The sequence below is a fragment of the Gymnoscopelus microlampas genome (genome assembly GCF_963454915.1).
Source record: "Gymnoscopelus microlampas genome assembly, chromosome: 7".
In the NCBI taxonomy this organism is placed as follows: Eukaryota; Metazoa; Chordata; class Actinopteri; order Myctophiformes; family Myctophidae; genus Gymnoscopelus; species Gymnoscopelus microlampas.
The window spans coordinates 5,242,337-5,386,515 of record NC_139944.1 but is presented as its reverse complement, the minus strand read 5'-3'; the positions used below and the strand labels follow the sequence as shown (position 1 = coordinate 5,386,515).

Genomic DNA, 144,179 nt, shown 5'->3' with positions numbered 1-144,179 from the left:
CTCATGTTTACCTGGGATAATAATAATGACTTCCAGCTGTACTTCAGTGTAAAGGTCTTTCCCAGTCCTGCTCACTCCACACCAGTATTGTCCTGCATCGCTGAGCTGAAGGTTAGAGATGGTGACAGTATCATCATGAATAGAGTATCTGCCATTAAGACCAGACCCACCATTTTGGGTCTCAATAAGAACATCATCCCAGCCACAGCTTCCTTTACACAGGTACTTGTGGTATGACTCATAGCCCTCTGGGTAGGGACAGGGGATTTTAACGTCTCTCCCTTGATGTCCGGTCACACGAATCGGTTGTGCTGCACTTAAACACACAGTAGCTGTAGAGAGAGGACAGACATGGAATCACAAAATGGGTCTTTTACCAAAATCTTCTATCACAAAAAAGATTATATATGTTTTAAATGTTTCAAAATATAGTATACAATATTTAGGATACCTCTAGAGTATAACACTACTCTATAGATTTCTACAGTAGGATTTACACTATGCATTTATTTAATATTCAACATTCATTCATCTATTACCATTTCAATGTGAGTGGAATCTGTTTTTTTGTGTTTGCTCAAGGTAGACACAATAATACAGTGGTGCGGTTACATGGACAGTTTTATTCGGAATGAATACACTTCTATTCGGAATGAATGAATTCATTCAGAAAATAAATGCTCATGTAAACACCTCAATTGGAATAGAATATTCCATTCCAGTCGTTTGGAGGGGTGGTATATAACGCTCCTCTCTGTTTGGAATACATATACATTGCGCATGTCCGTGCTAAGTAGTGCTGTCAGAATTGGCCAAAAATGACCTATCAAATCTCTAATTCGGCAAAGGTTGGTGCTGAGAAGCGCTCGCTCCTACGGGATAAAATGAATGATTCTATTCTATAGCGTCATTTAATAAGCCTGTAATGGTTAAGCCCAGACTTGTCCAGGAGAACGGACGCTCCGAGGATCTGAGCCTGTGATGGAGGAACAATCTTTACCTGTCCTTGACATGAAACGGGAACTTATAATCAAAAGAATCTATTCAGTCAGATGAAACGTTTTTTGTTTAAATAAAATTAAGGAGGCTACATGAGAAATGTGAAAAGTAGTATTTTACCGTGTCTGGTACCAATACAAAGAAAGAAAGAAACTGGTCTGAACTTGTAGATGTGCTACTTTCTCATTAAAACGGCGAAACAAAGGAACGCAGGCTTGCACCGCATACAACGCTGCCTGGCCAGGAGTCGGTGCGTTGCTTCCCGGCCTGCCTACGACCAACAGACCTCCGCTGCGGAGGCGAACAGCGTTTTCCTATCGCCTCACAGTAGCGGGGGGCGGGGGGGGGGGGGGGGGGGGGGGGAGAGCCTGGCGCAGTCAGGTCAAGGCACAGACGGCTGTGTTGTTGACGGACAACGGATGCACGCTTATGAGAAACAAACAAAAATAAAACCTGGCAAAACAGTTGCGTGCATTAGTGCAAGATGAGGATAAAGGAAACATTCAGTCTAAATGTCCAGTTTGCTAATTCACAACTACAACTACTACTACTACTTTTTTATTTGAAACTTTACATTTCTCTAAATATTATGAACTTTCATGACAGCCTAAGTACAAATATCATTTATGAAAAGGCTACTATAGGCTACAGTGAAGTCGGACTGAATGACTGAAACGGCTATAGTCGTTGGGAAACCATAAACCTACGTAGGCCTACATCTAGATGAGTTGCCATATTTACATTTCCTTACAAATTACAAATTCCTTACATAACAAATCCTTATAAGCTATATATTTCTGGGATGCTTAGTAGCTGAAACTCCACAAGATATTCCTCAACACTTATTTAGTAAGAGCATTGCTCCTCCCAGCCCCACCCGCCCCCCGCTACTGCGAGGCGTTCGCGCCACGGAGGCACAAGGGGGCTATTGCCTCCACTCCACACCAGGGGAAGCTCCGCACAGGGTAGTGGAGCCGGGCGGCCCTTGGTCCATGCCCGGGCGTAGGCGGGACCCACTTTGCGCATGTCAAAAGTTATATTCCGAATGAATGCTTTGGGTCATGTAAACGAGGAATACTTTTATTCTGGTCCCATGTAAACAGATGAGTGGAACAGATTATGAATCTCTATTCGGAATGAGTTCATTCTGAATGAATACATGATGTCCATGTAACCGCAGCCATAGAGTCAGGATAGGGACCATGGCAGGAATTTCATGGAGGCCATGGCTGCCATTGCCTGTCAAGTTCTTTTATTTTAGGACACAAAGGCTGAATACCAGGGCAGAAAGGTCATCAAATAAAACAAAGGCCAAAGTGGCCTTGCTGGGGTTCATGTGGTTCACACTCCTAACAGTAGGTGGTGCAGGTGGTGCAGGTGGTGCAGGTGGTGCAGCAGGTGACTCATTTCTATTGTATTTTTAAATAGTGGCTTACAGACCAATTATTTGTTTACAAACATTGAGACTGGACGCACAGGTGACTTTCATGTAATCAATTCCCAACAGATCCCCAAACCTGTTGTTTTGGGGTGCGCTGGTTTCAGTTCATTCAACCTCCTCTTGTGTGTTGGCTAGTGAAGTGTGCCCTACCGAGACATATAAACTTCACCTCGCAACGGTATTGCGCGGCGAGAACAGCTGACATACAAGCTCACAACCGCATCGCGGAGGAGATCGTTGTGAGCTTGGAGGTCTGCTATCCTTGGCCATTCTCTGCGTGCGACACCTTCTCGGGACGGAGCATAAATTAGGCTTGACGGGCTGCAGCTGCGCGAGCAAAAACAGGTTCTGGTGCCATGATCATAGAGCGCTCCCTCTGTTCTTATGACACCCACTGGAGGTGGGGTTTGGGGGACAACTGCTTTGAATTGCTATTATTGTTTACACACAACAGAAACCAATAAATATATATTTCAAGAGCGAGAGATCACAGTATAAATCCTAAGCATTCTTCCTCCATACTGGGAGAAAAACAGCATCTGAAAGTTTGATGGGATACATTTTTACACGTGAGGCTGTGACCACTTTTATATTAGTCGGGGATCCAGTCACCGAAAATTTGAGAGGACCTGTGATGTCATGCTATACTTTTTTTTGGTGTTTTTTCTATTAATTTGGTCATTAAGGTCCACAGAACGAGAGGCCTGCTCTGCCGGAAACATCGCGAAAAAAAGTTATGGCCATTTTTGTATAATGAAGCCTTTATTTTTTTGCCCATTTTCGCCTATTGTAAAAACAAAATAGGTCTCTTTTCTTAAAGTGCTCAGTAGGTTGTGTAGGCTGTCAATAAATGATTCCCAGATACACAGAACACATATGTGAACAACACCAAGTGCAAAAATACACTCACAAAGCCTTTCCAAATGATTTATAGACATTTTTGGTACAGAAAATGCACCCGTTTTTTGCATTTTCCTCAATACTTTCATCTTTACTTCAATAGTAATCAACTTTTCCATGGGTTATGACATCAGCCAATGTCCCATTCTTTTCATCAATCTTTATAGTCATTCCACAAAAAAAAAATATTAAAATCAACCCTAAATTAAAGGAACTGTGGTGACTTTATTACCCTTATGCTCAAAATTCCCAGAATTTTGAGCCAGCCTATTACAGCCTAGTCCAGCCTAGTACAGCCTAGTACAGCCTAGTCCAGCCTATTACAGCCTATTATAGCCTAGTCCAGCCTAGTCCAGCCTATTACAGCCTAGTCCAGCCTATTATAGCCTAGTCCAGCCTAGTCCAGCCTATTACAGCCTAGTACAGCCTAGTCCAGCCTATTAAAGCCTAGTACAGCCTAGTACAGCCTAGTACAGCCTAGTACAGCCTAGTCCAGCCTATTATAGCCTAGTCCAGCCTATTACAGCTAGTACAGCCTTGTACAGCCTAGTCCAACCTATTAAAGCCTAATTCAACCTATTACAGCCTAGTCCCGCCTATTACAGCCTAGTCCAGCCTATTACAGCCTAGTCCAGCCTATTATAGCCTAGTCCAGCCCAGTCCAGCCTATTATAGCCTAGTCCAGCATAGTCCAGCCTAGTCCAGCCTAGTCCGGCCTATTACAGCCTAGTCCAGCCTAGTCCGGCCTAGTCCAGCCTAGTCCAACCTATTATAGCCTAGTCCAGCCTATTGCAGCCTAGTCCAGCCTAGTATAGCCTAGGACAGCCTATTACAGCCTATTACACACAACCCTAAATTAAAGGAACTGTGGTGAATTTATTACCCTTATGCTCAAAATTCCCAGAGCCTTTTTTTTCTTCTTGAAAACACCTCTACCCCTACAAAAGAAACGTGTGCCATGGGTCATGACATCAGTCAATGACTTATTCTTTTCAAATATATATCACCAAATATTTTGATAACTTTAGTTTAAACATTTTTTACATTATTATTAATTTCATCATGCGTCTCGCTAGCCAATCACAGCGCGTCTGCGAAGTTTGAAGTTAATTTCATCATGTGTCTCTATAAAACTGATAATCGGCTGGTTGTTTAGAACCGGACCCAAGAGCCACCGTGAGGCCTAGCTGGGTTGTACGGCCAGCCAGTCGTCTCTGGAGAGGGTTTAAGATTGGTGCGTCGCTGAGTACACTGGGTTGTCGGATGAGCTAATCCTGCTTGTCTCGATGCTGGTTACTCTGGAAGGGTTAAGACTGAGTCTAGTGCCGATAAGGAGAGAGTCGTGGTCAACCATGACATTCAGTGTGTTTTATCCAGCTGTGGGTAGCCCCTGACATCACTGCGGTGATGTCAGATAGTGTCAGACATCTCCTCATATGGAGCTACCTATGTCAGTTATGCCCAAATATGGGACCAGGACGTCAGTCCTGGACGTGACGGTTATCTCCATATATGGAGTTTCTGGGAAGGGTTCACTGACGTCAGACTCCGTATCTTGGGTCTCTATGACGACTTTGTACATTGTCTCCATTTATGGGGATCTCCATATAGGCAAAGTGCTGGCCAGTATGCCCTGAACGTTCGCAACAGTCTCGCTAGCCAATCACAGCACGTCCTGTAAAGCTTAGCCTATGGGTGTGTTTTCCACAGCATGGCGTCACAGCCAAAGACAAATTTTCACGACGGAAAGAAAAACTTTCACCACGGATGGGTCCTAAACCCTCTTATAGGAGCACAGCCCAGCACAGCCTACTAGATTATCAGGCTATGCTAGGACTGATAAGGCTGGACTAGGATAGATTAGGCTGTACTAGGCTGTACTAGACTCTAATAGGCTCTATTAGGCTGTACTAGTCCCTTGTCAGCGCTGTAGATACTCAGACCATTGGGATTCTGTGTACACGGGCAATAGCTTGTGTGTGCACGAGCAATAGTTTTGCATGAACTCTTGTAGACCATAGTACAGTACAGCCTAGTACACCCATGATTAGTCCAGCCTTTTGGGAGAACAGACTAGGGGAGGGTGGTATAGGCTATACTAGCATGGAACAGGCTGGACTAGGCTAGACTAGGGTGTACTAGGCTGTACCAGACTCTAATAGGCTCTATTAGAATGTACTAGTCCCTTGTCAGCCCTGTAGATACTCAGACCATTGGGATTAACCACTGTGTACACGGGCAATAGTTTGTATGTGCACGAGCAATAGTTTTGCATGAACATTTGTAGGCCAAAGTAAAGTATTGCCTTCTATAGCCTAATAGAGCCCAATACAGCCTAGCAAAGCCTGCTAGAGCTGAAAACAGACTATTAGAGCCCAGCAGAGTCTATTACAGTAAAGCCTAGTACACCCAGGTCTAGCCTAGTCCAGCCTGGTGGGAGAACAGAATAGGGGAGGGGTACCAGGCTATGCTAGGACTGATAAGGCTGGACTAGGATAGATTAGGCTGTACTAGACTCTAATAGGCTCTATTAGGCTGTACTAGGCTCTTGTCAGCGCTGTAGATCCTCAACCCATAGGGACTAACCACTGTGTACATGGGCAATAGCTTGTGTGTGCACGACCAATAGTTTTGCATGAACCTTTGTAGACCATGATACAGATCTGCCTTGTACAGCCTAATATAGCCTAGTACGGACCAGCACAGCCTACTGGAATTTAAAACAGTCTATTAGAGACCAGTAGAGTCTAGTACAGTAAAGCCTAGTACACCCAGGTCTAGCCTAGTCCAGCCTTTTGATGGAACAGACTAGGGGAGGGCGATATAGGCTTTACTAGCATGGAACAGACTGGACTAATTAAGACTAGGTTGTACTAGGCTCTACTAGACTCTATTAGGTTGTACTAGGCTGTACTAGGCTGGGCTAAGCTGTAATAGGCTGGACTAGGCTGTAATAGGCGGGACTAAGCTGGACTAGGCTTTAATAGGTTGGACTAGACTGGAATAGGCTGTAATAGGCTGGACTAGGCTATAATAGGCGGGACTAGGCTGGACTAGGCTGTAATAGGCTGTACTAGGCTGTACTAGGCTGGACTAGGCTGTAATAGGCTGGACTAGGCTATAATAGGTTGGACTAGGCTGGACTAGGCCGGACTAGGCTGGACTAGGCTCTACTACGCTGTAATAGGCTGGACTGGGCTGGACTAGGCTATAATAGGCTGGACTATGCTGGACTAGGCTGTAATAGGCTGGACTAGGCTGTAATAGGTGGGACTAGGCTGGACTAGGCTGTAATAGGTTGGATTAGGCTGCACTAGGCTTTAATTGGCTGGACTAGGCTGGACTAGGCTGAACTAGGCTGTAATAGGCTGGCTCAAAATTCTGGGAATTTTGAGCATAAGGGTAATAAAGTCACCACAGTTCCTTTAATTTAGGGTTGATTTTAACATTACATTTTTTTGTGGAATGACTATAAAGATTGATGAAAAGAATGAGACATTGGCTGATGTCATAACCCATGGCAAAGTTGATTACTATTGAAGTAAAGATGAAAGTATTAGGGAAAATGCAAAAAAACGGGTGCATTTTTGGTACCAAAAATGTCTATAAATCATTTGGAAAGGCTTTGTGAGTGTATTTTTGGACTTGGTGTTGTTCACATATGTGTTCTGTGTATCTGGGAATCATTTATTGACAGCCTACACAACCTACTGAGCACTTTAAGAAAAGAAACCTAGTTTTTTACAATAGGCGAAAATGGGCAAAAAAATAAAGGCTTCATTATACAAAAATGGCCATAACTTTTTTTCGCGATGTTTCCGGCGGAGCAGGCCTCTCATTCTGTGGACCGTAATGACCAAATTAATAGAAAAAACACCCAAAAAAAGTATAGCATGACATCACAGGTTCAACCCATTTTCAAGAGCTTTTGGGCCTGTGGATCCCCGACTATATTGAATCTTATGAGCGGTGGAGTTCATTTGGTGCCGGCCTGCGAGCGCATACCGGTTCTTATCAGTGTGACGTTGTCTGTTAAGGCGTCTATTTTCATAGACGTAATGCACCATGTAACGGCATGTGTAAGCATTGCTTGAGTACACGCACCCACGCACCCACACAAAAACACGCACACGCACGCACGCACACACACACACACACACACACACACACAGTAATCAACCACACTGCGTAGGTTGTAGTGAGTGAAGCTAGAAGACTTCCTGTAGCTTCATGATCTCTCTCCTCCCTCTCCCCTACCCCCTCTTCCCTCTCCCCTCCCGGGGGTCTGTGCAATGGTCACAAACATCCTTCAAATAAAATGTTTTAAAATATTTGTATTTTCATATTTGTCATGTGACACTACTTTACAAGCTGATAAACACACACACACACACACACACACACACACACACACACACACACACACACACACACACACACACACACACACACACACACACACACACACACACACACACACACACACACACACACAGTTAGATTTGTAAGAAATAGAAATAAGGGAAGAACCTTTTTCTTAACAACTTAAGCCATGCATACTTTTTTACAACAAACAGCGAAATTAGCCGATCTACAAGCTCACATACATGTTGCGTTGTGATCCGTTGTGAGCTTGTAGACCTGCTACTGTGTTTTTTTTTCTTTTTCTACCTGTGGGTTTTTCCTTTTGCAGAATATCTTCCTATATGTGAACCTACCGATGCACTGCTACTTCTTTATTTTTCAGTTTATCTTTTTAACACCTTATGCAAATACTTGCCACTTTTTATGCTCTACGTAAACATTTTAATGTCTTGATAGATATTTCTCTTAAACTGTTACTTTCCTATGTGATTCTCCTTGCTCTTCCTCTCTCTGCCCTACAAATGTTGGAGCTTACACAAAAAAAGGAAATTCACCAACTTTCTTTTTACACATGCAAACTTGTGATGATTCTGATATCATTCAAGTGGAATGGTACCTGAAGTCCAGATTTTAATTACTGTAAGTGCATTTACATTTAGATTCAGGTACATTTTAACATTTTACTTGAGCACGGCACTTGAGTAAATGTACTAAAACTTCTACCTGAAGTCCAGATCAGAATGAAGTACATCACCGTTGGATCCATTGTGTCTCAAGATGTTCAGCACTGTTCACTGGATGAGATGCTGGAATCCACTCACTGTTCACTGGATGAGATGCTGGAATCCACTCACTGTTCACTGGATGAGATGCTGGAATCCACTCACTGTTCACTGGATGAGATGCTGGAATCCACTCACTGTTCACTGGATGAGATGCTGGAATCCACTCACTGTTCACTGCACTCACTGTTCACTGGATGAGATGCTGGAATCCACTCACTGTTCACTGGATGAGATGCTGGAATCCACTCACTGTTCACTGGATGAGATGCTGGAATCCACTCACTGTTCACTGGATGAGATGCTGGAATCCACTCACTGTTCACTGGATGAGATGCTGGAATCCACTCACTGTTCACTGGATGAGAAGCTGGAATCCACTCACTGTTCACTGGATGAGAAGCTGGAATCCACTCACTGTTCACTGGACGAGAAGCTGGAATCCACTCACTGTTCACTGGATGAGAAGCTGGAATCCACTCACTGTTCACTGGATGAGATGCTGGAATCCACTCACTGTTCACTGGATGAGATGCTGGAATCCACTCACTGTTCACTGGATGAGATGCTGGAATCCACTCACTGTTCACTGGATGAGATGCTGGAATCCACTCACTGTTCACTGGATGAGATGCTGGAATCCACTCACTGTTCACTGGATGAGATGCTGGAATCCACTCACTGTTCACTGCACTCACTGTTCACTGGATGAGATGTTGGAATCCACTCACTGTTCACTGGATGAGATGCTGGAATCCACTCACTGTTCACTGGATGAGATGCTGGAATCCACTCACTGTTCACTGGATGAGATGCTGGAATCCACTCACTGTTCACTGGATGAGATGCTGGAATCCACTCACTGTTCACTGGATGAGATGCTGGAATCCACTCACTGTTCACTGGATGTGATGCTGGAATGTCTTCTACCGGTACGTCTTTAGTTTTAACTGCTCAAACTGTCCTACTCCCTTCCTTAGCGAGTGGCTTGTTTGTGACGCAGCTCTTAACTCTCTGTCAGTCTGACAGGAAGCTGTTATCAACACGTGGCGTTGTGCTGAGTGTTGGCTGAGTCTAAGACACATGTTTTTTTTCTTCCCCGATCGTAGTAAGTTGGCAACGCCCCCTTCTGTGGCGCAGGCGAAACTGCCTCTCACATGAGCGGACCGCTTTAAATAACTCCCAAACCACTTCAATACCACATGGTTCCGTGCAGCAAATTTTGATTTAGTTTTAGTGAATAGTCTTATGAATAAAATTCCATTTACTTTTAGTCATATTTTAGTCATCTGAATTTTTTTAGTTTTTTTCTAGTTTTAGTCGACTAAATATCATAAGATTATAGTCAGCTAAATCTACAGTTGATTTAGTCGACTAAAATGTATTTTGGCGGTGCCTTGATGGCGTCGTAATGGCTGATTTTACACTTAGTTGCATGCTGAAAATAGGTGATCTACAAGCTCATATTGTAGATCTGATATTTTCAGAGCACAACCAAACATGAAATTACTTGTCTTTTAGTTCTACTGGATCTCTCCTCCACTAGTCCCTCACTAACATTTTAGTCTAGTTTTTATCTGTTCATTTGCCAATATATTTAGTCACAGTTTTAGTCATCGTAGCTTAGTTTTTATTTAGTTTTCGTCAGTGAAAAAAGGTAGTCGAAGAAATCAACACTGGTTCCGTGGCATGTGTTAAGCATTAGACTTACAATCCCAGCGCCCCGGATCGAATCCCTCTCCCGCCGTTGTATTTCTATCCAACCTAAAATGTATCTAAAATTATTCCATTAGGTTTAGGCATAATTTTTGTCACCCCCAGCCCCCACTTGGTGAGAATAGACCACAGCCCCCTAATATTAAGTTAGTAAGTAGTTCGCCAAAAACGGTTACAACGACGGAGGCGTGCCGTCTCTAGTGGACTTTAGCAACGGGAGGCACCGCCAAGTTAGCCGCAGGCGACTGAGTTGCCGTGCCGAACGTTGCGAAGTCCACTATAGCCTACTCAGCGCCATTCGAGTTATGTACCAATAGGGACAGAATCGTAAATTAACGCATTGTGAGCTTGTAGATCTGCTATTTTCAAAATATTTGTATGTATTTTATACATTTGAAAACTTTCCAGAGTTTTACTTGTAACGGAGTATTTCTACATTGCAGTATTGATACTTTTACTTAAGTAAAACAGACAGACAGATGTTTGTGATGCAGATATTTACTGGCTGTCAGTCTAACAGCTCAACACGTGACGCTGAGCTGATTCTAAAATAGAACATGTGACAAAGGATGTGGCAGGTTGTTTACACACACACACACACACACACACACACACACACACACACACACACACACACACACACACACACACACACACACACACACACACACACACACACACACACACACAGCGATGTTTACCTGCTATCCTTGTTACTCTGTAGCACTACACTGTTTTATTTGCACTTTAGTTTTAGTCATAGACTTTTGAAGAACATTCCATTTAGTTTTAGTTGTAGTAAGAATGGACTTTTTTTGGCAGCTGTTGACGATTTTACGCAAAATACATTTGGAGACAATGAAGGCCTTTATTTGTAAATGTGCATAGGCTCTCCACCTACTGTTGATAGTTGGGGGGTATGATAATAATGCTTTAAATGGGCCCACTGCGTCAAGGACAGGGTCAATGTTGGAGTCAATGTGGTAAAATGATAGCAGATCATTTTACATTTTTCAGCCCTACTGGCCAGAGGTTATCAAAGAAATCAGAGCTATTTTTTAAACAGAAGTTGAATGTTCTTTTGTTACAGTTTATCTGGAGAAAATCCATGTTGAACTCATGAGCCAGGACTTATATCTATAAAACATCATTTTGGTTGCTTGTAAGAAAGCCATCACTCGGAAATGGCTACAGACCACACCACCTACCAAGGAAGATTGGACTATAGTAGTCAACGAGATCTGACCTTTCTCTCTTAGGCTGTGAGCGGAACTGTCAGGAACGGAAAGCGTTGTAGGACCCAAACGCAGGAACTCAGACAAACGCAGAAGATGAGGATCACAAACTTAAGTTTACTTATGAAGACACACATTAACAATGAGAACTTACAGAAACACTCTGGTAACTAATACGATAACAAGACACTGGCAACATAACAGAGGATCTGACAAACATCCTATGACCCAGCACTGAACACACTGAAACATACAGTCTTTAAAGTTTATAGTCTCAGGAGCTCGTCACCCAACCACACTCAGCTGGTCCCCGAAGGTGACAGCACTCAGGGCAATCAGCGTCTTGGCCTCAGGTAGAAGGGAGAGTAGAGCTAAATTCCAATCCCCCAAACTCGGTCACTCGCTCACTCTCCTCGCGTCCTCCACTCGCGCCAAAGCCCCGCCCCTGCGAGAAGTAGAGGATTATTTGCGAGGATAGAGTGGTCGACCCGTTGGCCTCACAGGATCGGAACGCACTCTAGCGTCATTTCAAAGCGACGGCAAATTGCGTGATCACTCATGACGTTTCATACAGCTGGACCAGAGCAGAGGCGTGGATGAAAATATACATGCATAGAATAATATGCAGGTGTAGAATAATACAGAATATAAGAATAGACAATTCATCGATGTGGATGGCCACATCGTTATCTTTATAGTTAACATTGTTGTGCAAAGCCATGGCATGGTTTCGGGTTTCAAGCAGTGTGTGTGTGGCCACATGTGGTGGAGGACCATGTATACGTCACGGGAGAAGGGGAAAAAACGTGTACACGTGATGCGGAAGTCTGCCGCGAGGAGATGTGGAGAGTGGTCAAGCCTACACTTGATGTACACTCGCTCTATGCGGACTCCGGGAGCCGACTCTGCTCCTCCACTCGACTCCACTCGTGTCCTCCAAGAAGTAAATGAACAATTGGGCCCAAACTATTTCCGGGTCAAGCTGGAGTGACCGAGTGGGAGTGAGCGAGTGGCCGAGATTTTCGGTATTGGAATTCAGCTTAGGAGATTGGCTGAGGGGGATATATATAATAGGGGCAGGGCAAGGAAGGGGCAGAGGCACACTCAGTGGCTAAACAGTCACATCATGGACACAACAGGGGCCGTGATCGTGACAGGAACAGTATGTATTTGTTGAATTTTCTACTTGGAAAATACATTTTAAAAAGTTACAAAAAGAATGGGCCCGCTGCAGGCTTGCTGCTCGACATGCCAAGAGGCAGGGCTCGCAAAGTGCGACCAAGTAAAGGTCTGTGTGATCGTGATGTGACGGCTGGAGGGCCGAAGCCCCTGGAGTCCCGGGCCGGGGAACGGCCGTACACCCAGCACCCCCTGACGCTCCGCCTCTGGCTTTGTGAGCTTGCAGATCCGCTCATGTCACAGAACATTCGGGTTCATCTAGACAAGTGGCTCTGAAAGTTTTTCAAGTCAAGGACCCCCAAATAAATAAGTATTTGTTCGCGGACCCCCATCTGAAAAGGTTTTGTGCCAGAGACCCCATACAAGATTGGTGTTTTTTTTCTCTTTTTAAATAGCAGATCTACAAGCTGACAACGCTTGGCATCGTTGTGAGCTTGTAGATCTGCTATTTCCAAACGGCCAATGTATGTAGGGCTTAAAGTTGTTAACAATATTTTAATATATATAATATTTTGTGCTGGGGACCCCCTGGAACCTCCTCAAGGACCCCTAAGGGTCGCCGGACCCCACTTTGAGAACCACACTGATCTAGACACACACACACACACGCACGCACGCACGCGCGCACGACAAAGTGTCGGTTGGTGTGCTTCTAAAATAGAAAAGTAACACAGGATGTGGTTGGTTGTTGATGCTCCTGTTAGCTTTGCTGTTAAGTTGATCTGCATAAATAATGAAAGTAAAACCTACTTCAAATTATGATGTAATGCATGTTCATTTACATACAATAATGTGTCTTTCACCATTTAACCTGTAATTCGCTGACTGAAGGTTAAACCACATTTACTCTCATCTTGCAATTCACCAGTAATTAAAATAGTGAAAATAGCAGATCTACAAGTTCACAGTTGAACTGTTCAAAAAAGAATATTAACAGTATGGTTTCTGGCCCACAGCAAGAAATAATTTGCTTTTAATGTATTAATATTAATGACAATATTATTTAGATAACATCATATTATAATGTATTATAATAAGCTCTATATTGTGATAGTAAGCATTGCTTAAAAAAGCCAAAGGTCAAGTTTACTAAGTTTTAAAAAAATCCAAAACAAATTAATAGAAATATCATGTGTAAACAAACAAACAAACATTAATTTACACAACACTGATGACAGTGCTGTCATACAAGTCTTTGTAGCTATCTATGAAACCTATGAGGTTATAGCTGAATGGTTAGTGAGCCCGCCTAGGGAGCCAGAGGCCCTGGTTGCCCCAGGTTCGATTCCAGGCCATGTCAGCATATGTGTCGATGTAATGAAAATTGTCCCTGAGCAAGACTCTTAACACCTAATTGCTCACAGGTTCTCATTGGAAACAAGACCGCAAGGACTTTCATGAACGACCTGTTAAAAGGAATTATCCTTATCCTTAATGAAAAAGTTTGTTCTGCAACACAATTTTATACAGCGTGTAAAATTTCGCTCTCTCAGCTAAGGGGTCCTTGGCCTGAAACACATTGAAGACCCCTGCACCAGAACACAAATAAATGCACAAGAAGGGGATCAACGGATTCACAGAACTACAAGACCTACAACAGTAGACAGCGAACTCAGTGAAACACAGAGCTACAGAAACTAACAAGTAAACAGGACTATAACACAAGAGAGATGTCTAAAAACGCACACAGACACACAGACAGACAATGTCCAATGGTTGAGGAGCAACAACAAAATATGACCATAAGAGATGAATATAGTTATACACTGCTTTATTGAGCAAAGATACCGTGTTGTGCATGAAAAGGTCTGTCGGATTAACGCATGCCTCCCGTTGTGCATGTGCGTGTGTGTGTGTGTGTGCGCGCGCGCGCGTGCGTGCGTGCGTGCGTGCGTGCGTGCGTGCGTGCGTGTGTGTGTGTGTGCGTGTGCATACTGTGTTCCATTGGTTAGTAAGACAACAGTCAAACAAATCAATTTAATAAGAGTATCTTTGCTAGATACTCTTATGTCTGTCTACACACCAATATGCCTGGCGAAAGTAGCAGATCTACAAGCTCACAACATGTTCACAATGCGATGCGTTGTTAGCTTTTAGCAATTTTTGTATTTATTTATTTTTGTCAAATGTCCGCCCACCCAGAATAGGACCACTAACCAGTGGTGTGTTCTAGGTTTCTCTAGAGGGCATACCATATTATTACCGCACACAACATATACGCTCGCGCGTTGTCACCGAATGAAATGGTTGATAGAGGGTATACGATGTTTAAAGAACAATCTTGGATGGTAAGCTACGTATAGCGTAACACGGTAGAACACACCACTGCCAGATCAATGATTTCTGGGATCGCGGCCCACCCACGTTGCATTTTTTTTCAGAGTATGTTTATTTGAATTATCAATCAATTGATTGTATTCCGGCGTGGATCAATGGAACTAACACAGTATACTTTCAGTTCATATTTATATTTTTCAAGCTTTTTAAAGAATAAAAATGAAAACCCTCTTGCGATATCCTCACGGCCCAGCAGTGGGCCCGGACCACAGGTTGGGAACCGCTGCACACAAGGGTTTAAGTTGTAAAAACACATATTAGAATGATGCAAATGATTACATATTATAATGATGCTGCAAATGGAAGGGAGGCGGAGCGACAGCATGTGAAGACGTGTCTCCTGCACGATTTTAATTTAAACTCTCCCTCACGCCAACAAGTTCAATTTGTGAACAAAAACATAGTTTGACAAAAATATTTGCAATTCATTCAGACTTTCTACGGATGATTGTTATTGCTTAAACATATAACTATATTATGTTGTGGGACATAATATGCTATATAGTTGTTAAAAAAAGTGACATAGTGCTGCTTTAACCGGGGCACATATCGTCATGACGGGAGAACACATGACATAGGATGAAAAGAGCAGTCCTAGCACCAACTGAAGTTTGTTGACTGATTATTTAAAGAGGTGGTGCCATGGTTTTGCACTTTTTATGTTTTTCATGTGTCTATGAGGTTGATAGAACTTCATTAAGCCCCATGGTGGTGTTTTTATGGTGTTTTATGTCTTCTCTGACTATTTTGAGTTTCTACCTGGAGGCTGAAACCTTGAGGGTCAAACGTGCCAATAGAAAAACAACGCTTTAGTGACATAGTAAAAACATACCCTCCCCCTCATTATCATAACACAACAGGTGTGGGCATGAGGAGGAGGAGGGACTAGGACAGGTGGGTGGTGCTAAGGTGGTGGAGGAGGTGCTAAGGTGAGAACCAGGTATACTTAAAAACTGGGTGCCGTGATTTTCAGTGACCCCCCCCCCCCCTAAAACATAATCATCAGGTATTATGGTTATACTAGTAGGAAGATTTTTAGCAAAAAAGTGTACAGAAAGTGTTAAAATTATGTTTTTATGTGGGCACGACTCCAGTTCATTAAAGAGGTGGTGCCATGGTTTTGCACTTTTTCTGTTTTTCATGTGTCTATAAAGTTGAACTTTATTACGCCCCCTGGTGGTGTTTTTATGGTGTTTTATGTCCTCTGACTACTTTGAGTTTCTTCCTGGAGGCTGAAACCTTGAGGGTCAAACGTGCCAATAGAAAAACAGCGCTTTAGTGACATAGTAAAAACATGCCCTCATTATCATAACACAACAGGTATGAGGATGAGGAGGGACTAGGACAGGTGGGTGGTGCTAAGGTGGTGGAGGAGGTGCTAAGGTGAGAACCAGGTATATTTAATGAACTGGAGGTGTGTCCACATAAAAACATAATTGTAACACTTTCTGTACACTTTTTTGAAAAAAATCTTCCTCCTAGTATAACCATTATACCTGATGATTATGTTTTAGGGGGGGGGGGGGGAATCACTGAAAATCACAGCACCCCGTCTTTAAGGAAGGACCCAAGGGCTGCTTCGTACTAATGGGCCCAAAGTGGAGAAAAGGTTGAGGGATTACCTGAGTAGAATGCATATACTGTAGATCCACTGTCCAGGGGAATTGTGTCTGGCTAAATGGACTCATGAAAGACCATTAGGCATTTGCTTCAAGTAAAATGTTGAATACATTTGGAATTTGGATGATGGAAATTGCACTTATATTTACTTTCAAGCATAAAAACCACTTTCGCACCTTATGCTTAACCTCACCTGTATACTGTAACTGCTGGTCTTATGCTTATCTCCATATTATAGGCCTACATTTTAGTTTTTTAGAAGGTTAACGCCCTTCTTGATCATGCTACAGCGTCACACAAAAGCATCAAAGGTAGCAGATTTACAAGCTCGGAAATGCAGCGACAAGTTTTGAGCTTGTAGATCTGCTACTTTTGCTATCTTTGAATTTACTTACTTTTTGAATTTGAATCCTGTCTCTCCCTCTCCCTGACCACTGGCTAAAACTAACAAATAACGGAAACTAGAATTGACAAAATATTTTTGTGAAATACTATACTGAAACTGTATTGTGAGTTTGAAAAACTAACTAAAAGTAACTAAATACCTAGAGAAAATGTCCTTAGTTTTAAGTCGTGCTTGTAGATCGGTAATTTTCACTGAGTTGTTTAAATTCTCACCGCGGCTAACCCAGATCAAAATGAAAAAACAAATACTTACACTACAACTAAAACTAATACCAACTAAACTGAAACTAGGCCTTTTCACAAAACAAAAGTTAAACTAAACCCCTCCGATGTGGAGGTGGACTATACACACACATTGGTGCTGATCACTGTAATGTTTTGTGAGATTAGCTGCCGACACAAACATTTCACATATTACATACACACAGTAGTACATCACTTACATACATACATACATACTAGGGCTAGGCAACATATCAATATATCAATATGATGATGATATGAGACTAGGGGCCTGTGTTGCCAGATTCTGTGAGAGAAACAAGCAACCAGGTCTAGGAAAACCAGCCCATAAGAAGCAACTATGGGCCACACGTGCACTTTAACATATACATCAGCTATTTGAAAATAGCCGATCTACAAGCTCACAATGTGTCGCGATGCGACGCGTTGTGAGCTTGTAATGAGCTTGTAATTATAATAAGCAGATCTGGCAACCTTGCTAGGGGCCCTATTTTTGCCACTGCCTTACCCGTTCACATTACCCGCTGCCCGTGAATTACGCACAAGGGAGCTGGCACTGTCCCTAAACAGAGTGAGCAGACAAAATTGGAATTGTAACGCTATAAAATTTAAGCTGATAAATGGGTACTCTCTCTCTGACTGGATGCAATTGGTGACACACCTGAAAGTGTATTTTCTGTTTGGAGAGATGGGGAGACACCTGGCTGTTACTGAACAATCTATAACAATGACAACTAATACATAACTGAACCTTTTGAACAAAAACCTTTGTTTTAACAAAAGATTAAAGAATATCACTTAAAGCACCTATACGCCTTATTTTATATCTTCAAAAATCTAAAACAAATAGCGAATAGCTCAACCGTTCTGAGCCTGTGGATCTATTTAAAAACAATCTTTAAGAAATGTAAAAGAAGATGTATGTTATCATCATAATATTGATCGATTCGGTCAAATTTTATGACATATTTCCATACTGCCCAGCCCATCCCATACATACAAAGAAATACAAAATTAAAAAGGCCTTTAATATGGTTGAAGTGTCCATTTGACTTATGACTCCAAATTTGGGCATGGCATTAGCTCCATCAGAGCCCGAATGACTTCCATTATGAAATAATGCAAAACAAAATGTGGAAAATTGCATGCAGGTATCTTCCTTGGCCCACTGACACGACAGAACTGCGGCAGAGATTGGTGCAGCGGTGCTGCGAGATTAGTGAGGCCCTCTTTGTATCCAGCCATCCACTACTCGCCAGACACTGCTCGTCTTGTTCCCCGATGGAATCATCCCGGCCAGATTGAGATCGGTTAGGAACAGCTGTCTCAAAGGCTCAGGATCAATAGCCTGTTTGCGCAAGACTCGGTGACATTTCTCCTCCAGCTCCTGAATGGTTAGCTTAAGAGACACCTTCATCTCCAGGATCTCAATCCCTACTGTTCGAATCTGTTCCTCCAGATCTGTAATCCAATGCTCCGTGAAGCAGGACTTTAGAACCAAAATCCGGTTCTTTTTCACCAGCTTACTTTTCTCCTTCTTCACAGCCATGTCCTTCATGGCCTTCTCTGTCCTGAACTTGTCTTTCTTAGCTTTACGTTCCTCCGACCTGAGCTTCTCGTTGCTCCTCATTTCGGTCCTCAGCTCGCTCTGCTGGCACTGGATTTTCTCGTTCCGCGCTATCCATTTCTCCTCATCTGCCTTGAACTCCGCCTTGAGGATGACCATTTGGTCATTGTGCTCTTTTTTCATTTGCGTCATTTCGTCCTGGCTCTTCATCATCTCCTCGATCTCGCCCTCGGCGATAATGAGTCTCGCGTTGAAGGTCACGCGATCTGCTTTCATCTTAACCCGCTCCCCCTCCCAGTTCCTCTCCTTTCTCTCGATCTCATTCCTGTAGCGCTGCTCCAACATCTCCCGCTCCATCCCTATCTGATTGTCTTTTAACTGCATCTCGTGGCAGAGGAGTTTCTCCACCTCCTTTCTGCTGGCTTTCTCCTTTTCCATGGAGGTCTTGGCCTTGTCCACTTTGTAAATGAGTTCTTCGTGCTTCTGATCAACGGGCAGCTGTGCCTTGATGGCGTCGACGAGCTTCTTCTCAAGGTCGTCGCCATGTAACTGGTGGTCCTTGTAAGTGCGTTCGAGGGCCATGACCGCCTGGTCCTGTTCGTCGTCGTCCCTCTCCAGCTGATGGAACTCGCGTAGCGACGCCTGCCATGATATTCGCTCCTGTGTGATTACATGATCGCTCATTATTGTCTGGTCTCCTACTTCTTCAAGACTGCACGGCTCACAGGTCACTGAATGCTATTTCTAATTGAATGACGGGGTTGTCGCGGAACTGGCGTATATAAACGTAAATGAGGGCAGCTCATACGTCACAACTTTGTTGTCAGAACGGGAAGTGACGTAAACCTGCTCTCATGTATAGTATAGGCCATTGGTGGGGTCCGGGGACCCCCAGGGGTCCTTAGGGAATTCCAGCAAAATGTGTAAATATAGCATCAAAATAATTGTAACCACTTTAACCTTTTATGCTTTGGATATTCAAAAATAGCAGATCTACAAGCTCATAGCGCGGCACTCAAAATCGTTAATATGTGTGCAAACCTTTGAATATATATATTTTTAGGGCAAACATTTGTAACTCAAATCTTTGCTTCTGGGGATTCCTGGAACTAAATATTCTGAGACGGGGGTCCGTCCGGAAAGTAACTAAGTACATTTACTCAAGTGCTGCTGTACTTGCGTACAGTTTTGTAGTACTTTTACTTTGAGTGTGTCCATTTTTCATTCAATACTTTATACCTCTACTCCACTACATCTTAGAGGCAAATAGGTACTGTACTTTTACTCCACTACGATTTATTTGAAAACTTCAGTTACAAGCTACTTTGTAGGCTTAGGTTATTAATAGAAAACTGTACTTAGCACAGTACATGATTAAATGAACTTCGTTACTTTCCACCACTGCCTATATATACTGCACATGAGAGCAGGCTTACGTATGTCACTTCCCTGTCATGGCGTTCTGACAACAGCGATGTGACGTATGACCTGCCCTCGTTTATATACGGCAGCTCGGTGACAATCACATTATTTAATTAGAAATAGGGTTGAGTTTCAAATCACTGCGAGCCGTGCAGACTTGTGAGCCGTGCAGACTTGAATAAGCAGGAGACCAGACAACAATGAGCGATTACATCATTTCAGATGAGCGAATATCATGGCATACGTCGTTACGCGAGTTCCACCAGCTGGAGAGGAACGACGACGTACAGAACAAGGCGGTCGCGATCCTTGAAAATGAATACAGTGCGATACAGTTACATGGCGAAGAGCTTCAGAAGAAGCTCAGTGACGCCTTGAAGGCACAGCATCCCGTCGACCAGGCGCACGAAGAACTCTCGTACAAGGTGTACAGGGCCACGATCTCCATGGAGAAGGAGGAACAGAACAGAAAGGATACGGAGAATAGACTCCGCAAGGCAATGCTGTTCAAAGACAACACGATCGGGACGGAGCGGGAGCTGATGGAGCAGCGCCTCAAGAACGAGATAGAGAGACAGGGGAAGTTGTGGGAGCGGGAGCGACTGCGGATGAAAATAGAAAACGAGACCAACAGCGAGAGACTCATTATCGCGGAGAAGGAGATCAAGGAGATGGAGAAGAGCCAGGACGAACAGGAGCACATGAAAAAAGAGCATTTTGCCCAAATGATCCGCCTCAAGGCGGAGTTCAAGGCAGACGAGGAGAAATGGAGAGTGGAGAACGATCAGATCCAGTGCCAGCAGACCCAGCTGAGGACCGAAACGAGGAGCCAAGAGAAGTGCTGGGCAGAGGATCGTAAAGCTAAGCAAGACAAGTTCAGGACAGAGATGGCCATGAAGGAGATGAACTGGAAGAATGTGAGACATAAGCTGATTAAGAAGAACCGGACTTTTGCTCTAAAGTCCAGCTTCACGGAGCATTGGATTAAAGATCTGGAGGAACAGATTCGAACCGTAGGGAGTGAGATCCTGGAGATGAAGAAATCTCTGACGGTGGACATACAGGTGTTGGAGGAGAAATGTCTCGCGATCTTGCGCGATCAGGGCGCCGATCCTGAGCAAGTGAAACAGATTTTCCGAACCAACCTCAGTTTGGGCGACATGATGCCATCGGCGAACAGGAAGAACAGTGTCTGGAGAGTAGTGGATGGCTGGAAATAAAGAGTTGTATGTTTCACAGACAACTTTGTTTTCCCATCAGCGCCAAAGTTCTTGTGCACGCTCCGGTACAGTGGTTCTGAACGTAGGGTCTTGGGACCCCTCTTCTTATTATAATTTCCGAATCCGGCAACACTGCCCCCAGGTGTCTTTGAGAGGCTTCCAGGGGGTCTCCAGCTAAATTGATTGATAGTTAGGAACCAAATGTATTGAGATTTATTGAGAGATTATAGATTAGACGTTATTGGTGAATCTGTTGTTATTGGCTACAGGGCAATGTGCTACATTTATGTTCATGTTAACTAAAGGATCCCCATTAGAGACACATGCATGAAGGAGCCTCTAGTCTTCCTGGGGTCCTGAACAAAGAAAATAAAATACAGACATACAAGTAAAAATACAAATCAAAGTATAAAAACAATATACAAGTAAAAACACAAATTAAAGTATAAAAACAATCAAAACAATTAATACAAAAAGACAAATTAACATTGTAAAAATATTTAAAAAGTCGAGTCAAATACAAACAAAATACTCAAATAACAGCTAAATACTTGGCAAGATATCTCATAAAGTTTTTTTTTTTAGGGTGCTACAGAGCGCTGCAATCTCAATATATTTTTTTTCAGGGCGCTACATGGTGCTGCAAGGTGCTACACGGTGCTACAGGGTGCTACAGGGTGCAACAAAGAAATAGCCCTTTGAGCCTTATTTAACCCTTCCATTGTGTTTGGGTCAAATCTGACCTTTTTTGTTCTTGTTTAGATATGCAAAAAGTAACTTTGACTTTTTCTTATACAACAAGACTTCAAGATATACTCAGACACAGCTATAAAAAAGGAGGTAACTACTGTGGTGTGTTACGGTTGAAATATGACCGGGCAGATAATATTAGAACATTGTAGGTTGCTCTGTGGATCAAATTTGGGAAAACCTTCCCCCACAGTGTTGAAGTTAGAGGCAGAACTGGTGCTGTTCTGCTGCAGAAGGATGCTTAGTTGGGACTGCAGCTTTTAGCCACGGCGCCTGTGCATACATACAGTGGTGGAAGTAAAGGACCCCCAAAATGATATGTATATTTTCGCCGCGGACCCCCGTCTCAAATATTTAGTTCCAGGGACCCCCAGAAGCAAAGATTTGAGTTACAATTGTTCGCTTAAAAAAAAGTATATATTTCAAGGTTTGCACACATTTTCACGATTAAAAACAATTACAGATCTACAAGCTCATAGCGTGGCACTCGGTGCCGGGCTATGCGCTTGTATATCTGCTATTTTTGAATAGCCAAAGTATAAAAGGTTAATTTATTGTGATACTATATTAACACATTTTGCTGGGGACCCCCTGGACCCCCCCAAGGACCCCTGGGGGTCCCCGGAACCCACTTTGAGAACCAATGCTTTACTCAAGTAAAAGTAGCAATACCACTATATAAAAATACCCTGTTATTAAAATTTAAAAGTAAAAGTACAAAAGTAATGGCATCATCAGAATGCTTAAAATAGCTGCGTTCGAGAGAGGATATCATGATTCATGAAGTCTTGTTCTATAAGAAAAAGTAAATGCTACTTTTTGCGACTCTCTCAGGGCCTAATTCACCATATGGGCTCTTTAGGGCAGGGGTAGGCAATTGAGATAAGCCTAGGGCCAATATCACTCCCAGACATTCCATCGCGGGCCGGGCCTCCCCGCGAACATGCACTGTGCACAACACGCGCCCGTGCGCGAAGCGCGCGGGCGCAAAATTTTTCGGGTCTAATTCGGGTCTAACTCGGTCTAATTCGGGTCTAATTTGGGTCTAATTCGGTTCTGTTTGACCAATATAAATCAACATTTTTTCCGGTTTAAATATCAGCACAGGCGATTTTTCTGGTGATTTTTTTTTTTCTTCTCCATTTTCCTCTAATCTAGCTATAAAATGTTATAAATCCTTTAAAATGCATCGTGTTTATGAGTGCATGATTTCAAAAGTGGGTTCAGGTTCTATGAAATAAGTATTTATAATTATTTTAACATTCATTTTTAATACTTTTTTTATAACACTTTTCAGTAAATCATTCATACTGTATCTTTCTGTATTTGGATATAATAGATATAATAGCGGCCTATATGTGAGACTATCGGTCTGATACTGTATAAAAATAAAATCCCTCCCCCCAAAAAAAAATCAAAAAATATTTTTCTAAAAAAAAAATTTTTTTTTTTTTTTTTTTTTTTTTAAATTCTCAAAATTATCTCACGGGCCAGATATTATTTCTGGGGGGCCAATTTCGGCCCGCGGGCCGCCTATTGCCGACCCCTGCTTTAGGGGATGGGTGGGGGTTTTAGGGTAACAAGGAAGAGGTGTGCGTGTTATGTTGTCAGTGCGTTGTGTGTGCAATAAATGGACACACTGCTTAGTAGTAGAACAATGAAATCAATAACTGTTGTTATCGTGTGTGTGTGTCTGTCTGTCTGTCTGTCTGTCGGATTATCGTTGCAATATAACTATTTAAAAAAGGTTTGCCCAGTACAGAGGCACATCTATACCCTAAAATATATATTATCAACCTGGCATCCCATGGGCATGTCATTATTGGCAAAAAAAATGTTTGGGTACTTTTCTTTTACAATTCTTTGACAATGTGTTTTAGAACAAGGAAACCAGGAGACCTGGTTCTGCCAGACCCCTAGTGGTTGAAATCTGAATGGCCGGACCTCGCATGACGTGTGTGCAGAGGAAAAGAGGGACAGAACGAGGAAAAGAGGGACAGACTGACCGACAAAGCCTCCTGTAGGCCGACCCCCTGGGTCTGGCAACAACAGTAACTGAAGGGTCTGGATATTTGAATATTTTGTTTTAATAAATGAACAAAACACTCCTTTTTTTTGCTTCGTCATCGCAGAGTATTATGTTTTGAGATTGGGTGGAAATAAAATGAATTTAATGAGTCTGAAACATGAAATGTGAAACATTTGAAAGGGTCTGAAAACCTTCCTTAGCACTGTACGAAATGAAATGTAGGCCTAGCTATATTTGGATCAGTATTTTAGCCTACTTATGTTTATAGGTTGATCTGGGAGGAAACTACTATTTGTTGCATGGTCAAATCTTCTCACAGCTTGACATGATACAGACATGATACTGACCATTATACTGTACTGACATGATAGCTCTGGTCCATAGCGTTAGGAGTTCTCCTTAATAGACTCTATGCACAGCAGCCATATTATCACTTCCTTCACAGGTGTTACTAATGATACTAATGAAGGCTCTGTTCCATTTAGTCTAGAACAGTGGTTTCCACGACCCCCATAACTCTCAGAGTTACACACCTGTAAGGGGCCATTTGGAAGCCCATGAGGGTCCGTGGAGCCCAACTGTAGACCCACTGGTGTCACAGAGTGTTTCCAGTGAGCCAACATGCACAATATCAGCACCCTGACTCTGTTTGACCTGAATGGAACAGAGCCTTCATTAGTATCATTGGTAACACCTGTGAATGTCTTCATAATATGGCTGCTGTGAATAGAGCCTATGATGACTGACAAGATAATGACAAGATACTGACCATGATCCTGACCATGATACTGACAAGAGTTACTGACCATGATATTGACATGATACCGACCACGATGCTGTCATGATACTGACAAGATACTGACAAGATACTGACCATGATATTGTCATTATTCTGACAAGATACTGACATACTGACAGGAGTTACTCACCATGATACTGACAAGAGATACTGACCATGCCTTTATTTTAAAAAGGAAAACTTATAATGACCATATTCTTTTACCACCTGATAGAGCTTATAGAGACCTTTAAAATTACAATATAAAAGTCAGTTTAGCCAAAAATGTCAAATAAACCCTTTCCAAGCCCTCAATAGTCTATAGTGTACATTTTCACAAGTCTTGCACCTTTACTTTTCAATAAACTGGAGATTAGAAAAGACAAGACTGGAAATGTTTGTCGGAGCACTAATATGAAATTGCATTTAATTGGTTCACTGGGACAGATGCCTAAAATATGTGCACTAGGCAGGACAAGACTGACTTTGCATACCTTGTAAGTTTGGCTTTCAATAAATGCTATTATGATCAACATCCTAGCAGCAGGACCAAGCAACTTAGATATCTGCAACAAGCGCCATTGACAGCTTGGATTTTTGTTTATAAAACACAAAATAAAATAAATAAATAATCATAAACTGTCCGTTTGAGTTTGGAAACACTTTAGAGTTAGTTAAACCAAATCATTCAATGCAATAATTTACTCACATGTTTTACTTAACTAAAAGTATCAATACTGCATTGTGAGCTTGTAGATCGGCTATTTTCAAATGGAAATATATACTGAAGTGGTTAGTGTGTTTAGTAATAATAATCAAAATCTACAAACAAGTAACTAGTAGTTACTAGCTAACATTTTCAAATAATTATAGTGGAGTAAAAGTACAATATTTGTATCCAGTAGGTGGCGCTATGCGCTTTAAAAGCAAAAACAAATCAAGGTGGCGGGGGGCAGTGTTGCCATGTCTGCTTATTATAAGCGACTTTGGGTTTTTCTGTCGCTTGTAAATATTGATACTTAGTTTTTTTTTCAAATTATGTTTTAGTGTTGTTGCTTTGGACCCCCAAATGATGTATTATGTATCTGAAAATATTTTGTGCCAGAGACCCTATAAAAGATTTGTGTAGTTAAAATGTCTTTTGAAACTATAAACTGTTTTTGACTATAAGCAAGTGAAATGGTAAAACTGCTTGCTTCTTTTGGGCTTGTTTTCAATTCATCAGAGGTGTAAAGTAACTAAGTACATTTACTCAAGTACTGTACTAAGTACAATTTTGAGGTATTTTTTACTTTATTGGAGTTTTTCCAGTTTTCAGTACTTCTACTTCTACTCCACTATTTCAGAGACAAATAGCCTATTGCACTTTTACTCCACTACAATTATTTGAAAACTTTAGAGTTACTTTGTAGATCTTGAATATTATTACAAAACATAGCCTACATCAAGTAACCCTATAAACATGTTGGGAATTTGAAAATAGCCGATCTACAAGCTCACAACACGTCGCATCACGATGCATTGTGAGCTTGTAGATCTATTTTCAAAAGATGTTTATACATCTTATACATTTGAAACCTGTGAAATGGGAAAATGTACTTAAAGTACCAAAAGTAAAAGTACTCATTATGCAGAATTTCTGCATAATGAGTACTTTTACTTTTGGTACTGTATAGCAGGGCTATATGAAGCAATGACTACGCCACCCATATAGGAGTGAGGGATCCTTTAAACACATTAACCATATACTGTATATATATAGATATATAGGACTGAACAAGGTAAGGTTCCCCAGGAAGGTACGGGTTCAGAATTAACAGAACCAGAGGCTGATGTATCAAATGTGTCAAGTTTATTCAACAGTTGGTATAAAAATAGTCAGGTTAAAATACAGAAAGGAAGAAGAAGAGTTCTGCTAAAGGAACTAAACTTAAGAGGCAAAGGGGCAATAAGGGTAAGGGCTTCGGGGCCTCTAAACTAAATGTTCAGAAATTAAACAAATCAAATCCAAATAATGCAAAACCAAAAGAAAATAAAGTAAATAAGTAACCAAAAGCAAATCAGCAAATCAAAACAAACTACAAATAAGCAAAACCAAAATCATGCAATGCTACTTAATGGCCCAGTATAGCTCTGTCCTCAGTCAACCCTATCGCACTCAGTCTCCAACGATTCATCCCAATTCATCAATTCATTAGACTCCTATAGCAAGATAACAAAATAAAGCAAAATAACAAACATACCCAAATAGTCAATATATGCTCATGGTTCCAATTGATAAAGGCCTGCACAGCCACAGGGTACTGCTGCTCAAAGGACCTGGAGGCTTCTGGAAGTACAGATATATATTTAGTATAATTAACAACATGCCTAATATTGTCAGCCTATCTAAAATCTTATACATTTACTATTGTTACAATGAGTTATAAAAACCTTGTCATTTGTTTCAGATTGTCTTACCGAGAATTAGTCTGTACCCCTCATACCTCCAGGTCTCTCTCACAAACACTCAAACCAGGCTTCTGGCTAGACAGGAGGCCACAAACCTGCCCACCCCTCTTTATGCACTTTCCTTAAAGGGCCAGTGCTAGAGTACTTTAAGTACATTTTGATACCAATTTGCTATTTTACTCACATTACCTTGACATGTTTCTACATTGCAGTATTAATTATTTTACTTAAAGGAGGAGTTCACCCAAAAAAGTATTTATGTTCTATCAATTGCACACCCCATGAAGCCTTGAATACTTGGATATATTTTGTTTTTTTGTCGCATTCCTAAGCCAATAATTTGATGCCCGGGTGTATTTCTGGTAGGAGACACAAAGAATCTACTTTGTGTCTCCTACATACATTACATTAGCCGGTAGGAGACAGGAATCAAATTATTAGCTTAGGAATGCAACAAAAACACAAATAAATCCATGGATTCAAGGCTTCATGGGGTGTGCAATTGATAGAAAATAAGTCATTTTTTGGGGGAACACCGTGAACTACTCCTTTAAGTAAAAAAAAATGGAATGCTTTTTTTCCACCACTGGTTTTCATAGGCCTGGTTGCTTATTTCTCTCGTACAACTCTGGCAACACGGGGGAAAAAATGACAACAACCAACCACCGAAGAAGAAGAAGAGCACTGTTTCCGGCGGAAGCGGCAATGCAGTGTTTTCTGTAGTCATCGTTGGCGCTAACACAGCTAGCATAGCAGCACGAAGAGAGAGAGAGAGGAAGAGACAACTTTCAGCACAAAGAAAGAGATAGTTTTGTATTATACAACATACACAATAAGACTTGTAAAAAGTCGTCGACATGCCGCAGGAGAACCTAGAAGAGGAGGGTCTGCCCAAGAACCCGGACCTGAGGATAGCCCAGCTGAAGTTCCTCCTCACCATGGAGGGACACAAGCAGGACGTCTCAGTGAAGACCGAGCTCATGGACTCCATCAGAGCCAACAGTAATGATCCATCAATAACATCTGATCTGTGTGTGTGTGTGTGTGTGTGTGTGTGTGTGTGTGTGTGTGTGTGTGTGTGTGTGTGTGTGTGTGTGTGTGTGTGTGTGTGTGTGTGTGTGTGTGTGTGTGTGTGTGTGTGTGTGTGTGTGTGCGTGCGTGCGTGCGTGTGTGTGTGTGTGTGTGATCAGATCACCAGGGGTAGTTTGGGGAGATGAAGGAACGTAGGCCTCTTTACATGTTACCTTTTTCGTGTCAAGGACCCCCAAATTGACACATATCAGCCCAGGGACCCCCATTTGAAAAGATACGCCAGGGACTCAACCATTTTGATTTCTTGAGGGTCCCAATCTACACTGTATCATCGTCATTAGTGTTCATTTAACTCTGAGAGTGTACAAATGGAACCAATCCATTTGTACACTCTCAGAGTTGCAGACACGCAAGGTGCAATTTGGTTCCTAACTATTAATTTGTCTGGAGACCCCCTGGAACCTCCTCAAGGACCACTGGTCTAACAAATGGATAATAGCCTATCGTTAGCCTCATAGCATAGTTACCTAACTCATACTTTTAAGGTTTTCAGGAGAGACACAACTAACTTCCTTAGCCGAAGTCATGTTTATCTGCCTTTTATTTATTTCTGCCTAACTCTACTCTCCTAACACTGCTGATTCACCCTGCCTTATTGCCTATGTTCTCAGCCTATCAGAAGGCTTGTTACATTCCAAAATGACTATCTAACAGGCATTCTGATTGGCTAGTGTGGACACAGGCAATAAGGCACAATGAAGCAGCAGTGTTAGGAGAGTAGAGCTAGGCAAAGATGCCAATTTGGCCAAAAAGTGACTTAGGCAATTATGCTCCGAGGCTACCGATATGTCAGGTGGAATGGAAACCTTGTATGTCTAAAACTGTTACATTTCAAGAAATGGGGGTTTACAAAGAACCTGTGTGTTCCTATGGATAGAATCTAGTTGTTATTTAGTCACAAGCCTTTGTTGTTACTTTTGATAGGTCCAATATTCATACTATTCAAAGACAGACTTTAACTTAAAAAATCAGATCTACACGCTCACAATGTGTTGTGGTGCGACTGCGACACGTTGTGAACTTGTAGATCGGCTACTTTTGCGCGACACTCTTGTACGTAGAAGTATGTATTACATATAGATACCTTTATTGATCCCAAGGGGGAAATTCGCCAGAGACAGACAGCACAGCCGTATAAGTTACAGATACAGGGAAAATAATTATAATAGGTGCAGAAGAATATCGTCACTCACAATAAAGACGCCAAAGATAAAAAACAAAACACAAACAGTAGAAATATGCCAGACAGTGGCAACAATTTCGAGATGTACCGATACAAATGTTTCCTTTCCGATACCCATAACTTGCGTGTCGGTCGATATACCAAGTACCGACCGATCCGACACCAGTGAGTAATGAAAAAAAAAATAGGACAGTGGTTCTCAAAGTGGGGTCCAGGGACCATCTGGGGTCCTTGTGGGGATTCTAAATGGACCCTTACAGGTCTGTAACTCTGAGAGTGTACAAATGGAACCAAGTGGACCCTTACGGGTCCACTTGGTTCCATTTGTACACTCTCAGAGTTTTGGAGGTCCTTGAAATTAAAAGGTTTGAGAACCACTGATCAAGGAATATAAAAAAAAAATCATTAATAGTTGTTAAAGTGCAGCTTCAAGTTATTAAATAAAAATGAAAATAGTACAGTAAGAGTTTAAAACAGTCGTGCAACATCAACTGAAGCAATCAAAATATGACTGTAAATGATGATAAATAAATGTGATAAATGACATGGTATCAGAGTGGCATAGACTGGCATACTCGCCCATACTCATACCAGCATTTTAGGCAGTATCGGCAGCTTTTCCGATGCTGGCAATCGGTATCGGAACAACTCTAAACAAAATGGTCCTTGTTCTGTGGCGCGTGTGTGCTTTAGACATGGCTCCCTACTATGAGGTCCTGTGCAAGGACCTGAAGTGGCAGCTGGATGGCGACCTGCTCAGTAAGATGAAGAAGGCCAACGAGGAGGAGCTGAAACGCCTGGACGAGGTCCTGGAGGACGCCGAGAAGAGCCTGGGTGAGAGCGAGATCCGAGACGCCATGATGGCCAAAGCCGAGTATCTCATCCGCATTGGAGATAAGGTAAGAAATAGTGCTATTATGGTCAACGCCCCATGTGCGAGTTCAGAGCAATTCGCTCTATGCACACAGCAGACTTATTGGAAAGAAATTGGGCCTCTTCCTTCACAGGTTTTACTAATGATACTAATTAAGGCTCTGTTGCATTTAGTGTAGCACAGTGGACCCCCATAACTCTCAGAGTGTCCCTGGACCCACTGGTGTAGCAGTGTTTCCAGTGAGCCAACATGCGTGTTACATGCACAATATCAGCTCCCTGACTCTGTTTGATCAGAATGGAACACAGAGCTTTCATTAGTATCATTGGTAACTCCTGTGCATGAAGTATGGAAGAGGCCCAATTTCTTTCCTATTCACCTGTTTCCTAGGCTGTGTGTTTTCCACTTCCTGTCGATTTCATTGGATATCATTGGTCATCTGACCAGTTTCATTGGATTTTTTATTTTAGGATAGTAGGATTATCTTCATATTATTCCGAACCCGATTTTTGGAGAGCCCTAGCCCACCGATGTATTGACTGACATTTTAGTCACAATATCAATTCTTAATCATTTATAAACGCGCACTTAATTGAAGTTTTTCCAAAATAGAACATTGAAAAATGGCCAGGTCTTTTGAAAACATTTGAAAATGTTCACATTTAGATTGAAAGTGGTTAAAAATCAGGACATATCAGCTGCATAATACTGCCTATACGAATGTCGTCAAATAATGGTCAATGTTGTCAGATAATGGCTGATATTTCGATCTACATGCAACTACTGCACGGTTCCAGACCAGCAGCTTCTAGAAATGCTGCAAATTATGTTTAGAGGCTTCCTGTAGCACTAGCATTTTTAGGGTAGCCGTTCTGACGGAGATGTTCTTGTCCTTGCTGTGTGCTTCCACAGGAGGGCGCTCTGACAGCCTTCAGGAAGACCTATGACAAGACGGTGGCCCTGGGCCACAGACTAGACATCGTCTTCTACCTGCTGAGGATCGGCCTATTCTACATGGACAGTGACCTCATCACACGCAACTCTGAAAAAGCAAAAAGGTATTAAAAAAAGTCTGAACCTGGCATTTATTTTCTTACCCAATATGTACTTGGTGAGCAGACGGCAGACGTCATCATCTGGGTTGGACTGGATCCTCACTTATGGCTTTCTTCCAAGCCTTTTCTTCGAGGCCAAGTGCATTCATGTCAGCCAACACTGTCATCTGCCAGGTCTTCATACAAAATAATAATAATCTAATAGTCAATACAAAATTGTATTGACTGCACATTATTAGAGTTTATTACACGGCTTGGTTGAATGCTTGATTCTGATTGGTCAATCATCTGTCATTATTTCTTGATAATGACCGATGAGCTCTATAACGGACCGCTGTGTAATCAGAGACTCAAAACACCTGCTCATGTCAACCTGTGCTGCTTGGTTTTATGCTTTATCCAACATGACAGCCATGTAAACAGAACAACAAACAATGTCATTTACAACTAAACGTTGCTCTCAAGAATGTTTTTGAAAACATTTGAAGTGAGAAATGGACGATGCAATAACCAAAAAGTGATTCTATTTGATCCTTTACACTTCCTTGTTTATCGTGGCGCACCAACGCAAGAATACCAAAACACTTGCCCCAAAACACAGTCGCCCCGGGGCAATTCCGGTGGTATTATAGGCAAATCCGGAGGTATATAAAATGGGGGCGAGTGTGTTTTGGGGCAAGTCTTCCCGTTACCTTATGGACTACTGTCGTTTGTTTTCCAAGGCGAACTTCTCCGCCCAGTCCAATACTTATGGAATACTTTCATTGCCGTAAGCAAGGAAATACTTAGTTTTGTTGTTACTTTTGGGTCAATTTATACATTTTTGTATTAAGTAGCCGTGTAATAAGTGGGATGATGCATGGGGAGGTGGTCATTATTGAAATTTAAAGCCCTTCAGGGTGTCTGGTAATAATGATCACCTCCCCATGCATTATCCCTTGCATCGTTTCTTATGTATATACTGTATCTGTCTGATGTATTGTTGCTGTGTTGTCGTTTGTTATGCTTTTTAGTGTTTTTTTTTGTTGAAGAGGATCACAATGGAAATGAGCCGTCTGGCCTTATTGTTTGTTCACCTTGTCTCTGGGTTGTTTTGGTTTGAAAACATGGTCTTGTTTTGTTCCCTTACCCAGTCTGATTGAAGAGGGTGGCGACTGGGACCGGAGGAACCGCCTGAAGGTCTACCAGGGCCTGTACTGCGTGGCCATCCGGGACTTCAAGCAGGCGGCCGAGCTCTTCCTGGACACCGTCTCCACCTTCACCTCCTACGAGCTGATGGACTACAAGACCTTCGTCACCTACACGGTCTACGTCTGCATGATCGCCCTCAAGAGGCCCGACCTCCGGGAAAAGGTTAGGCTAGGCTAGGAAGAAGCTACATTTTGAGACATTTTGACGTCTCGTTGTGACGTATAGTCTTGTTCTACCCATGTGTCAGCTTAGAGTTGTCAGTGAGTGGATCATGAAATTTTACTTGGCGATTAATTGTCACACAAATAATTGCGATTAACGATGTTTTGGCATTGCACGTTGGAACATGAAAGTTACATTTCTGTTTGGCTTTTAGGCTTTGTAAACAAAAATCGTACAGGGTAGATATGACGCATAACCTGAATATTACAAAGAAATGACTGACAATGATCAATACCAATAGTAAAAATAATGCTATGGCCAAAATATTTAATAATTTTAAATTGAAAAAATAATAATTGTAAAGTTGTGAGTTTGTAAATCAGCTTTGTCTGCAATTAATTGAAAACTTTTGAATATGTATGAATGTTTGTCTTTTGCAACATGGAAACTATTATGCAAAAAAAGAATTGCAATGAGGCGATTATGTAATAACTGACAGGCCTATCGTCGTATCAGATTGTCTGTGTGTCGGCTGGCAGTGTGTAACGTATACAGTTCTCTCTCCGTCTCACCCAGGTCATAAAGGGAGCAGAGATCCTGGAGGTGCTCCACAGCCTGCCTTCCATTCGCCAGTACCTCTTCTCTCTGTACGAGTGCCGTTACTCTGTGTTCTTCCAGTCTCTGGGTGAGCGGCACGGTTTCCTTTTCACTGGCAAAAGTTCTCGATCCATCGCCACAACGCAAACCATCCTTTATTCACTTGTTATTATTCCTTTGTACCGGTCTCCTCGACAAATGTATTTAGATAAGAATTTGCTAGTCATGTTATATACTGATGTTTATGTTATTGTTCACGTTATTTAGGGAGTCCCCAGCAAAAGTAGTTAACACTTCCACCGCCAGAGGTTAATCTCATAATGTACTCACCAGTGCCAAGGTTTTATTGTTGTTTTTTGTTTTTTTCACGTCACCATAGACCTTGTTAAAATCCGTAAGATTGAGCTGTGCACTGTTTGTTTCGCGGACATCTGCCTGGTTCGAGCAGTGAAGACCACGTGTCAAACGGTACCTCCATGTTGTAGTTAGGATCGCAAATAGTTCTGTTTCCGGTGGTGTTACAATGAAATGGTCCGTGTCGAAAATTGAAAAACGTTTTTTTTTTTTTCGAAAAAAAGGAAAAAGCACCCGGACCGTAGGGCTACGGTCTCGGCGCTTAACAGTTGGATTTAATGGACCGTAGGACTACGTTCTTGGCGGTTAATGTGTTAACATAGCGTCACAATAATTGTAACCACTATTATTTCATACTTTGGCTTTTCAAAAATAGCATATATCACTCCATTCGGATGCTATCAATGCATTGAATGGGACATTATCACCTTTTATCAGACCATTGAATGGGCGAAGTAGGCGACATACTGACCTACCCGCGATTTATCAGACCATTCATTGGGTGTTATCAAGACATACTGACCTACCGACGGACATGACTTAAAAGGTTTGGTTTCGGACCATGACGGAGGCGCGCAGTCTCAGGTGAACTGGAACCCCTGTGAAGGACCACCACTGAGCGAGCTAAAGCGAGCGAGTTGCCGTCCTGAACGTTTTGACGTTCGCCTGAGCCTACTCGGCGCCGTTGGAGTTACAGTATGTACCGATAGGCACAGAATCGTAGATCATGTCGTGGAGACTGCTCCGCCTCCGAGTAGGTCAGTAGCTCCTGATTACGCCCATTCAATGGTCTGATAAAACATGATAATCTCCCATTCAATGCATTGATAGCATTCGAAGCCGGTGCATATATACACAAGCTCTCAGTATGTCACTTTGTGCCGTGCTGTACGCTTGTACGCCATTTTCGAAGATTTTAAATACATATCCATTTTTTGGGTCCTTGGCACGAAAGAAAGTTTGAGAACCACTGATTTAGACGGACACTAGGTTTGATATTTATCTAGTATTCTGGTGACTTAAATGGTTCTCCTTGCACTCTGTATTGAGCATTGTTTTTGTGCGGCGCTGTAGCCACGGTGGAACAGGAGATGAAGAAGGACTGGCTGTTTGCCCCGCATTACCGCTACTACGTGAGGGAGATGAGGATCCAGGCCTACGGCCAGCTGCTGGAATCCTACCGCTCCCTGACCCTGGGCTACATGGCCGAGGCCTTCGGGGTCAGCACGGAGTTCATAGACCAGTACGTCTTACACACACATTTGAAATATTTATTTATGTCCACATAAACAGAAGTACAAGATGTACAAAGGACATAAACACTGCAGTTACAAAGTGCATGTAAAGCAGAGCATTGTTACATACAAAACAAAAGATGGCATACTTGTCGAACACAGCGGACAACAATCGTGGGTAAAGGAAGCAACGCCTCCTCCAAATTGAGCGGCTTCCTATAACAGCTGATATTGAGCAGCACCTTGCTAATTGTTTAGCCCTCCTTTTGGAGAGGCCGGCCATTTGCAGGCTCCTCACAACAACCAACTTGTGCACGTGTCCTAGACTACCAAAGATAACAACCAAAAGTTTACACCTGTAGGCTAGCTGAGAGATGGTCTGCTCTAGCTGATGGTATTTTAGCACTTTGGTTAGGAAGGCTTCCTCTCTAAGCTGTAATCAAAAGAACACTTCCCTATGGTTTTCATTAACAACAATGACATCAGGGGTGTTAGCTGAAATGTTAGAGAACACAGGTTAAACATGCTCGGCTTCACAGTAGAATGCTTTATACAGCATGATGGAGGACCTGAAAATAGAAGTGATATCTTTTGATATCAAATCCACTATTCTGTCATGCCTACTTATGTAGAGTCCCCTGTATACATGGCACCCATTTAAGATGTGGGACATGGTTTCAGCTCTTTATCCATGACCATGATGTATACAGTGAGGAGCATGGTTGTCTGGAAACCAGATGGAGAGGTTAAGTTTAGATGGTAAAACCTGCAACCTCGCTTTCAGAGTAAAGACAACAATGCATTCGTCTAAAGCCGCAACATTTTTTTTTAAAAACACAGAGTGAGAGACACACACACACTAGAGCCCGACCGACAGCGATGGAAAAAGTTCTCAAATTCTTTACTTAAGTAAAAGTACCAATACTGCAATATAGTAGTCATAAGTAAAAGTCCAAAGGTATTGGCATCAAAATGTACTTAAAGTACCAAAAGTAAAAGTATTAAAATATTTGAAGAGGATCTACAAGCTCACAATGCGTCGTGAGCTTGTAGATAGGCTATTTTCAAATAGCCTAGGTATAAAATGGGGCTAAAGCGTTTAATGTATGTTTTATAATGTAATCATTTATATCTGAAAAGTAACTAGTAACTTTTAAACTTTTCAAATAATTGTAGTGGAGTAAAAGTACAATATTTGCCTGAGATGTAGTGGACTAGAAGTAAAAGTATTGGAAATACTCAAGTAAGTACTAACACCTCCAAATTGTACTTAAGATCAGCTATTTGTATAACATTTTGAAATATGGCTTAAGTGTTCAATTTAATTAGTTTCTAATGAACTTTTAAGAATGTATTTGATTTAAAGTTTCTGGCATCGGTCATGCTCTAACACACAAAATCTCATGCCAGCTGCATGGTAAAAACTTAAATAAATGCGTGCTGCCAGTGTCACTGCATGACGGAGACCCACTTAAGCTTAGAACACAACACTGTGCAAATGGCTCACTAGGTGGATGGTTGAATCCGTGGCTATTTGTTTGGTCAGTGTTCTTTTTTGCACCAAGTAAAGTTATGTTTCCACTCTGTCCCTAGGGAACTGTCCCGATTCATCGCCGCTGGTCGTCTCCATTGCAAAATTGACAAAGTGAACGAGATTGTGGAAACCAACAGGTAAATTAAGCCTCTTTTTTTTTGGTACGACCTCAATTTTTTAGACACTGAGTCAAACAGGTTAAGAAGACCTGGAACTGTGTCATTTTTAGATTTGAGCTAAAAAGCATTATTTTACACTTTGGGCTATTCAAAAATAGCAGATATACAAGCTCATAGCGCGGCACCAAGAGCTTGTAGATCTGCTATTTTTGAAAAATCGTGAAAATGTGTGCACATCTTTGAATATATATATATATACTGTATATATCTTTAAAGCGAACATTTTTAACTCAAATCTTTGCTTTGGGGTCCCTGGAACAAAATATTTTGAGGGTCCTTGAGAATACTGTTGAGATTTAGACATGTAGAATCAGCTTCAGGTCTTAAGCAGATTTCCTAACTGTTGCCGTTTTCCTCCCTAGACCTGACAGTAAGAATTGGCAGTACCAGGAGACCATTAAGAAGGGAGATCTGCTCCTCAACAGAGTCCAGAAGCTGTCACGAGTCATCAACATGTAAACCCCCCGAGGCGTGGCCTCTTTTTCTTGTACTCATCCAAGTTTGTCTGAAAAAAAGTGAACCTTATGTTGTGTATATAATAAAAAAAATGTTTTCTCTGGACAAACGTTTTTATTCAAGTCTTTTAAACTCTCTGCAAGCTGCCCCGTTATATGATCTAAAGCAGTGGTTCTAGGAGTTACCCGCTCACCAGTCAAATGATTGATAGTCAGGAACCAAATGGAACCAATTTGGTTCAATTGGGTTCCTTGAAATGAAAATGGTTGAGAATCACTGCTTTTTAATTTGAGCTAAAAAGCATTATTTTACACTTTGGGCTATTCAAAAATAGCAGATATACAAGCTCATAGCGCGGCACTCGGTGCCACGCTATGAGCTTGTAGATCTGCTATTTTTCAATATAAATACATTTAAAGTGAACATTTTTAACTCAAATCTTTGCTTCTGGGGGTCCTTCACATGAAAAAGATTGAGCACCACTGATATAGAAACATACGTTTTTCAGAATACTGATATTTAGGAGACATGTAGAATCGGCTTCAGGTCTCAATGTATTAAAAAGTCTCTTGGAGGTCCCTGGCATACCTTTTCAAATGGGGGTCCGCAAGCTACTATGTATCAATTTGGGGGTGACATTTTTTTTGACATGAAAAAGTTTGAGAACCATTGACCTAAAGGGCCATTCACGCCAAGCACTATAACTGTTAAGTAGTTTAGTTCTAACTCAAGTTGGCTGGAAAAGACCACACCACAACAAAGATGAGCGATCTATTAGACTGGTTTTACACTTCCCCCCCAAAAAACTCTACAAGGTATAGAATGTTACAAATCTTGTATGAGGTTCGCTGGTACAAACTATTTTCAGATGGAGGGGTCTGTGGCCAATTACATTAATTTGGGGTTCCTTGAAAACGTTTTAGAACCACTGGTCTATAAAGAGGTGCTCACAGCCTGCTGTTAAGCGTCTACACCTGTCTTAAATACCCAGGAGTTTGGCTGGACCCATGCTTTTAACCACTTTCAGCCTGCCGTCTATTTGGGCATGTCATCATAGATGAGAATCCTCACATCTCAATAATAGATCTACATCTACAAGTCCACGATGGATCCCCATCAGCTTATTTGAGCGAAGTTTGGCTTAACTGTTTGGCTTAACTGGTTAATACACTGGCAATCTTGTGAAAAAATAAAAATAAATCCAAATTGTTTTAATTTTACATGGTTAACTTTTCTACTTAGGCACGGGGATAAATGTGGCTATGACCAGTTAGTAGATCTATGGTGATATTGTGCTGGGTGATCAGTTTGTAAAGACACGGATTCCTCAGGTTAGTACAGACTTCACACCATATAGTATACAGTATCTATATTCTACAATTATGGTCATTAAGGCATTAGCTTGGGCCCTGAATGGGGAGACTTGTCCATCCATGAAGTGAGCTTGAGTACCTGTTAACCTAGGAAGTGTCCAAAACATGCACATTCAACCAAACTAGGAGCTAACTCAAATATCCAGGTAACACAGTCCCATGTTACACACACTAGTCTGTCACAGAACAAGGTGTCCAGGGGCTGTACTGCCCATCACAATATTCTTTATACTCATGCCTCTGCCATCATTCTAGGCAATAGTCTGAAATAAAATGTAAGGCTCCATCATACTTTTAAAGGCCAAATCCCTCGCACACACCACTGTCATCTGAATGACCGGGCAGGTCTGCCTTCATTATCACATTGCTTTTTCATTGGAAACCAAACAGTTGTTCCCAGAACCTGATCAGTTTTTTTATATCCTTATCCACACAGAATTTTGGGAGTTTTACTTGAGTGTATAAATGAGTCATTTGTTTTGAATTTGTTTCAATCCGTGCTTGTTGGTTCCTTGGCCAGGGCTAGCTTGTAAAAGGTAACAGTGTAATCATCAAAAGGGACTTACCTGGTTAGAACAGAAAAAAAGGAAAACATTAAATTGGAGAAAAGAGGCAGAGACATAATTTCATATAAATAGCAGTATAAATTATTTTTTTTATTTACAGAAACTTGTTACAAAACAAATAGACTATACAATCTTTCTTTAAATATTAAGTAATTCTAACCTAACCTGTTTTGTTCATGAATTACATAGCAGCCAATACATAAAAGTCCAGCTGATCAAAATTATTTTTGATAATGTATACAAAAAAAAAAGAAAAAGAAATCTATACACGCTTTTACATTATATGAATGGATTTTTTTTCCTCCCAGAAGCAAGCTCTGTTCTTTCACTTTTAACATTCCAAGTCTATGGTGCTTAACTTCGCAATGTTTCCATGTGCATGGAAACGAGATGCAAAGATGTCAGTGGAATCTGAGGGTAAACAAAACACTTTGATTGAACATTTTACATACAAATCATAGTAAACCAAGGGGCTTAAGCTGCACACCTAGGCCTACAGAAAACCTTTTGATGTAATAATGTCTGGAAAACATTGATAATCCAAACTATGAAAAAATAAAATAAAAAGTTTAACTAGTGTTTCATACCGGGCAGCTGACAAGCTCTCAGGTTTTTCTTTTTACCACATTTAGGGTTCATAGGCAGATTTGAAAAGCAAGCTTCCTAAACATTCAAGTAAGGTGAAACTTAACCCAAACACACTGTCCTCAAAACAGTCAGGGTGAAACAAATTCAGGCACTTTCTTATTTAATTATTTCTTTAAAAGCTGCAAACTATTTCCTTATAAGCTGTGATTCAAATGACTAATGTTTGGCAACGATGATGCAAGCGGTTTTCACTGTTTCCAAGTGTTCCTCTTCCTTGCAATGATGATTGCTTCAAGTCCCTTCAGCCTTTTAAAAAAAAAGGAAATAAGTGCTTCAATCACGAAATGGGGTTTAAGGTCTTCCATCTAGAAAGATTATATGATTGAAGAGTTCACGGAAAATTTGTTAAACAAACGGGCACAGCTTTTAAGCCTGCATAACATTTTAGAATCACAGGCAAATTGGGTCACAAAGATTTTTTTTTTGTGTGTCGATTCATAGGCAACGTAAAAGGTATTGAGAAAGCACACGAGTGAGACCTCGACTTGAAGTGAATAAAGGTATCTTCTGTCAGACACATGCTACAGTGGCAACACTTCACCTTTTTTGTTTCGTTTTTTTCCTTAAAGGTTCCCAGTACACAATTCGTGAGATGCTTCAACGTTTACTTATAGGCGTATTGCATTATATAGACTTGGCAGTGAACCACTTCAAATAATCAAGCCTTTTGACTCGTCATCTTGTTTACTAAATAAATAATAATGACTTTTCAATTGTACCAAAAATCCATGTGTACGAAAATGCCTGTGCAAAAATACATATTTCAATATGTACAATTTGTTAACAAAATATGTATTCTGAAATAGGGATACTTCAATACTTGTTTGATAAATAAGCTACGAGGAGGGGGGGGGAAAGAAGATACAAAAAGAAAATAGTCTCCTCCGCTCCCAACACTATCTGACATCAGTGGAGGTTCAGCGAAACAACAGGTGTCACCTAAAGTAAAAACATTCCCTGTGAAGTTATCACCATGAATCTCGCACCAAAAACCCAACACCCGAACACATGTCAGCGAGAAGAAAACTCGGAAGTGATGGGGAAGTATTGCCAGATTTAAGACTCCACTTTGAGAAAAAGGAATAAGAGTAAAATGTCGGTCTTTCCTTCCCTTGTGACCAAAAATCTCCCATCGCACACCGGCGGCGTCATATTCTGATGAGACATGGAAACCTTCGACAGCCAAAGCTGGAGTAGTGGTTACACCTGCAACGAGGGTTTGGGAAGCTAATAAGCGGCCTTTGGCTAGCGTTGTGGGGAAACTAAGCACTGCCTGTGGAGCAAGTATTTAGTGCTGTTCACAGTTGCGGGGTAGGTCTACTGTGGCTGTCCTTTTTGCACACGGAAAGGAAAACATTCAGGAAATAAACAGGTGTACTCAATACCAAACGATCTCTCGGAATAAAGATTCAATTGAATGAATGGGCACGTCAGGTGTCCTGTTTCACATTTGCATGCACGACTGACTGTCTTCGCCAAATCTACAAAGACTCTTTGTAGTTCAGTGTAAAAAGCTCATAAGAAAAAACATAAAAAGGTTAACACTTGCATAATTATTTGGGGTCAGAAAGAATTGACTGGATCCGCGCCTTGCGGCTCGTCTCTGGCTACCGTACGTAACCTGAGGTTACTTTGAAATGTCACCACGAGGAGGAGTTGGACTAATGGAGAAGGGAAACGACAGGGCAATAGTGTGGGTTCAAACGTTGTGACCGTCAGCTCCGACCGCTGCCCGCTCCTTCCAAGGCTTAGGAAATCAGGCGTTGGGGTGGGGGGGGGCGTCAATAAGGTTTAGAGTTTCCAGTAGTCCAGCAGAATCTGACATAAGAAAAAAAAAGTCGTACACGTGCACACATTCTCACACACACACACACACACGGAAGAGATCGGCTTGTTGGCTCCCCAGTTTGCTCAGTGTCACGGTGGCTTCCTTTTCGGTGGGGGCTTTGCACTGGCCCTTTACCTGAACCCTATCAACTCTGAACGAACCACAGGTTACAAATCCCATGGCTGCTGCTGCTGCCGGCGCCGCCGCCATCGTTGCTCCTCCTTCCAAAACCGGACGGGAAGACCTGTCAGAGAGCATCAGGACAACACTGAGATGGGCAGGGTGCTGGCTTACTCCATCAGACCCCCCCTCCCCCCCCCCCCTCCCAGGCACAAACGCCTGCCGTTTTCCCCTCACACGGAAGGTGCCCCACCTGAACCCCAACCCCACCCCCAACCCCCCCCCCAACCCCCCCCTACACTCACATGGCTTTGGGAGAGAAAATAAGTTTTCAATGACCACGACAAAGTTGACGTAACTGGGCTGTCCAGATCATCTCCACCCTGAGGATCGTGGGAAGCTGAAAGTAACGCAGATTTGTTTCTAGAAGGCCTCGTGCAGTCTGGAGCAGCGCGCCGGCTGCCCCCCTCCTCCTCCTCCTCCTTCTCCTCCTCCTCTCTGTCTACCCACCGGTTCCACACGCAGAACCCCAACACCGCTGTCAGGGACGGGCCTTTGGCTGGGGAGGGGGGGAGAGAGAGAGAGGAACGCAAAAATGGGTGTTAAAAGCGATCCAGCAATCCAACTCTATGCTGTCAAAAACAGGCCTTACTATAGTGATTTTTTTCTTTGGAATGTATAAAATTATTAAATAGGTCAGTATTTCTTTATATATTTATCATGTAGATATTTGTCATATCTGCCCTGTGCAATTTTTTATTACGAAGCCTAAAAGGCAAACAGAACTTTTTATTCATATGTTCCAATGTTCAATGCCCAAAAACGCAATTACACAATAACATTGATAATCGCAATTATTTATGTGACTATTAATCGTCAACATAAATGTGTAATCGTGACAGCCCTAATTAACGTTATCAGTAATATAGGACTCTCATCAGTCCAGCAAAAAAAATTATAAAAAAAGTCATCAGAAATCTGAAAAAATAAGCCAAAAACCCACCTGATGTATGTGAGAGTTGTTGGGGAGCCCCGGGGTCCCCGGAACGCTCCGGCCATGCTTCCCGTGGATGTTGTTGATGGCGGGCGACTTGGTCACCTTGGGCCTGCCTGGGCCTGGCCCCGTTCCTCCACCACCACCTCCCCCCGGCCCCCCTCCTCCTCCACCACCACCACCCCCCGCACTGCCGATGCCGCTGGAGGCCGGCGAGCTCTTGCGCTTCTTGCCCTCCAAGCGGCCGTCGGACGAGGCGTGGTGGCCGAAGCCGCCGCCGGCGTTGTGGTGGTCCGACAGCGACTGGTGGTGGTGGACGAACGGCCCCAGGGAGAGGGTGGAGTCGCTGCTGTTCATCACCACGCTCATGCGCTTGATGGACTCGGCCGGGCTGGCGGAGGGGGGTCCGCGGGCCGGCGGCGGGCCCGAGGAGCCGCCGCCGCCGCCGCCTCCCGCCGCCCCCCCCGCCACCGAGGAGGCCTCCGCCTTCAGACTGAGCGAGTTGGTCCGCACGGTGGGGCCGCAGTTCAGCCCCACGCTGTGGACCCCGCTGTGAGAGGAGGACAGCGAGGAGGCGGAGGAGGAGGAGGCGGCGGCGAGCGGGCCGTGGTGGTAGGAGGAGGCGCTCCCTGAGCTGCTGACGGCCGCGCAGTTCTTCTTGAAGGAGGAAGAGTAGTTGGCGTTCGACGACGAAGACGACTCGGCGGCGCCGTGGGACGAGGAGAGGAGGGAGCTGTTCTTCCTCTTCTTCCCCGAGCTGAAGCTAGTGGTGCTGCTACTGTTGTTGGTGTTGTTGTTGTTGGGCCCGCCGGTAGAGTTGGGGGTGACGGGGGCAGAGGAGCTCTCCCTGGGCCTGAAGGAGGACGACTTGTTGGTAGTGCTGCTGCTAGAGGTGGAGCGGGACTTGAGAGCCCGCCCCGAGGCGGCGGCGACGGAGGGAGCGGACGACGACGAGGAGGAGGCGGAGTGGGCTGAAGGCATCTGCGGCGACGAAGACACTTGTCGGGCCTGCGCGGTGCCGTAGGCCAGCTGCTGCTGCTCGGCCCCGCCCTGTGGGGAGCCGCGGGTGTTTAAGGTGGTCCCGTAGGAGAGCCCAGACTTGCCCTCGTAGGATTGGCTGTTGTTGTAGGAGGGGGGCTGGGGCGGCGGCGGGGTGGCAGGGGGCCCCAGGAAGCCCGAGGAGGGAGTGCTACCGTGGGAGTTTGTGCTTGTCCTGTGGGCCGGTGCGACGGAGGAGGAAGAGGAGTTCTCCAAGGCCAAAGGGATTTTCCTACAAAGTAAATACACAAATACAAATGATCAATTTGAACTACGCCTAATCTGGACAGCACTGATTTGCACAACTATAGACCCATATCCAACCTCCCCTTCCTCAGTAAACTCCTTAAGACGGTTTTTAATCAACTTATTAATCATCTTAACAATAACAGCATTCCTGACAAATTTCAATCAGGTTTCCGATCCCAGCATAGTACTGAGACAGCACTACTGAAAGTAGTCAGTGACCTCAGATCAGCGAGTGATAAAAATAAAGTGTCTGTCCTCATTCTTCTAGATTTAAGTGCTGCATTTGACACTATTGATCACTGTATTTTAATTGACAGACTAGAAAAATGGGTAGGTCTCTCTGGTAGTGTCCTTAACTGGTTCCGATCGTATCTGGCTGAACGACAGTTCTCTGTCTCCCTAGGTGATTTCGTATCGGATCCAGTTGAGACAGAGTATGGGATTCCCCAAGGAAGCATTTTAGGACCCATCCTCTTCTCACTATATATGTTGCCACTTGGTCACATCATTAGACGCCATAATATCAACTACCACTGCTACGCAGATGATACCCAGCTGCACATATCCATCTCACCAGACGACCCCAATGCCTTAAGTGATCTCAATTCCTGCCTCAATGAGATCCATCTTTGGATGGGTAAAAACGTTTTAAAACTCAATGAGGGAAAAACTGAGATTCTCCTCACTGGCCCCAAATCAGAGAGAGACAAATTACAGGCAATGCTTGGCTCTCTGGCCAGACTGGTCAAAACAGAGGTCACAGACCTGGGTGTGATCTTGGACTCCGACCTAAATTTTAATTCCCATTTTAACAAGGTCACAAGAACAGCCTTTCTCCATTTGAGAAACATGGCTAAGGTAAGACCTTTTTAGCCGCATGCGCTAGCGTCGGCTCTATAAACAGCACTAGTCTTAGTCCGACACCCGAGTGAAAAGTGTCGACACCTGAGTCTCATTGGCTGTCCTGGCTGTCCATCACTTCCCCCCTTTTAAGCTCCCCTTTTAAGCCAATGGGGAGACGAAAATGTAATGGACACGTTAGTCAACGAATTAGACGAGACGAAAATGTTAGGGCGGGACGAATGGAGAAGAGATCCAATCAGAATTACTCTTTTTGAGGGACTAGTTGGGAAGGGAACCAATCAGAACGATCCTCATTGTTAGTTAGGTCTATCCACCCGGAAGCAGACCATATTAGGGGCCAGCATGGACGAACACAAATCATAACAAGGCAACGCACGGAGTTACACGACACAGGAGGAGGGTTAGCCTAAATGCTAGCGTGCTTCATTAGACCTAGTTTGGCTATTAAGTTATTATTTGGCCATGTTCACACTGACTTCAATCTTAGCTATTGTTGGGAAGACCCGTGTGGTGTCACAAAATGTTGCCACCACTTATATAAAAAACATTAGAGCCTTAATCTGCGACGCTAATGTTGCCAGGTTTGGCGAGAGAAACAAGCAATCCAAAAAACAAGTAATCAGGTCTATGAAAAGATTGGGGCCAAAAAAGCCTGCCCCATGCGGCTTTATTATGACTTAGGTCATTCTTGTTTAAATCAGAGAGATGCAGAAGTCCTTATCCATGCTTTTATAACAAGCCGGCTAGATTACTGCAACTCTCTTTTTACAGGGCTAACAAAGAAATCTATTAGAAAACTACAAGTAATTCAAAATACGGCAGCTAGAATTTTAACCAACACTAGAAGAAGAGATCACATTAGTCCAGTATTATCAACACTACACTGGCTACCTGTATCTTTTAGAATTGATTTTAAAGCACTTTTATTTGTTTACAAAGCACTAAATAACTTAGCACCTTTATACATCAAGGAGTCTATAGAATTTATGTTCCAACCAGAACACTCAGGTCCTCCTCCGCTCTCCTACTAGAGGTTCCCGATGCTTCTCATAAAAACACTGGTGAGGCTGCTTTCTGGGTCTATGGCCCTAAGTTGTAGAATACATTACCACTAGAGCTTAAAAAGGCAAGTTCTCTGTTTTTAAGAGTAAACTAAAAACCTATCTTTATAACATGGCGTTTATTTAAATTCATATTGTATTCACGTTTTGTTTTTATTATTTGTATTACTTTTATTTTGTATTGCTATTTCTATTTTTGATTGTGTATAAATCTGCCCTATGTTTACTTGATTTTTAGTTTAATTACATTGTTTAGTTATGTTTCTGTTTGCCAATAATTTTTCTGGCATTCTACTGTTTATTGTCTTGATGTGAAGCACTTTGGGTTGCAATTTTGTATGAAAGGTGCTATACAAATAAAGTTATTATTATTATGATCACCCATCACGGTCTGATGAGCCCAAAAAAAACGGGTCACATATCGTTGCTGTCAGACAGAAATCTATCCATATTTTTCGTAAATTAAAGGTAGGGTAAGTGATTTTCTTAAGTGTTAAATAGCTCTATACTCTGATAGTACTCATTGCTATAGTGTTTGTTCAGTAAAAGGAGTCTTCTTGTCTCTCCAGCTCTTTATAAAACAGAAAATGCATTTTCGTTTCAGTTTTCAGTTTCATTTCCAATTTTATCCAATCAGGATAGAGAACTCAATCAGGCTATGGATTAAACAAGTGAAATTGGAAGTGATGACACTAAGAAATGAGCAGACAAAATTGGAACCGGAACACTATACAAATGAAGCTTAAAATGGGTACTTTCTCCTGATTGGCTGAGATTTTGACACCTACCGGAAAATGTATTTTCTGTTTATTAAAGAGCTGGAGAGACGGGGAGACTCCTGTTACTGAACAAACACTCTATATCAATGATTACTATCAGAATATAGTGCTTTAACCTTTTAACAAAATACTTTTTGTTTTAACCAAAAAATATCACTTACCCTACCTTTAACGCCCTACTTGATCATACTACAGCGTCACACAAAACGCGTCGTTTCGAGCTTGCAGATCTGCTACTTTTGATATTTTTGAATTTGAATCCTGAAAAGTAACGGTTTTGGACATATGAGGTTTCCACCCGACAGAGACTACATGCAATATCAACACAATGGCCATTAAAGGAGACATCCGGGCATTTTACGTGTTATCTTTGATGTGTGGCAAATCACTCAGAACGAGCTAACGCTGGCTGCTTGTCTCTCTGTCTGGCAACACCAGGTTGCCAGGTTCGGAGAGAAACAAGCAACGAGCGTTAGCTCGTTCTGTTATTAGCAGTTAGCTTGTCGGGACTTTCAGCGCCTGTAAGGGCATCATGGGACTCCACAATGAGTGGTAGGAGAAAAAAAAAAGACTTTGCATTTGTTAAAATAGGCGAATTTGGGCTATTCACGCGCCTCCTATTATGCCAACGGTGGGGGTCGACAGGGGGATCTGTGGAGTAACTCAATGGGCATTTCTACGTTGGTGAGTGATTTGCCATACATCAAAGATAACACTTAAAATGCGCGGATGTCTCCTTTAAGAAAAAAACTAAACGCCTTTAGCGGTGGCACATGGCATTTTCTTGCCGTCCGTCGAGAGATCAAAGAAGCCACCCCAGAATGTTGAGTCATTCCAGACTAATACAAATCTACCCCCCCCCCCCCCCCCCCCCAACACACACACACACAAATAATCAGTTGCACAAGATAAGACATCTTGATAATGTTGAGCCAGAAAAGACGTACTTCCACATTTGAGAGTTGACATGCTTGTCCATCATGGCGGTCAGTGCACATCGCATCCGGTCCCAGCGACGGTCAAACGAGTAGCAGCTTCTGCCAAACAGTCGACTTCCGAAGGTACAGTACTGGAGGAACAAGAGTCCAGGTGTTTAGTCTGCCGTTTTATCTGAGCTTTAAGCCCGTTCAATCCGGGAAACGCATCAGTCTCATTTTAGATTTCTTTGGCTATTCAAAAATAGCAGATCTACAAGCGAATAGCTTGTATGAGCTTGTAGATCTGCTATTTTGGAAAAATCAAACATTTGTAACTCAAATCTTGGCTTCTGGGGATTCTACAAATGTCTTCTAAATCTTGAGTTTAAAAAAAAAAAACCTATGTTGCAATAATATCAGTGGTTCTCAACCTTTTTTCATGTCAAGGACCCCCAAAATGATATGCATTTGGCCGTAGACCCCCATCCCAAGATATGTTGTTCCAGGGACCCCCCAGAAGCAAAGATTTGAGTAAAACATTTTCGCTTTGAAAAAAAATAAAAAATAAATAAATATATATATATATATATATTCAAAGATTTCCAGAAATGTTCACGATTAAAAAAAAATAGCAGCTCTACAAGCTATAAGCTTGTATGTCTGCTATTTTTGAACAGCCAAATAATGGTTAAAGTAGTTACACAGATGCGTTCCTGATTTTAATGGGTTAATACAATTATTATCTACATATATCTACCGGTACATTAGAAATGATTATCTCCATACATCTGCATTACATTTGAAAAGACAATTCAGGAACTGGAACTCAGAACTTCAATTTAAAATGTCCTGCTATTTATTTTCAGTAGCAGGAAATTACTGCTTCATGCATGAGCTTTGAAGAAAGTTGCGGTCCTTCAAATCAAAGCCTAGCCCCTGAAGAAATGCATTAAAAACAGACCACTTGTGCTACTAGTTCTGTGTGTGATGGGAGACGAGTTGGATTCATCTCCTCCTCCTCTGTGTCTGTGTAATGACCAGGAAACAGTTACTCCAACATTACTGTTGGTCAAGTAAGCTGCGATAGGCTCTATGCACAGCAGCCATATTGGAAAGACATTGGGCCTCTTCTTACTTCCTTCACAGGTGTTACCAATGATACTAATGAAGGCTCTGTTCCATTCTGGTCAGGGTGCTGATATTGTGCATGTTGGCTCACTAGAAACACTCCATTTTGGTTCCCAAATGGCCCCTTATGGTGGGTGTGTAACTCAGTGTACAAATGGAACCAAATGGACCCGTAAGGGTCCATTTGGTTCCATTTGTACACTCTCAGGGTTATGGGGGTCCTTGAAAATAAGACAACCACTATGCCACACTAAATGGAACAGAGCCTTAATTAGTATCATTGGTAACACCTGTGAAGGAAGTAAGGAAGGGGCCCAATTCATTCCCAATATGGCTGCTGGGCATAGAGCCTATTGCAACTTGGCCAAGGACACAGGATGAACTTGTCTCTCTACCGCTACACTGGCTAGTTTGACGAATGCTAATAATTGTTGTGTACCTTACTACCTTTATGCAAAACCAACGTACGTTATGCAGAAATCTGAAATCAATGCTGGTTAGCCAATTAGTGGTTTAAGCAGAAAATAAGTAAGTAGTCCAGTAATAATGTCACTCGACCTCACACTAATTGCAACAAAAACAAACTCGACTGATTTAGTGTCATATATATATATATATATATGTCCTGTAGAAGAGGGAAAGGCTTACGAAAGCTGCATTTAAGTGGCCCATTCAGAACAGGCATATGTCCAACGGGCACAATTCGCAGATTGCAAACATGGCACATGTGACAAAAATATATAGCCTACTATAGCATTTTTTTTTATATTGATGCACTTTAGGATTGGTGAAGTGTTTGATGAACCAACCTCAGTAAAGATATTCGTTAATACCAACTAGCTAAAATAAATGGTTATGGCTTAAGCCAGCTGGCCATTTCTATTCATAGTTGACCTTTCCAGCACCCTAGACAATTTACATGACAATATGAAAGATTCAAAAGTGTGTGTGGGGATGGCTGATTTAAGCAGTCGCACCTGGCTTAAGTCAGTCAGCGTTTTTTTTGCGTTTTATCCTTTTGATAATAGTGTGACAATGTATGCATTTCTATTTTATTATGTTTATTACCAATAAAGAGGTCAAAGTACAATTTTTATAGTCTTTGGTATGACTCGGCTAGGGATTGAACCCCGACCTCCCAATCTGCTATTTTTGGCTAAGTCTTCTCAGAATAGGGATGCTACATCAAGCTAGGGTTCAAGTGGTTAATGTAAAAATAAAATAGCCTATCATACAAATATTTGGTGGCCCCCCCTGTAGTAACTCTGAGGACCCCCAGGGGTCCCGGACCCCCTGTTAAAGACCCCTGCACTAACAGCAACGGCACACTGATGCAGGTTTAACTGCATCAATACCAACAAACATGGAATTGAATCCATTGAGACCGGGAACACATATGTGTTATTTTACGATTTCTTTGGCTACTAAAAAATTGATCTACAAGCTCATAGCGCGGCACCGAGTGCCGTTTTTTTTTGAAAAATCGTGAAAATGTGCAAATCTTTGAATATATATATTATTTTAAAGCGAACAATTGGTTGACTTACCGCTGCCGGCCGTGGGTGATAACCTGAATAGTGGTAGTCCAGTTTGTCCGCGCCCTCCTCCCGCTCCTCGTTCTCCCCCTCGTCGCTGGAGGGACGGGAGAAGCCGTCGGGGGCAGTCGGGGGATGGTGCGTCGACTCGTGGACTAACGAGGGGTCTCCGGGCGGACCGCCGCCTCCGTGACCGCTGTTTAGTCTGACAAGAGTGGAGAGGGGAAAGAGGTAGGATGAGGATTAGTCAGCTGACGTACTGCAGGTCATTCAGATATGCTCTATGCACAGCAGCCATATTATCACTTCCTTCACAGGTGTTACCAATGATACTAATGAAGGCTCTGTTCCATTTAGTGTAGCACAGTGGTTTCCACGACCCCCATAACTCTGAGTGTACAAATGGAACCAAATGGACCATTACGGGTCCATTTGGTTCCATTTGTACACCCTCAGAGTTACACACCTGTAAGCGGCCATTTGGAAGCCCATGAGGGTCCCTGGACCCCAACTGTAGACCCACTGGTGTAGCAGAGTGTTTCCAGTGAGCCAAGATGCACAATATCAGCACCCTGACTCTGTTTGACCAGAATGGAACAGAGCCTTCATTAGTATCATTGGTAACACCTGTGAGTGTCTTCATAATATGGCCACTGTGAATAGAGCCTATTGAGCCTTGGGACCAGACTGACAGAGATTTCTACTAGCATTTTGTATTATCTCTGTCGGTCTTGGTCGACACGCCCAATATATCCACTGCACGTTCCATGTTTAATGGTCCTGCAAATCCACCGTTACATGAACGTTAAGTGCTTACCCTCAAGTCACGGATGTTACCCATTAAAACGGGCCACTTGTGTTCTGAGATATTCTATATTGTTCAATAAAGAAGTCGGTATAAATGCTACTGGATTTTAAGCGGTCAGATGGGCGGGCACGCATTTTCTGAGCACGTTTATTTTTATTATATTATAAATAATTGTATTCTTTAAAAAGCTTGTAGATTTGCTTTTTCCATTATTTTTAAAAATGTTTGAAAATATATTTTCAATATGGAAATCAATGACGATTATGCCAATAATTATTGCTATTATCTAAAATAATTGCGATTAGGTGATTATGTAACAATAGTGATAGCCCTCGCTGTGTGAATATTTATAGCTTCCGTACCATCATCATCACCTGGAAACCATTCTGAAACTCACTGTTCAGCTGTGATATTTTCTTTCCCTTGTACCTAACCTGTCTATGTTGCAATTATTCCCATGAGCGACACACACACACACACACACACACACACACACACACAGTAGAGGATTGAGCTGGGTTATTCCAGAATGCTTGGATATCTCTCGCAGCCTAATTAAATTTTGAAAGGCGCTGAATGTTGTCGTAGTATTCTGTAAAAGGTTTTGCATGTTAACACTAACATTAAGCACCTTGTCGAGGCTGTGGGCTTGACGAGTCACGCACAGTGGGTGGTTATTTAATTGCAGTCTACTAATTTCTTGAAGGTTCAGGACGCCCTGACCCGGTTTATCAGAAGACACAGTAAGTGGAGTCTAGGGAAATAAACAGTATTTACGCTCCACACCGACAGAAAGGTTGTATGGAGTAAGATGCGAATTCTGATAAAGACTAAAATTAAAAGCAGGTGCAGGTGTGAAAATAATCAAGATTCCGCAACTACTTTTTACTGCCCAACAGACACTGTAAGAACAGTGAAACCAAAGGCCATTGATAAAAACATAGCAATAGCAAACGTATCCAGTGATAATAAATATGTAATGGATTGCAGCAAATCATTTCTTTTCAAAACCAGGAACAAGAAAACTTTTCGCTGCCAAAAATAGCAACAAGCTACCAATGCACAAAACTATGAAGACATTGTCTTATATTATTGTTCCACATCACAAGCATCATTAAGACCTGGAATGCATCTGTGTCACTTAAGATTTCTTTGGCCATTCAAAAATAGCAGATATACAAGCTCATAGCGCGGCACCGAGTGCCGCGCTATGAGCTTGTAGATCTGCTATTTTTGAAAAATCGTGATATTTTTTTTTCTTTTTCAAAAAACTGTTAGGATTTAGAAAACATTTTTAAGAATCGTTCCAGGTCTTAACTCATTGGCTGCCAGCTTTTTGAATTTTTACCTACAGCTGGCTGCCAGACTTTTTCAATGAGAAAAAAAAAGCACTTAGGAGCCGAGATACATAATTTTTAAGTTTTCAGTTATAAGGAAGTGTCTGGGAGCAAAACTCTTCGGAAAATCATATCTCCTTGGTCTTTGGTTTTTTTTAAAGAATTTAAAAAAAAAAAAAAAAAAAAAAAAAAAAACTTTTATTTTGAAAAAATTTTTTTTTTGAAAGAACGCAGATCTGCGTCAATGGCAGCCAACGGGCTTTTGCGCAAATGAACGCAGATCTGCGTCAATGGCAGCCAATGTGTTAATAGGTTAACATCTAAAAACCAAAGTGGTTTTGGGGCTCATCCCCATTTAAGTACACAGCAACCAGCCAGTGCAATAGGCCACAGAAGGTGGTAGGGAGAGATAGCGGCATTGAGAGTATCCTGACACTAACTGCCATACAGATACACCATTCGTACCAAAACACAGAAGACAGTTGACTGGCAGTCAATGACTGGCTGGTGGGCTGCTATTTATATGTTATCAAATCACTATAGTATATAATGTTATATCACTGCCCTAAATGGCGATATATTAACAAGGAAAGGATGATTAAAATGTCATTATGTCTGCATTGGCCTTGATGACTGTCTTGACTGTGTCTGTATCAGAAATGACTTTGGACAGGTGGAAAACTTTAGTTAAACTCGTGAGTGACGCGTTACTTTACCCGAGTTACATCTTCTGATAGTTGTACCGGTACTTGAATGCTGACATGAAACAATCCTGTTTAGTGGCGTACAAGGCTCATTAGCCAGGTGATCCTTTTAACATTGGTCCCAAATTCGGTGTGAACAAGGGGTTAACCCATTGAGACCTGGAACTGTCTCATTTTTAGATTTGAGCTAAAAAGCATTATTTTACACTTTGGGCTATTCAAAAATAGCAGATATACAAGCTCAAGTGCCGCGCTACGAGCTTGTAGATCTGCTATTTTTGAAAAGTCGTGAAAATGTGCGCAAATCTTTGAATATATATATTTTTTAAAGCGAACTTTTTTAACTCAAATCTTTGCTTCTGGGGGTCCCTGGAACAAGATATTTTGATGGGGGTCCGCAGCCAAATGCATATCATTTTGGGGGTCCTTGACATGAAAAAGATTGAGCACCACTGATATAGAAACAAACGTTTTTCAGAATACTGTTGCGATTTAGGAGACATGTAGAATCGGCTTCAGGTCTCAAGGGGTTAAGCTGCTACACACCGTCACAGCAGAGGATGAAGAGGGGTCCTTACCGTGGAAGACCAGAGTTGTGAGGTTTGGGCTTTCCGAGTGGCAAAGGCTTAGTAGCGGCGTCCGGTGCGGGGCCGTTGCCGTGGGCCACCTGGTGGGGATCGTGGGCAGAGGAGGAGAGGCGGGGCGAGGGGTGGGGGTCCCTGAGAGCGGGGGTGGTGGGCTGCTGGGAATGGGGGTGGTGGATCTCCCGGTCCCGTTCCCGGGGGGCTCTGTTCTTGTGCTCGGCCAGCAGCGTGTCGAAGCGCTTCCGCCGCCCCGGCACCGCCCTCCGCTGGCTTAAGGAATGTGTCTGTTGGGGGGGGGGGGGGGGGGGGAGAGGTAAACGCTTAGTACAGGTCAAGATCAGGTGCATGCGTAGCTGTAGAGCGTTTTACCCCCCAGATCTACATTAGGACTGCTTCTGGAGCAGCACTATGGCCGTGTCTCAAAGGCTGAGTGTTGAAAGGTGATATCGTGGGACGAAACTAGTGATATTTTAATGTACTTAACTACCATGCTCATTTGATTTAAAAACAGGCCTTCCCGGCAGCAAAGGCTCATGTCAAAAAATGTTTGTAGACTACTTTTTTCACTGATGAAAACGAAATAAAAACGAAGCCACGATGACTAAAACTAAGACTAAATATACTGACAATTTCTTCAACATATACAAACTAGGCTATAGACACACACGGCCGGAAACGGAAGGCCTACAAATTCACGCCCACTTTTGGATTTGCGCCGCTACTCGGGGTCCGTTAGAACGATGAACTGCAGCTCTCAATGCATTCCCTATGAGAGGACATGAGAGTTAGCCTACGTTTAAAATATTCCTACATTAACTGGAGACGATATTGATTTAAATAAAAATATGTTTCCAAATGTATGGAGTGTCTTTGTCAACATATCTTCTTGTTTTCTTAATAGTTGATGTGTTTCACATTTAATTTGCCACTTTAACGAGTTACCCATAATGTTAACGCAGCAGAGGGTAGACAGCAGACAGACAAGTTGTCGCATTTCAGTGACATCACTGTCTTTACGAGCGCCGAGCGCTGACCAGTGGTGTACCCACTGTAGAGACCAGTCCAGTTTGCTAATAATTCACAACTACAGTGCCAGATAATCACCAAGAGAGTTAAAAAAAAAGAAAAAACGTTTCAGTCATTCAGTCCGACTTCACTGTAGCCTATAGTAGCCTTTTCATAAATTATATTTGTACTTAGGCTGTCCTGAGAGTTTATAATATTTAGAGAAATTTAAAGTTTCAAATGCAAAAGTTGTGGTAGTAGTTGCGAATTACTGGACATTTAGACTGAATGTTTCATTTATCCTCATCTTGCGCTAATGCACGCAACTGTTTTGCCAGGTTTTATTTTTGTTGTTTCTCATAAGCGTGCATCCGTTGTCTGTCAACAACACAGTAGTCTGTGCCTTGACTTCAGTGCGCAGACTCTCTCCCCACCCGCCCCCCGCCCCCTTGCGCTTAAACTACATGCAAAAAGGCTGTAGAGACAGGACAGGCGGTCGCCTGCCCAACTAAGATCTCGCCTCCCCTAAAAAAAAAAAAAAAAAAAAACGAAAATGTGTCATTGCGTGCTTAATGTCCTCAAAGTCACGCATCCAACAAGCTTTGAATTGAGCAGATTGGACCTTCTGTTCCAGAGATAATGACCAAAACATATTGAAAACGGACACTTTCGCCAGTTTTCTGGGTATTGAAAACCTCAAGGGATGCGTCCGTGACGTATATACCGTGCGACCACTTAAACTATAGATCTCCGATGCTAGCGGTTTTGACATACTGATGGAGTATATTATAGTATATTGTGGGTAGTATATCGAGATGACAGATATAGGACATTAAAAAGGACAAATTAAACAAATGGGACAGTTTATTAGAACACAAAAAAAAACGCTACAGCCTCAGTAGTTAACCAGTGAAATTACGGTATTTTACAATGCCTCTCATAGAGATTGCATTGAGAGCTGCAGTTCATCGTTCTAACGGACCCCGAGTGTCAAAAGTGGGCGTGAATTTGTAGGCCTTCCGTTTCCGGCCGTGTGTCTCTATAATGTTAGTGAGGGACTAGTGGAGAAGAGATCCAGTAGAACTAAAAAGACTAGTCATTTTATGTTCGGTGTTCGGTGCGCTCTGAAAATAGCAGATTTACAAGACGCATTGTGAGCTTGTAGATCGGCTATTTTCAGCATGCAACTAAGTGTAAAATCAGGCATTACGACGCGATCAAGGCACCGCCAAAATAAATTTTAGTCGACTAAATCAACTGTAGTGTGGTTGTCGACTATAATCTTATGATAATTAGTCGACTAAAACTGGACTAAAAGTAAAACATTTCAGATGACTAAAATATGACTAAAACTAAATGGAATTTTATTCAAAAGACTATGACTAAAACAAAATTTGTTGTCAAAATCAACACTTAAAATGAATGGAGAGAGGCAACCTCCTCAGACCCAACATGGCGGACAACAGTTACACGGAGGTACCCAGGGATACCTCACATTGGGTAGCTGGTGTCCTTCAAGAAGGTACCACAAGTCTGCTACTTCATCCAGTGCATTGCTGAAGGCTTGCTAAATCTCAAAACAGCTACAGTATGCTAAGCTGCTCTTTTAAGCTTCAAACAGTGAGGCCTCATACAGAGAGAAGGAACGGGGCCCCGTTACCTTGCATGTGAGGGATCTTGTGCATGGTTTCCGAGCCGTCATATCCACAACGCCACAGTGGATATCTGGATTGAACTCGCGTTCTGATGGTGAAGGGTAGAAGAGAGAGAGCACGAGATTGAGCAAGGTGGGAGGGCCAATGTAATGAACAGGCATTGCAACATATCTACTGTACACACACACACACACACACACACACACACAACCTGATGCCCAGCAAGGACTTTGGATATGAGCTTTTAACCACTTGAAACCAAAAATAGCCGATCTACAAGCTCTACAAGCAAACGTGACACGTTGGGAGCTTGTAGATCGGCTATATAAGAGATTTGGTGTGAATAGAGAGAAAGAAAGAGGTCTTATGGACAGTTGTTACTCAGGTGTAGTTTACCAAGTCTAGAGGGTTTAAAGGAATAGTCAACCCATGGAGACTTGAATACATGGATTTTTTTTTGTTTTTGTCGCAGCATTCCTAAGCCAATAATTTGATGACCAGCGGACTGGTGGGCAGTGGTTCCGGTAGGAGACACAAAGGAGACTCTTTGTGTCTCCTACCGGAACCGCTGCCGGTCATCAAATTATTGTCTTAGGAATGTGACAAAACAAATATATACATCCATGAATTGAAGTCTCCATGGGGTGACTAAATGATAGAAAAAAAGTCATTTTGGGGGGTGAACTATCACCCCCTGTGATAACTCAGTGGTTAAGAGCACTGAGGTTCTAATTGAACATTAGATTACATTTTGGACTGTAAAATGTCATCACGTGACGGTACGTAAACAAAGAAAATATGAATTAGAAACCTAAAAGAGGATGGAACTAGAAAAAGTGCTCCTTGGAGCACAGGTCTCCGCCAGGTCAGGTAGGTTAGTGTGGGCCAGCAATGTTCGGAATTCAGCCTGGAATGTGAAAAATCGGACAAATCCGTCTTGATCACTTCACTAAAGAGATAATATGTAGCGATTTGCATGATGATTTGCAGGAGTAATATAAAATTCATGTTTTGCAAAAATCGGCCTCCTGGTGGCAGTTGAGAGGGTGGCATTTGTTCCTAAACGTAGTCCGAATGTGCGTGCAAAGTTTCACCGCAATCGGCCGGTTATAGCGCCACCAGGAGGCCGATTTGAACATTTTCAAGTGGCATTTCTTCCTCGGCATAGTGGAAATACGCGTGCAAAATTTCAAGGAAATTGCATGCTGTGTTCATGATTTGAGGCATTTTGTTCAAAACGGAGCACTCCTGCAAACTTTGGAAGCCATTTTTAGCCAATCAGGATGGAATATGAAAAATCTTAAAAGACTCGTTTTGTTTAACACATCGACTGCCTAGATCGAGTTAACTCGATATTAGTAATCCAGCGCTCGACTGCCTAGATCGAGTTAACTCGATATTAGGTATTTTCATTGGTTTCATCTGTGATCGCGCGGGTCTGTTTATTTTTCATCAGCACTTTCGTTTTCCACGTCACACTCACCCGAAGCTGGATGTAAAAAAAAAAAATCGTTTCCGGGTCACATTGTTTTTCTCCGGTCATTTTCGTCCAGAATAGAGAAAAACACTTTTTTTCACACGCTATAAAATACAAAGGGAGAGCTCCCCTTTTATTTTCTTTGGTCCGAGTGACGATCAGGCATCGTCGTCGTGTATCACATCGTATCACAAGCCGATCAGAGATTGTCGAAGACAATCACATCCGGTTCATGTTGTTTGACTGTTTGAGCCTGGAGGGAGGGGGGGGGCGAGTCAGCGAGTCATCGAGGGTGTCATTTTGCTGCGCTCTGCTGGTCGATCGTCGTATGTGTTCAAAATCATGGCCTGAGAAACTTAAATGCATTTAAATAAGAAAATAGAGAAAACAAAAAAACACGCAAATCGCTGGCAGTCAAGGGGGTAAATTTGGAATAAACTCTGGCAGTCAATGTGTTAATGACTATAGAGATACTGTGTACCGATTTGCGGGATTTTTGGACAAAATCTGTAGGAGTACTGTCAAAAAATATGTTTTGCACAAATAGGCCTCCTGGTGGCGCTATAGAAGGCCCATGTGAAAAATGTGGGCCAGAGGTTCTGCTGTGGCATCCAGGGAGTGTGTGTGCACGGTTAGGCTGCGGGCAAGCCAACGGTGACGGAGATTAGCTGTACACAGACAGAATGACGGACACACGGACGGACGGACGGACGGACGGGCAAAACATACTCTCTCGCCATGCCTTTCGGCCTGGCGGAGACAATTAAATAAAAATGTTACTTTTCAGGATTCCAAATCAAAAATAGCAAAAATAGCAGATCTACAAGCTCAAAACGCGTCGCAGTGCGACGCGTTTTGACCTTGTAGATCGGCTATTTTTGCTACTTTTGTGTGACATAGAATGGCCCGACATATATATATGCAATGTGGCCCCTCTGGAGCGAGTGTGGAAATATGGTGGGCCCTCTCCATCATCAAATTCGCATCACCCCTGGGTCTCTAACCTGACAGTCTCTTGTAGAGGTGACGTCTGCTACTGGCGCTGCTGTCCTGCTTCTTGTCCGACAGGACCGACGACGAGAGGTGGCCCTTGCCGTTGGGGATCTGGCCCGGGGCCAGCACAGGAGGCTTTGGTATGGAGGGACAGTTAAGGCCTGGCTTGAGGGCTGAGGATGAGGAGGAGGTGGTGGAGGAGTTGGGGGCGGTAGTATTGGAGCTCACAGTGGTGCTGGAGGCGGGCGTGGAGGAGGAGGAGGAGGAGGCGGCGGTGGAGGCAGAGGCTGGGGCCGAGGGAGCCTGCGCCAGCTTGGCCGACAGGTCCGACTTCAGGTGCATCTTTTCCACCTTGACGGCTGGGCTGAGGCTGGAGAGAGAGAGAGAGAGAGAGAGAGAGAGAGAGGCAGGAGGATACGTTGCCGTTATGTTTGTAGCAGATCGGGGGATTCAAAAAATGTTTATGTGTGGGCAGATGCTGAATGCCAGATTAGGACCAAACCAAGGTGTTTTACAGTTCCCTTGACGGGAGATTCAAATTTCAAGTCTACATCTGGAAGGCCAGCGAGAGATGAGGGATTAACCCATTAACACATTCCCTACCCATTTTTTACTTCCCCCACTGCCAGCATTACATTCAATGTTAAAAAAACATTTTTCAAGTAGTCACAAAATATTTTCAGTGATCACCGTCCTCACGGTGATCCCCTCATTACACACACACACACAGGAGTCTCGTAGAATCGTGGAAAAAAATAATCCGATTGCGGTAATCCGTTCCATAATTGCAGCCAATTGAAAATAGCATGTTTCACCCAAAATAACATGGTAAAAAAAAAAGTACACAGGAGCCGAGATACAGGATTTTAAAGTAATAAGTTAACTAAGGAGTGAATGGAGCTAGAATTTTTTTGAAAAACGGTTATACTCGTTGATTGGCATATAACGGGGTGTTTTTCCAACAACACCAAGTATAACCGTTGTTGGCAGGTAATGTGTTAAGACCTGAGGCGATTCTTAAAAAATGTTTTCTAAATCCGTTTTTTGAAAAAAATCTAAAGAGATTTTTTCAAAAATAGCAGATCTACAAGCTCATGAGCTTGTATATCTGCTATTTTTGAATAGCCAGAGAAATCTAAAGTGACACAGATCTTAATGGGTTAAAAATACGAACGCCAAAACACCCAGAGCAGCATTGCTTTGCTGTGGCTAGTGTAGTGTTAAACTTCAGCACCTCTGTCCTGCCTCCGAAACCCCTCAGTCACTGCTACTTTTCTGTGTTTCCGTTCCCTGGGTTAGATCTCCTCTTTAGAGCGGCGGCGGATGGGAACGAAAATCTCCGGACACGGATATTTCCATATCCGGGTGTGCTACAATAAAATGTGTCACTGCGAGGGAGGCCTACAATGAAATGTGTCACTGCGAGAGAGGCCTACAATGAAATGTGTCACTGCGAGAGAGGCCTACAATGAAATGTGTCACTGCGAGGGAGGCCTACAATGAAATGTGTCACTGCGAGAGAGGCCTACAATGAAATGTGTCACTGCGAGAGAGGCCTACAATGAAATGTGTCACTGCGAGAGAGGCCTACAATGAAATGTGTCACTGCGAGAGAGGCCTACAATGAAATGTGTCACTGCGAGAGAGGCCTACAATGAAATGTGTCATTGCGAGGGAGGCCTACAATGAAATGTGTCACTGCGAGGGAGGCCTACAATGAAATGTGTCACTGCGAGGGAGGCCTACAATGAAATGTGTCACTGCGAGAGAGAAAAAAAAAAAAAAAGACCACTTCACGTAGAACTACGCGACTGGCACGCTGCGCGCAATTATTTAGGTTCGCGTAGAACTACGCGGTTGGCACGCCATGTGTTAAGTCGACGCGGCTTTGCATGGAGCAACGACGTACATCTTGCCGTCTTGCTGCAGCACCCTGAAGGGGGGGGGGAAGTGGGTCCTTCGCTGGATGCCTGGCAGCTTCTCTTTGGCTGGTTTGAGGAGTTTGGAGTTGGAGGGGGTCGCCGCCGTGGAGCCGGCCGTGGAGGGCGGTCGTCCCTGGACCCCTCCTCCTCCGGCCTGGACCCCCCCGGAGGACCCCGTGCTCAACCCGGGGCCGGCCGCCAGGCCACTGCTGCGGTTCCGGGCCGACAGAGGGAAGGGCGAGGCGGAGGGCGGCTTGATGGCCGAGCTGTGTCTTCTCTCTGCGGAGACACGGGGGAGAAGAATGCAAACACACTGCTCAGTGATTGATTAATTGATGGATTGAATATTTTATTGACGTGTTTTTTTTGTTAAGTACAACCAGTGGTGGAAAAAGTACTCAAATTCTTTACTTATGTAAAAGTATCAATACTGCAATATAGAAATACTCAATTACAAGTAAAAGTCTGGAATTCAAAATGTACTTGAGTAAAAGTACAAAAGTATTGGCATCAAAATGTACTCAAAGCACCAGAAGTAAAAGTACTAAAATATTTGAAAATAGCAGATCTACAAGCTCGGCTATTTTCAAATAGCCTAGGTATAAAATAGGGCTAAAGTGGTTAATGTATGTAATGTATATCATAATTTATATCTGAAAAGTAACTAAAGTTTTTAAATAATTGTAGTGGAGTAAAAGTGCAATATTTGCCTCTGAGATGTAGTTTTTACAATAGTAAAAGTATTGGAAATACTTGGAAAAAGCCAAGGACACAAAAAGCACCAAAAAGCCAACACTCAGACAACTGGACAAACAATACTAAATTAAAATATCAAAATACAGTTTAAAACAGTTCATGATAAAAAAGGAGGTGGGGGGGCCCAAGGATACAACACATGGAGGATGCCACTCACGAGAGACATACTGTAGCAGAGCTAAGGAGAGAGCCGTTTGCAACCCTTGGGGCAGGCCACCAGGGGGACGAATTTAGCTAAGACCAATTAAAATTTCGGTGGAGCCATGATTTTAGGTCAGCTTTAGACTTTTAATGGGGAGTTTAGAACTTTCAGGGTTGTTGGTAGAGCATTCCACTTAAACAGGTGATATTTGAAAGTATCATTCAAAGTATTATGTCAATTTGGATGAAATCAATATCAATGTGAACCGTCAGTCAGACGAACACCAAGACGAATAAAGGTTGCCTCAACAAAAGCGGGTTGCCTCAACAACAAATAAGTACAAAGGATTTGCAATCCAATCCAAACTCAGAAAGAACTAGCCCTTGGGGTTGAGAGCTTGATTTTCTGTCTGAGCCATTTGAGTAGAGCAGCCACTGTAGAAAGTGATGCAAGTCAACACTTGGAAAGCTTAGGACAACAGCCGAATTGAGAAAGGACAGACAAAAATAGCATCCAAGGTGATACGGGGGCCAATTGCGCTCATTCAAAACGTGATATCTTTTACCCGCCCTTGGAAAAATATGGAAGCACAGCAACGGCTTGCAGCGTCACCAGACATGGGCCGTTGTTGTGAGTCGACAGGAGGGACAATAGATAAGTCAGGTTTTAACCACTTAAAACTATTCTTAGTAAAACGGACCCGAGTTGCAACTGTACTTGGAGCTTGTAGATCTGACGTTTTTTTTTATTTTTTATCCCACGATTTTGTAACCCCATTTTTTTTTTTACACCTGGTGCCAATAGGCTCTATGCAGAAATTGGGCCTCTTCTTACTTCCTTCACAGGTGTTACCAATGACACTAATGAAGGCTCTGTTCCATTCTGGTCAAACAGAGGCAGGGTGCTGATATTGTGCATGTTGGCTCACTAGAAACACTATTGGGTCTCAAAGTGTGGTCCAGGGACCCTCATGGTTCCTTGAGGGGGTGTAACTCTGAGAGTGTACAAATGGAACCAAATGGATCCGGGATTTGTACACTCTCAGAGTTATGGGGGTCCTTGAAATTTAAAAGTGTGAGAACCACTGTGCTACACTAAATGGAACAGAGCCTTCATTAGAATCATTGGTAACACCTGTGAAGGAAGTAAGGAAGGGGCCCAATTTTTGTCCAATATGGCTGCTGTGCATAGAGCCTACTGTCTATGTAATCCTGGGCACTACCTTCCCTCTGCCAACCTAGGGAGGCCAGGGCCGAGCTCATGCCTCCTTCAATGCATGAGAGCCAACTGACCTTCTTGTCACCTGACAGGGGAGAGTTTCCCTGGTTGGACGTAGCGCATGGAAGGAACACGTTATTTGCTATTTTCGCAGAACATTTCCCCCCAGAATAGGCATGCTGGGGCCCAAGTGGTCAGTCAAGGTAATCATTAAGCCTAATGTATGGTTCAGTGCATGATTGTGTCTTGATAGAATTAACAGATTTTCAACAGAAAAACATGACAAGGTCATGTCACAGCATTTAGTCGAGGTATTATACGTTTATGTAACTAGGTTGCCCAGACTAGGCAAGCCAAGCTTAAATAGCATTGGCGCACACATGATTTCACGCTATTCTGCTGACTAGACGAGGTATGCAAAGCAAAGCTTAATTATACAACAGGTAGTTCCGACCAAGCAATCTGATTGGTTGAAATAGCTATCTAGCCGTGCTTCAAACCAGCATGATAGCACGGGCCTAATCACATTAATAAATGACTCCGCACTGCAGTCCGCACCTGATTAGACCATATATGGCACAGCTGTGCTGTGACGTCATGCTGTCCCACGGTAGTTAAACAAACAGACAGTAGCCTGACCCACCGCCGCCACCGGTGAACAAACAGCTATGCAAAATGGACTATGTATGCGAAAATAGCCGATCTACAAGTTCGCAACGCGTTGTCAGCTTGTAGATCAGCTATTTTGGCCACGTGACACGGTCGTACGACGGAGCATATAGCCTACTGGAATCAGCTGTGTTGATGAGACGGTGCCTCAGAGCGCTGCTACAGGGACTATTTAGTGTCTCAGTCAAATAAACTCTTCTCTTTACAGGGAAACGGATAATAGCTTAACATTTTTATTATGAATTGCCCCACAATATGAATACATTTGGATGTGTTTTGTTGGTAACTGTTGTATAATCGCAATATTACACGAGGGTGTGCTTTACCTACATTATTGGCAATAATGACGGTAAAGCACACCCTCTCGTGTAATATTGCTTAATTCAAAACCACTGCAGCTACCATGTGTCATCATTGGGTTACACTGACACACAGGCATCAGCCGCTTCTGTTGCTCTGACTAGATGTGGGGAGAGAGAGAGGTCTGTTGGCACCAATCCCCAAGTAACCAGTGCTGGAATAGGCTCTATGCACAGCAGCCATATTGGAACGAAATTAGGCCTCTTGTTACTTCCTTCACAGGTGTTACCAACGATACTAATGAAGGCTTTGTTCCATTCTGTTACACCAGTGGTTCTTAAAGGACGACTTCACCGATTTTCAACCTATCTTCATATAATTGGTCCTCACTAATACTCATGATCTATGTGGTCTGTGTCTCATAGGAGGGCTGTGGACAGTCATGAAACCAGTCTACCAGTGACATCATCGTTAGGCATGATTTTTTTTTACAACCATTTTTCACATTTTTTATTTTGATTTTTATTAACACGAGAGCAATGGCTTCTTTTATTGCATTGCAACTTTCCAGGAATAGAAAGCCTGCAGTTTCTATTAGCTTGGATTCCCCATTGATGATGTCACTGGTAGACGGGACTCTGAACTGTCCACAGCCCTCCTCTGAGACACAGACCGAGTAGAAAAAAATTGTACCATTTTATCATGAGTATTAGTGAGGACCAATTATATGAAAATCGGTGAAGTCGTCCTTTAAAGTGTGGTCCAGGTACCCTCATGGTTCCTTAGGGGGTTCCAAATGTCCGCTTGCGGGTGTGCAACTCTGAGAGTGTACAAATGGAACCATATGGACCCGTAAGGGTCCATTTGGTTCCATTTGTACATTCTCAGAGTTATGGGGTGCTTGAAATTGAAATGTTTGAGAACCACTGTGGAACACTAAATGGAACAGAGCCTTCATTAGTATAACTGGTGACACCTGTGAAGGAAGTAAGGAAGAGGCCCAATTTCTCGATTAAAAATGTCAATGTTGTAGCGCCCTGCTTCTAAATTACGACGTTTTTCGCCTTTTTTTTTTTCTTCACGCCGTTTCGTGCCCCCACCAAGGTCGGTGCCCTGTGCTGCGCTGCTTTTATCCGCCAGATTGGGACGTTCACGGCATATTTTGCACCATCACGGTGCGTTAACCATCGGTGACGAGTGCCTGTAACACAGCCGCTGCTGGCTGCGTGCGGCGTGCTGCGAGTCGCAGCGTGTCTGTGTGACAGGATGCGAGGCAACGCTCAAACAATTGCGTGCAGCATGCGTCCTCTCCCCCGGCGCCTAATGGCTGTACATGGGGCCGACGCGTGCTTTAGCGTGATTGTGGCTTCAGGAAGTAAATTCCCAGCCTCGATCTCCAGGCTTTTATTTTTTTAGTTTTGCTAAAAAATAAAAGCTTGGAAATTCCTGTCCCAGCTGTTGGTACGCAAAAGCGCCTCGCGTCGTCTGATGTGCCGCGCATTATTTATTTTGGGTGCGCATGCGCACCAGTTATGTGCACCCCTGCCTATTGAGGCTCATTTGCTGGTCATCTTAAAGCATGCAGCTCCTACAATGGCGCAGCAGATGTCACTATTTCACCCTCTAAAGGGCAGTGCTTGCTGCAGAACAATATACTATCAATAGAAGTGAACAAGGTTTAAACTTGATTGGGTTTACTTTCTAGGGCTTCTACTGGTTCTACCGAGTGACCAACCAATGGTGCTCCCTTAGTCCATTCATTTTAAAGTCTATGGTTGGCACAGAGATAGCAGGGGGGGGGGGGGGGGGGGGGGTTGCCAGATCTGCTCATTAGAATTTCCCCGCAAGATTTTATTTGAAAATAGCCAATCTACGATCTCACAACACATGCGTTGTGAGCTTGTAGATCTTCTATTTTCAAATAGCTGATGTATATGTTAAAGTGCTCATGTGGCCCATAATCGCTTTTTTGGGCTGGTTTTCCCAGACCTGGTTGCTTGTTTCTCTCACAGAATCTGGCAACACTGGGGGGGGGCGTAGTGTAAAGACTCCTCTTTACACTACGACACAAATGAACAAATTTAGAGTGTAAAACATCAAAGGGATGAATGCGACTAGTGAATTTGTGAGCATACGCCTCAGGATCGCTCGCCGATCACAGCCGAAAGAGTGCAATTGTTTATTTTGAGGGTAGCTTCTGGTGGGAGTCAGCAGGTGTAGGGCCGGGATGGTATGGAACGTTTATTACCGCGGTGAAAAAGCAACGTATCACGGTGGTTAAGCCTATGATACGGCCATGTGTAAAGAGGAGTCATTTTATAGACTCCTCTTTACACTACAACACAAAATGAACCAGACTTTAGTGTAAAACATCAAAGGGATGAATGCGACTTGTGAATTTGTGAGGATACGCCTCAGGATCGCGTGTTGATCATAGTCAAAGGAGTGCAATTATTTATGTTGTGGGTAGCATCTGGTGGGAAGACAGAAAGTGGAAGGCTGGGACGCCGTGGGACGGTATGGAATGTTTATTACCGCGGTGAAAAAGCAACGTATCGCGGTGGTTAAGCCCCTCCACGCACGCGCGGCGAGGTATGGGCCTACTTAAGTGAAACTGTGCGGGTCTCACTTGATGAGCTATGAGTGAGCTTGTTGCTGCAGGAAGGGCTACTAGTATTTCTACTACTGGAAACAAACGTGTGTACACATACACACTCCCTCCTATACTTCCTAACAACCCTTCTCCACCAGTCCATTAAGACCGGCAACACATCTGTGTCATTTTTAGATTTCTTTTGCTTATTTTTTTTAATCATGAGAAAATTTGCATAAATAGATAGAGAGAGATAGAGGGAGAGAGATTTTTAAAGCTACAAATGTATTCGAAATCCTGACAGTTTAAAAAAAAAAAAACATATGTTGATATATCAGTGGTTTTCAAACTTCAAGTCAAGGACCCCCAAAATGATATGTATTTGGCCACCGACACCCATCTCAAAATATTTTGTGCCAGAGACCCCAGAAGCAAAGATTTGAGTTTAAAATGTTCGCTTTAGATGGAGATAGAGATATATATATAAGAAAACAGCAGATCTACAAGCTCATAGCGTGGCACTCGGTGAGTTAAGCCCTTCCACCAGACCAGACTCTTGTTCCTACCAGACTGGTGCGCTTTCGAGGCCGCCGGTTCCCCAACTCTTTTACATTTTACAACCTATCCGATTCGTGGCGCAACACTCCACTTCTCTCTTCTCCCCTCTCTCTCTCTCTCTCAATCCCCACTCCCTCCTTAGCAGCAGAACACCCTGAGGCCTTTCTCTCCCTCCCTCCCTCACAGTCTAGTCCCAGCAGTTGTCAACAGCACGCCTGCATGCAAACTCACACCAGGAAAGCCCAGCGTGACGCAATCTCCGCACAATGCTCTGCCAAACCCCAGAGGGGGCAGCGAGCCCAATTCCAGTGGTCCTGGAAGTGGTATTAAAAGACGAACGAGAGAGATAGAGGGGGGTTGTAGAAGGAATAGGAGGAGTCTTGTTGTTCCCATGCATGCAGTCAAATAAACAGTTGGCTCGACACTATATGGGGAATCCCTGGCAATGGGAGGGACAGAAAGAGAGGAAAATTATACAGTATCATACAGTATTGTAACTGGAGACTCTGGAGTGACAAGAGGACTTGAATGTGGATCTTACTAGACCCGTCAGAATTATCACATAATCGCAATTATGTGAGATAATCACAATTTTTGTGCATCGTAATCATTTGCATGTAGATTTTTTTTAACATTTCCCCCCACAAAAATGGCGGAAACAGCAGATCTACAAGCCACAATGCTATTTCCTCTATTTTTACAAACATTTTGAAAGTATTGTTATTAAATCATTTCTTTGTATATTTAATTAATCTATCTGCCCTGTGCAACTTTTGTTTACAATACTTGACACATCGGTTGCCAAACACGGTCTGAACCATGTTTTCACAGACTAGCGCTTCGGTGCCAAACGCGGTCTGAACCGTGTTTTCAGTCTTTTTTTTTTTTTTTTTTTTTTTTCCACACGGGAGGGGCTGGAGCAGCTCTGGAATCACCCCCGGTGATTCTGAGAAGGATGGGCCTTATACACGAATCCACGGAGCGCTGCCCTGCGCGCAGCCATTGCTGCGGTGTCAACGCTCTGCGGACTCGACACCGCAGCAATGTACGTACAGGCCGCTACAGGCAGCGCGTCTGTGGATTTGTGTATATCACCGTGCCAAAAACATGGCTCCCCATCCACTTCCGTTCCATCTCCTTCTCTAAAACCCCTATAACGGATTGAACAGTAGCAGATCTACAAGCTCAAAACGCGTCGCTTCGTGTACATGAAAATCTGTTTAGGACTGATTAACTGATATTGTATATACTTTTATTTAAAGGGATTGTAGGCAAGTTCAGAGATTAAAAAAATAAAAAAACTATTGTCAAACACCGCACCTCCACTCCCCCCCCACCCCTCATCAGCAGTTCGTTTCCCCGACCACCAGGGGGTGACGCTGACGCAGGGGGGGACTTCTAAACGGGCCATGCCGAAAATAGGTTGCTTTATTCGGATACAATGCGTGTCACTGCCCGCCCCTGACGGTTCTCTGAATTTTTATTTTTAAATAGGCTCTTTCATGATAAATTGACCACATATACAGTATGAAGTTAAACAACTAAATTCTATCCAAACGATATCTTAAAAGTAAATTCCGTGCCTCAAAAAAGAAGTTTGAGAGCGTTTTAAAACCGAAAGTAAGTAGTATAAACTGCCTACAGAAAACAATGGCGGCTCGTTTCATTTTTGTCGGCTGCACTCGGTCCCATTAGGTTTCACCCGAACAGTTCACACGGGCAAATGCGCGTCCATGCATTTACGTCCCGGACAAACATAAATAGTAGGGAAAATACAGATTTCAGAAATTGGACTGTGTTTCAATGCAGGAAAACACCCCAGCATCATTATATAGTGGCTGATAGAGGGGGAAAGATGCAATATATAACTAAATATTCTTAAAATGTAGGCTTAATGTTGCCTACAATCCCTTTAACTTGTGCAACAAACTGGTAGCGTCACATACTAGCCAAATTTGAGTTTTTTTTTTTTTTTTTCAAAGGGACCGTCTACAGCTCTCAGACTAGATGTAACACATTCATTAGTTCTATAAGTGCTTCATTCCAATAGGGGATGCACGCTATTTTCTGCTCCCACAGAACAGCGACAGCTGAACCATCCAGGATGGTTCCGTATGAGGTTGATCCAACTTGGTCCAGAGCTACAATATTCATATTAACTTCATCCATCACATCATCCAATGTTGCAACGAACGGCGTATGGAGTAAACGTATTCTAAACCCTCGAAATGAAAGGGTTTGTTCTTAAACCGTAGCTGAGAGAGAGACGACTAGGAAACCACAAGGCAGTGGAAAAGGAAAACATTTCCAGAAAGACAGATGACTGTTTTAACACATTGCCTGCCAGAGTTTTTTCAGATTTTTAGCTGTTGCCTGCCAGGGTTTTGCCATGTTTTTGGTACCTGTTCGCGTAGCCACAGATTTTTTTCCTCCAGTATGATTGATCCCCAGATGGTTTCTAATCACAGATGAGATTCAGGTGTGGTTTCACAAATGTCAACGAGGTCATTTTGACCTCGTTGACATGTTTGGTTGATGTTTCAATATAGCTCAAAAGCAGTAGTTTTAAACCAAAAAACAAAGTGAATTGTTTGTCCGTTTGAATTTTAACATTGAAGTGAATGGAGCAGCAAATCTTCGAACATTTTTAGCTCCTAATCTGTTCATAATTCGACAAGGGTTGAAATTATAAAAAAATGCAAAAAAAAAAAAAAAAAAAAAAAATTTTGATTTTTTTTTTTTTTTTTTTTCCTTTTTTCCAAAGACGTATATATACGTCTTTGGCGGACAACAGCTGATAATTAAAAGACGTATATATACGTCTTTGGCAGCTAATGTGTTAACTGCGCTTAAACGCTGTCCATTTTGTAGGCTGACTGTCTGTAATAAGATGGTTGGTTTAATTTGCTGCGTTCCAAGTACTGACACCAGTTAACCCCATTAAGACCTGAGGCCGACTAAAATAAAAATGTCTAAATCCTAACACTTTAAAAATATATATATATATATATTCAAAGATTTGCCCAAATTTTCACAATTTTTCAAAAATAGCAGATCTACAAGCTCATAGCGTGGCACTCGGTGCCGTGCTATGAGCTTGTATATCTGCTATTTTTGAATAGCCTAAACAAATCTAAAAATGACACAGATGCGTACATATAATGATACAGTTGCAGTGTCCAAGCGAGGCATGGGATGTGCAATGCTTTATTAATTCGAATAAATATGATTTCACAGTCCGATCGCTCGCACATCACGGCAAACACTCCAAGGGTACCTGTTTTTTACAAAGAAAACTCCCAAACGCCCATCCCAGCTCACGGCTGCGTCTGAACGCAGTGGTAACCTGCTGTGCGCTAATCTGCGATATGCCCATCCAATATGCACCTTTTACTGAAAACATGGCACTAGCAGTCCACATGTTATTCATCTCCATTGTCAAGGTCATGAATGTTACGCTTATTAGCGTTTTCATGATTTACTGGTTGGGGTTGTTTACAATGCTCTGCAAACTTTGCCTGTGGCAGATCCAACTCAAGGAACACGTAATTCAAAAAATGTGTGTGTGTGTGCGTGCAGTCCAGGCACAGTATGCCTGTGTGAGCCGGCGAGGAAGACAAGTCTTTGTTCAACAGCTTCAGAAATGAATGCATAAAACAACGGCAAGAGCTCGCAGCGTTTTCCCAGACTCCGGTGGGGGTGTCAACCCAGCTGGGAGGCTGCCCCCGAGCTGAGAAGCTTCAAGCACAAAGACCTCGAGCAGGTCGATGGACGGGGGGGGTTGTTTCGCGCCACGCATAAAACACGGTGGAATGAATTGTACAGAGACGACGCCGAAATCTCCATCATAGCGCGGCAAAGCACTGCACCGCACTGCATGGCGTCTTCTCATGGTGACATCTGAGAGAGGAGCGGGGAGAGAGGGTTGTGCGTGAAATAAATAAATAAAAACATGCCGGCAGCAGCAGACAGACAGAGGGGGCTCCTACTGCGCTTAGCTGCATAGTGTCTGTAGTGTACCTGCCAGGGAGACAAGCGCACTGTGTAGGCTACTTCAACTCTGGCCATCTGCGAGATACCTACAGTGCGGTGTACAAGATATCCATTGCTTTATCTTTGCTGTTAATCTGGCGACAGTGACACCATTTTAATTCACATCAATTAACCCATTAAAACCCGAGGCTGAGTCAAATGCCTTCTAAATCAGTAGTTCTCAGTGCCAAGGACCCCCAAAAATGATACCCCACAAAATTGCAGATGTACAAGCTCGCAGAGCGGAACTAAGTGACACACTGTGAGCTTGTAGATCTGCTATTTTTGAGCACCACTGTTCTAAAGCCTAAGAGTTTTCAGAAAACGTATGTTGCTACATATAAGCTAAAATCTTAAATGACACTGATGCTTTCCCGGTATTAATGGGTTAAGTAGGTTTTTTTCTTTTTAAATACGATAAGCAGATCGAGAAGACCGCCCACAGATAAATGTCACAATCTCTGCATGAGTAATCCCACGTCAACATGTCTAGTTGACAAGTGTGTTCAGGAGGTGGAGTGGCTGCTTTGAGAATCGGGAGGCTTCCCGGTTCAATCCTCAGCCGTCCCCTGGGGTTAGTGTCTAAGAGTCCTTGAGCAAGACACTGACACCCCAAGTGCTCCCTATGAACACCTTGGTGCTTTGCGTTATGAAGCGCTTTGGATAATGGGCACTATAGAAATGCACCATTTAGCATTTATGTTCATCGCACTGGACTGGAGAGTGGGCTTGCACGCATGCACCGTAACCTGGAAGTAATCTAGACATGAGTGCATGAGAGTCAGTAGGACCTGGCAACGCAATTTACAAATGCCATCTCCCTCGAGTTAAGTATGTGTAATGTCCAATTCAATCCAAACGGCTCGCTGTGTGTGTGAATGGTAAAGATGATAGCCCGGTGAATTTACATGGAGCGAGTGGGAGTGTGAATGACGCTTCTATTATTGGGAGAAAAGCCTTTGAGGTGTTTGGAGAGATGCAAAAAAAAAAACATTCATTGATTTGGCTTTTTGTACTAACAAGTTGGATAAATTCACTGATTGAATTTCCACGATCATAAGGGAAACATTGTTCAAACACAACGCTTCTTTAATACCTCATTTCGTGTTGTAAACCAGTGGTTCTCAACCAGTGGTCCGGGGACCACCAGTGGTCCTTGAGGGATCTTTAAAAAAGTTTACATTTTACGCTCTCAAGAGTTAAATTATTGTTAAAACATCTTACTTAATTGCAGAATTATTCTTTTGATCAGCCTGTTATCTCTCCCAATGGTACCACATCAATACAGCATGGAATTGTGGACAAAATCGTATACAACGATAACAAAATATTCGAAGTCTTGGGGTCTGAGAGTCTAAATCTCATCCAACGGTGGTCCGTGGCTCAAATGCCGAATAAATAATGGACCTTGATATGAAAAGGGTCGAAAACCACCTGTTGTAAACAATGACTCCTGCGCACTAGGCTCTATGCACTGCAGCCATATTAACACTTCCTTCACAGGTGTTACCAATGATACTAATGAAGGCTCTATTCCATTTAGGCCTTGGCTACACGTACATGGATCTTTTACTAAACGGATATTTTAGTCCTCCGTTTTTAAAAAGAATCCCTGGCCACATGACAAAGATAAACAAAAATCCCTGTCCACACGTAGACGCAGAAACGCATCGATCAGCTGCATGTTTCAATTTTATATCAGATTTTATATTTACATTTATTTTATAATTATATATATGAGGGGCCAAATACAAATACATTTGTAATCACATGTTAAGGCCCAATACTGCAATAGCTGCATTATTTTAATAGCATACGTGAACAGCATACGTGAACATAAACGAAAACAGCTGCAGCGCAAACAGTAGCCATGGTTCACATGACGCTGTCGAGTCTCTGGTTTATAGTGGTGTTCGTTTTTTTTTTTACATTGCCAACTCTAACATGTACATAAATGTTCAGATTTCAAATATAAAGTGCTTACCCCTGAGCCACGGATGTTAGAAGGCAATCCAGACCGTGATAAGTACCCGTATCACCCGTATTGTTCAATAAAAAGCATTTTAATCCCATCGCCGGCCATTTTCTTTTTCTGTTCTTTTATTTTGGTAATGTATCAGAGTGCAATACACCTTCCAACCATTGGTGTCGCATGGTTGAAAGCATCGGAGAAAATTTGGAGAAAATGGCCGACGATCGGATTAAAATGCTTTTTATTGAACAATACGGGAGATACGGGTACTTATCGCGGTCCGGATCGCCTTGTAACGTCCGTGGCTCAGGGGTAAGCACTTTATATTTGAAATCTGAATGTTTATGTACATGTGAGAGTTGGCAATGTAAAAACATCGAACACCACTATAAAGCAGGGACTCTCGGCACCGGGGCGATTGTGTTTTAGGACGACAGACCCCACATTCAATCTGTGTGCGCGCCGTGTGTTCTACTTGGCGCAGAGAAAGAGGGTTTTCGTCACACAGTGAATGAGCTACTTTTACCACCACTGTCTTATTATTAAGTATGTCATTATTTAGCCATAAATGAGCGTGCCTTGTTTCATAGACTGTAAGTGTTGCTCTTTCTCTCTCTTCATTTATTATTATAATGACCATGAGCGGTCCGGTGTTTATGTATTATTGTATTATTTATTATTATAATGACCATGTGCGAATGCGCGATGACGTCATCGTTTCTCAAAATCTCCGGATTACATGTCCACACAGATCCACTGAAACGCATGTTTTGGAAAACCTTCAATTATTTATCCGTTTACAAAAATATCCGTTTTAGCGGCCAAAAACACCGTTTGCGTGTGGCTGAAAGGCCCAAACGCACACAAAAATGTGCGTTTAGAAAAAGATCCATGTACGTGTAGCCAAGGCCTTAGTTTAGCACAGTGGTTTCCACGACCCCCACATGTAAGGGGCCATTTGGAAGCCCATGAGGGTCCCTGGACCCCAACTTTAGACCCACTGGTGTAGCAGAGTGTTTCCAGTGAGCCAACATGCACAATATCAGCACCCTGACTCTGTTTGACCAGAATGGAACAGAGCCTTCATTAGTATCATTGGTAACACCTGTGCATTTCTTCACACTATGGCTGCTGTGAATAGAGCCTCTTGTCTGTACATAAAGACCAATGTTATTTGACCAGCTCGGAGGGCGGCTTGTTTTGATAAAGGTTGTAGCTTGTCGTCTACATTGGGCCTACTACGGTAGGAAAGATGTGTTTTGTGTTTGTGTTTTGCACGGGTGCATCAAGGGCAGAGCAATCTGTCGTGTTCTGTGGAAGGAAACGAATAAAAGACGACGACATTTGAACCTCACCTCTCCCTCCCATGTTTAACCCTTTAAGACCAGGAACGCAGCCGTGTCATTTTTAGATTTCTTTGGCTATTCTCATAGTGCGGCACTTGGTGTCGCACTATGAGCTTGTAGATCTGCTATTTTTGAATAGCCAAAGAAATCTAAAATGACGGATTGAATGGGTTAAGTGGGAGTAACATGTGCGTCTACTACCCACCCAGACACCCTCGCCTAATCAAAGGGACCATCTACAGTTAAGAAGAGAAACGCCAAAGACGTTCTTCTGTTGTGCATTACATGTGTGAAAGGGCCGACCTGATTTCCCGGACATTTTCCCGGAGTTCATATCGTCGCTGTTGGGTGGAAAACCTCACCATCCCTTTTCAGGAAATAGAACTAAACGTTTCAGAAACGATGCAAATAGCCACTGTACAAGCTCACAAGGTGGCGGGATGCGACGCATTTGTGAGAGCTTGTAGATCGGCTATTTTCAGTGCTTTTGCGAGACTTTTTGTATGACAAAGTATGGCCTTAAGTGACGAAAGAGCATATAAAGTTGAAATATGGAGAGATACGAGGTGACGATATGTGAAAAGGGCTTGGGGTTAACAGGAAGTCAAATTAGTAGACCATCTAACTGCTGTCAGACAACCAGATCAGGTATGAAATTAACCCATTAAGATAAAGCATCTGTCATTTTAGATGTTAACCACTACCATTATCTTATACTTTGGCTATTAAAAAATAGCAGATATACAAGCGCATCTGCTATTTTTGAAAAATCTTGGAAGTTTGTGCAAATTTTTGAATATATTTATATTTTTTAAAGCGAACATTTGTAACTACAATATTTGCTTCTGGGGATTCTACAAATGTCTAAATCATAACACCCCCAAAATGTATCTGGCAGCGGACCCCGACCCCATCTCAAAATAGGTTGTTCCACGGAGCCCCCAGAGGCTCAAAGATTTGAGTAAAACATTTTCGCTTTAAACAATTATATTAAAAGACTTGCACAAAATTTTAAAAAATAGCAGATCTACAAGCTCATAGTGCCGCGCTATGAGCTTGTAGATCTGCTATTTTTGAATAGCCACAGTACGAAATAATGGTTAAAGTGGCGTTCCCGGTTTGAATGGGTGAAAAGATTCCTCGTGGCTTTCTTTCAGGAGGTAGGTACCCTCATACACCAAGGCCATTGCTCCTATGCTGCGGTTAGCATTCCACTTGGGATGCACAATCCCTGTTGCAAAATATTGAAATTCAATCTGATGACTGCAGGTCTCGTCCAGATGTCATGTCATCCGTGATTTGGATTGATCAGGCCAGAGGTATCATATCCCAGTGTTTCTCAAACATTTTTGGCTCAGGGCACCCCTGTCAAATAACGTTTAGCACCTTACATTTATGTCTTATTAACACATCCAATGCCAGAGGTTAATCTCATAATGTACTCACCAGTGCCAAGGTTTTATTGTTGTTTTGTTTTTTTCACGTCGCCATAGACCCCGTTAAAATCCTTAAGAATGCGCGATGCACTGTTTGTAAACATCGTGCAGATGTCCCTGTGTCTACCAGTGCAGACCACGTGTCAAACGGGGCATCCATGTTGTAGTTAGAACGGTTTATGTTAAACAGTGATGACCGAGGAGAAAAAACTACAAGGGAGAAAATGGAGTTTTAGTGTGCGCTTTAGAATGGAGGCTGACGGGAACGGCAAAACCGGATCGCAAATAGTTCCGTTTCCGGTGGTGTTACACTGAAAATGGTCCGTGTAGAAAATTGAAAAAAAAAAAAAATATCGAAAAAAAGGAAAAAGCACCCGGACCGTAGGGCTACGGTCCCGGCGCTTAACAGTTGGATTTAATGGACCGTAGGACTACGTTCTTGGCGGTTAATGTGTTAAGGTACGTAAATATGGAAACATTTCCCCCTAAAATACAGCATGTCACGTGTCATTCTGTTTCCATTGTGACAGATTGAAAATAACTTGACGTTTAACCACTGTAACCCCAGTATCCCTATTCTGGGGGGGAACGTTCGCCAAAAATAGCCGATCTACAAGCTCACAACGTGTCGCATAGCGACACGTTGTGAGCTTGTAAATCGGCTATATTTGGCGAAGAGATTTTTGGTGTAGATTGAAAAAGAATGCACCAAGTACATTGTAATTAACAAGTATAGAGGGTCTTGTGGTTAAACTATAAAGTGGTTAATACATTCCAAATGTTATCAAAGTATCCTGCGGCACCCCTAGACTTGCATCACGGCACCCTAGGGTGCCAAGGCACCCACTTTGAGAAACCCTGTCCTATACCTATTTGGAGTGCTCTGCTATGTGCTGTTGACAGTTTACACAGTGGTGGTGGTGATGATGACAGCTCTGCTGGGAGCCATGCGTTGCTGTGCTTCCCTCTAGTGGCCCACCCGGGGAACAGTTACTACCGTTTACGCCGCAGGAAATGACTCCACACTCGACTACAAAACAATCAAGTAAATAAATACTTGGAAGCTGTGTCTAGGGGGTGACAAACAAAACAAAAACAAAACCAATGTGGGATATGGCTGAATGAGTGCTAAAATGCTCTCAGACTCGGGGCCTTGTCGAGAGAGTACAGTCGTACATGAATGAACTTGCAACAATTCAGCAGGAACAAAAATCAAACCGTTCCATGAAGAAGAGGGTCCTAGACAATTCCCACCGAATACAAACATGCCTACATAAAACCATCACCCTGTCTAACCTGCCTCCTTGCCCTCACTCAAACAAGCTGTGGAGGGAACAGACGGCTAATTGCTCCGTGGTGGCATCTCTGTGAAAGTTTGACCAAAGGGGGGGGGGGGGGTGTAATATCAAACGTCAAAGTTTTTAACGAGATCCACAGCAAACGGATCCCTCGACTCACAAGATACATAATTCATCAAATGCTCTCCGGTCAAAGCTGTCTGTTTAACTAGGCTCACATCCTGAGAACACGCGCAACCCCCCCCGCCGCCCCCCCCCCCCCACACACACACACACACACACACACACACACACACACACACACACACACACCCCAAGTAAGTTTTACATCACTAGAGAGAGCCGACTACTTAGGGGAAGCGTTGCGTGATAAAGCAGTGCATTAGCAGGCGGCGGGCGCATGCACAAGTGCGCGTGCAAGACTTCAATAAATCAAACATTAACAGGAGAATTGTAAACACACGACACAAGGCAAACCGAGCGGGGGGGCAGGCGGGTAGGTGTAGTCAAAGTCTACGTCGCCCACCGCGCCCCCGGGTTATTGCAGAGAGACAAGTGTTGGGAGAATGGAGCGGAGGTCAAAAATACACCCCTGGGTGTGCTAATGTGTTCAATTTTACCACACACACACACACACACAAAACTCTGAGAGTTCAGCACACACTCCCCCTTCCCTTCATTGATCTAACGTCTCTGTCCTGAGGCTCGGCTCTCCTCCCCTCCAGTCAGCGATAAAATGTAAAACTATTAAACCAAACTGTCAGCTCTCACGGACAGCGTTTGCATGAGTGATGGAAAGACAACTGCAAGTGTGCACACACTTGAGCGCGCGCGCGTGCGTGCGCGCGAAAGAGGTGTACACTGCACGCATGTTTGCGTATGCATGGATTAAAGCAAAAATAAAATATCACGACTGAAATAACTTTGTTTGGCCTAATATGCCATTTGTGAAACAGCGGGAAAGGAGCACCCCCCACACACACACTAGCGCTGTGTTTCATTAACAATTAGCACAATATGGAGAATGATGGTGTTTTGCCATACAGCCCAACCAGCTAAAGACATCGCAGATCGATGCTCAAGTCGGCCATACCAGACCCTGACGAAATAGGATAGTCATTTTGAGTTTTAAAACAAAATGCCAGACTCCAGAGGGTTTTAACCTTTTGCTTTTATGAAATATCTGAGATCATTAGGATTTTCTGGAAGATTGAACATGCATTCTATTGTTAGTTTGACGAATAACCGAAAATAGGCTATCTACGAGCTTACAAAGCTCGTAGATAGCCTATTTTCGGTGCATGACACGCTTCCATAGAAGACGTAAGTATAACTCGGGCTTTTAGTGCGAGTGTGAGAGAGAGACTTACCGTAGTGTGCCTGGAAGGCCTGGGGCTTGACTACCTGACTGCAATGGCTGCACATCACCAGGAAGAAGTCGTCTTGCGCGGGGCACTGGCCAAATATGGGCATGTCTGTAACGCACAGGGGCAGAACATAAGAGCAGAGAGGGCAGCGGTCAGGGAGAGGCAAATAAAACGAAGGCACACGCTCAACCTGGTGTTTGTTTCACTTCTCGGGCTTTGACAAAAATAAAATAAAAATGCTGTTGGCGTATACAAGATTATTATACACATGTATGTACACATGATGATGCTCTTATACATTTTTTGCACTCTTGATTTTGTCATTATTTTGTTATTATATATGCTGCTGTATTGTCTGAAGGAGGCTAAACTAAAATAAGTTTTACCCTTATGTACCTGTACACAAGACGTCACGAAACAATGAAGTACAACCTTGAACTGCTCTCGTCATTCACTGCCACAATTAGGATGCATGATCTCAAGCTGTGCTGCACAGAACGGCTCACTCCATTTTCAATGATAAGCATTTTTCGCTTCAACGCATGGTACTGTATTTGTGAGTAGTCTGTCTGTCTGTCTGTGTGTGTCTGTGTCTGTGTCTGTGTGTGTGTGTGTGTGTGTGTGTGTGTGTGTGTGTGTGTGTGTGTGTGTGTAAGGTGAAGCACTTGTCTTTGGCCAATGCCCAGGCCAGTATACAGAATAGTCATCAGTCAGTGTGTTAACAAATACAGCAAAGTAAGCGTGACACAATTCAAGACCATTTCAAAGCAAATACATGCAGGATTAACTCATTCACTGCCAGAATTATTTCTGGCCCGTTTGAACACCGCCAAGATTTTTCATTGAAAATAAAAAAGTACTCAGGAGCCGAGATACAGAATTTTTAAGTTTTAAGTTAACAAGGAAGTGGATGGGAGTCTATATCTTCGAAAAATCATATCTCCTTGGTCTTTGGGTGAAAAAAAAAAAAAAAAAAAATGTAAAAAAAAAAAAAAAAAAAAAAAAAAAAAGGCAGGGAATGAGTTAAGATCAACTGACGGCGAACCAAGTGCACACATTTTGCACACATTTTTTGTTTACAAAACATTTTGACTCTACGCGCATCTGCCGGCTGCATGTAATAAATCCCCAACAGATTCCCAAACCTGTTGTTTTGAGGAGGGCTGTTTCGCCCCCGAGCGAGACACTGGGCGAGCAGTGGCGTGGAGCTCTGTGCGTCTCGCGGCTAATCACAGTGACTGGAGGCGAGGTTTTGAGGACGACTGTTTTTTGTTTTGTCGTTTTTCACCATAAAAAATTTGTTACACACAACAGAAACTAAGGTGTAGATAGGAGAGTGTGGAGGCCAACGATTCAGGAGTCCCGAGTTGGTGTTGGCTAGACCGCACTCCCGCATCGCTTGGAGTATAATTCAAGAGTGAAAGATCACAGTTAAGTTAACATCTTAAGCCTTCTTCCACCAAACTTTTGTATGAAAGCCTTTTCACACGAGTTATGAGCAGTCAGTCGGGTTCTTTTGCAGCCAGCCTGCACGAGCGCACTGTGAATCACTGTGAACCACCACTGCACACTGTGAACCACTGCGAACCCCGTTTCAGGCTGTGACCCCTCAAAATAATCAAATTTGAACTGGGGACTCTCCCACCCTGATAAGCACGAGTTGAGGCATTACATGTTTGACTCTGTGAAAATAGCCGATCTACAAGCTCACAACACCGTGCATTGCGAGGCGTAGTGAGCTTGTAGATCTGCTATTTTCTTGGGACCCCCCCCCAAAATCATGTGGGGACCCCGCTGGGGGTCCCAACCTACAGGTTGGGAACCACTGTGATAAGGGATCTACACACACACGAATGCAGGGCACTGCCATGTCCCTTTTCAGAGAGAGAACGTGACCTGCTGCTGATAAGGAAAGCATCCAGCCAGCAAGCCAAAGGTTGCCCAGTCAGAGAATACATTTCTCTCGCTTTTCACCACTATAAGAGCTAACACATTGATTGCCTAAAACGAGTTAACTCGTTTTTCAAATCCTGGAAGATTGAACATGCATTCTATTGCTAGTTTGACGAATAACCGAAAACAGGCTATTTAAATTTGACCCAAAGACCAAGGAGATATGATTTTCCACTTCCTTGATAACTTAAAACTTGAAAGTTCTGTATCTCGGTTCCTGAGTACTTTTTTTTTTTCAATGAAAAATCTCTGGCATAAAACTGCAAAACATCTGAAATAATTCAGGCAGTAAATGTGTTAAAATGAATGAATGAATGCGCTTTTGTTTACGCGTCTCGTCTTACGACCCAAAAGCACAATTATTAAACGTTACATTCACTCAATAACTGAAAGTTGCCTCGTAAAAACTGTTTACACAAAGATAGGAAAACATTTAATTATTCAACAAAAAGAGCCAAAATAAATGCCACGTATTATGTTTTCTTCATTTGCCTATTCCAAGCTTTCTCTAGTCAGCAAATGCAAATACCATGTGTTCAAAAGGCCATTTAAAAGATGTTGCCACCTCCCAGTTTGATCCCCAGCTCCTCCTGGCTTTGTGCCCGAGTGTCCTTGAGCAAGACACTGAACCCCCAAGTGCTCCCGGTGAGCACAGGTTGGTGCCTTGAATGATTTCCTCCACTGTCGGTGTGTCAATGTGTGTTTGAAGGGATGAATATAACGTGCTTTGGATAAGTGCTCTATATAAATGCACCATCTACCATTTAACTCGTTAACCCATTCAATCCGGGTACGTATCTGTCATTTTAGTCATATTTTATACTTTGGCTATTCAAAAATGGCAGATCTACAAGCTTGTAGATCTGCTATATTTTGAAAGAATTTGAAAAAAAAATGAAAAAAATTATATATATATATATACATATACACACACACACACATACACACACACTTTTAAAGTAAACATTTTTAACTCAAAATCTTTGCTTCTGGGGGTCCCTGGAATTAAGTATTTTGAGATGTTTTTTGTTGTCGTTTGGTTGCTCCAGCTTTTTCATGTAAAGGACCCCAAAAATGATGTATTTTTTGGCCACAGACCCCATATCAAAATATGTTGTTCTCCCCCGAAGCAAAGATTGGAGTGACACATTTTCACTTAAAAAAAAAAGAGATATATATTCATTATCAAAGATTTTCACATATAGCAGATCGAGTGCTGCGCCATGAGCTTGTATATCTGCTATTTTTTAATAGCCAAAGAAATCTTAAAATGACACATTTGCTTTCTCAATCTTAAAGGTTCTATGACATTCATTTTCACTTTTTTATGTTTTTTGGGGGGTTTTATGACCTCAATTACACCCCAAAAAACTGAACTTTGAACATTCAGTGGATTTTCTGTGGTCTGGGGTTTTCTGAATAATTAGGCTGAAAAGTAATCTGAGATTGGCCCTTGGAAAGTGATGTCACAGTCCCACTCTCCTCCTCGCCCCTCCCCTCTCCTTTCCTTTGGGGGGTGGGGCGGAGCAGAGGTGGTGATTGACAGGCAAAATCCCTCAACAGCGACACCCGCAGGCAAAGATTTCTTTTTTCATTGCAGTTGAAGAGGCTTTAGAAATGTGTGAGAAAAACACCTGCAATGGCTCACTAGAGTGGAATTTTCAGTTAAAACTTTTTATACACGTTTGAAGGACCATGACAAAGACTTTCATTGTGTTGTAAAACTGAATGTCATGAAACCTTTAATGGATTAAGCCAGTACACCTTCTGGTACAACCTTGTTAGTCATATTCATGCGAATGAGGCGGCTGTCTGCAGTTTCCTTTCCACTGGGTGACAACCAAACAAAAACAATCTGAGGATAATGCCGCCTTTCACCAGAATGTCATCAAAATTGATCCTGGAGCACAGATCCCGCAACCACCTAATTAAGGAGGCCAATTAAGAGATTGCCTAGAGCTGTGTGATTAGACAAGTAGAGGAGAGTCCCTCTCCAAGCACACACACACACTCCACTGAGGCAGTCAAGGGTCCTTCAGGCATCATCGGTGGAATCTGGAGGGGTTGAGGGCCATTAGCCCGAGGAGGCCATTAGAAAAAGGGCCCAACTGGTGGGTTCTCTTTGTGGGAGATCTTATACAGTCTTGTGTGGAAGGAGCGACGACTCGAGCCCCACTGCTACTTGACACGTGTCAAGTGTCTCAGACTCAAGAGTTAAAACCACTTAAGCCCCATTTTATACTTCACTACGGTGTTGTGTGAAAATAGCCTATCTGTAGATCTGAAAAGTAGATCTGCTATTTCAGAATTGTTTTGCCTATAATGACAAGCCAAAAATAGGGACGCCAGGTTTAACAAAAAGAGGCTTTATTTTCACTTCTATTGGGATCGGCCGCAGGGAAAGGCAAATGTATTCGGTTAATGGACAAAGGGGGTAATAAATTAGGGGTGTCACGATTCACTTACCTCACGATTCGATTCAAAATCGATTCCTAGGGTGCCGATTCGATTAAAATTGCGATTCTGCGATTAATTGATATTCGATTCGATTCTGCGATTTATTGCGATTTTCTAGGGTGCCGATTCGATTAAAATTGCGATTCTGCGATTTATTGCGATTTTCTAGGGTGCCGATTCGATTAAAATTGCGATTCTGCGATTAATTGATATTCGATTCTGCGATTTATTGCGATTTTATTAAAAAAAAAAAAAAAATTAAAAAAAAATTAAAAAAAAAAAAAATTAAAAAAAATTAAAAAAATCGATTTTAATATTTTGAATCGATTTTTAAAATCGTGGCATTAAGAATCGCGATTTATTCATGAATCGATTTTTTTTGACAGCCCTAGTAATAAATCATGATGGGGTTGAGTGGGGATGCACACAGAACTTGATGCACATACAGTAGCTGAGAGTCTGCCTGTTCTGTAAAGAGAAGTGGTATGGAGGAGCGGTGAACGGGGCAACAATGCCTGTTTTACGTGGTTTAAGTTTACAATTGAAGCAGAGGCTGGAATCTGCTGCCCAAGTTCTGTCCAACTTTTGGCATTACACTTCAAAACTTTAGTGTAAAGTGCGTCCCATTTTTACACTTTCAGACTCAGAGTTAACACTCTTTGCTTTGTACTTTTCCTAAAAGTGTGGGGGGGGGGGGGGGGGGCAACAAAGGTTCAGACATTTGCTTATTTATTACATTTGTTCTTCTCGTGGCTTGCACTACTCATTCTGCACTTTTCCAGCCAACACGTTTAGAGAGGATAAGGAAACAGTGTGTGTGCATAGGGCTGTCACGATAGGCTCCATGCACAGCAGCCATATTATCACTTCCTTCACAGGTGTTACCAATGATACTAATGAAGGCTCTGTTCCATTTAGTCTAGCACAGTGGTTTCCACGACCCCATAACTCTGAGAGTGTATAAATGGAACCAAATGGACCCTTACGGGTCCATTTGGTTCCATTTGTACACTCTCAGAGTTACACACCTGTAAGGGGCCATTTGGAAGCCCATGAGGGTCCCTGGACCCCAACTTTAGACCAACTGGTGTAACAGAGTGTTTCCAGTGAGCCAACATGCACAATATCAGCACCCTGACGCTGTTTGACCAGAATGGAACAGAGCCTTCATTAGTATCATTGATAACACCTGTGAATGTCTTCATAATATGGCTGCTGTGAATAGAGCCTGTTTACAAATTCAAGTTGATGATTAATTGTCACTCAAATAATTGCGCTTAACGATTTAATTGTGTGTTTGGCATTGAACATTGGAACATATGAAGCATTTTAGGCTTCGTAATCAAAAATCGCACAGGGCAGATTTGACAGATAACTGAAATATACAAAGAATTTATAGTTAATCATTTTTATACATGTAAAAAAGCAGAAATAGCTGATCTACAAGCTTACGAGTCACGAAGTGACGCGTTGTAAGCTTGTAGATCTGCCATTTTTAATATTTGAAAATGTGTGAAAATCTTCCAACATGGAAACGATTATGACGATTATGAAATAACAATTGCGATTAGCTCAAACAATTGCGATTAGACGATTATGTAATGATTGTGCTACGTGCGCGTGCGATATGTATGTTGTGCAAATTACCAGATACAGTAGGCGAGCTCTAGGCCTGATTTGAGCACAGAGCAGTAAATAGAAACTAGAAAGGCTTTCCACAAATACTGCCGGATGATCAACACAAGTTTAATGTTCAGGATATATATCCCGGAGTGGTTGGCAGATTCAATGGAAGGAGTATAGAGGTGGAATAACGTGGATTAACTTATCATACTATCAAGGGGGATTTAGCACAGACCGCAAGGTAGCTTGGCATCACTAGCAGTGTTGAGGTGGCCATAGCTGAATGGGTAGAGAGCCCGCCTAGGAAGCAGGCGGTGATCAGGTTCGATTCCCGGCACTGGCAATGTGTCGAGGCGTCCCTGAGCAAGACACTTAACACCTAAGTGCCCCCTTCCCCCCGCGCTCAACTCTGACCACTTGGGCAGCAATCAGCTGCGTGAAGCTGAAAATTACATTTCCCCTGCAGGATCAAATAGGTCAAATTCTTCTAATTATTAGTGTTGCCAACGACAGGGCAGCTACATTAACTCATACCCTGCCAAGAACGTAAAAAATGTAATTTTTAAAATACTTTGATTTTATAAAGATCTCACCGTCCTTCATCTCTCGTAGTGACACATTTCATTGTAACACCACCGGATACGGAAATGATGTAAATCGAAGATTTTTGTTTCCGCCTGCTTCCTGTTTAAGTCCCCCTCTAAAACGGCATTTTCTCGGCTTTGTCTTTCTCCGCCGTGGAACGCTGTTTAGAAACGCTGCATACAAACTGCTACTACTGCAAAATGGAATGTCGCCGATTGAAAATTTCTTCTCTGGGCCACTCACACAACTACCCTGTGTGTCTACAAACAGTTGAACACGCGATCATAAGGGATTTAGCGAGGTCTGTGGCGAGGTGAAAAAGTGAGCCGTACCGTTCACATGGCGAAACATGGTGTTTTTCCACTGGGCTGGAGAAGAGAGACTCCGCCCCAATCGGAATGTTTGTTGTCTGAGTGGCGTGCAAGTATCGCCGGTGTGTTTAGAAACAATTGGACTTGCGATCATAATGAGAAAAAAAAATTGTGACATTTTTAAAGTTATAAAAAACATTAACTCGCTGGCAGTGGGCAAACACAGCCAGAAATAAGTCTGGCAGTGAATGAGTTAAAAGACGACAAACAGTGAACATTAAATGATGGCGATGGAAATTTCTCCATACAGTCAATTATTTCCCTCACCAAAGAACTCACAGTCTCGATATGTCCACAGAGACAGCCCACGTCACAATGTAAGTCGAGTTAGCCTCTACCCCCGGGCTACTCCGGGACCGTAACGGATACGCTCCATTCACCGAGTGGCTGCCGCGACCATATGCTACCATCATAATGGCACGACACGTCACCTGCCCCAAAAAACATTTTTTAAACTAAGTTTGGAAGGTCAATTCAAACATTCCACCAAATGATCGAACCCTAATAAATGGCTTTGGGGGCGAGCCCTACCCTACCCTACCCACAACAAGTAAACCCTAATTATGCCGAGATGCAAACTTCTTTTTTTTCCTTTGGAAGCGTGTCCTCAATTAACTCAATGCTTCTTCCCAGTTCCCTCTCTGAAACGCACTGGGATCCCAATGAGCGGACACAGGTTTCCTGGCAAAAGAAATCAGCAGGAGGGGTCAAAACTCACTCCTAGCTGCTACTGTTGTTCACTGTGGGCTGTTCCTTCTAACGGGGCTCTCTGGGCAAAAAAAAAAAAAAAGTGGGAAAAAAAAGAGGCCTCTGCACTCTGCATTCAGTGCACTGGCACCCACTGTACCGCTGAAATGGCCTGACTTGAAAAGTGGTAGAACGCCATTGTGACGTGTGTGTGTGTGTGTGTGTGTGTGTGTGTGTGTGTGTGTGTGTGTGTGTGTGTGTGTGTGTGTGTGTGTGTGTGTGTGTGTGTGTGTGTGTGTGGGATTCTCACTCCCCATTTTCGTCTTGTGCGGAGAGCAGATGAAAAGAGAAGAGAGAGAGGAAGTCGAGGCACACGGGAGAGAGAGACAGAATGAGAATTGGGGGGGGGGGGGGTACATAAGCAAGCAGGGAGAGCGAGAAAGCGAGAGAACATGAAGGAAAAAACCTTCATGGAATGGGTGTGAAACGGAGCAGAGATACAGGCCCGGGCCCAGACAAAGAGAGCGCAGAGTGAGAGGACCTGTGCACGAGGAGAGAGAGAGAGCATAAAGCCTCTGTATGAGACAGAACGAGAGTCCAGTTAATTTCTGCGTCCTCATCCGTGGCAGTGATGAATGATCTAGGTGCAGCAGTAGCAGCTCTGGCTGCTTCTCAGCAGCACACACAGGCTGGCTGTACACACACACACACACACACACACAGGCCAGCAGAATCTGACCTGCGGCTGACATTGGCACCATGCTTACCCAGCTAACGTGACTTTGACTCCTGCCACTGTAAAATTATAAAGTGAGCCTGATCTCGAAGAGGGAATTAATTAGCTGCTGGTCACGTTCACACGATGAGCTGTGTGAGTATGTGGTGTGTGTGTGTTTGTGTATTTGCGTGTGTTGCTGGAATGGCTGTTATACCAGGGGAGATATCTGGCGGTGAGTCACGGCAAAGACATGTAGTCATCCACTCGTAATACCCGCGCTCCATACCAATTCTTAAACAGCCAGACAGAGCGATGAATAATGTTGTAAGGGAGAACATGCTGAGGCCAACAAGGAGCAAACGGGGAGAGAATGAACTCGGCGACACGGATGACAGTACTGTGGAGAAGCAAGTCAGGTAAGCTTGGAAAGGGAGCTGTGAGTCGCTGCCTGGGACTGCAAGAGACATTACATTACAGCCTTGAATCTAAAGTGACCCATCAGTCTCTCCCGCCTTCTGCTGAAAGCCATTCCCCTTGACCCGGAGACAAACATTCTGTCCATTTTCTAAAATGCATTATTGCTTCACCGTGAAAGAAAACAGACTTTTGCTGTAATCCTTCCTGACATTCTGTATTGAACCAACTGCACTTCTATTGTTTGCCAATAAACATGTGAATACTACGAGTTGACATTCTTGCGGTCATGAGAAACCTTTGAGGCACCAATTATTTGCTACTGTACGTAAATTGCGCAATAGCCTCGCTGTGTGTGTACACACACAAGCCCCATTGTTAGCCAATGTAAATGCACCGTTACGTGCGTGCCCTGACAGGCAGAGACTACAGTGCAACGTCGCCCCGCACAGAAGGAAAGCAAAGGCTGGACGCACATTGATGACGTCACAGGTGTGGGTCCTTTCATTTCATGGCTGTTATATGTGCCATTTTGCCAACCCGACTCTTCCATGTATTTCCAGAAGGGTTCAAATGGAAACTAAAGAATGTAATGCAAGCCAACAAAAACAGATTTGGTCCATCCTGTCAAACACTGAATACATTTGAGGCCCAAGACCAGATGATGCATTTGAACAATCGCTTCACATTTTCTTTGATATCACTTTCTAAACAAGGAATACTAAAACATCTATTTGACGGCATACATCAAAATCCATGTACTGTATCCAACCACGAGGCTACATCTCACAGTGTCGTAATGTTGTGTTTACTAGTCAACTGGTGTTAACTGCGCAACAGTTCATTTTTATACCAAACTTAGAAGACCTCATTTGTCGGAAATGTGGGGCAATATATTGCTGATCAATGAAGCAGAATGCTTATGATAAAACAGCTGACGCGCTGTGAACGTGTACATCTGCCATTTTTTAATAGCCAACGCAAAAAATCTAAAATGACAGATGCTTTCTTGATTTTAACTCTTTTATTGCCAAAAACGGGAATTCCCGTCCGATGCTACTATGGCCACGGACGGAAATGACGAAATTATAAAAAAAGATTATTATTTTTTTCTCTTTTTTTCTTTTTGGCTCATTTGACCCAAAGACCAAGGAGATATGATTTTTCGAATATCTAGACTCCAATCCACTTCTTTTTAACTTAAAACTTAAACATTCTGTATCTCGGCTCCTGAGTACTTTTTTTTTTTCAATGAAAAATCTCTGGCAGTGGGCAAACGCGGAAAGCAATAATTGTGGCAGTGAAAGAGTTAATGGGTCGTAGGTTGGTTTCAGCTTATGACGCATGTTGCGTGACACCCTCTTGTTTGCTTACATCACTAGCAGCGTTTTCCATTCCAATAGGCTCTATGCACAGCAGCCATATTATCACTTCCTTCACAGGTGTTACCAATGACACTAATGAAGGCTCTGTTCCATTTAGTCTAGCACAGTGGTTTCCACGACCCCCATAACTCTGAGAGTGTACAAATGGAACCAAATGGACCCGTAAGGGGCCATTTGGAAGCCCATGAGGGTCCCTGGACCCCAACTTTAGACTCACTGGTGTAGTGTTTCCAGTGAGCCAACATGCATAATATCAACACCCTGACTCTGTTTGACCAGAATGGAACAGAGCCTTCATTAGTATAATTGGCAACACCTGTGAATGTCTTCACAATATGGCTGCTGTGAATAGGGTGAATTACCAATCAATGGATCAATCCACAAATCTAAATATCTAATATACAATGTAGACGCTCTTTATCCAGATTGACTTATGTAAACACATACATCAAAATGCAGAGGGACAGTGTAGTGCCTCACTAAACTAGGATCACAGGTAAACCAAGAAACTAGCAATAGCATCAGTGAATGTACCAAAGTACAAACATTATAATCTGTACATCGAAACAATCACAACTATTAGGATACTATTAGGTCACTAATGAACCTGGCATCTGCCGAAATAACACGCCATCTAAACTACATTTTAACCTTTGCATTAGTCTGCAATCTCTGCATGTTCGTCAAGACTAGGTCAAGAGCTATGGGCTGAGGTGGAGTCTGAAGAGGTGAGTCTTCAGATTACGGCGGGAAAATTGGGAGTCAATCTGCATTTTTAACGGCAATGGGGAGTTTGTTCTACATTTTGGGAGCCAGGAGGGAGAAGAGTCGGGGACGTGTGTCCCTGTAATAGTATAATAACATACTATCAATATGAGGTTATATCAAGGAAAAGATCAGTCCTGTCACATTGCAAATGGTGTAATCATCATTGATGGTACAATTTGGAGTTTGAGCTTAATTTATACTCCCTATCGATGCAACATGTTAGCTTGTAAATCAGCTCAGCGGCAAACAATAAACCTGGGATCTGTGGTTAGATTGGAGTGCAACACACAGGCACTTTGGGTAGTCAACAGGTAATACGCGTTCATAGAATTTTACATTTAATATCCATAACTACCATGAATAACTTGTGCCAAATCAGATTTCTCATGCAGTTATTTTTCTAGTTCTAGTTCTTCTTTCTGTTATACTAGTCCATATTATGTAATTTTCTTGAAATATGCACCCAGTGTAAATCTCTGCCGAGGAAAATGAGTGTTGAGGATATCTCATGCTTGGGCCGTGGGGTCAAAATGTAAGAACATCAGCTCATGTCATTGTAAGAAATGCACCCATTTCTCCAAAGTCATATTCACCTAGTTTATAAGAATCAGAATTTCTACTCCCCCATATTCCCCATGTCCATTTATCAATGGAAGCAGTGGTGTGTTCTAGGTTTTTTCAAATGGATTAAATGGTTAGTAGAGGGCTACGCTTTTTCCACAAAAGAAATCGGCACGTCACACTACGTATACAGCGTAACACGGTAGAACACACCACTGAATGGAAGCATTGATGAAGGTAACAACACTACAATGGCTTTCCTTTAGGGTTAGGAGAGACGCAATAGTGGCAGTGGTTTTTAACCGTCTAATATTAGCAATGATGTTGTCAAAACTGGTATAATGTAGGCCTATCTATGGCCAACCAACCACACATACAGCAACACCCCGAATGCCGTTAATAGAACAACAACAGTAGGTCATTGTTACATGTAGGCCTAGTCTGGACTGGGGAGAGTTTAAGTTGTTGCCAATAAACTTGTTTTGGTTCAAGAGAAAATAATAATGTAAATTAACAGAATAATAAGCTACCATTTAATTGACCGTGGCTCCTTGTTGAAGTCAATTCACGATACACTGATAGGCTCTATGCACAGCAGCCATATTATCACTTCTACAGGTGTTACCAATGATACTAATGAAGGCTCTGTTCCATTTAGTGTAGCACAGTGGTTTCCACGACCCCCATAACTCTGGGAGTGTACAAATGGAACAGTCTCAGAGTTACACACCCGTAAGGGGCCATTTGGAAGCCCATGAGGGTCCCTGGACCCCAACTGTAGACCCACTGGTGTAGCAGAGTGTTTCCAGTGAGCCAACATGCACAATATCAGCACCCTGACTCTGTTTGACCAGAATGGAACAGAGCCTTCATTAGTAGCATTGGCAACACCTGTGAATGTCTTCACAATATGGCTGCTGTGCATAGGGTGAATTTTCAATAAACTGGGATATTGGCATGTCAATTATTAATCCAATCCTTGTGTGTGTGTGGGCGCTCGTGCGTGCGTGCGTGTCATACATGTGTAGATATGTGAGAACCACCAGATTAAAAAAAATACACCTTGTTGGGTCAGAAAATAAAACAACTCACCTTCTCTGTACAGACGCATGGCTTCTCGGTTTTTCCCGAGGTCTTTCAAACTTTCCTCCGAATCAGCAGCACCTATAAAAAACGAGCAGCGGTGGAAGAAGTAGTCACATTTTGTACTCAAGTAAAAGAGCCAATACCACACAGTGTAGAAATAATAGTCCAGTATTCAAAATTGACTCAGGTAAAAGTACCAAAGTATTGTCATCAAAATGTACTCAAAAGTACCGAAAGTAAAAGTTCTCATTATGCAGAATGTCCCATTTCACACAAGTGTTCGAAATGTATAAAACATGTTTTGAAAATAGAAGATCTACAAGCTCACAACACCACATTGTGAGCTTGTAGATCGGCTATTTTCAAATAGCCAAGTTAGATAGGGATGAAGTGGTTAACGCATGCTTTGTAATAAGAATAAGAATCCACAAAGTAACAAGTAACTTAAGTTTTCAAATAATTACAGTGGAGTAAAAGAAAAAAGTACAATATTTGCCTATGAGACGGTAGCGGAGTAGAAGTAAAAGTACTGAAAATTTAAAATACTCCAGTAAAGTAAAAAATCTTCAGATTTGTACTTAAGTACAGTACTTGAGTACAGGTACTTAGTTACTTTCCACCACTGATAAAAAAAAACGAGGCAATCCAGTCAGTCAGCAGCACTTCAGATAAATAGTTGCACTTGCTTTGCCTTGATCGCCTGACTCGTGCTGTTGCTACCAGTAGCAGTTTCTTCATATCCCCCCCCCCCCCCCCCTCTCAAAAACTGCATGCAATGAAATCGGGGGGCTATTAAACCAAAACAAAAAAAAAGCCCCAGCGCCAACAAACAGACCCGATCACGCTGTCTCGCCGGGGGTATAAATAAAAAATAAATCGGGATCGCGGCGATCGGAGCGGCTTTTTCTCCGCCAACAACTCACCGTCGTTGCCGTGGAGTTTGGCGGCGTCGACCCAGTTGCTCCAAGGCTGTCCCAGCATTATCTCTGGACTAGGCAGCGCCGATCGCCGCTCCGCAACAGTCGCCATTGCTGTGGAGCTAGTGCTGCCTGGTGGTGGTGCTGCTCCTCCTCCTCCTTCTCCTCCTCCTCCTCCTCCTCCCCGCTGGATGTGCTGCTGTAGCTGGAGCTGCTGCTTGAGCTGCTGCTGCCCCCTGCTGGTGGCCAAGGCCGACGACACTCTGCTGCTGCTGCGCTGCTGCTGCTGCGTCTCCCCCCTGACGTCATCATCGGCCCTTTCCGACATTCTTTCCGCTACAAAATGTAACAAAACAAGGAGTCTGTCAGCGCGGGTAGTCAGGGAATATTATCAGAATAATGTCATATCTAGGAATAAATTCCTTACCAAGAAATGTCTTCACCAATGTGTTTGTAAAAGTGTCTATTAACACATCTCATAAAGACTGAAATGCAGTTTCCCTAGGGGAATTTTTGACAGCTGCTGAAAGTTGGGGTACCCACCATAACCTTATGCGCGGGGAAAAAATGTAAATTTAATTCTGTTTTAATTTATTTATTTATTTACCACCAAAACCACTCCTTGGGATAAAAGCGGCCCAATCTCAATGGGCTTTTTACACAAAAGAATTACCTGGAAAAGGTTGGCTATGGCCGTTTTTAGCCCAAGGAGTGGTTTTGGTGCAAAACAAATGCTTGCAATGGATTCAGAATCATAAAAACACCCTAGTTTGACCCTTCACATGCTACTTAAAACAGAATTAAATTTAGATTTTTTTTTCCCCGCATAAGGTTATGGTGGGTACCCCAACTTTCAGCAGCTGTCAAAAATTCTCCTAGGGAAACTACATTTCAGTCTTTATGAGATGTGTTACTAAACACTTTTACAAACACATTGGTGAAGAAATTTCTTGGTAAGGAATTTATTCCCAGATAATTTTGAAATATCCTCTGACTAGGGGGGCTCTTCTTTTTTTACACTTTTAAAATGTACTATTATTTTTTTAAATTTTTTTTGCGCGGGGGGCTTTTCTTCTATGTCAGGGGTCTTCAACGTTTTTCAGGCCAAGGACCCCCCTAGCTGAGAGAGAGATGGGAGGGACCCCCACTATATTGTATAAAATTGTGTTTCAGATTTCACTTTTTTTGTTTACTTGGTCTGCTCTTTTTTTCCCCTCTACACCAAACACCTCTTTGCCAAAACAAAATAGCCGATCTACAAGCAAAGTTCTCCTTAGAAAAAGGATGCTAGGGTTCAAGTGGTTAAGGTAACAAAAAAAATCATATCACACAAAGATTTGGCAGACCCCTGTAGTAACTCTGAGGACCTCCTGTTGAAGACCCCTGTTCTATGTGAAGCAAGCAAGCCGCCGACGCATAAAAGTCGCCGATCTACAAGCAAAGCACCCCCCCCCCCCCCCCCCACACACACACACACACACGGCACCCATCTACGACGGAGGAGTAGTAGTAGGCTCATCAGGACATGGATTAATTCATTCATTCATTGACCCAGCCACAAGCACGGGGGGGGGGGGTGCTCTCTTGGTTCTTTAACTTTTTCATGTCAAGGACAACCCAAATGAATAGCCCCCCCCCATCTGACAAGATGCTCTGCAACTGACCCCCATACAATATTTAAAACGTGTACAAAAGTAAGAACTAATGTAAAAGCTACATATGTTTCAATTTTGGGAGTTACATGGAATAGCCTTAGTGATTGGTTGAAGCTGTGTACATCTCAGGGGAGATTTTAAAAAAGTTAAATAATAATTCAGGAGTAGTTTCGAGTAAAACATTTTCCCTTTTATCTTGCAGCATATTTTAAGGTGTTTTAATATTAAAATACATTTGTTTAAAAGTATTGTAAGAGATAGGCAAAGAATAAGCATTGTGCTACAGCCCATTCCTTTTTTTCGTTCATTGAATTTGGATTTTGTGTTCCGAGTTGGTTGGATATGTACATTTGTGATGATGATTTTTGTTGTTGTTGTAAGTCCAGAAAATAAACCATTCATTCATTCATTCATTCAATATGCCAAACTATTCTTTCAAGATCTTTTGAAAATAGCAGGTGCTCTTTTAAAATAGCAAATGCATATTGGGTTAAAGTGGTTAAACTGATGTTGATGATATTAACTAGTTTTGCTGGGGACGCCGTGGGACGCCGTGGGACTCCCCCCCCCCCCCGCTGTAGTTTACAAGGCAGCTTCTCAATCTCTGTGTGTGCAACACCGTCATATGATACAACGGAGTAGGCTGTATAAAGGCATCAGGAGAGGCAGAGTGTGGGCACCTAAATTTTGTTTATTGTTTATTCCTTTCCCAAAATAAAAACAAATAAAACATTTGGGAAATGGTCTGAAGTAATGTAAAGTATCCATCATTTAAACATGCTTGAACATTTGACATTTAATGCCACGACCGCCGGCCAACAACAAAAACACTCAACGTGTGGCCAGGCAAAAGAGGACCGTTCCCAGTCTGCTCTGTCACTGTAGATTACAAGGCAGCTTATGGTGCCGAGCTGTTGACACAAGCGGGGAGTGTTTGTGTGTCTGTGTGTTGGGGTCTTTCTATCCCCCGCCCAGCCCACCCGGTTGCATTCTGTACATTCTGAACAATCAACAGATAGTACCGAGATAAAACGTCGAGAGGGGGAAGGCAAGTGTTCGGCACTTTGCTCACCTTTCAATTTACATTCCGGGAACTATAATGAAGCTAAATATAGGTCATTACCCAACAAGTGCAAGTAGCTACGAACATGCATGTTATAAAATCCCTATCTGCAGATTTGCGTCACAATTTCACAATTACAGCTCAAAATGAAAGTTCATGTTTGTTTGGCAATGTCTTGAGGCTTTGGAAGTCTAGGTTTCTAGGTGAAATGTGCAATTGAGACAATTTTAGACAGTAGGCGGTAATTATTATTTAGCGTAAGAACTACATTATGCAGTGTCTAGAGACCTTTATTTTGGAACATTCCTGCATATGCCAGCATGCAAAAGAACAATATTTATAAAAACATTGGTCAGTCATGTTGTGCCATTATAATCTAAACAAAAACACACTGACATTTATTGTTACTCTGTTAGTGTTGGATGAAACGGGTTGGAACAATAAGTAATTATGTATTGATATGATTTTACCAGATCTACTCCCACAAGGAAGATCATAAATAGAAATTAACTGCTGTCCTATAATTGCAAGGTCCACTTTCAGTTTTTGTTTGTTTTTCATGTGATACTTGCAATTGGACAATAACTAAAGCTTAAGAAAAAAATCACACCCTGTGTGAAGGAAGCGGTGCCTTTGGGGCAGGGCTTAACTCATTTCAGTTCGTCCCTATTGGTGGTCTGAGTTCACTTACCAAATTTTAACTTGGTAGCATGCTGCAAACTGGAATGATGGCTGTTTAAAGCCCAGCCAATGGACAGACAGAGGGGGCGGGGCTTAAGTAATTACAGTTCGTCCCCATTGGTGGTTTTAGTCCATGTACAAAATTTGTACTCCCTAGCATGCTGCGAACTTGAGTTATGGCTGTTTAAAGGCCAGCCAATGGGAAGACAGAGGGGGCGGGGCTTCAGCAATTCATGCTCGTCCCTATTGGTGGTCTATAAGGCCACATACCAAATTTGGACTTGGTGGCATGCTGCAAACTGGAGTTATAGCTGTTTAAAATCCCGTGGTCATCCCGTGCTTAAACGGGCGGACGGACATAACATACGCTGGGGGTCCCTGGACAGAGGGGGCGGGGCTTCAGCAATTCATGCTCGTCCCTATTGGTGGTCTAAGTCCACATACCATTTGGACTTGGTGGCATGCTGCAAACTGGAGTTATAGCTGTTTAAAATCCCGTGCTTAAACGGGCGGACGGACATAACATACGCTGGGGGTCCCTGGACAGAGGGGGCGGGGCTTCAGCAATTCATGCTCGTCCCTATTGGTGGTCTAAGTCCACATACTATATTTGGACTTGGTGCCATGCTGCAAACTGGAGTTATAGCTGTTTAAAATCCCGTGCTCATCCCGTGCTTAAACGGGCGGACGGACATAACATACGCTGGGGGTCCCTGGACCCCTCTTTGATAACCAGTGGCACGTGTGGCCAATGAGAGGAGAGATGGCATAGGCAATCTCCAAGTCCGCGTGTGTGTGTGTGTGTGTGTGTGTGTGTGTGTGTGTGTGTGTGTGTGTGTGTGTGTGTGTGTGTGTGTGCGCGTGTGTTTGTATGTGTTTCTTCTTTGCCGTGCTCATCCCGGGCTCATATGGACGGACGGACATACGGACAAAGTCAAGTGTAGAGCGGTTGGCACCGCTAAAAACAGCAATATATTAAGGATATCAGGAATCTTAAAGTCTCACCTCTCAACTGTCTTGACAAATACATAAAACCTAGATATCAAGAAACATGGGTAATTCCCAGTGAGAGAAATGAAGGCATATGGTTTTGATCAAAATATTAATTGTAGCAAAACAATTACCATGACATAATCGTAGAAATTCCTAGCACACTTCAGACCGGGAACCGGAACCGGGAACGAGTCATTTCTAGATTTCTTTGGCTATTCAAAAATAGCAGATATACAAGCTCATAGCGCGGCACCGAGTGCCGCACTATGAGCTTGTAGATCTGCCATTTTTGAAAAATTGTGAAAATGTATATGGGGATTCTACAAATCTCCTCTACTACATCCTAATAGTTTCTTTTTATTTTTTACGTACTGTATGTTGCTATATATCAGTGGTTCTCAAACTTTCGTTATGTCAAGGACCTCCAAAATATATGTATTTGGCTGCGGACCCCCATCGGAAAAGAAATTGTTCCAGGGACCCCCAGAGGCAAAGATTTGAGTTACAAATGTTTGCTTTAAAAAGAAAATGGAAAAAAAAGATTTGCAAAGATTTTTCAAAAATAGCTGATCTACAAGCTCATAGCGCGGTATGAGCTTGTATATCTGCTATTTTTGAATAGCTAAAGAAATCTTAAAATGACACAGATGCGTTCCCGGTCTTAATAGGTTAACAAAACAAGAAAGTCACTTGAAGCGTTCTCAGAAACTGGCAACATCAGATGTTGCGTTTAGGATATCTCTCTACTTCAGTGACAATAAATGTGATGTTCCATTGTTTGACATCCTGTGCGAGTCCAAATTGAAGAGACCGCTGGTCTGTCAACTTAAAATGTACAGTTGACACGGTCAAACCCTGAGTATTATTTTAACTCTGAAAGTGTATGTAAATTACATAAACCGCACACCAACTTCACTTGCATAATAAGAACTTTTATTAAGGCAACGTTTCGGTCATGGACCTTCTTCAGGCATTGAGCAGGCCTTTACACACTGGCCTGGCCTGAAACAAACCCTGCTCTGAATAGGCTCTATGCACATCAGCCATATTATCACTTCCTTCACAGGTGTTACCAGTGATACTAATGAAGGCTCTGTTCCATTTAGTGTAGCACAGCACAGCAGAGTTTTGAATTTCAGATTTCCACAACCTCCATAACTCTGAGAGTGTACAAATGTACATTTGTACACTCTCAGAGTTACACACCCGTAAAGGGCCATTTGGGAGTGTTTCCAGTGAGCCAACATGCACAATATCAGCACCCTGACTCTGTCTGACCAGAATGGAACAGAGCCTTCATTAGTATCATTGATAACACCTGTAAATGTCTTACAATATGGCTGCTGTGCATAGGGCCCACTGTAAAAAGAAAAAAAAGAAGCAACAGAAGAGAAAATAAATCTTCCGGAACTTTTGTCACCACTTATTCTGCCAAGTGCCAACTCATGCCTGAAGAAGGTCCATGACCGAAACATTGCCTTCATAAAAGTTGTCCTTATTGTGCAAGTGAAGACGGTTTGCAGGTTATTTAATGTTATTCTATAAATCTGATGCACCCGTCCCTGAGCTGATCAGGTGTGCATGACTTTGCTTCAACTCTGATTGTGTGAAAGCGTCCAAATGGACATTCAGGATTGCAATTGTGTGGGAATCTTGGCGTTGCCTTTGAACCTGAAGTAAATGTCCAAATACAAGGTAAGGAAGGTTGTCCATTTCTGTTTCATGTTTTCTTTTCCAGAATAAGAGTCATCATGAATAAAACAAAACTACTTTCTTCTGGTGACATATAAACAGTTGAATATGCCTTTATTTACTCTCATCTTGGTTCTTGCAGCTCCTTGTAAACAGGTCAGAAATGGATCCATCCATGCCAACTACAGCAGAAAGGCTTTTAACTTTAATCACGCAACATGAACACGCCACCTTCATTTGTGCATCTTTACACTGCCTGTTCCACTTCTATCAGTTTTTTCTTTCTCATTTTCAGTGTAGCCTTTTCATTTTCTCTCTTTTAAAAAAAAATATATAACATGCAATGACTATTACTCTTTGAGATATGGCTAACAAAGCAGTTGGAATGGCACATCATTCACAAATAAAACACCTACATTACTGTTACCTAAAGCAGGCCAAATGAACAGGCATAGATTTGATTGAATGAAAAGCAACACATTCTAAAAGTCCCACAGATAACATGTAACATCCACAGTGTAGCCACAGTCATGTAATATCATATCCAAAACTATCTGAACTCCAGCGTGACAGCATTCATAACAATTCATGTACACACGTACGTATGGTATATTTTTTGTTTTAGTACCCCCACATGTATAGTGAATGTCTGATATTGACCGATTGCTGAATGTGTATCAACATGACTTTTTTCCTTCTCCCCTTTCCTGATGATTACAAAACGGAGAAAAAATATACCTCCTTAGAAATAATGAACTACTTGGATTCATGAATGCTGTTAAACGATGATATATAGTGAAGGAAAGAAAAAGTAAATAATATACATCACTATGGATGGCCAATTTTTGCGATGGTTTTGAGCTTATAGATCGGCTATTTTTGAAATTTGTTGTACAACGAAGTACATAGGGCTTAAGTTGTTAAAGGATAAGGCCGGCACACATTTTTTCCTTCTTTTCCTCAATGTAACCTACAAAAATACCAAAACCTATAATGTATTTCTCCTATTTATAATTATGGCCCATCTACCCAACCCCAGGTATAGCTCATATCACCAATCAACTCCACTGTTGACCAAACAAAGACATTATCCCTTTCCAATCACTAGCTATCAATAGTAAGTCACTAAAGTCTGTGCCCTACAAATCACACTGCTGCGGTGAAGCTGCACTACAGAAAAGGTGCACGTAGCATCGTCTTCACATTGACAAACTGGCTGCTTGTGAGCAAGTGGTGACAGTCTATAGCAGTGGCTCTCAACCTGGGGTTTGCGAACCCCCGAGGGGTCGCCAAATAATCTGGAGGGGTCGCCGGAAGCTTTTCTGAATGTGCTCAAACGAATCAAAAACTGAATTCAAAAATATATATAAATCAGTTTTCTTAGTTAATATTTCAGTAAAATCACAGTCACAATACATAATTAATTAGTAGGTAGGCCTAACGTTTTTTCGGAGGAAGAGAGAGAGCGAGGAAGTGTGTGCAGGCACACATGTCTGTGTGCGTGGCACTGGCCACGCTGAGACAGACTGTTCACGCTCCCTTTGCCACATGAACTTAACTTCCTCCGTCGCAATACATAAGAAACGGTGGCTCTCAACAGCCGGTGAGGTGGACGGCTGGATGCATCTTGCCGTTGATAAGAAAAGATTTCACATCTAATACCCCACAAGTATTGTTGACGTCGACCTGCAAGTGAGAAACTCAAAGTGGGAAAGTTGAGGAACGGCTCTCAAAGTGGGGCAAACAATCAATTGATCAGCCCCAATGTGTTTGTGGTTCTGACACACAAAAGCATGTCAGTGAAACCGAAGATGTAGTAACACCCGAATCGCAACAATAAATCAGTGGAGTTTTTCAACATAAGAGGAAGAGAATTGCAGGGCCAACGTTGGTGGCCAGTTCCACTGGCTACTGGAGCTGTGTGAAGAGGTGCGTATATATTTCCTCTCGGGTGCACAGTTTGACTCAAGTGTAATATTGCTCCTCTTATCAAAAACGATGAACTAATATAGCCATTTAATTTAGTTTGTTCAGTGCATGTATGTTTTTAGATAGGCGAGTAATGAAGGAGGGGGGGTCACGAGCCATGGCAAAGTCTTTTTGGGGGGTCTCCAGTCAAAAAGGTTGAGAACCACTGGTAGCTAAATCCCAATACAAAAGGTTTCTGCCTCCTCTGTCTTCTAGCGTGAGCCGGAAATTGTTCGCGTCCAAAGGAACCAAAAGCAAATGTGGAACTCGTGGCTACATCAAGTATAGCCTTTGCATGTCTCCTTCGCACAGTATAAATTTCTCCCTGTTAAAGCAAGCCAGATCTCCTTTGGCTAAATGGAAAAGCAATCTAAGGGATCTTTTAAAGAACAATGTTGGTGTAAAGAGTTTGCATTGCCTCAACCGCGATCCAACTTTGACTTGAAGTTTCACTTCAACAGGCATTTAATTTGCTGGTTGTGCAGAGTGTTTGTTTATGGCTGGAGGTCAAGATGTCCAGTGCATAGTGGCATGGGTTGTGATGGATTTACACATATACTGTTCATAAAGACAACAGACAAAAAGTCCCCCAAACAACAAGTTGTTTCGGGGGGAAAGTTTGATTACTGCTTCAGGAAGACTCAAGTGTAAAGAAGGCAAGATGCTTACGGACCGCCCTAAAACGCTGTCACATCATTGAGTCGTTTCAGGAAATTCCTGCAACCTGCATTCATCCCATTGATGAATTATGCAGACTAAAGAAACCGTTTGTTTGTTTGCTTATTGTTCAGTTTTTTTTTTAACAATACCGTTCAATGACTTCTGCATATGAGCTATATCTGGTTTGGCTAGATGGAACATACTCACAAAGGCATTTTTTTGGTCTTGGTCTTTTCTTTGAGGCTAAATGACGATATAAATGAAATTACGCCGGCCGTATCCTGTAACAAATCCACATAGCTTTCTGTTCAAATGTTATCAAATTCTGTACCAAAGTCAAATATCAATTTTTGACAGTGCAAACTTGTGTAAATAAGCACACATTGCTCTTAATTCTCCCATGACTACAGAATACACTGGTAGTGTATGTATGGTATTAAGCCTGGCTGGGGATAGTAGCCCAGTTTATTGTAAGCTCATACCTTGTCAAACAAACGTGAAAAAGGGAACTCAGTCTCAACTCAATCAGCCGATCCTCATCAGTTTGGGTGATTGCTGGCTGCCACACAAGCTGGTGAGAAAAATCTGGACACACACACACACGGGAGATGAGTCAGTATCAGTGTTATTGTTTTTGCAGTTCTTCTTGACACGAGTCAATAAGTGTTTAGGCTGTCTGTCTAGGCTTTCCCTGGGTCCGCTCGTGGAGGCTTTGGACCTCAGCTCACTACTTATGGAGGTCCTCGCCGCTGCACATTAATCCAATCCAATAAGCACTATCCTTGGTTAACCACTCACTCCCGCAGCTCAGTAATCCCTTCCACAGATTGGGAGCTGGGGACAGCAACAACACCAGTGAAACCGTTTAGCCTTTTCATCATTATTCTTTGGTGTTTGTGACTGGCACGTATTCAGAGAACCAGCCAAGGAAATCATATCGTCAAGCACAGCACATAAGCAACCTTTGAATTTGCTTAGTTAATCAGTGTGCATATTAACAATGACAACTTCATTTTAATGTTTGTTCAAATCTTAATAACAAACATATTTGTCACAAGGTTTGTAGATTATGCCAAAAGGGCCCAGTTTTCTTGTGGCTCGACCTCGGACTGATTCCCTCCAAATTTGACAAAGTTGAACCTGAACTTTTTTTCCTCAAATACCATTTTCTACCTTTTTATCCCCACAAAGAATCCTCCGACTGCATAAAATATCTCAGCCCATGGGCTAAAACTAAAGATAGCAAATAGTTACATTAAGTATGAAAAAAGACATGTCACACGTCACGTGTACACATTCAATTACACGAAAATAAACTCTGAATTACAGTCAAATTAATTATATTACAGGGTCCCCACACATTTTTAGCAATGAATTTCCAAAACTTTTCCAAAACTTTTCCAGAATATTTAGCCCAATTTCCAGGCCTATATAACAATCACTCGGCGCAATAATGTGTCTCTTACTCCTATGTAGAATGCCCAAAGATAGGCAGTGTGGCAAAAATAAAGTTTGAGACATACATTAGGCTGCCGTCACACAGCCCGTTCGGCGAAAAACTACTTATGTTACATATTTCGTGTAATATTATTCATGTTTATGAAAATGTTTTGTTTTAACAAAATCAATAGCCAAAAACAATGCATAGCCAAATATTTTTCCAGGACCCTTGATAAATTCCAGGACCTTTGATGATGTTTGATCAATTTCAAACCTTTTCCAGTACTGGATTTTTTATTTTTTTATTTCAAAATATTTCCAGGAATTTCATGACCGTGGGGACCCTGATATTAGCATATTAGAAAGGCTATATATGTATTCATAGAAAATACATGTTGACATTGACAACCAGAGTAAATATTAGGTCTACGTTGCATAAAATAGCTATGTATGTACCGGTACTCTTAAAATACACACAGGCATATTTGAATTGAAAACTCGATCAGAGAACCCTTGTGAACTTGCTAATTCTGCCTTGGATGGTGCCGGAGTCAACCAGGACTGAACCTGTGTGATATTCAAATGTATGTCACATCAGGTGCACCTTTCAGTTTTACGCAGTGAAGATAACGGTACTGTTGAGGTTATTGACATTTAAGGTCTTAAGTGACGCAGACTAGATATAAATAACTGCTCTTAAAAGATGTCATTAAAAAGGAGGACAAAAAAGGGCAATCAGCCGGACAATAGGTTCCATGCACAGCAGCCATATTATCACTTCCTTCACAGGTGTTACCAATGATACTAATGAAGGCTCTGTTCCATTTAGTGTGGCACAGTGGTTTCCACGACCTCCATAACTCTGAGAGTGTACAAATGCAACCGTAATGGTTCCATTTGTACACTCTCAGAGTTACACACCTGTAAGGGGCCATTTGGAAGCCCATGGACCACAACTGTAGACCCACTGGTGTAACAAGAGTGTTTCCAGTGAGCCAACATGCAACAACATCAGGACCCTGACTCTGTTTGACCAGAATGGAACAGAGCCTTCATTAGTATCATTGGTAACACCTGTGAATGTCTTCATAATATGGCTGCTGTGAATAGAGCCTATTTGCAGTCTTGTTGAACTTCATATCATCGTAACAAAAGGTAACATTTCGCTATAACGCATTATAATATAATCAACATAGGCCAAGTTAAAGCCTTTACACAAATGGGTAAAAGGAACGCCACACACAGCCATAATATAAGTCAAATGAAGAGGTCTACTGTTTGTTTACAGCACAGCAGCACAGCTTTACACTGTGTGCAACAACCATAGACAGTGTCAAACTTGATAAGTGTGTGCAAAACACTCCTGCATTTTATTCCAACGTGCATTGCACTGATGTACCAAGAAAATCGAGGGGGAGAAAAAAAAGCAATCACCAAAGAAAGAGTGATCACAGACATCATAAGACTTTGGCCACCAACAACAACATGCACTAACTTGACAGGTCAGGCTAGGCTAGGCTAGGCTAGCTTAGCTAGATTAGCCTAACATTAGCAACCAAAGCTAGCAGCAACAAGCAAGCCAGGCAGACACAGCCAGAGAGCTAGTCTTGTGTTGGACTAGCAATGCAGCAAGCAGAACCCTTTTCTCCCCCTACAACGCCCCTAAACATGAAGCAAAACAACACATAAAACACGTGACAACCGTAAAAACACAAAGCTACTCATGAACACAGATGTGAAATAGGAATATTGTTTTTTTTTAAACAACTAAGTTCCTGCTTAGAATGTGGTGGGAAAAAAATGTTGACTGTCACTTAACTTGGAAGGGAGAGAGGAGTGGCTAAATTAGCTTGTTGGGGCTAAAGCCCGAGTTATACTTCCACCGTGGGGACGGTGTCGCGCGCCGCCAAAATAGCAGATCCACAAGCTCCCACAAGCTCGCGAAACGAGCTTGTGGGAGGCTTGTGGATCAGCTATTTTTCGGCCATGTCTGTTTCAACGGGGGGTTGGCGATGGGAAAGCTAGCCTAGGCTGGCTAAAAAATAAAATCCCACACAGCAACCCCGACCCAACAACACGTCATGAAGAGTCAGTCATCTTTGAAATAAATGAAGTTTATTCGCCTCTTTCTTACCGGGGGGAGGATGATGTTGTGACAGGCCGGTGTGCGCTTTGCTTGGATGTGTGGCGGCCGTTGTAAAGGAGAGCGAGGAGGCTATGGATCGGATGCACTGACTGACTGGTGGGGTTCAGTTCAGTGCTGCTGCTCGCTGCTTGCTGGTGGTGGTGACTGCTGTGGAGGTCTTCTCACCCAGGAGCGGCCATGTCTGTTTACCGCACGGCATTCTGGGTGGAGAGGGCGGCCATGATACGTCACTTGCCTGGGTGGGTGGGTGGGTGGGCGAGGGAGGGAGGACATTTTTAAAAGTTTTTTTAAACGCTGAATTAATATATGAATGCATGAATGAATGAATTATTAATATTAGCTGGCGTACTTTGCCCGTTTTTGTTCAGTAGTATAATTCATGTAATAAAGCCCATGATGTTTGATCTTAGGAGGACCCAAAAATAAATAAATAATAACAACAACAACAACTATTATTATTATTATTAGTAGTAGTAGTAATATTATTGTTGTTGTTATTATTATTATTAATTTTAATTTCTTTAATATCACAATATTATTTGACAGATTTTACTTTGACAACTCTCTTCTACGATTAATATAAAAACCCAATTGATGAAAGGAAGGTAAATTGGAGAGCTTTGTAGACTTCTCTCAGGTCAAACAGAACATGGGCCTACTGTATGTTGGGCTCTAGTCTAGTTTAGAGCAGTGGTCCTCCCCCAGGACCCCAAATTGATGTATTTGGCATGCAAGGATTTTGTGCCATCGACACCCAATCTTTATTCTTTATTCTTTATTCGGATCCCCATTAGCTTACGCTGCCGCGGTCGCTAGTCTTCCTGGGGTCCACATAAAACATCACAACATAAAACAACATACAATATACATACAAACATCAACTGACACTCGTCAGTCCAAAACTAAGCTACATTAAAAGTGCCAATGATATAGACACAGGAACATTGGTTAAACATCTTGTACAAAAACATATTGATCATTCTAATTGTGTGATCTCTCCCATTAATATCTGTTTAATAGATTTTTTGAATACATATTTGCTCTTAATTTGTCTAATATTTACGGATAATGAGTTCCATTGTTGGGTGGCTCTATAAATAACAGTTTTTTTAAGTACTTCTGACTTTGGTTTTGGAAGTTTCAAATACCCTGAGCTTACCTGTCTTGTTTGATATCTATGTTTTAGACCTGCATTAAATAATTGATCTCTGAAGAAATCTGGCTTCCCCTCAATCAGTGGTGGTAAAAGGGTAACCGGAAGACTCACCCCAATTCCCAAAAACACGCTCGCCCCCATATGTTTTCGCGGGCCAGCGGTTCTTGTATTCTTATATTTGTTTTACTTAGGATAAGGTTAGAAATAAGTTTAGGGTTAGGCATAGTTTTACTGAGGATAAAGTTAGAAATAAGTTTAGGGTTAGCCATAGTTTTACGTTTAGGAATAAGGCTAGGTTAAGAGAGTTACGTCACTAGCATAGACTCCCATTGTAAGAATGGAATGCAGAAATGCTCTGTCTACGATATCTCAGTGAGGCAGTTCCAATGTTTGGAACTAGAGCCCCTTTGCGGTGAGATCAAAGCGTGACGCGACTCTCTCTTATACAGCTCTGGGGTTAGCCATAGTTTTACTGAGGTTAAAATAAATTTAGGAATAAGGCTAGGTTTAGGCGTAGACCTGGGTTCGATTCCTGCCGGGGACGCTGGGGACGCTGTGGGCGCTGGAGGCGTGTTCTCTCCTCTGCGTCATTAGTGCCCATACCCTAGGTGGGGTTGGCGAAAGGGCCTTTCTGTGTGGAGTTTGCATGTTCTCCCCGTGTCTTCTAGGGTAGGTACCCTCACAAAAAAACATGCAGTTATACTGGTCTCTATACTGGCTCCCAGTCAGCCGGGTCGCCTGATGGAGGGAATAAATAAAGCAATAGCCAGCACTTCAAAGTCCTTCTGGTACTTTTAATCATATGCACGAACAACAGCATACACAGACGCGTTTCGGCGTCAAGCCTTCCTCAGCGTGTATGGCAATGTAAACATTAGGGACAGTTAAATAGGGGGACAATGGTGCCACACAGAAATCGGTCAGTCTAAAAAAATCTCGTTCATAGGCCTCATCACAAATACTTATACAACACATAAGTCCCTATGTCCCTATACCCCTTTTGGATGGACAACTGATGGAGGGGAAAGGAACTGGCTGGAATAACGTGTTCCTTCCACGCGTTACGTCTAACCGGGGAAGCTCCCCCCTGTCAGGTGATAAAAAGCAGTCTGCTTTTCCTCATGCATTGAAGGAAGCATGAGCTCAGTTCAGGGCTCTCCCCAGGCTGGCAGAGGGAGAGTAGCGCCCAGGATTACAAGCTTAGGCATGGGTACTGGGAGAAATGTTGAAAAAAAAAAGTTTTACTGAGGTTACGTTTACGAATACCAAGTGAATACCGCCGGATATCCCCTGGGGCGACTGTGTTTTGGGGCGAGCGTTTTAGTATTCCTTTCACTCACATTTTTTACTTAAATAAAAGTATCAATAGTGTAATGTGGAAATACTCTGTTACAAGTAAAAGTCCAGAATTCAAAATTTGCTTGACTAAAAGTACAAATTTATTAAAATATACTTTAAGTACCAACAGTAAAAGTACCCATTATGCAGAATGTCCCATTTCACAGGTCTCATAATCGGCCTCAAACTCTTTTGAAAATAGCAGATCTACAAGTTCACGACGCGTCACGATGCGACATGTTGTGAGCTTGTAGATCGGCTTTTTTCAAATAGCCAAAGTTTAAATAGGGCTGAAGAGGTTAATTTATGTTAATGTATGTTTTGTAATAATAATCAAAATCTACAAAGTAACTAGTAGGCTAACTCAAGTTTTCTAATAATTGCAGTGGGGTAAAAAGTACAACATTTTCCCTCTGAGATGTAGGCTAGTGGAGTAGAAGTAAAAGTATAAAATCATTGAAATACTTGTATGTATATAGGGGTTAAAATGGTTAAAGTGATTTTGATACTATTTTTTTTTATTTTTTATCTGGGGACCACCTGGAACCCCCTCGAGGACCCCTGGGGGTCCCCACTCCCCAGGCCCCACTTTGAGAACCACTGAGTTAGATAGAGGAGGGGCCACGATGCCATCTTCCTGTTGTTTATTATTATGTTTATTTAAACAAATTAACCCAATATAGTTGTATTCAGTGAAAAGTAAGTACATTTACTCAAGCACTGTACTTAAGTGAAATGTTTATTTTTTACTTTACTTGAGTATTTCCAATTTTCAGTACTTTTACTTCTACTCCACTACGTCTCAGAGGCAAATATTGTACTTTTACCCCACTACAATTATTTTAAACTTTAGTTAGTAGTTACTTTGCAGATTTTGCTTATTATTACATAAACATACATTAACCACTTCAGCCCTATATACATTTCAGCCATTTGAAAATAGCTCACAAGCTTGTAGATCTGTTATATTTTCAAAGGATTTTTTAAATACATTTTACACAAAACTGGTGAAATGGGACATTCTGCTGTTCGGAGTACTCTCTACTTTTGGTACTTTAAGTATATTTTGATAACGATACTTTTGTACCTTTACTCAAGTACATTTTGAATTCCGAACATTTACTTGTAACAAAGTATTTCTACATTGCAGTATTGATACTTTTACTTAAGTAACTATGTGAGTAATATGGTCTATCTCGCAACAATTTTTTTAGATTTTTACAGGTGAGGGATTTCATTCTCAGGCGCACAACACTATCAACTAACATATAGGCACCTCTCCAATTGAAAGGGCATTGACAATGGATTTTACAAAGGGTTTTATTAGCATTCTCTATGGCCTGTTAAGATCCAATACGACTGTTAACACCCTGGATACTAAAAGGAAATGGGAGAGAGATCTCGGGGTTGAAATTGCTGACGAAGTTTGGGATGAAATATTTGTAAATGCAAAGAAACTCTCTATATGCAATAGAGCCTGGTCGGTTCAGTTAAGAACCATACACCGATTACAGATCACCCCTAGCCTTCGCCATAAAATGAACCCTAATCTATCACATCTCTGTCTTAAATGTAAGATTGAAGAGGGAGACTATTCACTGTATATGGTCATGTCATAAGATCGAACATTATTGGCTGGGTGTTGTGCAGCAGTTGAATGTGATTTTCGATATGGAGTTTGAACCTGACCCTATGTGTTTGATTCTGGGACTTCCTGATAAAAAGATTATTGACAAATTTCATAGACGCTTGTTTAATCTGTTAACCTATGCTGCGAGGAAAAATATTCTGTTGTCTTGGATTAATGAGAAACCACCAACAAAGAAAGATTGGCACAAAATAATCATGCAGTGCATGCATGCCATTGGAATTTTTGACCTGCCTCCTACGTTCCACAACAGATACTTTTTATAAGATATGGGACTTTAACGATAGGGTTCCTTAACAGGAGTGATTCCGCTGACCTTGATGTATAATGTCTAAATCCTTGCCTGTTTATTTTTTATTTTTGTCTTTTATTTTCATCTTTTCCGCTGTGGATGTTTGTACTGTGATCTATATTTCTTGTACTGATTTTTATTTTATTTTTTGTTCTTGGGGTAGTTACTCACCCATCTGTGTAATGTCAAGCACCAATCATGTATATATATATTTTGTTATCTTTTGGTCCAATGTATGTTTAATCTATATTTGTATCAGTGTCCTTGTCCTTTTATAACGTGTCTGAGCTGAGCTGTTTGTCTTGTCTTGTCTTGTTTTGTCTTTGTGTAAAAAAAGAAAAATCAATAAAAATACTATTGAAAAAAAAAAGTAACTATGTGAGTAGGCCTACTTCTTCCACCACTGGTTGTTTTGTTTTGTTTTGTTTTGTTGTCCAGTTGGCGGCGGTAATGCCCGTAATAGCTGGTTTACAAACGTTCAATATTAACACCAAAGAAGAAGAAGAAGAAGAAGAACTTCCTGTTAACTCTATGGTTGTTTCAATAAAGTTTATTTTCAGTGTTGCCATGTGGGCTTATTATAAGCAACTTTGGGCTTCTTTTTCTGTAAAGTTGCTTGTAAATATTGATAGTTGCGGGTTGTGTTTTTTTGGGCTTGTTTCTAAGTAAAGTAAGTAAGTAAGTCTAAGTGACGCGTAGCTGCTTATTTGGGCTTGTTTCTTAATGTTGTTTAAACCTAGCTCCATTAAGAACCTCTCACTCTGAGGGCTTCCTCAAAGCCCTGAGAGCTGTTTGATTGATTGATTGATTGATTGATTGATTGATTGATTGATGTACTTTATTTAGTAAGACATGATGAGAACATCAGTACATGGAAGTACAAATTCACAATACAAGGTCTACTAAACTGGAAGACTCATTAAGCACTGAGCTTGTTTAAGATGAGATCCCCATGCACACAAATCATGACATATAAGAGACAGACAGACAGATACACCCTACACAGAATGTCATACATGTTTTGTGCCAGGGATCGCCTTACCAGATTTGTGTTGTTGAAATGTTTCAATAAAATATTCCACATTTTTCAAAAAAAATAAAAAATTAAACAGCAGATCTACAAGCTCACAACTCGTCCCATCACTACGCGTTGTGAGCTTGTAGATCTGCTGTATTCAAAGCGCTCATGTGGCCGCTTCTTTTGGGCTTGTTGTCCTAGACATGGCTGCTTGTTTCTCTCGCAAAACCTGGCAACACTGTTTATCTTTTACGTGCATTGCTGCTTTGTTGTTGCTGCAGACTAAACCATGGGAGCCGTGACAGACGGTAAGAGACATTATGGTGGATTTATTATGGTTTCATCCTTAACTGTCTGTAGAGAAACGTGACGAGGGTCACGTTGAGCACACTGTGGACGATACACGAAGCAGAGACACATTATGAGGGTTTTAACGAACGTTTAGCTAAAGCTAAAGTGACCATGATGCTAGGTGGCTAACGTTAGCCTAGCAGGGGTAGGAGTGAGCACCTAAATATTATTGCCAGTGGTGGAAAAAGTACTCGCGTGTTTTACTTAAGTAAAAGTATCAATACTGCAATTTAGAAACACTCTGTTACAAGTAAAAGTCTGGAATTCAAAATGTGCTTGGGTAAAAGTACAAAAGTATTGGTAGCAACATGTGCTTTTAGTACTATAAGTAGAAAGTACTCGTTATGCTTGCATTTCACACGGTTTCAAATGTATACAAATCTTTTGAAATAGCAGATCTACAAGCTCACAATGTGTGAGTCATTGTGAGGGGATATATATATATATATATATATATATATATATATATATAGCTGAAGTGGTTAATGTATGTTTTGTAATAATAATAATCAAAATCTACAAAGTAACTAGTAAGTCAAGTTTTAAAATAATTGTAGTGGAGTAAAAACTAAAGTATATTTGCCTCTGAGATGTAGTGGAGTAGGAGTAAAAGTACAGAAAATTGGAAACACTTCAGTAAAAATACCTACAAATTGTACTTAAGTACAGTACTTAAGAATCTACTTAGTTACTTTAGTTTACACCACTGATTATTTGCACATTTGACGTTTAAGGCGTACTATTTCTACAGTTGCTACAACATGGCTACCAAACCTGTGGCTAGCCAGTAATTATGGGCATAAACAAGAAGTTGGAGGGTAAATGTAGGTCTGATAATGATGTACTGTGTGTGCATGTTCACACCATGTTCACTTCACATGACTTCAGGACATTTTCCAAATTATTAGGAAAAAGTAGCCAATTTAACATTGAGGTGCCCATGCTGTTTTAACCCATTAAGACCTGAAGCTGATTCTATAAATGTCTTCTAAATCCCAACAGTATTCTGAAAAAAACGTATGTTTCTATATAAGTGGTGCTCAAACCTTTTCATGTCAAGGACCCCCAAAAATTATATGTATTTGGCCGCCAACCCCCATCTCAAACTATTTTGTTCCAGGGGGAAGCAAATATTTGAGTTAAAAATGTTCGCTTTAAAAATATATATATTCAAAGATTTGCACACATTTTCACAAATTTTCAAAAATAGCAGATCTACAAGCTCATAGCACTCGGTGCCGCGCTATGAGCTTGTATATCTGCTATTTTTGAATAGCCCAAAGTGTAAAATAATGCTTTTTAGCTCAAATCTAAAAATGACCCAATTCCAGGTCTTAATGGGTTAAGAGCCCCCTCTTCCTGTACGACCGTACCTGTTTGCCTTTTATTTGATTTCCATCGCTTTGTTCACCTTCTGTCGAGGAGGTGGAAGTCATTCGTTGTTCTCCCTCTTTGTCTAGATGAAGTGATCAGAAAGCGTCTCCTCATCGACGGCGATGGAGCTGGGGACGACCGACGCATCAATGTCCTCCTGAAGAGCTTCACCAAATGGTGCAACTCGCCCGGGACCCCGGAGGAAGGGTAAACATTGGAGACCCTTTGAATCGCTATTATTGTTTATCGTGATGAAAAAAATACGCTCACAATAATGGTATCGCGGAGGTTTAAATGTATCGTCAAATTGTCCTCCTCCAGCTTTTGTTGAGCTGCAAATTCAGTCCCACTTAAACCCTCTATACTTGATAAAAACGGACCTTCAACGTTTTCAGCCCAAGGACCCCCTAGCTGAGAGAGAGATGAAGCAGGGACCCCCTCTATATTGTATGAAATTGTGATTTCGATTTTTAAAAAAATATATATATATTTTTCCCTCTACACCTATACCTCTTTGCCAAAAAATAGCCGACCTACAAGCTCACAACGCCTCGCGCTGCGAGGCGTTGTGAGCTTGTAGATCGGCTATTTTCGGCTAATGTTCCCCTCAGAATAGGGATGCTAGGGTTCAAGTGGTTAATGTAAAAAAAATAAAATCCTCTCACACAAATATTTGGCGGACCCCCCTATAGTAGCTCTGAGGACCCCCTAGGGGTCCCGGACCCCCTGTTGAAGACCCCATGCTCTACACAACTCGATTTCCCCCCAGAATGGGGCTTCTGGGCGTTCAAGTGGTTAACAAAAGTGTCATTTTAAGTTTGAACGCATTTTAGACCTGAGGCCGATTCTAAAAACGCCTTCTAAATCCTGATCTACGTTTTCTAAAAAATGTAATGTTGCTATATACTGTACATAGCAACAGGAGTTCCCGTCCTGAAACGTATAGTTACAAATACCGGTTCTCGCCCCAAAATGGGTTAAGCATATTTTCATGATCGCGATAATATCGCTAAGCACAACAATGTTTGCCACAATAATCGTGACATGTCATTTTCATACCCATCCCATCCCTGCTTTAACCCATGAAGACCTGGAACGCATCTGTGTCACTTTAGATTCCTTTGGCTATTCGAAAATAGCCGATATACAAGCTCATAGCGCGGCACCGAGTGCCGCGCTATGAGCTTGTATATCTGCTGTTTTTGAAAAATCTTGAAAATGTATTGTTAGGATTTAGAAAACATTTTTAAGAATCGCCTCAGGTTTTAATGGGTTAATACTTCGTTTTTTCTCGCAGACATACAAAACGAGCGGCCAATGATATTAGCAGAAAGAACCACATAGTCCTCCTAACGTGCCATGGTGTCTGATGTGCTACATGGTTCATATCGTTGCTGTCGGGCAGAAACCTCATATTTCCGTATTTCAACCTTTTTGTTTGTTTTTGTAAAAGCTTGTAGCGCAAAAGCTATTTGTGCACTTTTGTGGTGTTTCTAATGCACCTTTTATTGAAAGGATAAACCCCTTGAGATGTATCATCTCGTTTTCGAGGGGGTCCTTGTCCAAAAATATACAAAGAGTACAGCAAACAGACCAATACGACAATACATCCATGCATACACAGAGAAATGCAAAACAAAAGCCCTCCTGTAACTATCCGCTCCCACCCCACATAATTTTTATGTTTTGTGAAAAGTAACCGTTTTGGATATACAAGGTTTCCACCTGACAGCAACGCTATCCTGCATGGTTGAACTGCTCCAGAAAGTCTTGAAAGCTTGTATGCCTCCTTTTAATATGTCGCCATCATCCGAAATGATTGCTTGTGTTTAGCAAGAATGTGACACACACGATAGGAGGAGGCTGTAGTGGTCGAATTAACTTTACCAACAGCTTCGTGATAACAGACCACACAGTTGTTAAGGAGGAGGCATACATTTTCCGTTTTATTATGGGAAAGAAAGTATTATCTTCTCATTTCGCATGCAGTATGTCTTCTGTCTCTTGGTGTCACCCCAACTCACTTCCCGATCTCAATCTCAAAACCTGTCTTGTCTCATTAACGGTGGATTAAAAAGTAGCCTAGTAGTAGGCTAAAGTACTCACAGGTTACAGTTCACAATGGACCATTTGATATGCAGCAAATCAGCAATGCGGTCGAGTCCATTCCTATCTTAACCCATTGAGACCTGGAACCCCATTACGTAACTATACCTTTCAAGCCGGGAATCCCTTTTGGGGTTCTTGTTGCTATGTACAGTATATAGCAACATCATTGTTTTGTAATTTTTTGAATAAATATTGGAGTTTTTCAGAAAACTTCACATCAGGATTTAGACGTTTTTTAGAATCGGCCTCAGGTCTAAATGGGTTAATTTGTGCTATGCCATTCAGCAGCTTTTGTCAGAGGGTATAAATCGTTGTTTTTGATTGACTCAAAACTCGCACATAAAGGCGGCTGTTCTACAAATTTGTGTTGTGAATGTATTGTGTATATATATATATATACAGTGCGGACTGGGGAAAGCTGTAAATCCAGATGAAACCAGATTCAATCTTGGTGAGCCTGTGTCTTGGAGTTACAAATGGATAAATGAACACTGACGATTTGTATCATGTGTTTATGTATGTGCAGGTTCACGCAATACCAGAGGATGCTCGGCACGTTAGCCCAGTGTGAGTTCTCCATGGGGAAGACATTGATGGTTTATGACATGAACCTTCGCGAAATGGAGAATTACGAAAAAATATACACAAATATAGGTGGGTTAACTCGTCTATATAGTTTGACTTTACACACACACACACACACACACACACACACACACACATACACACACATACACACACACACACACACACACACACACACACACACACACACACACACACACACACCTCATTTAGAACTCAATTGAAACGTGTACTTGAATGAATTGTAATTATCCTGTGTCAATGAATATGGAGAAGTTGATGTGTGCTTGCCTTTAAACACAATGTAAAGTTCTCACCACCTTCTGTTCACGCGCTATAGAAGAAAACATCACATCTGCACACGACAAGATATCAGAATGCAAGAAGGAGATTCAGAGGGCAAAAAGAATACGAAAGAATCGGCAAGGTAAGGCGAGCATGGCAGCTTCACAACAACCTCTATCGATATTTGGGGATGACTGTCTACACAGAATTTGATTCATATCCAGTAGTAGTGCCTATATAATAACCAAGTGGTAAAGGCACATAATAGAACTGACAGATAAGTTAATTCAATTACTTTACGGTAACGCAGCTTTGAAATCCAGGAAAAGACAACACTTATGCCATATCACAATTTGAATCATTCCAGACGATAATCTAGGCCTGTCACAGTTATTACATAATCGCCTAATCACAATCTCTTGAGATAATCGCAATTTGTTTTGCATAATTGTCATCATTTCCATATTTTGAAAAATAGTGGAAATATTAGATTGACAAGCTCAAAACGTGTTGAAATGCCATGCGCTTTGAGCTTGTAGATCGGCTATTTCTACTATTAATGTTTTTTCTGAAATTATAGAGTTATTAAATATGTAAATTATTTGTCATATCTGACCTGTGCAACTTTAGTTTACGAAGCCTAAAAGCCAAACAGAAATGTAAGTTTTATTCATAATGTTCCGCAATGTTCAACAACACAAACACAATTAAATCGCTATTATTTGAGTGACAATTAATCGTCAAGTAAAATGTCACAATCGTGACAGCCCTACGATAATCTAGTCTCATATCACAATATTGATATTGCCCAACCCTACTGTGCAAAGTTCTGAATGAAATAATTTACAGTGCTTTACAGTTCACTGTTACAGTGGTGGCACCACGCACTAATATTTTCATTAGGTGATTAAATTGTAATGAATACCTCTCTTTTCCAGAATATGACGCTCTGGCCAAGGTTATTCAGCAGCACCCAGATCGACATGAAACACTAAAGTGAGTTTACCGCCGCCAGATGGGATGGGTTTTGGACATTTCTTTTAGGAATGATGCCTGAACTTCTTGTTTGATTTTGTTCTCCCCACAGGCAGCTGGAGGCACTTGATAAGGAACTTCAGCAGCTTTCCAACATCAAAGAGAATGTGGATGCGAAGGTAGGGCCAAATGCGTGTGTTTCCCTTCAAGTCCAACTAGTTAAGTTGGTGTTAAACCATTTAGACCTGGAACGCATCTGTGTCACTTAAGATTTCTTTGGCTATTCAAAAATAGCAGATATACAAGCTCATAGCGCGGCACCGAGTGCCGCGCTACGAGCTTGTAGATCTGCTATTTTTGAAAAATCGTGAAAAAATATTTTTTACATTTTTTTCAAAAAACTGTTAGGATTTAGATTTTTTTTAAGAATCGCCTCAGGTTTTAATGGGTTAAGCTGGTAAATATGATTAGTTTCATATTTTCTCTCTCTCTTTTCCCCATTCAGTTGGAGTTGAGGAAGAAACAGTTCCATGTACTCCTGAGTACCATCCAGGAACTACAACAGACATTGGAGAGTGAGTATACGGCAACACAATATCCATCCGCATGATTAAGTCTGCATCTTTACATAAAATGGGAGTATTACAGAAACGCAGCAGAGTTATGGAAGCTTCTTACTCAAACTGTTTGCCTTAATCTCAGTAGCTTTATAGACCATAATCAAATTCATGTGTGCATTGTGTCAAAATATATTTTTGGAGAGGTTTAGGGGGAATCTGATTAGTGGCCAAAAAGCATGCACAAAGTGCATAACCTGAAAATACAACAAATAAAGAAAAGCATTGTGATTTTCTTGTGTGCATGTAAATCTGCTACTGCATTAGTATTATTATGTGCCATTGAAGTGGTACACAACAACTGTTTTCAATGTCCGTTATTGTAGAAGTTGCATCAAATGACCGTGAGACTTTCATGTTCAATTTGTTGTGATGAAGTCCTTGTGACTTTTTTTAATATGTAAATATTTGCATGTAAAAAAGCCTTGAACTCAATAATCCAGTCACCAACACCAGACCCAACCCCGTCCTAAGGCCATTTTCTATTTTTTTTTTTGCAAAGTGTCCAAAGCAGAACACACAACCACATACAAGGGGAGTGGGAGGGTTCCTTAACCCTTTAAAAAAAATCAAACACTTGCATGATTTTTCAAAAATAGCAGATGTACAAGCTCGCTGTGAGCTTGCATATCTGCTATTTTTTGAGAAGCACTGTTTTAAACCACTGTTCTAAATCTAGAGTTTTCTGAAACTTTTGTTGGTGTATGCTGTAGCTAAAATCTAAAATGACACGGATGCGTTCACGGTTTCAATGGGTTAAAGCCGCAGTTTGGAACTTATTTCAATGAATAAAACATTATTTTAGCCATATAAATGACCAATCTGTGTGGAGGACAGATGTTAATATATACTGTAACTAGCGCATCTGTAGTGGGTTGGAAATGGGCTGCCTCTCTCCAAAGAAAGAAGGAGAAATTTTGATCCTGGTGTCGGTAGGACTAGGACACCCACTGGGTGACGAGTAGCCACGAACCCTTATTTAACCCTTTAAGACCTGAGGCGATAATTTAAAAAAATCCACAGTTTTTGGGGGGGGAAAAATCGAAAACATTTTTTTTTCAAAAATAGCAGATCTACAAGCTCATAGCACGGCACCGAGTGCCGCGCTATGAGCTTGTATATCTGCTATTTTTGAATAGCCAAAGAAAGCTACAGTGACACAGATGCGTTCCAGGTCTTAATGGGTTAATTTAATTTACCATCACATTTTGCAGAAGTGACTTGGTCAATTCACTATTTTGCACTTTCTGTTTGGATGCTAAGCTACATATCATTTAGTACTTTGTGCAGTGACAATGTTGAATCTAATCTAATATAGTCCATTCCAGGCAGTGGAAACAGGTCTGGTTTTGGGACATTATTCACTTTGTGCAGATCTGCACTAAATCTATCAATTCTGTCTGGCTTGGGGACCTGCAGGAATTTACAAGCCTAGCTTGACGATGTTATACGCGAATGTTATTTTGGAATCCAAATATTTTCACTTTTCCAGAGATTTTAACACTTCACCTGCCAGAGTTATTTCAGATTTTTTGCTGTTGTCTGCCAGAGATTTTTCATTGAAATTAAAAAAGTACTCAGGAGCCGAGATACAGAATTTTGGTTTTGAGTTAACAAGGAAGTGGATGGGAGTCTAAATCTTCGAAAAATCATATTTTTTTCAATTTTTTTAATTTTTCAATAGAACGCATTTATGCAATCTTGGCGGCCAAGTGCGCTATTTAATAGATCGCATTTATGCGTGATTGGCAGGAATTCAGTTAAGAAAGTTGTCTCTTTGACTGCTCGGCCCCCCAATATCATTATAATTTTGGCATACTGTGACACAAGTGAGAAAAGGTAATTAAAAGGTAATCGCTGTGTCTCAAGTTTCATTGGTTGTGTTCCGACCCGACTGCTACTTGGAATACTGCAATTATGATTCCAACACGGATGAGGCAGAGCTAAACTAACTATTAATGTGGAAATGGGCTTTGCTCTTCAGATGCTTGTTCTCCATTCCTGCTGCTATTTCAAATGCACACCAATCCACAGTTCAGTGACAAAACCAGTTCACAATCATCCATGCTCTCATAATGATACAAGGGTTCCTGCGGGCCCTTAAAAAGTGTTAAAAGTTTGTTAAATAAATTCAGGGTAATTATGGTCTTAAGTTAAATGTACTGCACATTTGCTGTAGGTATACAATTTTCAGACGGTATTTTTAAGTCTGATGGGGAAATAAAAAACAATATCTAAGCATATATTTGATTTGTTTGTTAGTATTAGACAATGACAGACTCCGCTATTAATAGAAGTTTTACATCATGTGATGTAACATTGATACAGATGTTTATGGCTGCGTGTCATTGTCCTCAGGTGCGGTCCGTTAATGGTAGCTAGAGATTACAGGGAAATGTAAATTCAATGAATGTGAACTTTCTTGGTTTAAGTTATGATTTCCCATTACTTTAACCAAGAAAGTGGAATTTAGCTTTTTCGGTTAAAGTAATGGGGAAGTGGAGTTCTGCTTTCTTGGTTTAAGTTATGATTTCCCATTACTTTAGCCAAGAAAGTGGAATTTAGCTTTTTCGGTTAAAGTAATGGGGAAGTGGAGTTCTGCTTTCTTGGTTTAAGTAATAATTGTTATGATGTAACGATAGTATGACCTATTATATGCCTTGCTATTAATGTTTTGTGTTCCATTTCCTAGATGATGAGAAATCGGACAGTGATGAAAACAACCAGGAAGCCCCCATGGAGAATGGCGAATGAATGTGTGGCAGAACTCCATGTAACAAATCAGGACCTTTTTTAAATGATTAATTTTTGTCCGTTTGTTTTTATATCATGTCATGTGTATTTTTTTTCTGAATAAAGTTAATGCATACTAATGTGCTTGTTTTGTGTGTAAGTTGTAAGCTATGCCATTCTCATGGTACAATTACATTATTTGTGAAACGCTGGTGTTTTTAGGGAATTGATTTCCAGACTTCACGTTGTCAGAGAAGACATGATCCTGCACACACATCTATAAAATGTGTAAAAGTAAAACTGGAGTGCGGGGTGACTTTGTTTCACAGATTGGGACTAGACCTTTTTGAACATTTCAGTCTGGAGGTAGGTTATATTTTGCTGTAAATCCATGGACAGTCTCTCAACCGCAGCGCTGTTAAAGGACGACTTCACCACTTCTCAACATATCTTCATATAATAGGTCCTCACTAATGCTCATGATAAAATTATACATTTTTTTTCTACTTGGTCTGTGTCTCATAGGAAGGCTGTGGACAGTCCAGAAACCTGTCTACCAGTGACATCATCGTTAGGCAGGATTTTCCCCCCCAAAATATTACAATTTTCATATTCAGATTTTTATTAAGGCAAGAAGAATGGGATCTATTATTGCATTGCAACTTTCCAGGAATACAAAGCCTGCAGTTTCTATTATCTTGGATTCCCCATCGATGATGTCACTGGTAGACGGGTTTCTGAACTGTCTACAGCCCTCCTCTGAGACACAGACTGATTAGAAAAGAATTGTACCATTCTATCATGAGCATTAGTGAGGACCTATTATATGAAGATATGTTGAAAAGTGGTGAAGTCGTCCTTTAACCACTTAAACCCTATGGTTGACCGGAGTACCTCAGGGCTCTATACTAGTGTATTTTCTGTTCTTGTGGGGAAAGCATTCTCTGAGAATAGCCAATCTCAATCTGCTATTTTCTGCGAAAGCTTTCCCCACAATAAGGATGCTGGGGTTTAAGTAGTTAATGCCTGCATTGTAGACCTCAAGGCAATATAAAGTGTCCACTTCCTGTGACAATATAAAGTGTAAAAAAGTTAATGTTATGACTGACTACATTTTACACATTCAGTTAATGATTTTGCTGTGTAGCTTCAGTGTTGCTGTTTGAAATCTAACAACAAATTAGACCCTGATCATATGTCTTCAAAAGGCTACATGAGACAGAAATGGTTTACTCAAGACGCAAGGCCTACCATTCAAACGGTTATTGCCACATGGTAGTATTTATACCCTTTATCGTTGACGAAAAACCCTCCATTGCCAAATTACATTGAAAAGGTTGCACACCGGTGCTGTGCCACCCGTGCACCGAAAATGGCAGATTTCAAGCTCACAATGTGTCAATCTGGTGTCACATTCTACTACAGTTATTGATACTGATGCTGTGCAGTCTTTGCTGTTGTATCCTCTCTCATCATTCTCATGTCTTCTGTAGCAGTCGTCTCCAGTGATTGGAGTTAAACAATGATATATACAATGAATCCATATAGCAAATACTTCTCCTTGAAATGTCACCTGTTTCACAGACAGTGGTGTGCCCGTGGCCCAAGGTTTCACACTAGGGATGGTTGAATGGAGCAAAGATATTGCAGTAGCCATGAATACACCACCAGGTGGCATCTGTTCTCAATATAAATTCTATCACAGCACCATCAACATACAGTTGCCTGTCATCTGCTAGACCAGACAATGAAGGATTATTAGATAGAAGCTATTAGAATCTTAGTTTCTGGATTGGTTTCAAGTGCCCGATTTATTGATTGATTGATTCAGTGATTGTGAATAACTTATTCATAATTCAAATTCACACAATCCAGAAAGTGCACAAGTAGTTCAAGTTTGTTCACATGTGTTCGTATTTTCTTGTCCATAGAGATGATAAGTAGGCCTATATTAGCTAGATTATCTGGTATCTTAATGTAGATTACGGCCTACTTTAAGCACTTATTAATGTATTACATGTATTTATGGGACCTGGGTTCATGTCAGCTCTGATACTTGTCACTCTGGATAGGAGCATGTGCTAAATGCCTATAAATTCTTAATCTGATATTATTTCACACACACACACACACACACACACACACACACACACACACACACACACACACACACATCGTTATTTTAGTCTGTAGGCTTACCCATAGAGTTAAAAAAAATTGACTGGGCTATTTAATGGAAGCAGCAGAAGCATCGTAGTTTTAGCTTTCTTTTCTCCCTGACAAGACATGAGTCATGCCAATTAAGTTTCAATAAAACTGTTCCAGTGAAATCCAGAGAAACGAAACTGAAACTTTGGAAGCTTATTTAAACGGCGTGTAACCCACAGAAGTGTTCCATTGCTGTTGTGCATCTGTGATGATCAATTCGTAGAGGTGTTTTTAATAGATTGATCATTCTTTATAATTATAACCAATAAACCGTCGATCATCATGAACATCCTAAACGATCATTTCGAGGAGAAGGTGCGTCCCTGCATAGACCTCATTGATTCTCTTCGCTCCCTGGGTGTGGAGAAGGACCTGGCGCTTCCAGCCATCGCCGTGATTGGAGACCAAAGCTCCGGGAAGAGTTCTGTGCTGGAGGCGCTGTCCGGAGTGGCTTTACCCAGAGGAAGTGGTAAATGACCCCCCTTATACAGTCTTTGCACTACAAACTAGAACAAGTGCTCCTCGGAGCACAGGTCTCCGCCAGGTCAGGTGGTTATTGTGGGCCAGCAATGTTCGGAATTTTATAGTCACTTGACTATAGAGCAGGGGTCTTCAACAGGGGGTCCGGGACCCCTAGGGGGTCCTCAGAGTTACTACAGGGGGTCCGCCAAATCTTTGTGTGATGTTTTATTTTTTTTACCTTAACCACTTGAACCCTAGCATCCCTTTTTCTGAGGAAAACTTTAGCCAAAAAAATAGCAGATCTACAAGCTCACAACGCCTCGTGCTGCGAGGCGTTGTGAGCTTGTGGATCTGCTATTTTTTGGCAAAGAGGTTTGGTGAAGAGGGAAGAAAGAGCAGACGAAGTAAACACATTTTTTTTAAAATCTGAAACGCAATTTTATACAATATAGAGGGGGTCCCTGCTTCATCTCTCTCTCTCAGCTAGGGGGTCCTTGGCCTGAAAACGTTGAAGACCCCTGCTATAGAGATAATGTGTACCGATGTGTGTCATTTTTGGACACAATTTGTAGAGTATATTTTTTTTTGTTGCAAAAAATTGCCTCCTGGTGGCGCTATAATAGGGCAATGTGAAGAGGGTGGCATGTGTTCCTCAACGTAGTGCAAATGTGAGTGCAAAGTTTCGGCAATTAGAGCTGCGTTCATGATTTGCGGCATTTTGTTCAAAACGGGCCAAGCAAGCAATCTTAGCCAATCAGGATGGAATATGAAAAAAACAAACAGATCTGTCTTGATCACATGAGATCATACCGATTTGCCTGAATTTTTAATAAAATCTGAAGGCGTAATATAAAATAAATGTTTTACATAAGTCGGCCTCCTCCTGGTGGCGCTATAAAAGACAGATGTGAAAAATGCTGGTCAAAGGTTCTTCCTAGCCCTTTAGGGAGTGTGCATACAAACTCAAAGTTTTACGCAGATCGGTGCAGTTATAGGTAAAAACACGAATTGGCCTGTTACAGCGCCACCATGGGGCTGATTTGAAAATGTCCTTCCTATAGTGGGAAAGTGTGTGCAAAATTTCATGGAAATCAAATGCTGTGTTCATGATTTGAGGCATTTTGTTCAAAACGGAGCACTCCTGCAAAATGTGGAAGCCAATCTTAGCCAATCAGGATGGAATATGAAAAATCTGAAAGACCGTTTTCGTTTAAAGACTATAGAGATACTGTGTACCGATTTGCGTGATGTTTGGAAAAAATCTGCAGGGGTACTACTGTCAAAAAAATTGTTTGGCAAGAATCGGCCTCCTGGTTGCGCTATAACAGGCCAATCTGAAAAATTCGGGGCAGAGGTTCTGCTCTGGCATCCAGGGAGTGTGTGTGCCCAGGGAGTGTGTGTGCCCAGGGAGTGTGCTGCAAACGGCCCAACTACAGGAGATTAGCTACTCAAGACAGACACACGCACGCACGCACGCACACACGTTATGTTTTATACAATACACAATATCACTGAAAGGGATATTTCACTTAAATGTTATTAATATAACTTTTTTAAATAATTTTTTTTTAATACAATAAAAAATAAATAAAAATGGAAAAAGTAATCGAAAAACACGCCCCCCTCGGGTGTTTTTGATGAATCTAACATGTTCAAAATTGAGTTATAATGTATAGGAAGGGGGCGTGTCTGATAAAATGAATATCAAATATCTAAATACTGAATCAAGCAACTTAAAAACTGTCTGGGGGGCTCACACACGCCTGAGTTGACGATAAAATGACCCAAATTGTTTTTGAACGTGAAATATACCTTTAACCCCTTAAGAGCCTGTGCGCAGCCTGAGGCTGAAGGGTGACCATGCCTTTACTGTCAGGGGCCAGGACTCTGGAACGACCTGCCTGTGGAGCTCATTCAAGTCTTTTTCTTTTTAAGTCACTTCTTAAAACGTAGGCTACTTGAAATGCCTTAGCATAGAGTGATTTTTCCCCTCAGTGATTTCCTAGTGCTTTATTTATTACTGCACTTCATTTTATATAATAGCCTACTCTATATGAATGGTTATTGCTTTTGTGAAACAGCCTTTTTCGCACGCGTCATGTTTTTGTTCTATTTGATTTTATTTCCTTCAGTTTTATGTAAAGCATGTGACCTTTTTCCAACTCTTAACTCCTTCCCATTAAGGTATTGTGACAAGATGTCCTCTTGAGCTGAAGATGAAGAGAGGGAGAGATGGAGAGAAGTGGTATGGGAAGATAAGTTACCAGGACCATGAGGAAGAGATAGAAGACCCCACAGATGTGGAGAATAAAATCCGTGAAGGTGGGCTCACTTTGGATTGAGATGTTCCCCTCCCTGTTGTCTGGCAAACTTTTTTTTTTTACATTGTTGTTCTTTTACTATTGTCTTAAACATCATATATCATATTATCTCTCTATTAGCCCAGGATAAGCTAGCAGGAATTGGAGTGGGGATCAGTGAGGATCTCATCAGTCTGGAGATCGTCTCTCCTGATGTTCCAGACCTCACTCTCATAGACCTGCCTGGCATTGCCAGGGTGGCTGTGAAGGGACAACCCGAGAACATTGGGGAGCAGGTATGCTTCTGCAGCTCAGCTTACTGCTACATTAGATATTTAGAACCAGTAACCCATTTCATCTTGCTCATGTAATTCGATTAATCGAGAAGCAGGCTTCTGGGGGACCCCGGTCAACGAAGTATGTGGAGCTATATAGGGTTTAAGTGGTTAAGAAGGGCATTTATTATAAATATATATTCTATAAATAATAATTAGAAAGGTTAAAGGAGCATTTCAACCTTATCGTCATACACCCATTTCAACATTGCTTTGAGTGTTTAGAAAAGTGACAATAGGCTCTATGCACAGCAGCCATATTATCACTTCCTTCACAGGTGTTACCAATGATACTAATGAAGGCTCTGTTCCATTTAGTGTAGCACAGTGGTTTCCACGACCCCCATAATTCTGAGAGTGTACAAATGGAACCAAATGGACCCGTACACCCGCAAGGGGCCATTTGGAAGCCCATGAGGGTCCTGGACCCCAACTTTAGACCCACTGGTGTAGCCAGTTCAGTTGGCTCCTGTGAGCCAACATGCACAAAATCAGCACCCTGACTCTGTTTGACCAAGAATGGAACAGAGCCTTCATTAGTATCATTGGCAACACCTGTGAATGTCTTCACAATATGGCTGCTGTGCATAGAGCGGTTACATGTCGCCTTTCCGACACGTCGCCTTTCCGACGTTAACAAACCCTATACCTAACCCTAACCCTAACCCTAACCGCACGCGGAAGCCACTAGTCGGAGTGGCGAGATGTCGGAATGCAGACATTACCCCGCATAGAGCCTATTGAACTGTGGACAGTTCAGAAATCTGCCTACCAAGCTAATAGAAACGAGTGCCTTTATCTTCCTGGAAAGTTAGCACACTGAAATAGAAGCCCTTTTTCTTACATTAATACAAAATACAAGTTTCAAATCTTGCTGATGATGTCACTGGTAGGTAGGATTCTGGACTGTCCACAGCCCTCCTCTGAGACATGGGATGTGCACTGCAGACAGAAATGGTGCCATGATATAATGCGCATTACTGAGGACCAATTATATAAAGATAGGTTGAAAATGGGTGAAGTGGTCCTTTAGATCAGAGCTGGTCCAAATACAAAGACAGGTTTATCAAAATGACACACAGGAATGTTTATTTTCAGATAAAGAGACTGATAAGGACGTTCATTAAAAAACAAGAAACCATAAACTTGGTAGTTGTTCCGTGCAACGTGGATATAGCAACGACCGAGGCGTTGCAGATGGCAAAGGATGTAGACCCCGAAGGCCAAAGAACTTTAGGTAAATAATAAATAGGTTTTGCTGCTCACATTTGATAAAATGTCTCTTTGGGTTTTAGGAAACACAGACATTTGTTCTCTAGTAAGCACAGGCCTCTCTCTCCCTTACACTCTGGGTATACAGGCATCCTCACCAAACCTGACTTGGTTGACAAAGGCACAGAGGAGACAGCGGTGGACATTGTTCACAACGAGGTCTTCCCCTTGGCGAAGGGCTACATGATCGTCAGGTGATTAATGTGCTGATTCTGTCTTTGCACAGTAATGTGTACTATCATGTAGCCTACATACCTGCTGATATGATTATCCACCGTATGTCTAACCTCATGTGCATACTGTACGAGCTGGATTGTGTGTATAATATCTACACATAGCACAATCTACAAATGTAATGTATATATCTTAGATTCCTCCTCGATATGTTTTCCTTTTTTGAAAGTGTTAGATTTTTTGTTCTTTTTCCCCTTGGATCTCCATGCCCCCTGCCACACACTCCCTCTTATGTTCTATCTCTTTCTAAAAAAAAACAAGTACAAGCACAAAAAACACCTGTAAGCCTTTCATGTGCCAATAATAAAGTCAATTCTGATTCTGATTCAGGTGTCGGGGTCAAAAGGAAATCACAGAGAAAGTGTCTCTGAGGGAGGCCTCGGAGACAGAGAGGGACTTTTTCAAAGAACACGAGCACTTCCGGTAGCTGCCTTTCTCTTACCTATCACAATGCTTTCCTTGTCGTCTCTGTCGAGTGGAAACTTTTCGTTACTTTTCAGGAAACTGAACAAAAACGAACCTGTGTTCAAATGGATCCAATGTAGTTATTATTTAGTCACAAGCTCTTCTCAATACTTTTCATTGTTTCAATATTGATAAAACCCAGACACTCTTAACCACTTTCACTCATTTAAATTTGTTTTAAATCGAAAAAAAAAAGCTGAACTACAAGCTCACAACGTACGTGTCGCAATGTCACACGTTGTGAGCTTGTAGATCAGCTATTTTTGCTACTTTTGTTTTACACTGTTGTATGATGAAGTAGGGCATTCATTTATGAAAAAGGGGGAAACAATTTAAAACAAATTAACATGGAAATTACAAGGTTTCTGCACGACAGTAACATCATTTTCTTACCCTACCTGTTTTAAGGTTCTTGCTGTACAGGTTGTGGTACCGTATGTGATCAGTGTTTCTTTCTACAGCTGTCTTTATGAGGAGGGCCATGCCACCATTCCTAAACTGGCTGAGAAACTCACTCTGGAGCTCGTGAATCATATTCAAGTGAATCCTTCTTATTAATTCCCTGCAACGTTTTGATATATAGACTGATAATCACAGCATACTGTACACACATTAACGTGCATGCTGTATTTAGGTCTCGGAAGCTGACCGTTGCTGTCCCCTTTGTTGTTGTCTCAGAAATCCCTGCCTCGACTGGAGGAGCAAATAGAGGAGAAGTTGGCACAGACCCATGCAGAGCTGGAGAGATGTGGTACCGGACCCCCATCTGACCCTTCTGAGAGACTTAGCTTCCTCATTAATGTGAGTCCCTTCATGTGATGCAACTCTGAACCTTGAGTGTCTCTCTGATCTGTAGCTCCCTCCACCTTAATATTCTTCATGTATATCTGTAGGCTTTCACGAATGCCACGTAATTAAGATAAATATTAATTAGGGGCGTCCGGGTGGCGCAGAGATTCTGTGTTCCTGCCCACGTGGAGACCAAGCACTTGGGTTTCCTACGTCCTACCTCCTCAGTGATGCTTCCTAATCCTATATTCTATGTCTTTCGAGCAGGCATAAGAGACTTGACACTAGCAAAATGGCAGACCGACTTCAACTTCCTGTAGGAGCTAGGTTGTAGGAGATAGGTCAGATTAGAATAAGGACCTCAGATGCACCCTGGGGGTTCGAATCCTCCACGGTTCATCTGGATTGGTCGGGCGCTCCAACAAACACAATTGGCCATGTTCACGGGTCGGAAGCCGAGCGGGGAGGGAGATCTCTGTCGCTGTACCGCTGCATATGTAACGTCTTCCCGACCTTGACATCACAAATTGTAGGAGTCAGCAGTTGGCATAATAACAACTTAATTGGTAGAAAGAGATAAAGGAATGATAATGTATCATTTAAATTACTTTCAAATGTGTTCAAAGTCACCTGACTGTAAATACAATGTATAGTACTGCGGGCGCCCTGCCCCCTAGCCGCGCACGGGGCTCTAGTAGCCTGACCAGCACAAATGAATCGCGCACGTTGTGGCTAGTGTTGTAGTGACATGTGATATGTTGTTGTTGTGTTGATACCGAAACAATGAAATCAGTGGCGTCGGAAACTGGGACTTTTTCCTAATGTATAGATAGATAATGGTTTTGATAATTATAATACATTTTATTTTCATTTGTTTTCTAGAAAGTGACGGCGTTCAGTCAGGATGCCATCAATCTGACTAAGGGAGAGGAGCTAAAATGTAGCGAAGACCTCAATGTCTTCCCCATGCTCAGAAAAGAGTTTCAGAGTTGGCAGGAGCACCTGGACCGCTCAGGAGAGAACTGTGAGTGTTACTATTCAGTGCTGGTTGGGTTCTGCCCACAAAGATCTGGACACATGAACAGAACATTTAAATGCATGTCAATGTGTTACAGTTCACGAGTGGATCGAGACAGAGGTGGCTGAATATGAAGAGAAGTACCGTGGAAGAGAACTGCCCGGGTTCATCAACTTCAAAACCTTTGAGGTGATGGTGAAGGACCAGATCAAAAAGATGGAGGAACCAGCAGTCAAGAGACTTAGGGATGTAGGAGGTATATAATTAAGCAATATTACACGAGAGGGTGTGCTTTACCGTCATTATTGGCACGCCAGTGATGCGGTCAGGAACGAGGCGAAGCCGAGTTCCGCGAGCATCACTGAAGTGCCAATAATGTAGGTAAAGCACACCCTCGAGTGTAATATTGCGATTATACAACAGTTACCAACAAAACACATCCAAATGTATTCATATTGTGGGGCAATTCATAATAAAAATGTTTCGCTATTATCCGTTTCCCTGTAAAGAGAAGAGTTTTTGACTGAGACATTAAATAGTCCCTGTAGCAGCGCTTTGAGGCACCGTCTCATCAACACAGCTGAGCTATCAATGCTTGCGCAGTGGAATGAACTCCAGTGGGCTATAAGCTCCGTCGTACGACCGTGTCACGTGGCCAAAATAACTGATCTACAAGCTGGCGACGCGTTGTGAACTTGTAGATCGGCTATTTTCGCTGTGCGATACCTGGCTACGCGTTGTGAACTTGTAGATCGGCTATTTTCGCCGTGCTGTTTGTTTTCATCTGTTTGTTTTCCTACCGTGGAACAGCGTGACGTCACAGCACAGCTGTGCCATATATGGTCTAATCAGGTGCGGACTGCAGTGCGGAGTGATTTATTAATGTGATTAGGCCCGTGCTATCATGCTGGTTTGAAGCACGGCTAGATAGCTATTTCAACCAATCAGATTGCTTGGTCGGAACTACCTGTTGTATAATGATTAATGAATACTCATAACATAAGTTTACACAGTAGGACGTGGCCCTTCGCTAGTTAAACTGGCCTCCCTGCACAATCAACTCACCAAGTAGAAGGCACATTAATGTTAAATGCACATTAAATGCACATTAAAAGAAAAGCTACATGTTTGATGGCACAAGCACAAGAAATAATATTAGTTTTTGTGATTTCTTTCTTTCTTTCTTTTTTCTATACAAAGTACTGTGTCGGGAATTAAAAGCTGATCTGTTGTATTGTTGTCGCCTCTAGATGCTGTTAGGAAGGTATTCCACCACCTGGCTCATGATAGCTTTGATGGATTTCCTCACCTCGTGAAGACAGCCAAGGTAACCACTGAACAACAAACCAGATCATACTAAATCGTATGCTTTATATGTGATAGTTGCGTGATAGTCATCTTCTTCACTGTTTCCCCCCTGTATTATTTTTTCCCATGTCGACAGAATCACTTAAAGTTGGTTTGTTTTCCAGACAAAGATCGAAGCCATTAAGCAGGAGAGGCAGACCTCTGCAGAGTCCACCATCAGGACCCAGTTCAAAATGGAGATGATCGTTTACACACAGGACAGAACCTACAGCCAAAGTTTGATCCAAATGAAGAAGGAAACGGGGGAGGATAAAGAGGAAGAGAAAGAGTTACACGTCTTCAACCACGTCAACCCTGAGAGAAGGACCACCATTTACTCCTCAGATAAGCATGCCACACTGCAGGAGATGATGTTGCACCTCAAGTCTTATTTTAATGTAAGTTTTAAGTTATTAATTTACCGAAAGAGGTCAAAAGAATCAGAGAGAACCCCATATGCACTGGTGTGTCACAGGTCTGATCATTGGCATCACTCACTGTCCGCTTGTCTTCTGGTCTCTGCACCCTCCAGATTGCCAGGCAGCGCCTGTCGGACCAGATCCCCATGGTGATCCTCTACTTCATGCTGCAGGAGTGCGCCTCTCAGCTGCAGATGCAGATGATGCAGATGCTGCAGGACAAGGACAACGTGGAGGTCCTGCTTAAGGAAGACGTCGACATCGCCAGCAAGAGGGCCTCTCTGCAGAGCCGCCTCAAGCGCCTGACGCAGGCCCGCAGCTACCTGGTGGGCTTCTAGATGGGGGGGCCGGGGGGGGGCCTAACCCACGTTGTTGTTCTCTCCTCCATCATCGCTGTCAGATGGAAACCTTGTATGTCCAAAACTGTTACTGAAATGAAAAAAATCACACCCAGTGTGAAGTGGGCGGTGTGGTCATCACAGTGGTCATCACAGTGATGGAAGCTCACTTAAAAAAAAAGTTTTTTTTTTTTAAGCGCATAGTCCTATTTATAGGTTATTCATTTCATCATGTGTCTCGCTAGCCAATCACAGTGCTGAATAGAGTCAGCCAATAGAGTCAGCCAATCACAGTACACCTAGGGGTGTACTAATTATGAGTCAATCACAGTACAGCGAAGGGTGTACTAATGAGGTGTCCCAACCCCACTTATAGGGGCGGCTACACCGCCCAACAAAAAAAAAAAAACCTGTGTTCCGATGGATCCAGTGTAATTATTATCTAGTCACACGCTCTTCTTTTCATTGGTTGAATATGTATAAAATTCAAAGAACAAATAACGCACATCCTCCGTTCCTTGGTGCTGAGCCACACTGTAAGAACAGAATCATAAGAACAAAGCGGGGCTCGCAACTCACTTGCTGAATGCTCCAAAGGTTTTTTATTTGTGACAAACAGCAGATTAGTGTGGCTCAGCACCAAGGAACGGAGGATGTGCGTTATTTGTTCTTTTAGAGCATTGTTCTTATGAATATGTATAAAACCCACTGATAGACTTAACCACTTTCACTTAAAAAACAAAATCAAATAGGCTATAGCAAAAATAGCAGATATACAAGTTTACAGCTATTTTTGCTATTTTTGTGTGACGGTAAAGTATGACGAAGTAGGGCATTAATTTAAGAAAAAGTTGAAATATGAAGATAGAAGGTTTCTGTCCGACAGCAACGATTATGTCATATGCAATCAATTATTTTTATTCTTTCAAATTTGTTATAATTAGTTTTTTACAGGAAAATATATCACTATCTATTCTAACTTCTGTAAATGTGCCGCTGTTAGCCAGCTGTACTGTACACTAGGGTTATGATGTTACAATTTTGTCGTTACTGTTGCTCTTCAACTGTCATGATGCATGATTCGTACACCACGAGTACCTGAAGATCTAGTCAATCTGAAAAATATATTAATATATGTTTATTTAGTGTTGTATGCACGGGATAATCAATGGAGATTGATCCAAAAGGGTGATTCAGATCTTTTATCATCAAAGTATTATTTCTCAATAATGACCGGCTCCCCATCCCGCTTATTATATGGCTACTTAATGAAGACATTAATAAATTGACCGAACAATAACAGCAAAACAATTTGATCGATTTTAAAAGGATTTCATTGCATACGGTAAGGATTGATTTGATTAGACTGTTACAACTGTCTGTTGTTAAGTTCAGCGGTCATTATTGAAAAATTGAATTCAGTGGTTGACCAATCAGAATCAAGCATTCAACCAAGCCGTGTGATAATCTATGATGGTAACTTTTACCTGTCACTATCAGAATTATCCAGTATATCCCAGGCAACTGCATGGTGTTACAGCATCTGTTACTTTTACTAATACTTTTACTCTACGGTAACAATTTATTTTAGTTGTTTATTTTATATGGTTCCTTTCATATGTGAAAAAGTAAGCTTCGGGCATACCGTAAGAAAAGGCATTACAAATTGAAAGCACAGCTAGTATAACCTACCTAGCTATCTGAATGAATGAATAAATTATTTATTGAATAATCGTGTTGTTTCATATTCTATCATAAATTACACTGCAATGCTGAACACAGACTTGATCCATTGTTCAGAAGTCTGAGATCAGTGAATGTGTGCCTTAACTTGTATTTCAGAAAATTGTGTCGGTTACAGTGCTGGACAAAGTACTCAACCCCAGTACTTGAGTCAAAGTATAGATATTCAAAATGTTTTACTTAAGTTCAGTTCTAAAGTAAATGTACTTCATTACTGTCCACCGCTGGTTCGGTAATATAATCTGGCCTAGGGGAAACCATGGCGCAACATTATGAAGTGGCACTCCCCTCTTCAGCTCCCCAGAACCACCCACCCCTAAAGCATTTTCAGCCTTTTACAAGGGTTTTATTAATTAGGCCTATATTAGCTATAGTCTCAGTGGTTACCAAACTGTCCCCAGATGATTAGCTTAATGTGCAACATTGTTTTCTCCCTCAACAGTAAACAAACCAATATATAGTATAAGTGTATCCAAGATATCTGCATGTCTAAAGTTACAATTTAATGGCTTTTGAAGTGCGAGGGACTCCGCTCAACCATATGGGGTTTAAGTGGTTAAAGACACATGTGAATTCTCCACCCAAGAGACACTGCAACTTATCAGTTCCTACCACACTATTGTCACTGCAAAACCCATGGTCACCATTAGGGGGAACTGTGGACTGTGTGTGGACTTATGGCTACCCGTTCCGCCTGCATTGCCCCCACTATTAAAAGCACACAATAAAATGAAGGCCTACTGTATAAACATACACAATTACACTATGCAAGTACTGTTGTACAGTATGTCCACAACCATTCTGTACAACAACACCATTCCTTTTTTATTATTGTTTTAAAAACATTTAAAAAATGTGAAAATTGCCAAACTACAAGCTCACAACCATAGACTGTATGCTCACAACGCGTTGCATCTGCTATTTTCACTACTTGTGCGAATCTTCTAGATCAGTGGTTCTCAAAGTGGGGTCCGGGAACGCCCAGGGGTCCTTGAGGGGGTCCCCAGCAAATTTAGCTAATATAGCCCGTTTAGAAATAGTCGATCACTACGTGTTGTGATGCAACACGTTCAGGAGGCTGCAATTCAAAAATGGCCCCTGTCCAAGTCCTAACCTACCCCATGTCCTAACCTAACCCCCCCCCCCCTCTCTTTCTTTTTTGTACATATTTTTCACCCTTCATACCAGTAACCTGTAAACTGATTGTATGACATTCTGTATAGTAGTGTGTATATCTGTCTGTCTCTTATATGTCAACATGATTTGTGTGCATGGGGATCTCATCTTAAACAAGCTATGTGCTTAACTGAGCTATCCAGTTTAGTAGACCTTGTATTGCGAATTTGTACTTCCATGTACTGTTATGTACTGTCATGTACTGTTCTCATGTCTTACTAAATAAAGTACATCAATCAATCAATCAGCTTGAAGATCTGCTTATTAAAAAAACATATATATATTTATTTTACATTTTAACATTACAATCTTCTTGTATGGTTCCTGGCACAATATATTTTCCGTGGCCAAATACACATTAATCTGGGGGTCCTTGACATTAAAAAGGTTGCGTACCATTGATCTAGATATGTTGATGACAGATCAGTGTTCCCTTAGGAGACATTTTTTCATTTTGACTGTCACAACACAATCATAGTATTTTTATTATTTTTTGGGATTTTACCATTTAAAAAAATATATATATATACATTTAGTGTTGTATGCTGTGATGGTAACTTTCAAACTTCCAACGTTTTTCAGGCCAAGGACCCCTTAGCTAAGAGAGATGAAGCAGGGACCCCCTACTGCATTGTCCACAATTGTGTTGTAGTTTAAACGTTTTCATAGATGGCTTCATTCACTATCAGTGTTGTGTAAATTCATGTTTTTGTACATATCAGACATTTAACCACTTAAACCTTCAATACTAAAAATTGCTGATCTACAAGCTCGCAGCATGACGTGTTGCGAGCTTGTAGATTTGCCATTTCCAGCTAATGTTCCCCTCAGAATAGATGCTAGGGTTCAAGTAGTTAATGTAAAAAAACACATCCTATCAAATATTTGGCAGACCCCCTATAGCTCTGAGGACCCCCGGACCCGCTGTTGAACACCCCTGGTCTAGGGGAACCATGGTGCAACATGACGAAGTGGTACTCCCCTCTTCAGCGCCCAAGAATCACCAGCCAGTCAGCCACAAAGCATTTTCAACCTTTTTCAATAAAGGGTTTTATTAAACTACAGGGTGGTCCAACAGCCGAAACAAAGAAAACTTTACATGAACCCAAACTTAATGATTTTTTTTAATGTAATAATTTCAAAATGAACTAATCTAATGGGTTAAGACATCAGGAAGCACTACTTAACCACACAAAAAAACATGCAGAGAGGAAACCCTCAAACACAACCATTGTGCCTTCATACAGATATACTGTATCCTTGATTGATATAGCAATACCAATATATAAGCTATGTTTAGCACGCCACTTAGAAGAAAAAAGTTTAAAGAGCTTCATGATCAAAAGCTCAAAAACACGATAAGTAACAGTAACAGTATTGAAACCAACAATTTGTCAAATATGACAGTGGTTCTCAAGTGTCCAGGGACCCCCAGGGGTCCATAAGTTGGTTCCACGGCCCATAGGGTTAAAGTTTTTAATCGGTTTAAGCCTACTGTATAGGGCTATCTACAAAGAAAAGTTTTGAATATATACATTTTTTTTACTCTAATCTTTCCTACCTGGCAATCCGGCCAAATAAATATCAAATCGTCCTTGACATGAAAATCTTTGATAACCCCTGAAATACGACAGCTGCATTTGTGCTACATGAAGATGAAAGCAAAATAAACCAATTCAGTTCAACATTTGAACCAATTAAACCGGATATACTTACAAAAATAGCCAATCTACAAGCTCAAGACACGCCAAAGTTGTGAGCTTGTAGATCTATTCCGCTGACTTTCTATTGAAAATTTTAACCTAGATTTGACCAATTTCTTGCCTATTTTTGCAGAATCTTGACCTGTAATGACTTTCCCAAAAAAAGGGAATACAGGGTGAACGTGGTTAACAGAAACTTATCTGCAAAGTTTTGCAGATATTAGAACTCCAGCAAGCGAGTGCGAGCCTGCATCAGGCGCTTCAGCCGATTCTGCAGTGTGGTTCTTCTGTCATTGACACCAGAGTCCTCGTGCAACAGGAACTCCGTCTTGTGCTTGTCCTGCAACATCTGCAGCATGTCCCTCTGCAGCTGAGCGGCAGTCTCCTCCAATATGTGGAAGCGGATCACCATAGGGATCTGGTCTGCCAGACGCTGGCTGGCAATCTAGAGCGGGAGAAAAAGAAGACAAATCATAACTGTTAAAATGGCAGTATTGTGATCCTCCCTCTATGGATTCACAAAATTTGAAATTATTGTCAACATCAGGAACACTTTCTCTGGGCTGAAGATGCAAGAGAGGACTTACTTCATAATAGGATTTCAGGTGAAACATCAGCTCTGACAGGGTGGCCTCCGACCCGAGGCAGGTTTTGCTAGTTAGCTGTTTGGAGAGTGCGGCAAACGAACTTCCAGAGCCATTCACAGCCTCATAATCCAGCTTCCTCCTCTTTAAGGCACTGCTGTATGTTCTGTCCTGGGTGTAAATGATCATCTCCATCTTGAACTGGGTTCTCAGCATGGATTCAGCAGCAGGCTCTTTCTGCTGTTTGATGTCCTCAATCTTTGTCTGGATAGCAAAGCAAATGGCAATAAAATAATAGTAAAGTAATAATAATCACTATAATACAGGGGTGGGCAACTTTGATGAAGGAGAGGGCCACTATATTTCCACACTCACTGCAGAGGGCCACATTGCGTACAGAAAACTATCATTGCCTACTATTAAACTATTTAAAAAAAATCTCATAGCAAAAATAACCGTTACATTTATATTTCATTTCAAATGCATTTAGTTACACTTAAGTTAACTTTATGAACTTAAATACAAATACATTGGACATAAAAAATACATTTTAATACTAGTCATTAAGCTACTAATAGAGACTGAAGTAATTAAAGCGGGTCATGTTTGCATGTTTGGAATTGTAACAGCTGAAATCAATAACATATCAGTATTCTAATATTAAGTTAACTGTGGACTGCATTAAGTGAAGGTGGGGGCCGCATATGGCCCCCGGGCCGCCAGTTGTCCATAAGTATTTGTGACAATGATACCTTGGCAACTTTGATGAGGTTGGGAAATCCAACAAAGCTCAACTGAGCGAGCTCGATCAACACTTTCTTCACAAGATCTAGAAAGCGAATAGAAAACATAGTGAACAAAATGAAGATTATGAAAAGCTATTGTGACTACATTATGACACCAAACGCGTCACGTTACCTGCGATGTCCCTGAGCTTCTGGACAGCGGGTTCCTCCAGAAGTTTTATTTGCTCCTGCACCATGGTCTCAAAGGTCTTGTAGTTGATGAACCCAGGCAATTCTTTTCCACGGTACTTCTTTTCATAAGTGGCCACTTCTTTTTCAATCTTTCTGTTGACTGCGATATTAATAGATATGTGGAGAAATAATGTTGGTTATGACTGGGCCATTGATAGTTTCTTGGATAAGAGCATCACTAGATCTTGTAATTGGAATGTATTATTAATAACTTGGGGTGTTTTTTTTGTCACTGCCTATTGTAGCTAGATGGATCAATGTACTTACAATTTATTCCAGATATGTCTATGTGGTCACTCCATTTCCCAAACTCTTCTCTGAGTATGGCAAAGACATTGTCTCCACATTTTATTTCCTCCCCTTTGGTCAGGCTAATGACATTTCGAGTAAATGCCATCACTCTCTAAAACATAGGAGAAGGGGTAAGTAAATAGAATGAGTCATTTTATACATTTATATTGTATCATGTAAAATCACACAGTTCACGTTGTTACCAGGTTCAGTGTTCCCCACAAGTTATGCGTTTGTTACCTCGAACCACACAAATGGTTACCTGGTTCAGTGTCACCCCAAAGACGGTCATGAGAGTAACAATAAGCATACTCACATCAAAGAGGAAGTGCAGTCTCTCTTCTGGATCAGAGGGGGGCCCACTTCCACATCTGTCTAGCTCGTGTTGTGTTTCTGAGAGTTTCATTGTAATCTCTTTCTCCAGTGCAGGCAAGGATCTCTGAACATGGGAATGAGTAGAAAGAGACATTTGTTTACCGTGGACCATCTCATACTACAGTACAACATGATTTAAGACATTTCCGTGATCAGGTAATAATAATAATAAAATTAATGTAATTTTTGGAAATTAAGGACAATGAACAACGCACCTCGATATGGTTCACCAGCTCAAGGGTTAATTTCTCAGCCAGTTTTGGAATGGAGGCTTGACCATCATCATACAGTGTTCTGGTTGATGAGAAATAAGAAAAACACTTAACATGATATCATTTACATTTAAGGCATTTACGTCTCTTATACAGTAGATCTCTTATTCAAAGTGACAATTAAATGCAAGATCAGAGTGTACAGTAGCAAGCTTAAATCGTAGTTAATTCAAGTAAATAAAATGCTAAGAGAACAAATAAGTGCTGAAAAGCTACTAGGATAGCAGGTAGACATCAATCCTAGCATCTGTCTGAACAAATCTAAATAACGTTCATATCATATGTTAAAAGTAAATGACACATCTTCCATACCGAACAGTAAAATACGGATAATCAATATTCCCATCAATAATGATAAATGAATTTGGATGATTGAATTGATTAGGGTTGGGTCGTCTCAGGTTTAACGAGCCGGTCCTGTGTTCAATATGTAAACCAACCGAAATGTGTCATTATGAGGAGTTCAGGTCATGTGCCAAGAGGAGAAGAGGAAGGCCAAAGAGGAGGTTTATGGATGCGCTGAGAGAGGACATGCAGGTGGCTGGAGTGAAAACGGAAGCCGATGGAAACAGATTATACTCTGTGGTGACCCGGATGGGAATTAACCCATTATAATCAGGAAAAGATCTGTGTCATTTTAGCCATTATTTACACGTTAGCTATTCAAAAATAGTGAAAATTTGCAAACATTTTTAACTCAAATCTTTGCTTCTGGGGGTCCATGGAACACATATTTTGAGATGGGGGTCCGCAGCCAAATACATATACTTTTGGGGGTCCTTGACATGAAAAAGTTGGAGAACCACCGATATAGCAACATACGTTTTTCAGAAAACCGTTAGAATTAGAAGACATTTGCAGAATCGTCCTCAGGTCTTAATGGGTTAAAAGAAAAAAAGACGACACCAGCCCAACCCTTCTACAATGCAACGATCATAAACTTTTAAATTACAAGCACTCTTAACCATCTACTGTATGTATAGCAAGTCTTGGGTCCAGACCTGAAGTGTGTATGTTCTTTAAAGAAGACCTTCTCTCTCCTGGTGACCTCCATCAGTGACACCTGGTCCACGATCTCCTGCTGGCCCCTGCACCTGACGATCATGTAACCTTTCTTGAGGGGGATGACTTTATTATGAACGATGTCCACCGCCGTCTGCTCTGTGCCTCTGTCAACCAGGTCCGGCTTGGTGAGGATACCTGCATGTACGTACATAGAGAGAAAACAAGAGACACATGTATTTGCTGTGTAGCAGCAAAGCTACATAGATCAAGTTTTTCTTTTTTACCCCTTTTTCTCCCCAATTTAGTCGTTATGCCAATTGATTCCTCCCCACACACATTTCTGTGTTGTTGTGTTCGTGCAGACGCTCGACAACGCCGGATGCACCACGGTGGATTCCAACCCACAACCTCTGTGGTGGTGGGCAGGGACTTTACCACTGCGCCACCCGAGTACATCAAGTTGACATTTTAAATAACGTCAACTTACCTAAAGTCCTCTCTCCGTCACCGTCCACCTCCTGTGCCATCTTCAATGCCTCAGTAGTTGCAATGTCAACATTACACGGAACCACCACCAAACAAATTGTTTGTTGCTTTGCGATGACTTTCTGTATCAATCTCTTGATCTAAAACACACACACACACACACACAAACACACACAATATACAGTATATATCATTAAAAAAAAAGAGGTTGTTAATTCTGTCGGCTAAATTCAATGTTGGCTGTAATGCCAATGAATGTGTTGTGTATCTTCACCCTCAGGATGAACCCTACTGATTTTGATGCCCCAGTGGTGACAAAATGTCTACTTGCACACAAGATATCTCACCATCTAATGAAATACACTTGCTGAGCACTTTCATGCTCCCCGGAGGAGCTTAATATGTGTCCTTTCCTCTAGCACTGCCCTTAAGCCAAACGTTCCTTATTCACACAATACGTTTCAAAATCTAATGGATGCATTCCCATGAAACTTGACGAGTGTGAATGTAGCCTTATGTTTTATCTCTTGCACTTTATCTCTTGCACTATGATGATGATGATGATGATGATGATGATGAAACAAGCACTTTATGACCGGCACTTTATATTTCTGAATGTAGCCTTTTGTTTTATCTCTTGCACTAGATGCGCCCAGACTTATGTTTTTATGCTATGGTGTTTCATGTCTGTTGTTGTCCTGTATTGTCTGTATGTTTTAAACCACTACTCCGGCTGTAAACCTATTTGCCCTTTTGGGACATTAATAAAGACCTTGACCTTGTATTTACGCTCCCAGGAGGACAAAACCTATTTTTTTTCGCAGGTCGCTAGAAACGTAGTCTTGTTCAGATCCTGCTGTTCCCTCGTCCATGCTCAATCAAAGAAGCAAGACAGAAGAAGTGGCTTTACCTGGTCCCCAATATTTACTGGCTGGCCCTGTACAGCCACCCTGGCAATGCCAGGCAGGTCTATGAGGGTGAGGTCTGGAACATCAGGAGAGGCGATCTCTAGACTGATGAGATCCTCACTGATCCCCACGCCAACTCCTGCCATTTCATCCTGAGCTGGAATTGGAACAAAAACAACGTGAGCGTGCAGGCGGCCTTTGTCGTGTTTGGCAAATATTGCATTCATGGAATAAAAACATTATGTCTACTCAATATTTGTCATTACCTTGCTTAATAAGCTGCTCCACTTGTGAAGGATCATCAATGGTTTCACTATGGGACTTCAGGCTCACTAGTAGACATCAAAAGGTGTTATGTTCAAACGTGTCCGAGGAACATCAGTGAGAGACATTCTAATTCAGGAAACTCATCGTTGCCCATATAGAGGGATTTATTTAACTCCGACAAGGTACTGGTAATTTTTGTTTTGTTGTAATAAGTCATAAAATATATGTATTACCACCTGTTCTCCCTTCTAATGAAGATAATTCAGCATTCATTATTTTTGTACAATATCCTCTTTCAGTTGATGGAATAAAATGTAACCTCTTTCAGTTGATGGAATACAATTGAACCTACCGCCATGAACATTGTAGCTTATTCTCCCTTGCCACTGGTCTCCTTTCATTGTTTTCCTCATCTTTAACTCAAGAGGGCACCTTGTCACTATGCCTGTAAAGGAGTTAATGCGAGATGTAGCTTTTACATGGAATATCTTGCTCCATGTTAGGTTATTGACACACCACTCAAACATTTTCATGTCAAGGACCCCCAAATTGATATGCATTTGGCACGGACCCCTATCCAAAAATATTATTTGCCAGGTACAGTATAAGAGAAGATTTATGTTACCGTTTTCAAAATTGATTCCACATTTTTCACAATTCTTCAAAAATGGGTGATTTTCTCAATTCTTCAAAAATAGCCTCACAACGCGTCGCGATACGTTGTGCGCCGTAGTCGGCTATTAACGTGGAAGAATAAAGTGGTTAAACTGATTTTGCTACTACATTTTTCTCATTTTGCCGGGGACCCCCTTGAGGACCCCTGGGGGTGCCCGGACCCCACTTTTTTGAACCAGTGCACAAAAAAAAACATGTCTTGTAGGTCTTACCACTTCCTCTTGGCAAAGCCACTCCGGACAGGGCCTCCAACACAGAACTCTTCCCGGAGCTTTGGTCTCCAATCACGGCGATAGCTGGAAGCGAAAGGTCCTTGTCCACACCCAGGGAGCGAAGGGAATCAATGAGGTCTATGCAGGGACGCACTGTGTCCTCAAAATGCTGCTGCAGCAAGGAGGGTTTCTGCAGGGATCAGGAAGTTACATCTTAATGTTAACACCACCTAGAATAATACCATGATACAGTATACTGCATTGGGATTCGGACAAATGAACGAGTATGGTTTTATCCACATTGAGTATTCACTTTTCTCAAGTACTTTACTGTTTAACTTGCATGTACCCATGAAGCCGTTCGTTTGATGGCTTGGCTATCTTTTTGTTTGTTCTGAAGTGTAATATTTGAAGCTTTGTGATAGTTCATTTTCTTTTGTTTGCTCTTGTGTTTTCTCTATGGTACTGTGATGATTTAATGTAAATGGTAATAAGGGGGGCAAAATAAGCTTTGGCTTCAGCCCATACCTTTTTGGCCAAAAGTAATCTCGTTGACTTAATTGTACTGCATGTTCAACTGTTAGGTTTAAAAAAAAATCTTGACCAAAATAAACTAACTAACTAACTCTCTTACAGAGAATGCAGACCGTTAGCTTGCTTGACTGAATCCGATTGAAGCAGAAAACAAAAAGAAGGCTTCTTGTCAGAATTGCTCCTACTGACAGCAGGACCCTTTAAGTTACCTTCAACGTTGCCTGTAATGTAGCAGCACCTGCCTATATAGCCCATCTAGAAGCCTGCAACAGGTTGTAAGCTTGTAGAACTGCTATTTTCTGCAGAATATTTACAAATTATGACATGCCCTAAAAAGGAACCTTGTCCATAAGAAAACAGTATCATCATTCTTTCAGTTCATCACCTACGAAAAACAGAGTTGCATAGTCAGATGGAGAATACATTGCCTCAAAATATACTTAGATATTTAAAAAACATTTTACACATTTTCTGCCTTTTTTATTATTATAACTTTAACGCCACTGGAATATGAACTTAACAGTAAGCACCTAAAAAGTATTAAAATGTGTTTAAATCCAAATTTAGTTTGGAAAGTTTTGTTAATTTTAAATTGGCCCTGGTGATGCTAGGACACAAATGAGTTGTCTCACCCAAAAACACAAACAGTGATGGAAGTATTAATATGTCTAAAGTAGCAATACCACAGAACTGTTAATGTTAAGTAAAAGTCCTTCATTAAAAAAAACATTTACTTGAGTAAAAGTGTACCAAAGGTAAAAGTACTCATTATGCAGATTGGCCTGTATATCATGTTATTGGACTAATGGACCATTTTATACTACATTTTATACTAAACTACAGCTGTCAATACATGTAGTGGAGTAAAAAGAAAAGCACAACATTTGCCTCAGAGATTTAGGCTAGTGGAGTAGGCTACAAGTATAAAGTATCAAGAAATGAAATGGATATACTGCAGTAAAGTAAAAGTCTACTTCATAAGCCTACAGTACATAAGTAAATGTACAGTACTTGGTGTTCAATCACATCAGCTGATTGTGTAAAGTCAATCTTTCATAATGGTCATTCAGTAACATTGCAAAATGAATCCCTTGCAATGTCATCCAATTTTTTCTAGAACGCTTTGGGTGTGTGAAACAAAAGAATGAGCCATTGCTGTGTTTCACTGTTGAGGGAGAGTGGGAGACGTCAGTCAAAACATGAATGCAGGTATCCATGCTCTCAAGCCTGCACAATCATGTGGAAGACAGTAGGCACACACATGATTATATCCAGGGAGGGTCAGTTCAGAACAGGGTATTATTCGAATGCACACCAATTCTGTTTTAATAAGAGGACTTGCAAATGACACACACAGTACTTTAACTGTAGTTACTTCGTAGATTTTGAGTATTATTATAAATTAACCACTTCAGCGCTATACACGGTACATTTCGGCCATTTAAAAATTGACGATCTACAAGCTCACAATGCATCGACACATTGTGAGCTTGTAGATCTAGCTATCCATCTTCAAAAGATTGTTATATATTTGAAAATTCTAAATGGGATATTCTGCAAAATGAGTACTTTTACTTTTGGTACTGTATGTACATTTTTATGCCAATACTTTTGTACTTTTACTCAAGTACATTTTCAATTACTTAAATAAAAATGTGAGTACTTTTTCCATCACTGCGAGGAAGATACAAGGAAGTTATTCAGGCGCCTACATGGTCGCACATCAGCGTACAAAATGATCTGTCCACTTACATGATCATGATTGGTCTGCTTGGTCTTGGAGGAGCTTGAAGGAGAGGGAGTGCTCTTCTTCATTGTGGCCTTCTTCTTCTTGGACTTGACCAGATTGTCGGTGGACATCTGGACAACGAAGAAAAATTACAGTATATTAGTCAACCTGAACATCATCAAAGTTAATATAAGACCAATAAAACAGGCCTTCCCTTAAGATCTGACTATACTTAATATGAGTTAGAAGATGGAACAGGTAGGCTACAGCAGCTGGTTGAAAGATATCAGTCTGATCCCTTATGTGGTTCAAGGTGTTATGTTTAGTTTCTTCCCCAGGGAGAAAGGCAGGGGACGTTTTGATACTGTAGAAATCAGACTTAGCATAAGTTTCACTTTGGATTTACCGTAACTGCAGGAATCCACACCATAATTGTTTTGTAATAGCCTTTAAAATAAATCAATTTAGGCTCAGATAGTGAATGTAAAATAAGACTTGCAATTTGATAAACATCCCACCAATATGACATTAAGCTATATTGTTGATCTGCTCGTTTAAAAAGTGGAGGACATAGTGTCGAAGGCAGTGGTTCTTAACCTTTTCAGGCTGTGACCCCCCCAAAACAGTCATATTTGAAATGGGGAGCCCCCACCTTGATAAGCACTTGGAATTGGAGTTCAGACATTACATTTAGCTCGACTCGGTTCCACAGATAAATATTGTGAAAATATCTACAAGCTCGCCATGAGGCATTGTGAGCTTGTAGCTCGGCTATTTTCACAACTTTTGCCAATTGCCTCTTATATTATTTGACAATTTGGCAAATGTTTGACCAGTTTTTATAGTAAATATTTGTTTTTGTTATTAAAAGTCATTAAACTGTCACTTCACTGTCATCTGGGGACCCCCCAAAATCATGTGGGGTCCCGACCCACAGGTTGATAACCACTGGGCTACACAGCAGCTGGCCTCGTTTAAAGATCCGTAGGCCTACGTCTGACCCCTTATGTGGTTCTAATGCGTTTAATTTCTTACCCTGGCGGTAGGCAGGGGGACGTTTTGACTCAGGACTGGAGAAATCAGAACTTAAGCATAGGATTCACTTTAAATTTAACCGAAAGTTAAATC

General features: G+C 41.9%; 5 protein-coding genes across 7 annotated transcripts; 3 read left to right on the top strand and 2 right to left on the bottom strand.

The window, feature by feature from the left end:
* Nucleotides 1-28,146: 28,146 nt before the first annotated feature.
* On the top strand, nucleotides 28,147-37,468 carry psmd6 (proteasome 26S subunit, non-ATPase 6). Its single transcript, XM_084061563.1, has 8 exons — nucleotides 28,147-28,441; nucleotides 30,408-30,613; nucleotides 31,501-31,646; nucleotides 32,777-32,996; nucleotides 33,573-33,681; nucleotides 35,022-35,190; nucleotides 36,776-36,853; nucleotides 37,258-37,468. The coding sequence occupies exons 1-8, from the start codon at nucleotides 28,297-28,299 to the stop codon at nucleotides 37,352-37,354; spliced, it is 1,170 nt and encodes a 389-aa protein (XP_083917689.1). The 5' UTR covers nucleotides 28,147-28,296; the 3' UTR covers nucleotides 37,355-37,468.
* A 4,724-nt stretch (nucleotides 37,469-42,192) lies between these two features.
* Nucleotides 42,193-104,624, bottom strand: atxn7 (ataxin 7). 2 transcript variants are annotated; one of them, XM_084062553.1, is made up of 13 exons: nucleotides 104,435-104,624; nucleotides 101,343-101,445; nucleotides 92,155-92,484; nucleotides 91,238-91,309; nucleotides 78,627-78,731; nucleotides 60,924-61,215; nucleotides 59,026-59,384; nucleotides 56,550-56,632; nucleotides 53,879-54,168; nucleotides 50,464-50,656; nucleotides 47,819-47,940; nucleotides 42,890-44,150; nucleotides 42,193-42,445 (listed from the first exon to the last, which is right to left on the bottom strand). In XM_084062553.1, exons 3-13 carry the CDS (start codon nucleotides 92,474-92,476, stop codon nucleotides 42,428-42,430), a joined length of 3,117 nt encoding a protein of 1,038 aa, XP_083918679.1. In that variant the 5' UTR covers nucleotides 92,477-92,484; nucleotides 101,343-101,445; nucleotides 104,435-104,624; the 3' UTR covers nucleotides 42,193-42,427. The 2 variants fall into 2 exon arrangements, with proteins under 2 accessions (XP_083918679.1, XP_083918680.1); XM_084062554.1 differs by lacking the exon at nucleotides 101,343-101,445.
* Nucleotides 104,625-110,144: 5,520 nt separating this feature from the next.
* thoc7 (THO complex 7) lies at nucleotides 110,145-119,067 on the top strand. Its single transcript, XM_084062016.1, has 8 exons — nucleotides 110,145-110,206; nucleotides 111,710-111,830; nucleotides 114,259-114,386; nucleotides 114,658-114,744; nucleotides 115,541-115,598; nucleotides 115,690-115,756; nucleotides 116,083-116,152; nucleotides 118,887-119,067. Exons 1-8 carry the CDS (start codon nucleotides 110,188-110,190, stop codon nucleotides 118,946-118,948), a joined length of 612 nt encoding a protein of 203 aa, XP_083918142.1. The 5' UTR covers nucleotides 110,145-110,187; the 3' UTR covers nucleotides 118,949-119,067.
* A 2,279-nt stretch (nucleotides 119,068-121,346) lies between these two features.
* Nucleotides 121,347-130,114, top strand: LOC311049011 (interferon-induced GTP-binding protein Mx3-like; the record flags this gene model as incomplete). 2 transcript variants are annotated; one of them, XM_084062433.1, is made up of 13 exons in its annotated part: nucleotides 121,347-121,604; nucleotides 123,782-123,919; nucleotides 124,039-124,193; nucleotides 125,331-125,469; nucleotides 125,593-125,698; nucleotides 126,069-126,161; nucleotides 126,665-126,743; nucleotides 126,882-127,004; nucleotides 127,875-128,016; nucleotides 128,108-128,266; nucleotides 129,261-129,337; nucleotides 129,483-129,755; nucleotides 129,890-130,114. In XM_084062433.1, exons 1-13 carry the CDS (start codon nucleotides 121,418-121,420, stop codon nucleotides 130,112-130,114), a joined length of 1,896 nt encoding a protein of 631 aa, XP_083918559.1. In that variant the 5' UTR covers nucleotides 121,347-121,417. The 2 variants fall into 2 exon arrangements, with proteins under 2 accessions (XP_083918559.1, XP_083918560.1); XM_084062434.1 differs by having other exon boundaries at nucleotides 121,364-121,450.
* A 4,699-nt stretch (nucleotides 130,115-134,813) lies between these two features.
* Nucleotides 134,814-143,178, bottom strand: LOC311049473 (interferon-induced GTP-binding protein Mx-like). The gene is made up of 14 exons (XM_084063048.1): nucleotides 143,075-143,178; nucleotides 140,789-140,978; nucleotides 140,254-140,346; nucleotides 139,901-139,966; nucleotides 139,637-139,791; nucleotides 138,728-138,866; nucleotides 138,237-138,435; nucleotides 137,179-137,257; nucleotides 136,905-137,027; nucleotides 136,565-136,700; nucleotides 136,239-136,397; nucleotides 136,073-136,149; nucleotides 135,324-135,584; nucleotides 134,814-135,181 (listed from the first exon to the last, which is right to left on the bottom strand). The coding sequence occupies exons 1-14, from the start codon at nucleotides 143,135-143,137 to the stop codon at nucleotides 134,957-134,959; spliced, it is 1,965 nt and encodes a 654-aa protein (XP_083919174.1). The 5' UTR covers nucleotides 143,138-143,178; the 3' UTR covers nucleotides 134,814-134,956.
* Nucleotides 143,179-144,179: the final 1,001 nt, after the last annotated feature.

What these genes read in the sequence shown, in the direction of transcription:
- thoc7 (XM_084062016.1), top strand. An exon ending in CCCGGGACCCCGGAGGAAGG is followed by an intron (nt 111,831 to 114,258) that starts GTAAACATTGGA and finishes ATGTATGTGCAG; the next exon opens with GTTCACGCAATACCAGAGGA. An exon ending in AATACGAAAGAATCGGCAAG is followed by an intron (nt 114,745 to 115,540) that starts GTAAGGCGAGCA and finishes TCTCTTTTCCAG; the next exon opens with AATATGACGCTCTGGCCAAG.
- LOC311049473 (XM_084063048.1), bottom strand. Translation starts at nt 143,137, where the DNA reads ATGAAGAAGAGCACTCCCTCTCCTTCAAGCTCCTCCAAGACCAAGCAG. An exon ending in AGCTGGTGAACCATATCGAG is followed by an intron (nt 137,028 to 137,178) that starts GTGCGTTGTTCA and finishes TCCCATGTTCAG; the next exon opens with AGATCCTTGCCTGCACTGGA. An exon ending in ACCTGAAATCCTATTATGAA is followed by an intron (nt 135,182 to 135,323) that starts GTAAGTCCTCTC and finishes CTCCCGCTCTAG; the next exon opens with ATTGCCAGCCAGCGTCTGGC.
- atxn7 (XM_084062553.1), bottom strand. Translation starts at nt 92,476, where the DNA reads ATGTCGGAAAGGGCCGATGATGACGTCAGGGGGGAGACGCAGCAGCAG. An exon ending in CCTCTACAAGAGACTGTCAG is followed by an intron (nt 56,633 to 59,025) that starts GTTAGAGACCCA and finishes CTTCACCATCAG; the next exon opens with AACGCGAGTTCAATCCAGAT. An exon ending in ATCACCCACGGCCGGCAGCG is followed by an intron (nt 47,941 to 50,463) that starts GTAAGTCAACCA and finishes TTGTTCCTCCAG; the next exon opens with TACTGTACCTTCGGAAGTCG.
- psmd6 (XM_084061563.1), top strand. Translation starts at nt 28,297, where the DNA reads ATGCCGCAGGAGAACCTAGAAGAGGAGGGTCTGCCCAAGAACCCGGAC. An exon ending in TGTGTTCTTCCAGTCTCTGG is followed by an intron (nt 33,682 to 35,021) that starts GTGAGCGGCACG and finishes GCGGCGCTGTAG; the next exon opens with CCACGGTGGAACAGGAGATG. An exon ending in AGCACGGAGTTCATAGACCA is followed by an intron (nt 35,191 to 36,775) that starts GTACGTCTTACA and finishes CTCTGTCCCTAG; the next exon opens with GGAACTGTCCCGATTCATCG.